At 32.9% G+C, this 116,992-nt stretch overlaps 6 protein-coding genes, 2 long non-coding RNA genes and 3 pseudogenes across 27 annotated transcripts; 2 read left to right on the top strand and 9 right to left on the bottom strand.

Moving 5' to 3' along the window:
• Positions 1-4,650: 4,650 nt before the first annotated feature.
• On the top strand, positions 4,651-9,800 carry LOC126719025 (magnesium transporter MRS2-5). Of its 2 annotated transcripts, none has more exons than XM_050421510.1 (7): positions 4,651-4,854; positions 6,233-6,871; positions 7,063-7,133; positions 8,463-8,591; positions 8,664-9,008; positions 9,368-9,415; positions 9,526-9,800. In XM_050421510.1, the coding sequence occupies exons 2-7, from the start codon at positions 6,436-6,438 to the stop codon at positions 9,754-9,756; spliced, it is 1,260 nt and encodes a 419-aa protein (XP_050277467.1). In that variant the 5' UTR covers positions 4,651-4,854; positions 6,233-6,435; the 3' UTR covers positions 9,757-9,800. The 2 variants fall into 2 exon arrangements, with proteins under 2 accessions (XP_050277467.1, XP_050277466.1); XM_050421509.1 differs by having other exon boundaries at positions 6,215-6,871.
• A 2,703-nt stretch (positions 9,801-12,503) lies between these two features.
• On the bottom strand, positions 12,504-16,551 carry LOC126719981 (uncharacterized). The gene is made up of 3 exons (XM_050422473.1): positions 15,777-16,551; positions 14,560-14,984; positions 12,504-13,244 (listed from the first exon to the last, which is right to left on the bottom strand). The coding sequence occupies exons 1-3, from the start codon at positions 16,273-16,275 to the stop codon at positions 12,504-12,506; spliced, it is 1,665 nt and encodes a 554-aa protein (XP_050278430.1). The 5' UTR covers positions 16,276-16,551.
• Positions 16,552-18,655: 2,104 nt separating this feature from the next.
• LOC126719019 (probable inactive purple acid phosphatase 1) lies at positions 18,656-24,436 on the bottom strand (annotated as a pseudogene).
• Positions 24,437-28,042: 3,606 nt separating this feature from the next.
• On the top strand, positions 28,043-116,778 carry LOC126719016 (uncharacterized). 13 transcript variants are annotated; one of them, XM_050421498.1, is made up of 9 exons: positions 28,079-28,198; positions 29,704-29,771; positions 30,044-30,126; positions 30,823-30,971; positions 31,647-31,770; positions 31,973-32,203; positions 32,305-32,429; positions 33,317-33,502; positions 116,063-116,778. In XM_050421498.1, the coding sequence occupies exons 4-9, from the start codon at positions 30,830-30,832 to the stop codon at positions 116,359-116,361; spliced, it is 1,107 nt and encodes a 368-aa protein (XP_050277455.1). In that variant the 5' UTR covers positions 28,079-28,198; positions 29,704-29,771; positions 30,044-30,126; positions 30,823-30,829; the 3' UTR covers positions 116,362-116,778. The 13 variants fall into 13 exon arrangements, 12 of the variants coding, with proteins under 12 accessions (XP_050277463.1, XP_050277451.1, XP_050277453.1 ...); XM_050421503.1 differs by lacking the exons at positions 28,079-28,198; positions 29,704-29,771; positions 30,044-30,126; ... (3 more) ...; positions 32,305-32,429; positions 33,317-33,502 and adding exons at positions 111,045-111,155; positions 112,495-112,562; positions 112,836-112,918; ... (3 more) ...; positions 114,754-114,984; positions 115,085-115,209 and having other exon boundaries at positions 115,877-116,778; XR_007653166.1 differs by lacking the exon at positions 29,704-29,771 and having other exon boundaries at positions 28,045-28,198; positions 33,317-34,040; positions 116,602-116,778.
• Positions 36,698-38,270, bottom strand: LOC126719024 (uncharacterized). Its single transcript, XR_007653168.1, has 2 exons — positions 37,543-38,270; positions 36,698-37,149 (listed from the first exon to the last, which is right to left on the bottom strand). It is a non-coding gene; the product is annotated as an uncharacterized LOC126719024 (long non-coding RNA).
• LOC126719015 (uncharacterized) lies at positions 49,051-76,208 on the bottom strand. 4 transcript variants are annotated; one of them, XM_050421492.1, is made up of 3 exons: positions 75,990-76,208; positions 50,987-51,909; positions 49,051-49,532 (listed from the first exon to the last, which is right to left on the bottom strand). In XM_050421492.1, the coding sequence occupies exons 2-3, from the start codon at positions 51,904-51,906 to the stop codon at positions 49,397-49,399; spliced, it is 1,056 nt and encodes a 351-aa protein (XP_050277449.1). In that variant the 5' UTR covers positions 51,907-51,909; positions 75,990-76,208; the 3' UTR covers positions 49,051-49,396. The 4 variants fall into 4 exon arrangements, with proteins under 4 accessions (XP_050277449.1, XP_050277448.1, XP_050277447.1 ...); XM_050421491.1 differs by lacking the exon at positions 49,051-49,532 and adding an exon at positions 52,082-52,100 and having other exon boundaries at positions 50,150-51,909; positions 76,009-76,204; XM_050421490.1 differs by lacking the exon at positions 49,051-49,532 and having other exon boundaries at positions 50,150-51,909; positions 75,990-76,204.
• On the bottom strand, positions 62,290-74,709 carry LOC126719021 (probable inactive purple acid phosphatase 1; annotated as a pseudogene).
• LOC126719018 (probable inactive purple acid phosphatase 1) lies at positions 68,601-70,693 on the bottom strand. The gene is made up of 3 exons (XM_050421507.1): positions 70,437-70,693; positions 69,879-70,188; positions 68,601-68,886 (listed from the first exon to the last, which is right to left on the bottom strand). The coding sequence occupies exons 1-3, from the start codon at positions 70,640-70,642 to the stop codon at positions 68,716-68,718; spliced, it is 687 nt and encodes a 228-aa protein (XP_050277464.1). The 5' UTR covers positions 70,643-70,693; the 3' UTR covers positions 68,601-68,715.
• Positions 83,081-88,423, bottom strand: LOC126719022 (sugar transporter ERD6-like 5; annotated as a pseudogene).
• Positions 89,590-95,658, bottom strand: LOC126719014 (uncharacterized). 4 transcript variants are annotated; one of them, XR_007653164.1, is made up of 4 exons: positions 94,200-95,290; positions 91,546-91,673; positions 91,189-91,352; positions 89,590-90,006 (listed from the first exon to the last, which is right to left on the bottom strand). XR_007653164.1 is itself a non-coding variant. In XM_050421489.1 (2 exons), exons 1-2 carry the CDS (start codon positions 95,219-95,221, stop codon positions 91,646-91,648), a joined length of 1,050 nt encoding a protein of 349 aa, XP_050277446.1. In that variant the 5' UTR covers positions 95,222-95,290; the 3' UTR covers positions 91,370-91,645. The 4 variants fall into 4 exon arrangements, 2 of the variants coding, with proteins under 2 accessions (XP_050277446.1, XP_050277445.1); XR_007653165.1 differs by lacking the exon at positions 91,546-91,673; XM_050421489.1 differs by lacking the exons at positions 89,590-90,006; positions 91,189-91,352 and having other exon boundaries at positions 91,370-91,673.
• LOC126719023 (uncharacterized) lies at positions 103,598-105,603 on the bottom strand. Its single transcript, XR_007653167.1, has 6 exons — positions 105,145-105,603; positions 104,972-105,061; positions 104,818-104,861; positions 104,544-104,727; positions 103,871-103,930; positions 103,598-103,771 (listed from the first exon to the last, which is right to left on the bottom strand). It is a non-coding gene; the product is annotated as an uncharacterized LOC126719023 (long non-coding RNA).
• Positions 116,779-116,992: the final 214 nt, after the last annotated feature.

Here is a 116,992-nt window from a genome sequence, read left to right as displayed (position 1 = left end):
TTTAAAAGAATTTTTAATATGTATTTTTTAAAAGTTAAGATAATATATTGCATTTAGAAATTTTGTGTTTTTCTAACATTGTTATTAGGATTAGAAGAAAATGAAATCAAACATAGATGCCAATCATTATAAGAGTTAATCTAGGGTCATAATTTTTACTATACTATTTACAACAATTTACTACAATTATCTTATTTGATAGATTTTAATTGGCGGGTTGTTACTTTCACATAAATTCATTACTTTCTTTTTTCCATTATTCACAATTAGTCACAGATGATAGTTGTGGTAAATGGTGTGGAAAATGAGAAATTATTAGATTCACCAGGAGGATTGTTGAAGTGGTCCTCCTGGTCCTTTAACAAAAAAAAAAAAAAAGGCCTGTCATTCATGCAAATGCAACATTACCTAGTGATTTTAAAATTTTAATTCTTGTGCTGATTAAGAATTTGACTCACACACATTTGTATAAATGACATTATTTCATTAGTTAGGAGAACCATATCAGCTGTCCTTGCAGTGGATCAAATAATTTCTCGTGGAAAAGGGTGTGGTACTAGAATTTTTGTTATTATAAATATTTCACAAAAAAATTATAAATAGTATTAACTTATTAAGACACTCTTTGAACTGGGGGAGGGGAATAAGAGAAATAGAAGTGAAAGGAACTTAATATATTCATTTTCCTCATAACTCAATTTTTAATGACTCCATAATTGGGAGGAATTGTCAAGAGGCTTATAAATCAGTGGCACTACTTAGGCTTAAATTCCCTACATGTTATAACAATTGGATTATTAAAAGGGATGGAGAGAGGAATTGGAAAATAATTGCTTTGTACAATCAAGTAAAGACGCTAGAAGTTTTTTTTTTTTTGGTTTGTTGGCAGGTGATTCGAACTCAAATATGTTGTCCAACAATAAGAAACTTTACCAATTAAGTTAACTAGTAGCAGAATATATAATTTATTATCTAAATTTTATTGTAGATAATTTGTTTTTCTAAAAATTAAACAATTTCTAAAAGTAATTTATATCTCTCTATTTTACAAATATATAATTTTATCATTTTAGGTGTTTTTGATTGATATTATTCATTTTTGAAGTGGTCTATATTCTTCTAATTAACTATTGTTATTATGTATTATATTTTCCTAATTTCTTTTTTTACAACTAAAATTTGTAAGCTTCTAATTTATTATTCAAATTTCTCATTCTCATAAAGAAATTATCATGATAATAAAAACTTATTTAATTATAATTGATATTACTCAAATAATTGCTGATACTATTGACGCAAACATGTTTTTCCTCATTTTTAAGTAAGTGCAAGAAAATGGATCGAATAGATTGAAGGGGAATTGGACCTTTGGACTGTAATGGACCAAATGGACTGAAGTGGACTGAATTTTGACCTATAATTAGTAAACATAACTCAAAAAATTAATAAATAATTATAATAATAAAGTAACGTAAAACCATAACCTATTATAAGTAATATGTTCCACTGTTTTGTTTTGATATGTGAAAGCTCACTAGTATAAATACTAGAGTTAGTTTAGAATCCCACTTTTTAAGTTATGGCTAGATTGTTTTTAATCTACTCTAAAAGATACGAAACAAGAGTAATAAATGTGCAATTAACTGAGACTACTAACTTGTGCATGGGCATACATAATTGACAATTAAGTAAAAAGCACAAGTAGTATGGCAAGAGAGAAGCAAATACAAGATAACAATGTGATGTGTTATAGAAGAGGAAAATCAGAGAAACCGACTAAAAAATCTCTTTGCGACCCTACAAGCCGAATCGATCCACTAGTAAATCAGTTGGAGTACAATGATAACAAATAGACTCTCCAAGCCTAGACTACACTTTGTACTTGGACCCTCAAGTCCCATCTACCAACGGGCTTCACCAAGCCTTGTCTTCACTAACTTTATGGATTCCGCAATTGCTTCCACCAAAGATTGGCATAATCCAATGCTTCCCAATTGCTCCAAATCAACTCACAACACTCTAAATGGGTTTGGTTTGTATTTGGACTAAGAACCTCTCAAAGGATATGGAATTAGAGAGGGAAGAGAGTGAAGAAAACTAAGAGAAATGTGTAGAAGATTGTTGGTTTGCAATCTCTAACTCTGTAATGTGGACTTTTATTGTGTGGGTAAAGGTACGAGGGAAACACACAGAATTCTAGTTGTTAGTGCATCTTGTGAGTCAGTTTGTGAGTTGGTCAAGTCGCAAGCTACTCGCGAAATGCCTCTAACACTTGAGTCGTTTGAACTTCCACATGTGCTCTTCACGTGGCCTTTCGTGGGTTGTACTAGTTGTGAGTCACTCGTGAAATCCCTTGCTTCACAGTTCTTCACCAAATTGAACACTAAACCCATTGCATTTAGTCCCACAAAAATACATGTACATGATTGAGTAAATTACAACCAAATTTGTCACGGAATTAAAGCCAACTAAAATGAATTGAAAATTACAACTTTACAATATAGAAATGGTTTGTTGTTGAAATAACATTAATCAAATTTGGTATCACATTAGTATTTTGAACTAAATTATTATGCATGAGTCTGTGATTCTACGTGCATGTTGAAAATTTTATTCAAGTTGAATTTGATACCATGCACAGAAAGTTAGAATACCAAAAAAAAAAAAAAAAAAGGAAAACCATTTGCATGTAATATTTTATGCAAAAAGAAAAAGAGAGGAAAAAAAAAAAAACATTTGTCAAGAGCTTTATTATTTCTATCTCTTGAAGTTGATAAAAATGACATATGGTTTTCTAAGTGGGAGCAGCACTAGATCCTTCAACATTGCCTTGAATACTACATTAGCATACATATATAATTACACTAGTGGAATATGATTTTTTTTTTTTTTTTTGGGTGAGTATAAACTAATAATAGATAAATGGTATCTCTACCCAAGTTATTTGTATTATCATGTTAGTGATAAGTGATTGTCCTATCATGATTGATAAGTTACAATTAGGTTTTAAGAATTTGTAAATATGTAATATATTACTGAATACATTAATATATATATATATATATAAGAAATAATGGAAAGAAATTGATAACATGACAACTGATATGGTTTTCTAAGTGGGAGTGGCACTAGATCCTTCAACCTTGCCTTGAATACTACATTAGCATACATATATAATTACACTAGTGGAATATGATATATATATATATATATATTTTTTTTTTCAGGTGATTATAAACTAATAATAAATAAATGGTATCTTTGCCCAAATTATTTGTATTATCTTGTTAGTGATAAGTGATTGTCCTATCATGATTGATAATAAGTTATAATTAGGTTTTAAGAATGTGTAAATATATAATAGATTATTGTATACATTAATATTTATATACATATATTTTTTAAAGAAATGATGGAAAGAAAATGATAATATGGCCGCTGATGTGACTCAACAGAAGAGGACCAAATCTGGACCAGATTCCTCTACCATTTGATCAAATCCTTTCTTGAAGGATTTGTTGGACCGAGGGTTTCAAAATTTCCAAGAAAAGTTTGATTCAATTTTGTGTTCTTGAATAGTAGAGTTTCTGATTTGGAATTACCTTGGAGAGTCCAAATATAATTTTGGATTAGCTTGTATCTTTTCTCTATTCTGAGATTTCTTGAGTGGGTTTTCAAGAACTTGAAGCATTGCTTGTGGCTTCAATTGGTACTTTGTCATAATCAGTTGATATCCTTCAAGAAAACTAGGTGAAACAATTTGCAAGGCAAGTTGCTACCTTGATTGAGATAGTGCTAAATTCGTATCCTCCTTGGATGAGTATATAATAATAAAAAAAAAAAAAAAAATACAACTATGATTCAACATATATTAAGATGGTAAACATTTATTATACACAAATAGACATAGAAGTAATTCATTAAAAAATATATGTAGAAATGAAAATAACTTAAACAAAAAAATGGTTAAACCATTTTGAAATTTCATAATTTTCTTCCCAATAACTTTATATAAGTTAAGATATACAACTATGTAAATAATCAAAAATAAATCATGAAAATTATTGTACTGGTTAATTTATTTTCTTAATATAGATTTTTTCTGTTCTTTTTTTTTTAGAAGAAGATTTCTTCTTTTTCTAAAATAAAGACTAAAGAGTATTACATTTTTTTTTCTTAGAAGAATATTACAATCTAAACCCCATAATTTAAGGGAATAACAAATTGAATTCTATAATTTTAAAAGTAAAAAAAAAAAAAAAAAATTGAGCTTTGAAAGTAATAAAAATATAAAATAAATTAAACAACTTGTGTTTGGCCCTTGATATTGGTTGAGGATTAATTTATTATATTTTTAAATTTGAGTTTAAATTGCTACTTTTGAAACTATTGAGTTTGTTAAATTTATTATATTTTCTAAATTATGGTTTAATAATATATGTAAATACTTTTTTAATTTTTGAAAAATAAATAGATTATTGTGTTTAAATACTACTTATTTGTTAAAAATTGAAAATTTATTACTAAAAATACTATAATAAAATAATTTTTAAAAATATAAATAATATCATAAGACTCAAAAATATACTAGTATGTGCAATTTTTATTTTTTATTTTTTATTTTGTTTTTGGCTGAATCTTGAACACTACAGTACCGCGAGATCCAGCCAAAAACGCAAACGCTGAAAACGTGGAAACTGCCGCTATCCAAACTCACGACTTAATTCTTTGGAGTAAATGAAAAAGTGGGGACCGATTTGAATTTATGATGAATGAATGGGTTTACAAAGGATCCATCCACCTTGATCAGCTTTCTTCAATGGAAGATCCTCAAGTCCACATATTCCACTTATGGTAATTTCTCTATTAACTGTTCCTGTGAACAAACATATGACTTTCTTCAGTTTCAGCTATCCAAGCTTTCCTATATTGTCTGTCAACTCTGACACTGACTACCTCAAAAGGGTGTCCTTATTTTGTTATTCTTCTTCCATTTCTGCACCTGGGTTTCTCTGATTTTCATCTGATGGGGTTTCTGTGATTGCTCGATAGCCATAGAAAAAAAAAAGGGCATTTGGGTTTATCATTTCATGCTTTAGTTTATGTGAAAATTGATTTTTTTACTCATTAGTTGGGGTTTTGGGTTCACTGTTTGCATCTCTGCACATTTGTTGATTAATGTTGGAGACAATTACTATAGGGAAATTTATGGACAAGTGGCTCATAAAGATTGAAACTTTAGGGTTTTGGGTGTTGAATTTCTAATTTAAGATTGAAAATCAAACTGTTTGTGTTAGACTGTTAGTTCACTGTATGCATCTCTGCAAAATTGTTATGGATTGTGGAGACAATTGCTACAGGGAAATTTATGGGCAATGGCTAAAAAAATGAAACTTTTGGGGTTTATGGTGTTAACTTTTAAGGATTTTGTAGTGAACCATTTTAGGAAACTTTCCTAAAATGGTTCATTAACAAATGCCTGGCATCTGTTAACCAGAACCAATTTTTAATAATGAAACTTTTTGGGTTTTGGGTGTTGAATTTTTAATTTAAGATTGAAAATCAAACTTGTTTGTGGTAGTTTTCGTCTGGGATGGAATTACAGGGGCAAGCTTTTAGGCAAATTAGTTTTCATTAGTGAATTGCATTAAAGTATGCATATTGTTTGCGCTTGTTGTTTCGTTTTTCTTATGGTAAGCAATATTGGTTACTACTATTGGTTCAAAAAAGTAAACTCAATTTAGATTTGATAGTTTTAACATGCTTTGTTGAGTGCTGGTCTAATTTTGTAATGTCTTAGAATTGAGAAAACTACATCTTGAGATGTAGTACATGTTTTAACATGTTTTCTCTTTCTTCTCCTTCTAAATGTAGCACACATGTTGTTACTTATCAAAGAGATGGTTTCTTTAACTTCCATTTGAACACTTCATTTTTCCCTACTTTGAGCCTGCTGATGGAAATATGATCTTGAATTGATTAATTTTTTTTTTTGATAAGTAAAAAAGAAGTATATTAAGAGATCTACCTCATGAAAACAGAGGCAGAACAGAAAGTACAGGGAGAGAAACAGACAGAAAAAAGAGAACTATAAAACAAACAGAAAGCAACATAGAACTAAGTACAGAGAAGAGAGCAAAGGAACAAAGGGAGGGAATCACTAGAGGTGAGTCCCCAAGCCCTAGACCAATCAATTTATTTGAGTTTCTTCTAGAACACTTCTACTTTTCAGCTTTTACTTCAGAAATGTAAAAAGAAGATGAATGGTATCAATACCAATGGCTTTGATTGCGTATACACTCAATTACCAGCTTGCATGAGCAAGATTGTGGTTGTGACACAGTGGCATTTGGATACAATCTGATTTGTTTCTGATACGGAATCCCTGGAGCAAAATATTTGATTGTGAAACAAAGCAGGAGAAAGTAAAATCTGATGGAAGAATCGCAGCCTCTTTATGGTCCTCCTAATCTTACTGAATCTGCATCTGCTCATAGTAGTGAGAGATTTCATTCAAATGGGAATAGGAGTAGAGGGTCTAGTATTACAGCAGGCCTGAAGAAGAGAGGTCACGGGAGTCGATCTTGGATAAAAATTGATAAAAATGGCAATTCAAAGACTTTGGAGCTTGACAAGGCTACTATAATGAGACATTGTTCTTTGCCTGCCAGAGATCTCCGACTTTTGGATCCTTTGTTCATTTATCCTTCTACAATATTAGGACGGGAGAAGGCAATTGTGGTCAGTCTTGAACAGATACGGTGTATAATCACAGCTGATGAGGTTATCCTGATGAATTCCTTGGATGGATCTGTTGTGAAGTACAAGTCAGAATTGTGCAAGCGCCTTCAGATAAAAAAATATCAAGCCGGTAAGAAAAGCATACAAAGTTAAATTTTTTACTAATCTGAAATGTATACTTGCTTCAACCTTCAGTAGCCCAATGTTAAGTTCTTGCTGAAAGTGGGTGCTGATGTTATGCTAAGGTGGTTTTGTACTCTTCAAATTTAAAAAGTTAAAATGCTGCATAAATTTCTTACCATGTGTACTGATTTGATTCAGAGGATCTGCCTTTCGAATTTAGGGCACTGGAACTGGCTTTGGAACTAATATGCATGTCTCTTGATGCTCAGGTATGCAATACACCACAACCTTTATGGGAACATCTTCATTGAAAATAGACCTAATTGAATATGCTATTTGCTCACAAAATATGGAGATAGAATTCTTGTACTTCGTAAAGCCCTGATGCTACTTACTAAACAATTATGGACATCCTTGGTCAAGCCCCAGTTTTGACTTACCTGGGTGATTCCTCGAAATCGATTAATGTGCTAGTGGCCACATTGTTTTGGACCACAAATGAGTCACAAGGTTGGGTTGGCTTGTATATATCTTTTCCATTCCATCTGATAGTCTGTTATACTACCTGAAGAGAGTGGAACCAATCGGTCCCTGTTCATTTCAGACTCGGTCTTGGAATTGGCTTTTGCTGTGTTCAGTCTTGGCTCCCTCTTAGTTGATATGGTTGGTTTGACACACTGAGAACCCTGAGCACAAGGGCTTCATCTCTCTAAAGGTTGTAAATAGCAAGCACCTTTATGAAATATTAGCTAGAAGTTTGTATGCAACCTAGCGTAATGCATCCTTTCTCAGCATAGTCGTTTAAAACTAAACAGGTATGTGATGAGGGTCTGCATACACAATAATTTTGCTTGCTTATTCATTTAGTACTCGAAAACTTCATGTTGAACTTATATTTGCCAACCTTGTGATTCTACAACTGTGTATCTCATGCATGTGGGAGAGAATGCCCTGATTGGATATGACAGCTATCTATTTCATTTTTCCACATTTCTTTAAAAACTTCTTTTCACATCTCAACTCAAAAAATCTGCAATCTCAATTGCTTAGAGCCTACATGGATTCTTCTTCACCATCAAGTTCCATCTAGATCCATTCCCTCCACTAACCTCTTGTCACTCACATCCATATTTCTTAACATGAGAACTTTATTTTATTTTATTTTTATAGGTGAGTTACACACACACCTAGTGGGTCTTAAACCCACCCTTGACCTCACCTCCACATAGCACTTGCAAGGGAAGGAGGTGCCAGTTGAGCTAGAATTCATTGGTAACATGAAAACTTAGATTAGGAAAGGGGGGAAAAAGTCTTGCATGGGCAATATATGGACAGGATTGCAACCAACGTCTGAAGCTTAGTATTTTGTGTGCATTGTTGTAAGATTAGTGGGCTTGGTAAAACCAGGGTTCTATTAGAAGGTATTAAGTGAGGAAGAATAGATAAAATAATTATGTTTGAAGTATCATGTAATCTACATTTTTGAGTGTTATGTGAGTACGAATTAGCATTGGGAATTTGGAAGGGCCACCTCATAAATTAAAGCATGAAATGTTATTGTTAAACCCCTCACATTAAGGAGGTTCTGGATTTGATAGGTATATGAACTGGAAATGGAGATGTATCCTGTGCTAGATGAATTAACAACATCTGTTAGCACCCTCAATCTAGAACGCGTACGTAGACTCAAAGGCCACCTCCTTGCCTTGACACAGAGAGTTCAGAAGGTAAATATTTTAAATTTAGTCTTATTTGGATAACTCTATGCTTCTCATGCTCTATGTAACTTTAATTTCCAGGTCCGAGATGAAATAGAACATCTCATGGATGATGATGGTGACATGGCTGAAATGTATCTGACTGAGAAGAAGCAAAGGTCAGAGGCTGGTCTAATTGATGTTTGTATACAAACACATACCTCAGGTGGGGCCCGAGAGGTTTCAAAGTCTGCTCCTGTTTCACCTGTGGAGTCATCCACCAGTGGATCCCAGAAATTGCAAAGGGCTTTTAGCAGTATTGTGAGTTTGAGCAAACATGGAAGCTTAATTAGTTCATCAGATGCTGGGGAAAACATTGAACAACTGGAAATGTTACTTGAGGCATACTTCATTGTCAGCGACAATACTCATAGCAAATTATCAACGGTTAGTGATTTCCTGTAAACCATATATTTGGCCTTTCATTTTTATTTTATGTTTACAAAAAAAAAAAAAAATCATGATTTAGGCCACTTTTTGAAAATCACTGAGGTACTTCTATCACCTTATGTTCTTATGATTGGCTTTGCTATGTCTCCAGTCACATATCTTCAATGAAGGAGCCTGGGTATAAAATGCTTATTTTTCGGGCCAAAGCCAAAAATAACCTTTATTGATTAAAATTTAATAGGTTTTAGTCTCATTCAGTTATGGGAATAGGGTCCTCCAAATAGTGCCCTAGAAGATTGCCACTGAATTTGCAGGCACTGATATCAAAAGCTTTATTTCTTTTATTGGTGATGCAGCTCAAAGAATACATTGATGATACTGAAGATTTGATCAATATTAAACTGGTAAGGCATGATTTAAAACTTCCAAATTTTATGTTGCCTTTTCCTCCATTTATTTTGAATTTCAAAACATTTATACTAAAGTTCTAGCTTTACACTGTTTACTTGAATAGGGCAATGTTCAGAACCAGCTGATACAGTTTCAGTTGCTTCTTACGGCCGCAACCTTTCTGGCTACAATTTATGCTTCTGTAACAGCAGTATTTGGAATGAACTTTGCAGACTCAATATTTGACCATCCATCTGCATTCAATTGGGTTCTGGTTATTACTGGGAGTGCCTGTGGGCTTTTGTACTTCTCTTTCCTATTTTATTTAAGGCGCAGGAAAGTCTTTCCATTGTAAAGTGCACGCTGTCTCAAATTAAATGACAAATAAGGTTGTCACTACCTCTCTATCTTGTTGTCTCCAACACTCATTTCGTTGGTGTACCTTCCCTTCCCTTAAATGCAGGAGCTGGCTCAATCTGAGATCAGGTCTGCAGAAACCATTATTTCAACTTGGTTTGTTCTATTTTTGTTTAGGGTCAAGAACTATAAATAGATAAAAAGTGCCTGGTAGCTTTCCTAGTAACATGGGGATATGTTGTGTTATTTTAATTGAACATAAAAGGGTTGGGTATTTCACCTTTTGTTTGCTAGGACTCTAGTAAGATAATAGGCCACTAGACTCAATGGTTGCTAGACATTAAAATTACATGCTAGCTTGCCTCTGCCGATGATTTGTTGCTAGCACAAATCTGGGCTATCATTCGATGACTTCATACTTTCTATAACCTCCAGGCTGTAAGGTTGGTAATAGTGGCCAGATATCATTCTAACTCTAATCAAGTGTGTCTCATTCTCCCTGCCCCTCCTCTCTTTTCTCTCCCAACTAGTCAAAAAGGTTTCAGCCGATGGCTCCATTGTCAGCACCTCTATAACTAGTGTTAGAAGTGTGCTGATGATACAATAGAGAATACTATTAGGCAGCAGAAACTGTTGTTGATATAGGGCAAAACTTAGATACAGTAATTTAGGTTTTCAACTACTTCCCAATTAAATTCAAGGGGATATTACACTTTGCCTACCTGTGGTTCAAAAATTGACACTTTACCCACTTAAGGTTAGCTCTGTTTGTCTCCCGTTACCCCACCTCTGTTTAAAAATAAAGGTAAATTAATATTTTTGTTACCATTTTATGTCTCTCTCCTCTCAAAACATAAAAAAAAAAAAACTAAAAAGTCAAAGGAAAAGATCCAAAAGCTAGGTTTTGAAAAAATTAAAACTTAACTTTTACATCTTCTTTTCATGTATTAAAGAAGCCTACATGTTTTATTAAGAATATGCCCACAGTATCTAAACAACGATAAAAATATCGACAATGCAAAGCTTGCTTGGATTGCTAAAACGGTTAATAAAAATCATGGCATTGGCATTGCAAGCAAATAGAGAGCCCCTACCCGTTTGAGTCGTTGCGAGCCTACCCCAAATGATATTGAGGTTCTCCATATATGGCAAAAGGTAAAGGTGAAATAGAATGCCTGGATGCAGATAATCAGCAATATGGAGAACCAGCACATCGATTGGAATAAAGCTAAAATCAGAACTAAGGATCCAAAGTTCTGGAAAAAAAAAAAAAAGTTGGAAGGAAAGTTTCTTATTTTCTTCTCTGTTAATTTCACTTTTTAATTGATGTTTGTTCTTCACTCGATATGTTTGTTGCTTCTCTGTTTTGTGTTTCCATGTTTTCCTCTTTTATTTTTTTTTTCATTCATGTTCTTGTCTGGTTGAAAACAAATACAAAGCTCACATGAGAATCCAATTCACACACAATAAAAAAGAACAAAATAAATGGAAAAGAAGTGAAGAGAGAAAACCTTGCCTTCTATTTTGTATGGATGGGTCGCTCCTTGTTGCTCTTGTAATTTCTTAGCCGCACATCTAAAAGTTGATTCATGAAAAGAAGATATAAAAGTTAGGTTTTAATTTTACAAAACCTAGCTTTTAGATCTTCTATTCCCTTGATTTTTTAGTTTTTTATGTTTTAAGAGGAGAGAGACATAAAAGGGTAACAAAAATACAAATTTACCCCTATTTTTAACAAAGGTGGATAATGGAAAACAAACAGAGATAACCTTAGGTGGGTAAAATATCAATTTTTAAACCATAGGTAGACAAAATGTTTTTTGAGCAAACCACAGGTGGGCAAAGTGTAATTTCCCTTAAATTCAATGATGGCTACATTGGCTAATGCAGTACAAATGATGTTGTTAGGGATCAATGCAACCACACAGTTGAATTTAATTAGAGAGCTTAAGGTATAACACTTAAGGATTTGCACCTTTGAGGTAAAGGGAAGCAACAGCTACATTACAGAAGTCTTGAACTTGGCCTCAAGCTCTTGACATTCACAAATTCTTCCTTGAAACTGACTAGGAGTTTGCAAATTAGTTGAAGGTTCTTCACATCCTTCGATTCTCCAAGTCTTTGGGATATGAATACTATCATTGAAGATATCTGTCAAGCGAGGGTCAGGTTCTCAGCGCATTTCTTTTCGAAAGTGGATAGATCTTACATGGAAGCAGCTCTTCTGGAATTGTATCCAGGAAGAAAAAGGAATTTAACAACAAATTGCCAATCCCTATTATACCTGATATCAACGTGAGTGCCATTGGAAAATCATGATTTCACTGTTCAGAACATCACCACCCTTTTCACACGAAAGAATCAGATAATATAAAGATTATATTTTGTAACTGAAGATATAGAACATTCTAACTCGGAAAATCAAAAGTTCTTTCTCCTTTTTGCATTCAATCTTCAAACTGTCAGATCAATTTCTAAATATGTATTGAGTAAAAAAATTTCATTGATATCCATAATTTAACTGTACATGTATTTTTTCCCTCTGTCATCCTATAGACCTAAACAAACATTAGTAGAAATAGTAAAAATATTGCATGTCAATTAAGAAGGTAATGATAGAATAGAATGCCTAAAAAAACATTTGTTGATCTTGATTAGTTTGTTGAAGATTTATAGTTTTTCAAAAAATTTGAAACTAAAGCTTGGTTGTCGTGGTTGTTGTTTTTCAACCTAGCATCATGACGTTTATTGCTTATTCATTGATTTCAGCATTCTTTGAGCATTTAAAACCTTAGAAGAACCTTGCCTGGTCTTCTCCACAATCTGCTTTATCAATAGCTTTGCCATCTCATGATCGTCTTCATCAACATCTTCACTCTTTCCTGTATTGTTACGATCTAAATTCCTTGACCATTTCTCTTCAATGATATCACATTGTGAACTGGACTCATTAGCCGTACCATCACCATCTTGACCCTTCAACATATTTTTGTGAAAAGGATTCAATTCTTTCTTATCACTGTTGTATGTTGTTTCTGGTGGAGCCCCTTCATCTCTTATAGTCATCTTGGTAAATTCTTCACAAGCCTCAATATATAAATCTAGAGCTTCCCCTGACGTATTTATAATGAAAGGTCGTCCATCCACATTGCCTTCATCCATAAATGTTGGGCTTTCTTGGGTTGAAGATCTTTTTTCCACATACAAGTTATTTTGAGAGATCATATGTTCTGATTCAATGGCATGCAACCTCATCTGGGTGTCTTCAAGCACAGTCTCAAGTTCCATGATACGTGCTTCAAGCTGCAAATGAATTACCTCATGGAGACGTATGCTCAACTCCCTAGGTGACACTCCACAGTCTGCTGTATGAGTGTAATCGGTGGAGGTGGAGGTCCCATCTACAGATAAACAACCAGGTGGCCTAGTGAGCTTGAGGGGTGGCAGATCTTCTTGACCAACATCAACTACAAAGTTGGGATCCAGCTTCAATAAAGAAAGAAAAAAAAAATCCAGAACTGTTATACTACAGATGGTAAAAGTAAAGGCTTGTTGTTTATATAGGAAATAGAAATTTAATCTCAAGTGAACAGATAGAGTAACAATAATATGACATATAAACGTAACACATATGGGGCAGTGTTTATAATTTTAAGTGGTGGATGATAAATGATAATTCTTGCTAAAGGTGTGATCATATGAACCAAAACCTATCAAAGTAACAGCAGCAGATGTTAAAATTTGCACCAAGAATGGATTGGGTAGTTGGAAATAACACAACTGTCAATTGATTATCAAAAGAAATGTGGCCATAAGCCATATTGCCATGGGTAATATGGAATGGTTAAAATAAAACAGGTTCTATGTAGCCAAGTTGAGTTTTATTTAAAAAAAAAACTACATGCACCCAGACTTTTTCCATCACAAGAAGCAAAGCTAAGAATTGCATAGGACTGATAACAGTATTGAAGCAAGAATACCACACTTTCCATCAAAAAGAGAGTGCAAATGATGGAAGATATAATCTTGAGTCTGCCTTACTAAAAGCAACTTTTTAGGTTATCTTAAGGTTACTATCAACATCTGTGTCTTGTTGCATAATTTGCAATAATGTATTGCCTATATCTTACTGCAGACATGCACAAGCAGCACAACTCAATTCAGTTTCACAGTTGTCTTGTCAAATACAGTGTTTTGGATTTGTGTACTGTTAGAATTATGGTTAAGTGATTAAACTCATCACTTTCTGATAGCTTAAACTTTTGGGATAATTGGTAATTTAACATGGTATCAGAGCAGGAGATCCTGAGTTTAATCCCTGTCTTCACTCCACCTCCCATTTAAAATGTTAAATTCCCACTTGTTGGGCTCTCACTTATTAAGGGGAAGTTTAGACCCACAAGTAAGGGGGAGTGTTAGAATTATGGTTAAGTGATTAAACTCACCATTTCCTGATAGCTTAAGCGTTCGGGATATAGCATAGAAGGCCTACATAAGCAGCACAGAATTGAAGACACTTTAGATTCTCCATGGTACTATAGTGTGAAGAGAAGTCAGACAGACTAATTATATACTCATTTCAAAATTAATAATGACTCAAATCTTTCATTTTCAATATAAACTATGTGTTGGAGAAAAAAAATATATTTATAGAGAAGGGTTAATCAGAAAGTTAACAAGTTTTATAAATTAGCATTCCGATGCATATAACAAAACCACATAACTACGAGATGACCATAGCCTGTCTTTGTTAAAAAAAAAGTATGCATTCAAATTTTATTAGATTCAGGGGCAAAATTACCTCAACATCGTTTGATATTCTGTCTAGACTATATGTCTTCATGTTTAATTCCAACCTCTCTAGTTCAACTTCAAGCTCTGCCTCAATTTTACTTTTTGCCTCAGAGTCATCTGCCTCCTGATAATCTGGCTCCCTCCCATCATATTTTTTAGATTTATCTAATTCTAGCTCAGTAAGAGATGCATTTGGTATATGATCGAGGAAAGAAAATCCATTTGCTCCACAGGATTCAAAATCCTCATTACTGAGCTCTTTAAAAGTATACAAATCATTAATCTTGAGCTCCTCATGTAAATCTTGAATCAAGTTCTTAGCCTGCTTCAATACAGCATTCAAGTTGTCCACTTCTCTTTTAATAGCAACTATGGTAGATATTAGTCCAATATTGGCACCAAGAAAGAAAAGAAGCATTCCATTGTGTGAACCTGATTTTCAGTTAAAATATTTGAGAACAAAAACAAAAGGAAAGATACAATCATGTATCAAGCAAAGAACTTTGGAATCAAGATTTTAGATGAATGCAAACATTGCCTTTTGTAACAAGTAGTAGGTCTCCAAAAACAATTTCCTTCATCATTTTAATTTCTGTGCGTGGCTTCCCTGTCCACCAAAATTAGATTAATCTCATGATTGTACTAAACTTTCATTATGATGATTTAATCAACTACAACCTTTTTATTTATTTATAATTTATGAGAGAATTTCATTTAAAAGCATAACAATGTACAAACAAGCAGAATGAGCCTGTAAACTTGTACAGGACCAATACAAAGTAGCAGCAACTATTTATATATAGTTAGATATAGTTAGTACACCTATATCTAACACTAAACATTACTCCTTACAGCAACCACATCCCTGTAACAGTTTCACTGTCAAGATTGTTCTAGTTTTCTGGGCAAAAATCTAATTTCTTGAATTAGTATATTAAATGTTTAGATATAATTGATTTTATCAAAAGAGTGGCTAAGAATTCAAGAAAAGCATGTGCCTACTTATCCAACAAGTTGATTACCTTATAAACTTTCTATTCCAAAAGAATCAAGTAAAAGCAGCTATAGCCATACATTCAATTAAAGACAAAATTTCTTTCTAGACAAGTTCTTATCACATTTAGCCTTGCCAAAGACATTCAAGGAATATAACATGAAAGATAAAAAAGACATAAAAGCAATGCATTAAAGCAATGTCATCAAAACCAGAATAAAGATCACAACCTTGAGAATGAAATGCTCCACCATCACCACCACTAGAAGATGCCCTTGTTTGGCAACAGCTCAATCTTCTAGACTGCTGCCCCTTTCCAATACTTCGCTTCATTTTACTCACAATTTGCATGTCCTTGAAACTACTGCTATCTCTGCAGATTACTTGGTTCCCATCTGTCACCAACAATGGTCTAATGGCCAGTGTGGTTATTGAATGAATTGAATTGCACACATACTTTTCCATTCTAGCACTCTCCCTATACAGCTGAGCTGCGATCCTACTTTCTGAAGAATTCACTGGCTTAACAAAATGCCCACAAGACTTACTTCTAAGCTGCCTGCTTCTACTACCAAGAACACCAACTTCATTCTTTGTTCCTTGAACATCACTAGTACTGGCCTCTCCAGTGGCTTGCAAGGAAGCTTCTTGGTCCTTTGGAAACAGGCTCTGCCAAAATTCAGCTATGTGCCCAGCTGCAGTAGTTGCTGCAGCCACCAACAAATCCATGATCTCTTTTTACTTTGGCATGTAAAGTAAAACAGTCACATCCTCAATTCTTTTTCTTGAAAACCCTGTAAAGTATATGACTATCTGGATTGAAAAAAAAAATGAAAGAGATTAAATCAACTTTGATTGTGTTGTTAAAGAAGATTGAGAGAATGAAAGAAAAGGGTCATACAAGAAACGTTCTGACCAATAAAACAAATGAGAAAGTGTTTGCAGTTTAAAAAGTTAATGTTTGGCACAACTTGTGAGGGCCGTTGTGCCAAGTTCCTGACCACCAAGAGAAACAAACAACGTACGTTGGTCTGTTATCTACTAATGTATTGTTTGGGATGAAATGAGGTTCCAAAATTAATAAGATGAAAATGACACTTTCTTTCCATTTTTAAAATGGAGGTGTAAATTTATAACAAAAAAGTAACAATGGGAAAGTGAAGTGTCACACAATTTACCCCAACTTTTACAATTTATTACTCCGTTGTCCACTTTGAAAAGTCAATTTTCATAATTTTTCTAATTTATCATTTGTTTTATTTAAAAAATCATTATGCTTATCTCATTTGTTTTTTTTTGAGCCTAAATTAACTAGGCTAATTTTAAAAAGTTGTACTTTTTATTTGAAATACATTATATTTTTGCTTACAATACTGGATATTTTAATGTAATCAACCAATTTGGAAAGGAAGGATCTTAGAAATGAGAATTCTTTTAAAAGCATGTAACCCTCTTCTCTCTCTCTCTCTCCTTTTTTTACAACAATTGGGGATGGGGGATTAAAACCCAACTTTAGGCCGCTGAATCATAAGACTATTTAACATTTGAAATGGGGTGATGGTGGTACATCTGAAATTTGATGACACAATAGAGGATATGTTCTAGTTTAAAAGTAGAAGGATGTTCAATATGTCTGTATTTGGTAGCCTACAAATTTATGGTAGGCTTAGAGTTGTGTTGTCCTTTTTGGAAAGTTTGGTTTGGTTTTACAGTGGTAGTGTTTTTTTTTAGCCTTATCCAACGTTGTCCTTATAGGGAAATTGGGGCTGGTTTTACAGTGCTAGTGTTTTTTTAGCCTTATCCAGTGTTGTCCTTATAGGGAAATTGGGGCTAGTTTTACAGTGCTAGTGTTTTTAGCCTTATCAATCATAGATAACTGGGATCAAAACAATGTTCTGAATACTAAACTTGTTTTGATTGTTTTCCTTTTATTTCTATGTGTGCTTATGGTTGATTACAACGTATAGATATATTATTTTTTCTTAAGAAACAATTAATCTCGTTAAAATCTTCTTGTGTTCATAGGATGACACTAACATGAAGTTCCTAGAATTTTCACCATTTGTGATAAATGAATGGTTCAGTTTTACTACATCATCTTAAATGGAAACCAAAATAATTGTAGTTAATGTTTGTATAAATGTGTGCAAAATGTTAAAAGATACCTTGGAGTTTGGATTAAATTCGTACATGCTCTTATACTCTCAATTTAGTGTATTTTTCCATTTAAATGTTGACGACATGATAAAATTTAAACGATTCATTTTTTTTTTTTTTTTGGCGATGTTAATTACACACTGGAGTGTACGGTGTGTGTCACATCAATTGAAATCATGGGTTCAAAACACGATTTTGGTTAAATTGTAAAATCTTGTTTTCAAGATACAATTTCACCATTTCAAATTTATAACTAAAATCGTGTTGTGAATACACAATTTCCAAGTGACGTGTGCATGGTGTGTGCACTTCACGTCATGCAACAACAATCTTCCTTTTTTTTTGGGGGGGGTGGGGTTGGGGGGGGGGGGGGGGGGGGAGGAGATAGGTAGATTGTGGAGGAGGGCTATTCATTTAACCATGAATAGTTAACATTTTAAGAACTCTATGATAGAGTTACCTTTAGAACTCTAAAGCATCTTAATCCAAGAAAAGAAAAAGAACATGGCTGGTCTAAAGCAGCTAGTTACACGAACCACCACCATGAAGATAAAAGTTACAAACATGAATCAATGATACTCTAATGATAATTACAATTTTCCCTTTTAGAGTGCACCTTCCCCTAGTGATGTTTATATAATTTAAACAAAATATGGTAAAATTCTGATGCTCAGCATGAAAAGAGAATTTTTTGGGTCTTTGATACATTTGCTTTTGAAATGAACTTTTTAATTTTTCTTTTTACTCCATGGCATGATGCCTTTTAAGAGTTGTCAGCTGGCATCTGCTGTTGGTGGGCATGGCTACTTCAGCAGGGCATAATGCTATACTGTGAACAATTAATTCACTGTTTCTTCATAATTGGACCATGAGTTTGAATAAAATGATGATTTTTTCATCTATAATGTTTGATATGATTGGCTGGTTTGAAGATTAAAACACATGCAACTCATGAGATAAAAGTTTCAGAAATTCAACTAATTACAAATACCTGTATTTTGACATATCTTTGGTTTATTACAGATATAGCATCCTGTCTCTAGCATTCAAGTAATGATGTTGATATTACTTAATTCACAATTTAATTGTGGTAAGACAATAATAATTGCCTTTAAAAAAAAAAGTCATAACTATTGTGAAGTCAACACAAGAACCTCATCATTCAAGATGCTAGGGTCATACTTGGGCAACTATCCACAGTGCAGGCCAAGATGTCCCTGTAATCCCGAGAGATTCTGAAAGAGTCGTAAACCTTTCCATCCCTGCTCTTCTTGTACTCAAACAACAGGTTTGAATGGTCAAATGCAGTAAGTTTTATGAATCCATAGTCAAAGTCTCTAAAGAAACTCCATTTTGTTTGGAGGGTTGTGAATGGTGAAAGGCTTGCTCCTGCACCACCAGCAGCCACATGAATTGTTCCATTCAAGGTGCCCTTGTAGTAGTGTTTCTCTTCATTGGTGCAAATATTCTGCAAAAAAAAAAAAAATGGCAATATATTGTTAGTTTAAAGAAGAGTTGAATGCAATACATTTTCGGGCTCAATTGCTGTTAGCTAATATTTATTTCACAAGTAGCATGTCTGTCATTTGAAAGGAGATAACGGTGTTGAGACATCATACCGTCAATAACTGACAGTTAACAGGTATTTGGATACCTCACTATTTTTATGACTTGTTTAAAAAAAAAAAAAAAAAAAAGAACAAACAAAGACATGAGAAAGGACAGCTATTTCATGAAATTTTTATTTAGGTATTACTTGTCTTCTGTTTTCCAGAAATGGAAATTTTTTCCCAAATTCTAAAATAATAACAATAATAAGTAAAGTGGAGAGCCACTATTGTGCTTTGACTTCAATATATACTCATTTCTCAACCTCTGCAATCCTACTTCTGTTGATATGCTTGCCCAAATAGGCTATAGACCATTTTAAGTCAGGTCTATGAAGGGTTTGTTCAAAGCATTACTAAGATATTGGAGCCAAAAGCGCAAAGAAATATTAATACACCATATAATTCTGTGAAGTCTTTCCTCTTCATGTCTTTATAGAAAAAGCACATACAAGTGACTTTCACATAAGAAGCAGTTACATATTTTCTGTAGAAGTAACTTCAAGAGAAGCGGAAATCATTATTACTAATGTAACTATTACTACCATTGTTGTTCTTCTTGTTGTTAATGATTTCTCTTGGATATTGAAAGCTAATAAAGGATCATTCTTGGAGATGGGAAGAAAAGCAATCAGATATGTCTATATTATAAACGCCAGTAACTTGTTAGTCACAACTCGCAAAACTTATCCTCAACATTGACAGGTTAATTTGAAAACATGCTATCCAATACTACATTTTTACTGTGACACCATTTGACTTAAGTGTAAAGGCACAATGAAAATGCCGTAGTTTCGCCAGAAAAAAAAAAATCATATTTCCTTCCATGTTTGAGCAAGATGCAGCAGAAAGATGTGGATAAGGATAAGGTACATCTTTGTCACTACAGAGAGTTATAAGACTACCTGGTATATGGGGCATGTCCTTTCATAATTGTGCACATGGCCATACACAGCAATGTCCACCTTGTATTTCTGCCAGAGCTTTTGCAGGCTCTCCCTCCCCATTGGTTCCTCAAATGATCCTTCTTCTGCATAACTGGCATCAGATGAATAACCAAGTACTCGATGTGCAAGAAAAATTAGCCATGGTTGCTTTTGCCTGTCGACTGATTCCAAGCAGTGCTCAATGAACTTGTATTGCTCAGTTCCCTCCCTCCAGTCAAGTTCAGTGTGAGCTATGCAGAAGTGGAACATGCCATAATCAGTGGAATACCTGGAGTGGAGAATGAAAACAATATTGTTTAAACCACTTTCTTGCACATCTAGAAATTAAGTCCTATTGTAGGCCACATATGGGGAGATTGATGTATTGGTACAGTATTAATAAAACATATACCTATACAGCTATAGGTGAATGCCAATCACTTAGCAATCTACTTTTTCATATAAAAACACAGACATATAGGTGAATGGAAAGCAAAACAAGTTTGAAATGATATTCCTATACCAGAATTTGGCTCTGTTCTCAGCGGGGACATAAAACATAGTCTCTGCCAACACGCCACATTCCCCCCCAAAGTCCATATTCCCATAGAATGATCCAGTCCTTGGCCAGTCACGCTCATGGTTACCACTATAAGGATTGTTCACCAAGTGGCACATAAGACAAGGTACAAGACAAGTATAAGCTTAAATATTATGAGCGATATTTTAAGATGAAACCTTGCAATCATGTATGGCACTGTTGATGCAATTGGCTCAACCTGTGCAGTAAATTGGTCCCACTGTGAAATGTATCCATTTGCATAACAAATATCTCCAATGTGGAAAACTATATCAATGTTCTTTAAGTCTCTAATAAGCTCTCGAGTAGCGTTAAGAGAGCCACGCTGGAAATTGTTATATTCGTTGGAACCATCAGCTTCAACCTGCAGAGGGAAAGGTTTAAGCAAAATTCCAAAAACTACATAAAAATTGGATAGGGCTTCAAAATCTTAAACATTGATCCTAAAACTTAAAGCAGCAAATTTTTAATACACAGCAGATTTGATCTTGGAGATCAATATTCTGAGTTTAAGAGAATGAAATTACTGTGCATTCAAAGTGAGAAATTGAATATACTACTGTAAGATGAGGCAGATATTTGTACATTTAATATTATAACAAAAAAAAATGCTAAGCAAGATAAATTAGTATGCTGCTGATGATAAATATAAATAAACTGCAATAACCCACACACAAGTCATTGATTAGCCATGGCTGCAATATGGGACCAAAAATAACTACACATTGTAGAGAATTTTGACCAGGATAAGGAGATGCTCTAAACTGATATTGTTGACTCCAAACATATGTACCATTGAACAATTTATGCCCCGGCTTGTAAGTATATCTGTATAATCATCAATAAAAAAACATAATTGAATGTTGAGTTACTCATAAGTTGAAATGCTGAAAGTGAAATTTCAACAAAGTACCCAACCAATAACTTCTATGGTTCCTATCTTAGAATCAAAACTAATCTAGTGAAAATATTCCTATTTCAAATTCAATCCTTTTGGGTCTATGGGTTAGCCCATTGGTTGTTATTGCTGGAGAGGTGTTACTGATTGATGAAATAAGAAAAGAAATTTAAGAGCTTGTGGATTGAAATTTTCACAAAATTTTGGCCAAAAAGTAAAAACTTATGCTCAAATAAAATTATACAAAGATTAATATTATGGACATATAAATGCATAACAAAGGAGGTGCTGCTCCTCTGCATAAAACTTGGCCCAAAACCCAATTTTTAAGAGTTCACACCTAAAATCAAAATCATATGCAAGAATAAAGATACAACATACACTGCATTGGGCCACAACTCATTCAGAAAACTAGTATGTACAAATCCAGGATCCCGCCATCCCACTGTCCTTGCCGGAGCATCTGCTCATATACAACAATAAGATGAGTTATGGACCAATGGGAAAGAACTCAAGAACAGATTTTGAGTGATATTTCAACAATATTGAAAAGAAAAATGAACCATCATGCAATTCTTTTGCAAATGTGTCAACCTTCTGAACATAATCTGTCCCAATTCTAGGGATAAGTTTTTATTTTTTTTTCTTTTTCCTTTATGCATGCTGGTGAGTCCTGATGTTTAGAGTAGCAACATTCCCAGATAGTTTTTAAGAAAAAAAAAATTCAAAACGTACGAATTTTACACACCACACATGCTGTTACGATTGAAAGTCAGTGTCCCAGCTGGAGAATGCACTTGGTCACCTCTTTTGGACCCCACTCAACAAAAGCTCCTGCTTCATTGATCCCATATCCACTTGTCCATGTCACAGTCATCTGAGTATCAATTCAAAACCGTGTTATCTACTTGAAATTGTAAGCTTCTTAATGTAAAAGCAGTAACCTAAGGTAACATTAGAATAAGTATCAAATGTTATTAGTTCAAGGAAAAAAAAAAAAAAAAAGAGTAGAAGAAGGTGCTAGAAAACTAGTGGAACAAAGGCTTCAAGGTAAATGAATAGCTTTACAGTACAAAGCAGAACAGGCAGGATAAATACATGTGCTGTGTTGATAGTCTATGCACAAAATAAGCAGACCTACACTTGTTATGTCATGTATGAGCTTCAATTATTAAAAGAAAATAAAAATTGGACTTACTTCATTCCATTGTTTCCCTTGAGCTAAGCGTGGGTAAACTGGTGCATTTGGATTTGCAAAAGCTACTTGATTCGAAACTGCCACCAGCTTAGGCTATTATACAGAAAATAAATACATAAATAAACAAATTGCAGAAAAGGTCAATCAAGTTCTAAATGCAAATAGCAAAAAGAAAGCTTTTAATGTAAAAAAGAGAGGTCATGAAAATGGAAAAAGAAAATGAAGGAAGACAAGAGGAGAGCAAAAAGGACATAGGTAGAGGCCTTGCAAGAAGCCATCACTGCCAAGGTTTTAAGGAAAATATGGAGTCAGCATTCAGAATAGCATATATGGATTGAGTTAGCCAACCCAAAGTAGTTGAGATTAAAGCTTTGTTGTATATGTACTATAATCCATGAAGCAGTGATCACAAGCATTGTTTATATATGAAATTTCCAAAATATCAAAAGTTAAATATTTTTTTCTTTCTTTCAAAGAACTAAACAGGAAAACGTAATATTTCATTTCATAAGAAATATTGCTTCGTATAAAACAAATATGTTATAATGTAAATATGCAAATATTGACATTTGTGAGCATACATTTGATAAGCCACCAGAAAATAGTGCGAATGAGAAATCTGATCTCTGATTAATCAGCTGAAGCTTCAAATATCCTTTACCAGTGTCTTTGTACTCAGGACTGGAGTAGTTTGCAAACTGATACTGCAAAAGAAGACAATCCAGTTCACACTTTTAGCTCCTTTTCTATGTCAAAGAAGATCAGGGCAAGAAGAATTTCAGAAAGTCAATGTGCTGTGCAGGATGAACCTTGATAGGTGCAGAACATAGTAGTGGAGGATAAACTCTAGGGTTTACTTCAGGGCAGGTGGAAGCACTGAAAATGTTGAAGTGGAAGGGCTTCCAATTAGATCAATGCCATTAAGGTTTATTACAAGCATAACAAAACAAGAAAAGTTCACAAGGTTCCAAATGTGGACTGAAGGTTCAGAAATGCATTGACATTTACTCACTTGAAATTGGCAGGAGAAAATACTCCTATCCAATCATCAGCTGATGGCTTTGGAGAACTATACTCCAATGTCACCCATTCTGTAGTTTGCTCCTAAAACAGTGAATAAAACTTGCATCAGCCGCAAAACAAAATCTTCGTCAAGCACAATTTTAGTGGTTTGATCCCCCAACACAAACTACAATCCACATAGGAAATTCAATGGCCATATTTTATTTTTACAACTAAAAAGCATGCAAACTTGAAGATCATCAAGCAAGTTCCTGATTAAAATACATATTCTAAATAATTAGACAGAGATGAAAGAAGCACAATGATGTTGAGGCTTACGTTTAATCCGAGGACTGTAGGAGAAGCTTTAATATAAGCATCACGATTAAGATCAACTGTTGCCTTATGAATCGCAATTTTTGACAGAGGCTGATCCCCATGTGACCATGCCTCTTGAAGGGTTGTAAGAACCAAAAATATTGCCAAGGACAACAAATTTAGTCCTCTCATCCCACCCAAGATCTGAGTTCAATAAAAAGGATATGAGTTCATACTAAACAAAATTGCAACTCCAAAAACATACTTTCAAGAAGTTAAAATGCATAAAACACATGTAACACCCTAACTAGCACTGTCAATATGGTTTATTATCAAGAATTAAACTAACTTTATATATATATATATATATATTTTTTTTTTTCGAGCACGGTACCTGGGCTGATATTATTAACCGTGCTAACCTTGTACAGCAACCAATATAATATGAAGCTCAAAAGAATGTCAAGATACTATCTTCCCACTAAAAGCAGATTCAATGCAAAAAATGAATGAAATTGAAACTCCAAAAACATACTTTCAAGAAGCTAAACCGCATAAAGTACATGAAACACCCTAACTAGCACTGTCAATATAGTTATTATCAAAAATCAGACAGACTTAATACAGCAACCAGCATAATATATAGCTCAAAAGCAATTTAACATACTATCTTTCCCCCTTGAAAGCAGAATTGAATTGCAAAACACTGGCTTATACACACCGATATTATCAACCAAATGAACCCAACAAAATGGAAAGCCCAATCAAATTCCCACAATAGGCTTACATTGCAAGTTTACAAATACACCAAAGAAATACCTCTACTTACTGATTCTACTGCAAAGGAAGCTGAATAACAATCGAGAATCCAAAACAAGCAACTGGGTATTCATCACCCAAACTTCAGTAAGAAGCACAAGATAAGAAAAAGAAAGAAATTTGGTGCACCTGTAGAGAATTGTACTGCCAAGAGCCAAAGGTCAACGTGAAACAAATAAATAAACTAAAGATGGTAAATTTGTAAATAATTTAAATTGAGGAATTTAAGAAATTATAGAAAAACATTGGACTTTGGAATATCTAAGAGAAGATTCGACCGTAGGTACCGAGATTAAAGCTGAGTTGTCACTTGTTCATTGATGGACATACTACGATTTACCCTCTTTTTCCTTCTTTCTTTCGGGTTTGGGGGATTAGAACCCAAGTTTAGTTTAGTTTAAAAGAAGGTGTTCACCATGTCTGTATTTGGTAGCCTACAAATTTATGGTAGGCTTACAATGCAGTCCTTTTTGGGAGAGAAATGTTACCTTAACGAAATTTTCACAATAAATTTTAGATGACAAGTTATTATTTGTTATTACGAGTAAACAAAAAAAATAGTTTAAGGTGTGAATTCAAATTTGAATTAATAACAACTTGTCACTAAGATTTATTGTAAAAATATTACAGAAATACCACTTCTCTTTTTGAAAAGTTGGTTGGTTTTACAGTGCTAGTGTTTTTAGCCTTATCCGATGTTGTTCTTTTTGGGAAGTTGGGGTTGGTTTTTTAGTGCTAGTGTTTTTGGCATTGGTCATAGATAATTGGGATCAAAACGATGTTCTGACTGATATCCCATTGTTTATAAATAAATAAATGAATAAATAAAACTATCATATTGAATCAATAACAGTTTACCACCTAAGATTTGTTGTGAAAGTGTTGCAAAGATATCACTTTCTCTTTTTGAAAAGTTGGTTGGTTTTACGGTGCTAGTGTTTTTAGCCTTATCCAGTGCTATTCTTTTTGGGAAATTGGGGTTGGTTTTTTAGTGCGAGTGTTTTTAGCATCAATCATAGGTAGCTGGGATCAAAATGATGTTATGATTATATATCCCATTGTTAAAAAAAAAGAAAAAAAAAAAAAAGAGACTATTATATCCTATTCTAATAATATTCCAAAACTTGTTTGGTTGTTTCCTTTTTCTTTCTTGGTTTGCTTATGTTTGATTACAACTTATAAATAACATTTTTTCCCCTTAAAAAATAATTAATCTCAATAGGATCTTCTAAAAGGTTTGACTTACTTCTAATACTTTTTCAATTGGATATCTCATTTTGTTTTAAATATACAATAACAATTTTCCTAAAAAATATATATATACAATAGCAAGTAGTTGTGGGTTTTAATCTCCACATCTTTAAATGGAAAACCGAAATTCTTTGTTTAAATGTGTGCAAAATGCAAAAAGATATCCTAGAGTTTGGATCAATTTCAAATAGATTTCTATACTCACAACTTAATGTATATTTTTCCCTTTTAAATGATGATGACATGATAAAATCAAAACCATTCATTTTACCATGAATTGTTAAGAACTTAAGATTTTAAGAACTCTATGATATAGTTACCTTTGAAATATAGAGCAACTAAATCCAAGAAGAAAAAAAAAAAAAACACATTCTGGTCCAAAACAAGTAGTTACACAAACCACTACTATAAAGATAATAGGTATGCCCATAGCTTTGTAGCTGGATTGGCATCTCCCCTTGCACAAAGTGATTGGGAGTCTAAAGGGAAAAATGTTCGAATTGTGAGGTTAACAACATATTGTAACTATCTCAAAATAAAAAGTAAAAGTTATGAACAATGCCACACTGAACAATTGATTCACTGTTTCTTCATATATATATATATGTATGTATTGGAAATGATAAAACATTTTTTTTAGAGATAATTACAACTTTCTACTAACCTCGCTATTTGAACCCTTTCTCCCGTAGACTCCCAACCATTTTGTGCATGGACAGGTGCCAATTCAGCTACTTAACCTTTGATATGATAGAACATTTTTGATCTCACATCACAATGGCTGTGAGCTTGTGACAAGGTTGAGAAGATAGGTATCACATCCATCATACTATATAAGTTGATCGATTGGAATAAAAAGCTTAACCTCAACTAATACACTTTAACATTTGTTAATCAAATCCTAAACAAATTTCATAATTTTTTCAATAACATTTGATGTGATAATTTGGAATTAGTAAAACATCATGTTCAGGTTTCCAAAATTATCTTATTTCATCATTAAAATTCATTATTTTAAATTTTTAATTAAAGTGTATTTTAAAATATTAATTGCAAATTTTGCAATTTTTTTCGGGATTATGAAGAAATTTTCCGTTGCAAGTGTTTTTCAGTACTTGATAAATTTGGCATTTTATTCTAAATTTATCGGTTTTTTTTTTTTACTAACAATGATTAATTTTTTTTAAAGAGATTCTTATAAAAATTTAGATCATTTCATTATTAATATAAACAAAAGGGAGGAGTCTTAATTTCTTCAAACTTCAAAGAAGGGAAGTGTTTTTCTTTTTTTGGTTTAAGGTGGAGTGTCATTCCTACAAATCTTAAGGAGGAGAAGTGTAATTAGCACGTAATATAATTCTAATCATTCTGTGCACCGGTATAAATCCGAATCCAAATCTATAATATTAAAGGCCCAGAACGACGACATGAAGTCGAAAATATATAAAATATTATAAATTTTATTATATAAATAATGTGGCATTGAATATAATTTGACGAGGTTCAACCACTTAGTAAATTAATAATTAGTAAACAAAAAGTCAAAAAGATATAAAAATATTATAAATTTTATACCATATTAATAACGTGGCATTGAATATAATTGGATTGCAGTTCAACAATTTAATAAATTAATTAATAAATATTTAATTTATTTTTAAGTCAACAATATAATAAAATTTGTAATTTAAGAAGGAAAAAAAAAAAAAAAAACCCGTTGTTCATAAAGTTATTTTATTTCATCGTTTCTCTCTTTCTCCTACTTTCTCTCTCTCTCTCTCTCTCTCTCTCTCAGCTTCCCAAAACCCATGGCCACAAAGAGACCCCTCAGCTTTCACTCTCTCCGAGAACGACAAAAAGAACAGAATATCAGCAACAATGAAGGAACCCCACTTGGTAAAATCGCTAATCTACATTGTTTATACTCTCTCTCTCTCTCCTGCTTTTTTTTTTTGTCCATGCCAGTTAAACTTTGGTACCTTCTTTATATAAAAATATTTTTTTTAATATATGTTTGTTGAATCTCTCTGTGTTCATTTATTATGCTATATATATACAGTAAGTAATGTAACTGCTTGATCATGAATTTTTTGATGGGTGCCCATGAAATCTTGATGGTTGAGTCTGGGTTGGTTTTGTTTTAGTGATGTTCTATAATATAATAATGTCAGGTTTTGTCTGATATACTTTTTGTGCTTTTATATTAATTGTTTATTAGATGTTAAGCTTGTCACCTTATTTACGAGTTCTTGGTATTTTTAACGAAGACATCTTCTTCTTCTTTAACCTTAAAGGAGACTTTTTTTTTTTAATTATTTTTTATATATATAAGATGCCTGTTTATTTATTTTGTTTGAGAAAAATTAGGATTTTTTTTCTTCTCTCCTTTTTTTAACTGTTGTTGTGAAGTGTGAATGTTTGAGTTACTGAGTTAAATGAAAATGGGAGTGTATTGTAGCTCAGTAGTGTTGTCTAATTCATCTTGGGTGTAAATCTTTCTCTTACTTATTGAATAACAAGGGGGGAAAATTATCAGCACTGGTATGGCTTCTTCTTTTTATTTTTCAAGAATGTTGAGATTTTTTATTTTACTACATAACTTTAGAGGCTAATGGGGTTTGCTAATTTGGAAAGATTTTGTTTTTGTTTTTTGCTTTTAAATTGTTTATAGTCCTTTTTCTGATTGGCTATAAACTTTTTGTAGTAAGAGGGTGAAAACAAAAGATGTTGATATGTTATCTATGCACAATGGATAGTGGAAATAACTAGATATTTCTTTATATATAAACAATTAACCTAGATAAGATCAAATTGGGAAAAAGTATTAGATCTACCTTGATTACACTTCCCATGAGGAGAAAAAAAAGATTAGAAAAAAATTTATATGATATACTAAAAAGACCTTCCCCATTAGCTCAAAAAGTGGTATTCTTGAACCTATCATGCATAAGATATGTGAATCATTCTTCAAATTGTGTGAACTTTACAACCATGTAAAACTCACATGCTATGAGAAGGAATGTGCATATATGTACAGTGCACAAGATACTTTTCTCTTCTTGAAGGGGAAATTAGTAAGTGCATTTTGTGTACATCCTTCTCTCATATAAGCATGAGCCCCACAACCCACTTATCAGGTCTATACACGATGGAATATACCTTTATGTGAAAGAGAAGTATAAATGTGTAATACATCGAATCCCTGATAGTGCATGTGTTTTATAAATGTGTTTATATAGGGGAGAAAATGCTACTAGTAAAATGTGTTTATAAATGAAAATTCTGTAGAGTAATTTTGTGATAATTGATTTAACAATATAAATATATTACTTTTGCAAGTAAATCATAATTTTTTTTTAATAATTATTGCGGCTGTTGGTGCCTGTCCTTTTGGACTGCAGGGGCAGTCTATAGTGGCCCAGATTTTCCTTAGCTGCTTTTGGGCCCAAAATTTAAATGCCCCACATAGGTTTGTGCCACCTGTCCCCATTTTCCCTCCATAAATTTTTGTCACCTTGGTTTCTTTCGAAAGTGGTTTCTGGATGTGCCAAAAGTCAGAAAAGCACTTAGACATCCCAATAATTCCCAACCAGGACCTATTTTGGTCAAAAAGGAACTAAATTATTTTCAATTAATAAATTCCAAAAGTTGACCGTAATATTTTGATTGAACTTAATTAAATTCCATTAATATTTTGGTACTTGTATTTGGAATGTCATGTTCTACTTTTCCACCTTGCAGGATGAAATTTGTGACATATGTGGTGATGCTGGTTTTGACTATGCATTAGCTACTTGCTCCAGAATCTGTAGTCATGAACATGGGTGAGAATATTTTATGAGTGATGTTAGGATATTACAATTATTACTTCATAAATTGTATAAACTATGTGTCAACTTTTAAACACAAAACAAAAGTTATTGATGCAACACTAATCATGCTTATTGTCATGTCAGTCAGAAACCCTTTTTTTTTTGGTAACAAAAATGATAGTACTTTCAATGTTTTTCACTTCTTATTCGCCTCCAACACCTTTGTGTGCACGCGTGTGCATGTTCATCCATGCAATTAATTTCACTTTATTTTCCTAATTTAGTGCCCCATCAATGACTTCCAATTACTATCAGTACATGAAAAATGAAATGCACAGTTTTCATTTCCACCATTTTTTAAGTATACACAACTACTCTTGTTGTAGGAAGCAAGGAGACTTAATTCAGGTGGTGTTTTCTTCCCATATAGGCTTTTATGTTGGTTCTTTCAGGACCCAACTGCAGTGTGTTTAGACCATAAGTTCAAATTAGTTGGATGGATCTCTTGTTCTTGTACTTTTCAGCTCTTGAACCGTAATGATCATTCTATGTAGTACTCTTAAAGTTTTGTAAGGTCACTTGGATGGAATAGGTTGGATGTTTATGGTTCATTCTTTTGATTTGTTTCATGCCTTAACTCTTTAATTATATGCTTTTCAATTGATAAATATGGTGCAAAGATTGTCATTCTGATCTCTCCATTTTCAGTTATTGCATGCCGGTTGTTCTCCATGATATTCCAGAAGATTGGATTTGTAAATCATGTTTGTCAAGTGGGATGGTATTGCCAGAAGCTGGTGGGAAGGACATCACCATGAGAACCATGACAATATATTGCTCTGAAATGACTACAGCAGGTCTCAGTATTTTTTTTTTTCTTTTTTTGAATGAGATAATTTCATTAAACAATCAAGAAAGATTTTTAAATTGATCAGAAACAAAAGAAAGATACTTATATGAAAAATTAGAATCAATCAAATGACAAGCAGCAACAACAGCAGAACACAATACCAAACTACTAGATAGTGATTCTATAATTAAGAAACATATATCCAAATAACTAGACAGTACCCTATTGTTCAATTTTTTTGAACCCATTGCATACTCCCATTCTAGCTCTAACATCGTTCTTGATTAACCCATAATCTTCTCCTCTTTGTGAATCAGACCATTGTGAGCTCTTGCAGTTCTTTAAAGCCAGACATGATAAATGAAAGAAGCCCAAGCAAGCTTGTATAAGCTTGTATAAAGTGAGTGAATCCCCTAGTACCCATCCATTCAATAGCCTTTAAAACAAACTCAATTATACACTTTCTGCCTCAGTTTTCTCGTAAAAGAGCATTCATAAGATAGAAAAAGAGTTGTACCTAGTGCACAAAGTCCCACTTTTGCGGGGGCTGATTCATGGACTTGAACCTGTAGCTTGTTGCTTTTGTGTTATTGAAATTGTGTTTATAGTTGGGACTGTAGTAGGCCATATAACAATTGGTAACCTAATTGCTCTTAGTTATTGCTATTTCTGTATTTTGTAGGTGGTAAGTCCCAAGCTGTTGCTGAACAAAAGAACTCTGATGTTGAAAAAAGCAAGTTGCTGAATATTTTACCTATATTGAAGCTATACTGTGATTATCTCCCTACTTCACATGCTACTTGGAAGTCGGTAACCAATCTCTTCTTGTTTTGTATATAATCTATTCTTTCATGATGTTGGAACTCATTCAATCATAAAAAGAATGTTTAGAAGTAACATATTTTCATCATTTTGTCTAATAGATTGTTTCTTGGGATGTACATGGCAAACATTTCCTCTTTTTTCTCTATTGGATTTGTGAGTCATGCAAGATTTTTCTTTCTTCAGGGGAGGATTTTTTGTTACTAATTCTACACCTAAAAACTTTCTTGGTGGGTTCAAGGCTCAACTTCCACCCTCCATCAGTCATAGAGCCTCTGAGTTTTCAGGAAAAATGCCTCTAGTCCTTAGTGTTGAGTTGCTTCCTCAATCCCAAATTTTGGCAGATCTTTTTCAGAATGATTGTCCTGATCTTCGTGACATTGCTCTATACTTTTCCCCTGATGATAATATTGAGAGGTTTGTCTTGGCATCTTATTTTTGTGTGGCTATCTCTGCTTCAGCTTTTAAGGGCATCTTCTGGTTATGCAGTTTTTTATACATCTTCTATTCACTTATAGTTCCAAAGAGCACGCTGCCTCCCTGTTTGAGCAGATGGAGGTCCAAAATTCATTGATGAGAAGCTCCTTGAATGGTGTGGAGTTGCTGATATTTACATCAAAACAGCTGCATGTGGACTCGCAGAGTGAGTTATCTTTTTTCCACATCATTCAGTTTTCCTATTTCTTTTCACTGTAGCTCAAGCTTTTCTGATTGATGAGCATAACAAGGTCAACCTTTTTAGGTTTTCTGATTATTTTTTTGATTGAGATTATCCTTATTGATACTGAAATAACTTGCATTGGAATCTAGGATTGTCTCCCGATATATTGGTCCTTATTTATACTTCCCTGACTTGGGCCTTGCCTTATTAGTTTTTTCTGTATGAACTACTTTATTTTCCTGGTTTAACATAATTGTGCACTTGTGGATTTTTTAAGTTCATTTTACTTGAATATTGGTACCAAAAAGTTAAAAATAAAAAAATCTAGTTGGTCCCTTATCAGATGTTAAATATTGTGGGCGTAGAAATTTATTTATTTATTTTTTGATAAGTAATAAAAATTCATTGATATCAAAAAGAGAAAGACACCCAAGTACACTGGGGGTATACAGGGGAGAACAAATCAAAAACGAACATTACAAAAATCAAGAAAATCCAAAATAGAAGAAAACTGATGGTTTCTCCACATAGAGAACCAATCAAGTAAGGTTCTAAAGAAAAGAAGCTTGAGATCGGGCATGGAACGCTCATTGTCTTCTATATGAGGGTGCCACTGTAAGTTTGAAATTTCAATATTAAAATGAATTCTTAGTTTTTCTAAACTATAAACAGTATATCTTCTTCATGCATGAGGATCCTGATATGTGAACTTATGATGCACCAGCAGACTTCCAGATTGAAGATTTTGGCTATAGGTTGATGTGGTGGTTGTTGGTGTTTTGTGTGTTTATTTACATTACAGCCAAATGGTTCTTTGTACATTACTTTCCTTGCCTTGATGAATATGACAAAAAAAATTGTGTTTATAGATGTTATTGCGAGGTTGGAAGCAGAATACCAGTTTTGGGGAGTCTTTCGCCCTGTAAAAGATAATCATACTCTTGACAAGGGAGATGCAGAACCCCCTCCAGTCATTTCTTCTGTGGAACATGCACACAATGACCGCGTGAGCATGGATGATAGTGAGGCAGTTGATATGGAAATTGATATGGTAGGTGGAGAGAATGTGGTGAGAGTTGATATGGTTGTTTCAAGATATGCATCCAAGATACATTATGAACTCACTTCTAATTCTGGGAGTAACTTGCATAGGTTAGATAGAAAGACTTCAACTATTTCGAAGTATTTGATTTCTAGTAGTGAACAATTAATATTAGGGTATAAACAAGGGGTTAAAAGTAGAAGTGAGATTGCTTTTGAGCCCCACTTGCACAGCTCAAATAGGAAGTGCTTCAATGCGGTGGACCAAGATGGCATTCCTCCGGGATTTGAGAAAGTTTTAAGACAAAACTGAGAGATAGTATACAATACTACAATCATAGAGGAAAATCCTGCAGTACCATCCAAGATAAAGTTCAGTTGATGGGGGAAGATATGGCAGCTGTAGCAGAGAAATATGAACTGGGGATGTATTATGCTGAGAAGGAATTTGAGCGAGCAGGGCTTCTTTCAAGCATGACCAAATGCTCTACCCAGTTTGGCTTTGAAATTTGTCCTTATGGCATGGAAAGAACTTCACATGTATACTTGTAGGTGTTAGTGAAACTTGTTAGCAACATGGTAAATCTGTAAATGCCTGTAAGATTTCATGATATAGTCAAATGATTTGAGGCTTGGACTGATTAGGGCACCTGCAAAGTGTTCATTATAACTTTGCTTTTACCATGCCATTACAATGTGAATGTTGCATGCTTGCTGCAAATGACTGAGCCAAATTCCTAAGATTAAGATCAGTTGCTTATTATATTCCAAAAAAAAAAAAAAAAAAAAAAAAAAAAACACTTGGAACGAATTTCATCCAAGGCATCAGTATATAAAAAAGTCACACATGATGCTTATGAATAGCATTTTGTTATAGCAAAAAAAGAATAGCATATTGCAGTGCAGCGTATCGCTCTGAAGTTGGCTATAACTTGGTTGCACAAATGATGTTCATCCATTGATAGATATGGCTAAAGAAAGGCACTTCACTCTATGGTGTGTGAGGCTTGGCACCTCTCCAATTGGAAGAATCTTTATATTCCTTGTTGAGACCTTTTTTCTTGAATTTTGTTCAGTTGAATGGGTGATATTATTAGAACTCAAGGCTCAAAACAGTTCTGCGAACAATCAGAAGTCTGCAACTACAACAGTAACACAACCAAGCCTTGCTGGGGCAAAAAAGGTACAAAGCAAGTACACTACATTAAGTGCCTAAACACCACAACTACAACTCAATTCTTGAAAACAGATTGAGATATTCCCTAACTCATGCAAAGAACTTTGTTCTTGACATATTTCTTTACTCTGCAGCAGAATTCCATCTTGGATTTAATGTACAACGAATAGAGAGGTGGATCCCTTCCTCAGACTTAATCTGGACATTGTAAATCTTGGTGTTTCTTTGAAGCTATATATTGTTGATAGACGCAGCTCAGACCAATCTGCATAGAGTGGATTTGAAACACTTCCTCCTCAAGAAATTTACTCCCCAATTGAACATATCATCCAACTTACAGTAAGGTTCACTAATGAAGAAATAACTTGGTACTTTCATCCATATTCTTTTTGTAATGAACACTAAAAAGAGATATGATCTCAGATTTCAATACAATTTATGCAAAACATGCATAAAGTATAATCTTCATAATCTCTAGGTATCAATCTGTCCCTTTTTGAAAGCCAAATCCTCATTGGCCAACCAAATAATAAAAGAATGCCTGGAAATTGAAGGGACAGTTGGACAGACCAAAATAAATTGGATCCACTCTACTGTGGGACATTTAGTTCTAATCTCCTCCCAAGTAATTTTACAGGACAATTTACCTGTTCTAGAAGGTAATCAAGAGAAAGTATCCTCACCCCCAAACTTCATCTCACGCAACCTGGATTAAATGGATTCTAGATACTCATGCCTGGCTGGTGGCCAATGCCAATGACCTTCATGAATATAAGTAGATAACTTGATATTTGCATCATTATAGACTATCTTATATACGTACTTGGGAAAAAAGAGACCCATCTCGATGTCAAAAATCATGCCAAGTGAATTTTTCTTCGATCTCCCACAATATGCTTGCATTGGTCTTGAAAAATATTTCTCATTTTCAAAAATTTCCTCCAACCCCAAGAGCAACCTAGTATTTTTTTTTTTCCTTTCAAAATATAAATATAATGTCTATATTATTAAAACTTGAATTTTAAGGTAATCTTTTTGAATCTTTATTATTTTTATTGCTTTTTTAGGGTCCATATCTCTAATGCCTATTTTATTTGTATTTTTTAGCTTAAAACTAAAGAATTTGGCCCAAATAAAATAAAATTTCAAAAAATTAAGAAGAAAAAACAATTTTGAGTCCAAAACTGAAAATGCAACTTAAGAATCAATTTAAAGCTCAATAAGTCCAAAATAAACTTGAAAGGACCAAATGACCTAAGTGGATTGTAATGGACCCTATTAGACCGAATATGACTGAAGTTGACCAAAATAGACTAAATAGACTTAAGTGGACCAAAATGTTACACTAATATGCCTCAAACGAAGAGCAAAAACAATAAATATTACGCTTTAGTTTTTAAATATTATATAGATTTGTAACACATATTTGTAGTAAAATTTGTAGTAACTAAGTATGACTAAAAAAAAAATTAGGAATTTGTTTATTATGTTATTAATGTGAAACTAATCAATCATGTTACTTTGTAAATTTTTTAGTTAGTAAACAGTATCATTTAAATGTTCTTTTCATATTACAAATTTAAATGAAAACATTCATATAATGCATTATTTAAAAGATCTTATTGTTTGATTAATATTAATTTAAGAAATGTTTAAGTGACTTCATGTACTAACAGGTTTGGACAAAATAATTAAATTAACTCATTTAGATTTTTATTAATAGATTTTACAATTGGAATAGACTAAAGTGGACTGAAGTGACCAAGTTGGACCGAAGTGGACAGAAATATTAAAGTGGATTGAAATTGGACCAAACTGGATAGAAATACTAAAGTGGATTGAGTGAACATAAATATTATGCTAATGTGACCAAATAAGAGCGTAATAACAATAAATGTTACACTTCAGCTTTTAGATATTATACAGACATAGATTAGAAATTGATGACAACTTTCATTCAAGATAAAAGGCTCAGTTTCTTAGACTTCATTAATCAGAATAATAAATATTAAAGCAGCAGAACATGATGAGGAACGGCTAACACACACAACATTAATGAATCTTTATTTAAAAATGGCACTTAGCACTCATCAACAAAAATTTCCCTTATATTTGTATCAAGATACTACTGTGCTTATATCAAAAAAAAAAAAAAAAAAAAAAAAAAAAAAAAAAAAAACTATTGTGCTAGTGTAAATTTTGGACAACTATCAACAATACAGGTCAAGATGTCCCTATAATCCCGAGAGATTGTGAAAGAGTCGTACATTTTTCCCTCCCTGCTCTTCTTTATTCAAACAAAAGGTGTGAATGATCAAATGCGGTAAGTTTGATGAATCTATTATCATAGTCTTTATATATACTCCACGTGGTATTGATGGGAGCAAATTCGTGAAGGCTTGCTCCTCCTCCTCCAGCAATCACATGAATCATTCCCTTCAAGGGGCCTACATAGTTGTGTTTCTCTTGACTGGTGCAGATATTCTGCAGCAAGAAGAAAAAAGATATAAATTACCACTAGTCCTCAAAGCTTAAGTTGATAGAAAAGAGTGAATTTAATTAATTGCTTAACTACTATTCTATGTTGTCCCTCATAAGGCTTAACTACCCCTCAAAAAGTGAATCCAACACGTGGAATATTTAACTTTTGAATGGGAGGTAAAGTGGAGGCATAGTTCAAACTTAAGATCACCTAATCTAATACCAAGATAAACTACCACTTATCCAAAAAGTTTTAACTGATAGTAAAGAGTGGATTTTATTACTTAACCATTTTTTTAACAATTAAATTGTTGGTTAAGAAACTGCAATGTCTGTGGTGGTACCGAATCTATGCAGTGCAAAATGTAGGAACAAATGACTATGGTACAACTTTACCTCGTAGACCGGGCATGATCTTTCATAATTGTGCACATGGCCATAGAGGGCAATGTCAACCTTGTACTTCTGCCAAAGTTTTTCGAGGTCCTCCCTTCCCATTGGTTCCTAAAACGATCCTTCTTCCACATAAAAGTCCACAGAAGAATAACCTAGTACTCTATGTGCAAGAAAGATTAGCCATGGTTGTCTTTGTCTTTCAATTGATGCGAGGCAGTTCTCAATGAACTTGTATTGCTCTGATCCCTCTCTCCAATCAAGTTTAGTGTGAGCTACGCAGAATCAGAACATGCCATAGTCAGTAGAGTACCTGGAAACAAGTAAAAGTGTTCATCAAGAATCCCACCCCTTCTCCCTTCTTGAACAAGTAAATTTTTTTTGTGGAACCAATTTGGCAGCTAGTTCTTTACAGCCAAAAATTGGAGAAACCCACATTAATAGTGAACGTAAAACAATGGATTTGGGAGTAATTTCAGAATTTTTGGAGAGTGGTTTCGAGTTGTGAAGATGCATATGTTTTTTTTTTTTTTGGCAAAATTAAAAGAATGTTTTAGAGAATTTCTAGCTGTGTTGGAAGATATTTCATGCAGTTGGGATCCTAACAATACTATCACACTACATAGAGGTCAAAGGTATGAACTAAATGAGCAGCACCTATGGTTAATAGTGAATATGACAGGTAAATAAAGCAAACAATTGCGACAAAGTTCTTTATATCTGAGTATCACATCCATACCAGAAATTAGCCCTGTTCTCAGCGGGGACATAAAACATGTTCTCGGCTAACACACCACACTCCTCCAGAATTCTGGTAGAAGGATCCAGTTCCTGGCCAGTCACGCTCATGGTTACCACTGCAAAGACATTAAATGATGCACATATGAAAAATCAAAAGATGTCTACATGCTTAATGAGCTATTTATGCATATTATGACAAACCTTCCAATCATGTAAGGCTTAGTTGATGCAATTGGCTCAATCTGTGCAGTGAATTGGTCCCACTATGCAATATAACCCATAGCATAGACTATATCTCCAATATGGAAGAGTCTGGGAGATTTTAACATATGAAAAAAAAAAGAAGAAGTAATATTACAAGAGATCCATAACAGAAATTTCCTTGCAGGAATTAAATTTACTTCTACTTCAATTTTTCTTTCTTTCTTTTTATGACAATGTGTGATGTATCAGACTCCAATGTACAAATCAAGTTTCTGGAATTCCATTACCAAGATTACAGTGGTTTGCCTACCCAAGGTTATTCTATTTCAAAAAACCAACAGATCTATCTGAAAAGACAAAAGTGAAAGGTATAAATGAAATTACGCACCACACATGGTGTTCCAATCAAAAGTAAGTGTACCAGCAGGGGATCTCACTTGGGCTCCTCCTTTTGGACCCCATTCTACAAAAGGCTCAGCTTCATCAATTCCATATCCACTTGTCCATGTCACAGTCATCTGAAGATCATGTGAACATCATACATTATTTCCTTGAGATGTTGTAAGCCACGCCCCACTCCCCACTAAAAAATATTAATATAAAGACATAGTGTAACAGTTTGTGAACAAATGAATAGCTATGCAATAGAAAGAAATACAGGTATAACAATAAAATTTTGCTGCGTTGTAGTTCCATACACAGACAAATGGAGGACCCTGTCATTCAGATTATAGAAAGTAAAAGCTTTGAGATAAAAATCAATACAGATATTGAACTTACTTCATTCCAAACTTTTCCTTGTGCTAGGCGTGGATAGACTGGAGAATTTGGATCTATGAAAGCTACTTTGTTTGACACTGCCACAAGCTTTGGCTGTAATGAAAAATTGATAAACAAACAAATAAATTGTTAATACAATCAAATGCAGAGCTGAAGTTACTACCAATTTTATTACAAAAGTCTTACAAAATGACGTGGCAATCAATGTGATTAATTCCACTTCAACAACATTATAAATAAATGTTTGAATTACTATTTGTGATTGGTGACTCATCTTGTAAGACTTATGTAGTAAAATTTGTTGTATCTCTAATATCACTCCTCGTAAAGCATTTAAAGTTTTATAGCAAAACATATAAGAAGTGATATGGAAAGTAATTGACAGATTATAATTGCATAAGTCAAACAAAATTAGGCTCATCATGTAAACCATTTGAATTGTGAGCCATTTCAACTAGGTCAAAGAGTTGCATTTATTTTAGTAAGACCTCAGATCTAATTTAAGAACCAAGGCTTGTATTATAACCAACACACCACTTAGGTTCCTTTGAACAACTATGAAGAATTATTCTATTTATTTTTAGATTTATGTGATTTATAATTTTTCAATGTATTCTATTACCTCTCTCTCTCTCTCTCTCTCTCTCCATATACCCAAAACCCACAAACTGGCGAACACAAATCTCTAAAATCTTCTTGAGCAAAGCTATACTCAAATCCCATTTACCTAAACCAAAGCCCCCAGATTTCCATATACCCAAAACCCACAAACAAACCCACTTGTTTTAACAATCCCGAAACCCAATCACAAAATCAAATCCACAAATAACTAAACAAACAAAGGAAACATACATTATTTAAGAGAAAAGGTGTGTGCACCTTAGCGTTTTTAGGGGAGAAAATGCTGATATTTTTCAGGAATCAACTGAGATTTAAGAGTAGCTTTTGAAATGCTGACAGAACCCCTTCAACAATCAACTGAGATGTAAGAGTAATTTTTTATCGGTGTGTTTTGACGAGGCTGACTTTTATCTAATGCTAACAAATACAGGTTTAGTGTGGACATGTACGAGTTGCTTCATCACAAGGTTGTCAATTTGTCATTCTTATTGCAAGTTCATTCTAGAATATGTTCAACCTCCATGCTTTTGGATATTGTTTGCTACTTACCTTATGTGTCATTTCCTGAAATGTAAAGCTTGTTGTGATCAGGACCTTCAATAGTGGAAGAAGTTCACTTCTGTTATTGGTGGTTGTAGGTAATATACTGGTAACGTAATTTTATTGAGGGGACATGCTTTGGTTGCTTTATTTTGGTACCACTTACCACTACAAGATAACCACATCACTTCATAAAGAAAGTGAAAGTAATTAAATCAATTAACAGTTTAACACCCACAATTTTCTTATTCTGCCATAAATAGAATCCACAACTCCTTTATTTCTTTTATTTTTTTTTTTTGTAAATACTCACAATTCCCACATTAACATATTCGGCATGTTAAGCCATTCTGATATTTTATTAGAGGTTCATGACACAATACTAATAGACATATGGACTATGAACGCACTTTCTATTGTACTGGACAAAAAAAAACTCCCTCTTCTGAAATTTAAAAGTTGAGGAAGTTTTATGGCAGAATCAAACCTAGAGCTTGTTAACTACTTAAAACATTATTAATGTTCAGAAAAGGGGATATTTCAAGAACCAGGATTGAACTTGTTTTTTTTTTTTTTTTTGATAGGAAGGATTGAACTTGTTAAATGGTTAGAAAAAGGGAGCTTTCTCATGACATTTGACAATAAATATAGCATCTTGTGCTGTTTTTCTCGTTGAACACTTTATCTCACATGCTGAACATTTGCCAATGTTTTTAGGTATATTTTGGATCATTTGGACTAGGACTTGCAGGAAAAACAAGGCTCATAATGTCAGAGGTCAGTTATCACACAAAAACTTCTGGAAAAGTATATAATACAATGAAGGAATAGAAATAAATAGATAGATAACAAAAGGCTTAGACACAATCACCTTGCTAATCTTAAACAATATCTGCCCACACTCAAATGATACTAAAGGATTACTGCAAATTTGTTCCCAAACACAACTAAGCTTAGAATTCTTCAAGTAGTATTACCGAGAGAATTCTTGTGAATTTTTTATGAAAAATGGTAAAAGAAGGTAGTTACAAAAATGAATATAGATCACTATTTATAGCTGAAGGGTTATGCCCCTTCAAAAACAGTCACTTTGATTGACTATAATATTCACAGAGTATTAGCCGTTTGACAAACCAGAAAATCCCCATCTAGAAAACTGCAGAAAAACAGTTTTTATGATCGATTGAGTATTCCTTCTTCATCAAGACAAGAGTTGAACAAAGAACAAGGTTCTCATATTATACAGCCTTCGACTTATTGAGCCATATCTCGATTGATCAAAACGAGTTCAACCAATCAAATAGGAGTTGAGCTCTTTAAACCAAGGCTCAGCAGCACTTTCAATGGCATTTTGAAATCTCTCCTCTTTAATCTTAAATATATAACAACCTACATTGTATATAACTTTATATACAACAAGAACGCTGAACACTTCAATGCGAACTTCAAAAATTAGTCCACTAAACCATGGGTTCAAATTCAATTATAGTTTGCTATTCTAGATATTTCTAATAAACATGAAGGGTTCAGCGGAAACCTTGTGTCTTTTGTAAACTAGTTTAATTCTTGGATTGTGTCATATGTTTTTAACTTCTTAAAGGAATGGAGCTCAGCAGGTGATGCATCTTTCTCTCTCCACTGTCCAGTGCAAATTTTTTAGTCCAGTTTATTGCCCAATGCAAACTTTTCACTCCACTTTTTTTTTTTTTTTAATTATTTATTTATTCAGTGACCTTGTTTATATTCTCAAATATCAAGCATATCAGGAGTGACAGTTCTATTTGTATCAAAGGTAGTACCAGAGACTAAGGAGCAACTACTTGAAGAAATGCAGACAGGTATGAACCCTTTTCCAGCAAGGTAAGCCAGGTTTCTTGCACACTAGTTTTTTTTTGATAGGTAATAGATATCTTCATTAAAAAAAGTACGTCATGTTCATGATGATGAACAGAATGTACTAGAAACAAATACAAACAAATCAAACAGAGATAGAATCTACGAAATCAAAAAAGGAAATACATTGTGTAACACTAGTTCTATAGTAAAGCATTTGAAATTAGGCTTTCTTCTACGGTTTATTTGATTGCTGATTAATTGGGAATAATAAAGAGAATCTGGAACATTAAAAGTATTTGGGACTATTATTTCTTTTAAACTAATGGATATGATAACATGTTTAAATAGACGATTATTGAAGTTTGTAACTAAAAGATAGCATTAAGTAGATATGCTAGGATTTTTGTGTTCTTGTATTCAAATTGATTCACTCAACTTAAAGGCTCCACTTTTCTTGCTAACTGAAATTACAAGGAATAGAGTTAATTTTTCAGACAAATAAAAATCAGGGACATTGTCTAGGAATCATTAAAACTTGAAAAAATAAAATACCAGTTGAGATATAGCTCATGGACACAAAGTGTTAGACATGGAAACTTCAGAAAATTTATGGATAAATCTACAAAAATTCCATTTAGGGGTCAACCAATTGCAAAAACTATCAAAATCCCTCTTTGTTTATTTTATTTTTTATTAAAAAAAAAAAAGATGTATAGTTCCTATTTCATAAGTCTAAAAGTCAAAAAAGAAAAGAATGAAGATCCTTTTTTGAATGCAACCCAACAAAACAGGGTGTGGTCAAGATTCTAAGAGGGGCATCTAAAGCACAGAATAAGCAAGTCCAGCAAGAGCATGGAAATTGTAATTCAACAACTATTAACGGATTCAATAGTCAAATTTTAAACCACACACTTCTTGTTTATATTAAGTAATTTAAGGAATTTACCTTCTAATGAGCAATTTATACGAGCTGCAAAAAGGTCTAGACCCATCAAACCACATTCTATGCAAGTGCAAGTGGCATACCGTGTTTCCTCTCTTTTCTACATTCTACAAACTATTTTCCAGAATTTAGGAAAGCTAGATACAAGTAATCTAATTAACTTCTTTAATAGTGACGCAAGAGAAATTGCAGAATTTGCCTACATATGCTTGTGGTGGGTTTAGGTTTATAGCGATTTGTGAATATAGGGTTTAGATTTGTAGAAGAAAGTTTTACAATGCAAAATTGGCTTTAGTTTGGTAAGTTTTTTTATGCCTTTTTGATAGAATAAATATGTAAAGTTTAAGGGTTTCCAAAGATGAGGAAGGATTTGACTTTGGCTTGTAAGGAAGAAGGGATGGAAATTTATGGAGTTCTATTAACACTATCTGTGAAAAGTACCTCGAGAAGTAGAGGAAAAAAAGAGATAAGAGAAATGGAGAAAAAAGAACAATAATGCCAACATTTTTCCATCTTTTTTTTTTATAGCCCATGTCTCAATCCCAAACACACCCAATTTTTAGTAATCAATCCGTATACTCTTCAAGTACAATCTGTACAAACCTACCTAGGTGTAAGGAAAATGTCTACCCCAGATATTGGAAGACAAAACAAGACACACTCAGCAGGGTTTGATGCCCCTCAATGCAGATTTGCAGAATAGTTGCTTGCTTGTGGATTCTTTGGTGCAAGAAATATATGCAAAACCAAAGGACCTCAACAATCCTTCACTGCAACCCAACCCAATAAGTTGTGACCATGTTTCAGAGAATTATCATGTCAGTTTGGATTCAAAATAATGATCCAACATGTTCAGGTTGGCTCATGGGTTAGAGAGGCACAACTAATTCAAGAATTAGGGGTTTTTAAACTAGTTTCATAATTCTAAACCATTGGATGCTTCAAAAGTTAATCTTACATTACTCAAGGTGATACATTCCATTTGAACTGAATTTTCCAGCCATCTTGGAGATTCAGGAATAATAATAAACCTATAAGCTATGCAAGACATGGAATAGTTCCTGAAAATGAAATTAATTAAAATCCAGTTGATAGAGCAATTATATTCAGTTTTATACAACAGGAAAAGTGAACTAAAGATACCTATCAAAACCAAGGTGCGCCAGCTGACAACAATTCCAACAAAATATGTAACTGCTGACCCAAAAAGAAATCATGAACTGAACTATAATCAATAGTTATGCACTTGAATCATAAAGATACTCACTCAACGTACAATTTCTTAGTGGTCTTGCCATAACTGATGCACAGTAGTAAATCCTCCTTGGAGATTTTTGGGGGTTATTTCTGCTATATATACAGGTACCTATTTTTTTTAATAGAAGAGATGTCTTTAGCTAACATAATTGAAGAATAATAACTGATGAGTTGAAGAACATAATGCACCAAAAATCTTTACATATACCTAGAGACATGTAAAGGGAATTAGCAAAACTTACCCCTCTGCGACATAGGATGTCTGCTATTCTTCCACTCAACACTGCACCTAACATTGCTCCAATTGTCATTATTGACCCAAATATTGAGTACTGCAAATCAGGTCATACAAAAGAATATTGGAATTTAAAGCAAGAAATTGTTGATCATATTTAGAGTACTACTAATTGTGTTCCTGGAGGTAATCTATGTTCAACGTGCTGCCTGGCACGACTTCTTGCCTTTAGATGCTCATCAGTATCCTCAGTTGTCACTACTCACTATAAATGGATGACGGGGATTGATAATTATCTTTTCAAGTGACACAGTATGACTTAATATGTACTTTGCAATCTCCATATCAACTCCACACCCAACAAACTGAACAAAGCCAATTAATTCAACCACCTTGAGGCATTTATGTTGACATTTAGACTTTTTTATCTCCATTTTATCTTTCATATGCTTCTCTAAGTCATAGAATTGCACAAGAAAAAAGGTTAGCACACCTGATTGCAGAACTAAACAAATCCTGTGTACACCTAATTGCAGAACTAAACCAATCAACAAAATTCAACTTATCAATCTTGAAACCTCTTAAGGATTTGGCTCAAACCAATGGTTAACATAAACTGGTGTATGATGATGGAATTATGACCTTCAAGACAGTATGCAAATGTTAAAGGCAATTGCACCATGAACATAGATTGGGAGCTGTAATGGATAGCTAAAATCAGATATAAAAATGCACAAATTTATGCAAGAACCTACAAACTTGATAGTGCTTCAGAAATATTCATTCCGTGGAGGGAAATATTCGTTCTTTCAAAGGGGCAAATAGTATTTCTGAATTGCTTCTAATGGGTTGACTAAACCACAGGTAATGGAAGTAAACAGGCTTCCATTAATGAGCATTAAACTTCATAGGACTTGCACACTAGTTGTAATAGGAAGACCATGAACAAAAATATGAAAGTTGGAGATAAAAGCAAAAAGAAACTTTTTTTTTCCACTTTCTGTTTTTCCTTTGGTATATGCAGTATAAAGAAGAAAGAACTGTCTTTGGGATGATTGCAATACCAGTACACCAACAAAAGCTAAAATTGGAGTGATCTTGGTCCATGTTTGAAGATCCTGCACAATTGAAACTTCATCCTTTCAAGTAATATTCAACTGAAACAATGAAGAAAGAATTCAAGAGAAATAGATTTTTCTCTAGAAATAACCTTTAAGAACAATGAAAATCCCACAAGAAAGCAGCCTAGGCATGTTCCTGCTGCAGAAACCTGTGAATGGGATTCAAAATTATTTTTATTCAACTCCATTACAAAGTACAGATTTCTCAACTTTCTTACCAATAGAAGTAGTGGTTGTCCAGATTTATCCATAAAAATTACCCCTAATGCTATCATTGGAATCTATACAAAAGCATCTAAATTACTTAAAAAGCATTAAGCAGAACCAAAGGTTGGAATTACATGAAAAGAGTCAAGAACCTGAACCGCAACCATTGCCACGGCCCCGACACTACCGAAAACCCTATCATAGACAAAGTATTCCTCTATTCAGCTTCCAAATTCTTTGTCAACTGTAGGTTGAAATAAAAAGGAACAAAAAAGAAAAAGAAAAAAGTATTTTTCTATCGGCTAATATGAATATAGTTGCATAAAATGCAATGCCATTGACCCCTCCAACTTGTTGTAATACCATCAGGCCAACTCCTACCTAAGTCTACCTAAGTCACCTTCATGTTAGACACAAAAGATCAAATAAGTCACACAAAAAAAACATGGTACAAAGATTAGCATATAAAGCTTACAATGAGTGGATGAGCCTAATTCCATTGGAATAAGTCGAGAATACTAGCTCCAAAAAGCCATTGAAGGGTTTCTGTGTACTACTGTAAAATTATTCAAAAACCATGTCGATATTTGTTTCTAATAAAAAATGTTGGGAAAAATTCAAGACTATGTTTAAATTTTGCTACTTAAAATGGAAACAAAGAGAAATCTCATTGGCATCTGAAGTCAAAACATTTCTCTAATCTCAGCAATTTCTTGAGAAATATCAGCAATCTCCCCTCTAAGGTTTTGTAGAGCAGCTTCACACTCTTTCTTTCGACGAATCTTTGCCTGCAAAAAAAGAAATTCATCATTTGAGCATGTCAGACAATGCTTGACAAATGCAATATGGCAATACTGGAAACCATTATAAATACCAGGCAAGGTTGTGGATAGCCTCTATGTTAGGTCTATGAAGATAATGGCATGAAGTTGTAGTGTTTCTAACTGCCACCATATTTTACTTGGTTTTATTCTTAAAGCAACTACCATGCTTTCTCACTTGGTATACATGCTAGATTGATTGCTTGGGTTTTTTTTAGCCTTATTTCTTTATGACAGTTTTTGGATTCATTATGTTGGAGAACATTCATCTTAGTTGACAAAATTTGCGACAGGGCTGGTTAACTAGTTCAACATCATTTTAGTGATCAATTTGTTTTTCATTAAAGGAAAATTGTCTATGTTCTGAAGTCTGCTAGTGATTTATGTTTTTTAATAACCCTGAAATCAAAAATCATCGTTTCAGCAAGAGCTTTAACATGATGTAACTTGCATTAAATTCTTCTTCGGATTAATTCTGCATGATTTGAGTGATAATATCTTAGTGCATATAAGAATCACCAAAAAAAAAAAAAAAAACCAAACTGAAGTTCTTCTATTTGTATGTGCAATTTGGAGGCTTTCAAATGCTGACTTAGTTGTACAATATAAATATTCATGCAAATGATTCGATTGGCGGAATTGCACAATAAGTGAGAAGTTGGGATGCCTACTTCCCACCTAATTATTATTTTTATCTATCTCTCAGCTTTTTTTATTTTGTTTTTGGTACTAAGCAATGAAGAATAACAAGAACAAAAAAAACAGAAAAGAAGAAAAGTCCATTTACTTGCCCCATTGTTTACACAAGACCATATAGGTTCATAGAACCATAAGAAGCTAACTTGCCAAGGATAGCTTATAGAGCTGTATTGATCTCTTACAGGATAACTTTGCAAGGATAGCTTACAAGGATAGTTTACACAAGACCATAATAGGTTAATAGAACCATATTGATCTCTTGATTTCTTATTAGTGAAGCATGACAGGACAGCATTTACAACAACTTCTGCCTATGAAAATTTGTTGCATTTTAAAGGATAGCTTACAGAGTTTTATCATACAATAACAATGGTGCAAAGAATATAAAACAAGACTCAGAATGTCAAATTCAAATGAAGATTAGCTGCCTACCTCAGAGGCTCCAAAAGCCACGTGTTTTGCGTGGTCATTGGTTGTATGTCTTTTAGCATTGCCAGTGATGGTATCATGGTGCTGTGCAATCCCTAAAGCATCCGCCAGGCTAACAGAGTTGGCACCATCGGATCTCTTTCCAGCCAAATATTCAAGTTGTCATGCTGCGTATTTTTAACATAAGGAAAATTCCTTCATTTATGTTTATAACCCAAATAAATGGTGAGAAAACTCCACCTTATTGATACTGGAAAACATCATCCTCTCTCTATGTAGGACACATCTTTGTGTTCCTTGCAGAGTTCTTGGAATATAAAATAGATAACTTTTGTGACCAAATACCAAGGAAAAATTACCAGGAATTTCCAGGATGGCAGCATGGGATGCTAGGTCATTTGCATCCAGCAAATCAAGTGTAGAGGAATGGAGCAAATAGCTATCCCTATCTATTTTGATTCAACATAACCACCAAGGCAGATTGACACTGATGTCATACCAAATAATATCCCCTCAGAATTTGGACATATTGCTTCAAGACTGGGCAACTAGTGAAAAAGTCAGTCCTATAAGCATTTTCCCTGTCTGCATTCCTTCTAGCAAGCATTGGTCAAGCTTATTAATGGCAGTAAATTTCAATCAATTTTGCTTGGTCAACTAAAGGTAGATGGAAAAATAGTAAAGCTTATGGGAAATAATCATCAGTTTTTACTGGCCATAATTCATTTGCTGCATTTTTTTGCCTTAGTACAGATAGATGGTGTAGAATACAAGGCATTAACTTGATCGTCTTGAGAAAATTAAACACACTCGTAAATGCATTATTATAACTAAGTGAAATATATTGAACAACTGATAAAGAGAAAGGTAGAAAAACAAGAATGTTCTAAAGCTCCATTCCCATTTTGAAATTAATTAAATTACATACCAAGAAATGATAAATAACAATTTAACAATAAGAATACCACTAATGAAGCATAAGAAGAAGAGAATGCCTCTAAACAAACACATTATTTTGTGACTAATTGAGTATCAAATAGAGAGTAAAAATAATAAAGATTAATTTAGAAGATGTATCACACTCAAAAGACACAATCTACAGGGATTAGGACAGGATATCATAATATCTTTCAAAGTACCAAGCTAAATGTTGTAATAATTAACATACCCAACTCACAAATAAGTTTACAGAACATGAGATGCCGCATGGTTTTAACACAGATTCTAAGAACACTTTAACCTCAAATATGCTAGTAGAGAAAGGAGTGGTATAAATATGTGTAGATATTATAGAAACTGAATTCCCAAATTAAACCCTCAATCTTTTTTGAGAGCCATCATCCAAATCATCTAGTAATGGACCTAATATCAAGAGTCATTATTTGAAAATCTAGTGCATATTTGAGTTTTGAAAATTTGCTTTTCATGCAGTATAAGATCTGGCCACCATCCTGTTGAAGTATGTGTTGTTAAAACATCCAACAAAGAGTCTTCTTCCTTCTCTGGACTTTGCAACAAAAGCGCGCCACTCCATTTGGTATCTCTCTTCCAAATTCCATCTGGGATTGAAATAATTTGTCAATCCTTGATGGGCCTACCTTCTGTTATGAAGTCTGATTTTACAAGCAACATCACAGCTAAGCTTTCTATCTAATAAGACTGCCTTAACTAGTATAGCATCATGCAGTTTTTTCCAGATAAAAAGTGAAACTTTGCAGAAATTTTAACTTTCCACAATATTTTCTAGACTTCACTGTTAACATTATTAGTTCTAGCACTGTTACTGTCATCATCACCTCCCATTCTCAAATACCTCATTCCCACATGCCGGAACACTATCCTTGTGGTAGTAAAAAGGTCAAGTACCTTAGAAACAAAATTATTTTGTTCTATAAATGTAAGGCTCCCCTCAACTGGCAGGAGATCCTACGGATAGGTTAAAATAGAATGAAAACAGAATCTTAGAAGCCAAAAAACACAAGCAGTGAATGTCCGTGGACATCAAGTGATTTTCCTGTTCAAGTCCTTTTTTTTTTTAAAGTAAATAATTCATTAACAAGTAGGGGTGTGGAACCCATGTACATGATGTCCACATATTACACTTATTAGCCACAAACCAATCAAATGCCTAATAAGCTTCATCTTTAAAACAAAGTTCCCCAAAACTACACCAATAGACAACCATAATAATACAATAGATTAAAAAATAAAGAATTAAAGGCTCAACCTAAATGAAAAATATACATAAAAATTAAAACAACAATGGTCTTCCTATAAACAATTATTGTGAATATTGAAATTATATTGGGCACATTGATAGATCACTATTAAAATTGTCATGGGTTTTTATTTCTTCAATGAAAGTACATTGTGTGTGGGTGAGAGTCAAATTACTGTGTAGCACCTCCCAACTAGTGGCCATTATATGTGTTGCTTGACATTTGGATTTTTCCCAAGAATACAGCCACGATGAGCAGGAAAGCTGCACTCTGCACAGTAGTAGAACCATTGCTTGGGATCTCGTTCTTCTTCACAGATATCACAGTAATATTCACCGGAGTCATCTTCAAGAGTATAACGGAGGTTGAAGGGATGTTCATGTTGGTTGTACCATGTGGTTTGTGGTAGTGTAGCACATTTAAAGTCTAGAGCAAATTCACAAGTGGAACAGCGGAATACATTATACCGTTTAGAATTACAATTACTACAATTTTGTAGAGAGTTTGTCTTGGAGAGGTAAAGACGATGCTCATGACAGGCAAGAGTGAGGGGGTTTGATAATAAAATACATTGAACATTGTAATTACGCTTGCATATTTGACAGTTGTATTTTAAGCCGTTGCACCTCTGGGCACAGGTAATACAGAAAAAAGAAGCTTGCTGATAACTGAGGGTGAGAGGGTGTTCATGAATTGGGTATCGTTTTATTTTGGGTAATTTAGAACAAGATTGATGAAGAAAGAAGCTACACGGGGTACAACTGTAAAATGGAGAGAGAATGGATTGTACGCACCCGTTGCATTTTGTGTTATTCGGAATCTCATCAGTAAGCTTCAAATCATGCACGTGACTGAAGTGTTTGATTTCTGTGGCTATTTGAGTTCCGTCCTCCCCCACAGTGGTTTTTATGACTTTGCAAATTTCTGAGTCAAAGGATTGATGGAGCTCTGGATCTTCAGATTTTGACTCGGTGGACTGCTCCTCTTTAAGTTCCTCCAAATTTATGAACTCCCTATTATGGGGGAGCATAGCACAATAGAGGTGGGCAGCAAAATCGCATCTTGAGCAATAGTAAAGGCAGAGTGTATCCACTTTTCGAACACAGAGTAGGCAAATTGTAGAGTCGGATTGATGGACTTCAAGAGAAGGGGTGAGGTGGAGAGGGTGGTTGTGACGATCAACTTTCAGTCTGCGTGGGCAAGCAGCACAACGTGAATGTATACCGAAATCGCATTGGGCACAAAGGTAGGGCAGATTGCCTTCTTTGCCACAGAAGTCGCAAGTGAACTTCAACAGCTTCCAAGTGCGGGTCAATTGGTGGTCATGGACTTCAGTTTGGATGGTGAGTGGTAAAGAAGAACATCTGATGTGAATGTTGAAGTTGCAACGGTAACAACAATAACTGTATTCATGACTCTTTTCTTCGCAGACGTCGCATTTGCTAAATCTATCATATTCTTCTCTGTTGTTATCACGATATGTAGATCTGCCGAAGAGAATAAGAGGATGATTTGGGTGTGAGGGATGGTGCAACCCAATGGGTAGTTCCGCACACGATTTATGATGATAGTAGTAACCATCGCAATCGCTTTCTATACAACTGTAGCTAGGACCAAATACTGGTTCGAAGCACCCCCAACAAAGACGTCCACTTCTCTCGTCTTCATTAAAGACCAACGGATGCTGCAAATGCCGCCAATGTTGAAGCTTCATCGTCTGGACAACATCAAATTTGGTTAGAAAATAATGACAGTGCAAAACAAACTGAGAAAGAGAGATGCACATGAGATATTTGATTGAAGGCTGGTAGCATTTGTTTTCTGACTAATTATCATCAAGTCACATGGAACAATCAGTAAAGTTTTGTATAAAGAGTAAAGACCAATACCAAATAGACAATCTGGCACCTCTCCACTACGCTTAGACGCTAATGCTCTCGCTGGCTGGGCTTGCTCAAATTTGATTTGGAAATCCAATTTTCAATGTCAGCTTGTGAGATTAGAGGTGAGGATTCTGGGATTTTAAGAAAGATAGGAGACATTTGGGTTCGTTCGGAGGTGGATGCTCTCAGCATTTGGGTTCAAGTGAGTGAGTGTTGCACTTGCACGCAGATCAGGTGTCTGATTTGTAGACATGGCAAAACGGGTCAGAATTTTCTGACCCGACCCGACCCGACCCGAAAAATACCCGACCCGATCCCATTTTTTTGACCCGAAGTAAAAACGGGTTGACCCGTGACCCGACCCGTGTTTTGTGCGGGTTAACCCGACCCGACCCGAACCCGAACCATTTTTTTAAAACTTTTTTTTTGGTAAAAAAAAATAGTGAAATTAAGACAATATTGGTTTAATTGTTTATTGTGAGTTTTAAGGAAACAATTGATACATTTACATAACTGTATGCAAATTAATTGAAAAATAAATGATTGAGCATTCTGTAATGAGTAAAGATTTTTAGATATCAAATAGCAAAGTACATGCCAAGATAATCTGGTTACAATAAAGTTAAAAACAGATTTAAAATTGTAAATATGTGTGAGACACATTCACAAGTGTGAAAATAGTAAAGCCAAAGTATCAAATTAGCATAAATTATGAATGCTTAGATCTATTTTTTAACAATTTATGTTCAAAATAAACGGCTTTTCAAAATAAATTATGATATTTCCTAGAGTGTGTGCTGCTTAACAATGATATGATCTTCATAAAAGAGACTAGGTATAAATAAGTAAGCAATCAAACTTTAATGTATATCTCAAATTGAAATAGAGTGTCAACCATAATTGATAATAGATTATAAAATTAATTTTTAAAATTGTAACTTTCTTATATGTTTTTATTCTTTATCAAATGAGTTGTCCAATAAGTCATTTGTAATTTTTTTTTTTGGGAATGTTGATATTGTGTAAAAATAAAACTTGTATATTTGTTTTACTTATCTTTGTGTTGTTTTGTTTTAGATAGCAATGTTAGGATTTGTATAATTTTAAAATTATTGAATAAGTATTAATAAGTTTAACTGAGTTTATTCATGATATAAGTAGTGAATTCAAAATAATGCATTTTACATCAAGTAATATGTTGCATAACTATCTAAATGGCAAATACATATTATTTTCTTTATAATAAAAATAAATAAAATAAATAAAAAATTTCATGTGAAAAATACGGGTCAACCCGGCCCAACCCGACCCGACCCGCAACCCGATTGACCCGAACCCGTTTTCAACCCGCTTAAAATGACCCGTTTTTGACCCGTGACCTGATTGACCCGACCCGAACCCGACCCGACCCGCCCGTTTTGCCATGTCTACTGATTTGGGGGCGAAAATGGGTAATTACCCATAAAAAACAAACTATTTAGTTTGTAGGGTCAGTTTACAAACTATATATATTTTTAGCAACTCGAGCCTGGAAATCGAGTCTTAGAGACTCGATTTCCAACCCAAAAATAAAATATTAATGACCCAAAATGCAACCCAAAATGCAGAAACAGCGGAAAAAAAAGGCAGAAAGAAAGAAATAAAAAAAGAAAGAGAAGAAGAAGAAGAAGGAATGGCGACACAGGCCGCGCGCGACAGATCCAGGCCGGCGACCCAGGCTGTGCGCGAACCAGGTTGCCGCGCGACCCCTTCTCTGGTTTTTTTTTTTTTTTTTTTTTTCTTTCTTCTCTGATGAACGCGTTGTTGTGGTTTTCTTTTCCTTGTGGTTTTTTTTTGTTTTCGTTTTAAATGTAAATCGAGTCTTAGAAACTCGATTTTCATGTAGATGTCATGTGGAAAAAGTGCCACATCAGGTAGAAACAACCCATGAAAATCGAGTCTTAGAGGCTCGATTTAGGGTCCCAAAATCGAGTCTTTGAGGCTCGAGTTGCTAGAAATATATATAGTTTGTAAATGGACCCTACTAACTATATAGTTTGTTTTTTATGGGTAATTACCCATTTTCGCCTTTGGGTCTTGTAAAAGTAAAGTTGTTGGATTTGGAACAAGCGGTAATTAAAAATAAAGTTTATAAAAAAAAATTTAATTACAAATAAAAGGCTGTTAATAAATATTAAATAAAGCTTGTGATTTAGTATACCTAAAGTAATGCTTACTGGTTTTTTTTTTTCAATGTAAAATGTGGAAAACAATTTTTAAATATTGAGATAGATAATAATTTTTTTAAATGAGTATTAAAAAAATATTATGAATTTTCAATGAATATTTGGTAAGCAATAGGCACAATGTATAAGTTGTTCTTTACATTACAAATGGAATTAGATTTTATTAGCGTCCTTCTGTCAAATATTTGACTGTAAGAGCATCTTTTTTTGAAGTTTTGGAGGCATGAGTCAAGTGAGTGTTGCACTCACACGCACATCAAGTGTTTGATTTGGGTCTTGTAAGTAAAGTTGTTGGAGTTGGAAGAAGTAATTAAAAATAATAAGCATTGGGGACTTGGGGCGTTTGTCAAATTGGGGCTGTACCGGCTAGCAGCATATTTTGTCAGTTAATAAACATAACTTGTAATTTAATTTCCTTAAATTTTATTTTATTTTATTGTTAATTTTTATTTCATTTTTGCACTGTAAAAGGTAGAAAAATTTTAAATATTAAGATAGATAAGATTTTTTTTAAAATGAGTATGGATTTAAGTTTGGTACTAGTAGTAAGAAATAGAGATAGAGAAATAGAGAGGGGAGATGTACAGTATCCAGAATAGATGCATTTTCAATCTTAGTGTCGGAATCAGAGGATGACTCATTTTCATCTTCGTTTGGGTCGACATTGGAGTCGCTTCCACTAGCTTCCAAATCGTTTTTGTTGTTATGCTGGACGTATGGAAAGTCCTCAGAGGAACTCGTCACTGTGGCAAGAGAGATGGCACAGTCAAGTCTCTTATTTCTGTTCATAGTTCACATTGCACATCTCTCTCTCTCTCCCTCCCCACACATTTGCGTTACAAAGTTTGGCTCCAACTACTAATAGGAAAATCACATTAGTCCTTGTTATGTGCAATGCACATAACTTATTTAACTCAATCAACTAAGTGAGTCACGCGCAATATACGTGACGGGACACACATTATCTCCTAAAAATAATCATAATAGTTTATGACTCATCATTTTATACCAAAAATTATTTTTTTGGGACAACTGGAACAATTTTTTTTTTTAAAAATATAAAAATAAAAAATAAAGTTACCAACAAATAAAATAAAATGCTTACTTACAATCTAAAGGGTTTTTTTTTTTTTTTTTTAATAATAATTAAAAGATAGAAAACTAAGGGTATTAGTATAAGTGTATAACTAGAATATTTCCATTAAAAAAAATAAAAGTATAACATGAATATTTGATAGACATAACGGGTTTAAGTAACCCTTTACAAAAGAATTTGGATTTGATTTAGGTCTGCATCTAAAAGTGCTGAACCAAATATCCCCTAATTTTTTTGGTCTCACACTCCAATATAAAATTATGGAATTAAGGAAAAGGTGCCTAAAGGGTAGGGATAAATATTAAGACATTAATTCTAAGAAAAAAAAATACAGACATTATTCTTGCACAATACAAGTTCCAATCATGTCTTTAATTGATACCACAATTATTATTATTATGTTAGAGAAGTGGAATTTGTTTTAGTTTATTTTGTTTATGTCAATAAATATTCATTATAATTAAAAAAAAGTTAGACTTTATGTAATTTTACAAAAGTTGTTCTACTAAATAACTTTATTTTATAATTATAGTTTTCTAAGCCTAAGTAAATATTCTACATGTTGAGAGCAATACTCTTTCCTCTCATATAATAGAGGGTATTACTATTTAAATTCATGGTAGAAACCCACCATTTTTTAGGGAACTGATTATTGCTCCAAAAGTATTCAATATTTTTCATCAAATCTAATGTTAAAATAAATTTCTTTGCATAAGTAAGATGGGAGGCATTTGGAGGGAAGGAAGATGCAAACACAAAGACAACACGCGATGTGTTATCGAAGAGGAAACCGAAGCCCTCGGCGTAAAACCTCTCCGCCGCCCTCCAAGCGGTAAACAATCCACTAGACAATGTAGTTGGGATACATGGACAGTAATAGACCCTCCAAGCCTAATCTACCCAGTGCACCTAAGCCTTCCAAGCTTCTTGCTCCAACGAGGTTGCGCCGAACCTTTTTCTTTTCTAGCTTCCCGGATTCCGCTACTAGACCGTAGCATCAACCAATGTAGATTGGTTCCTTCCTAACTGCTTCCTAGAAAACCAAACAACCCTCTCACAGTGATGAATATGGTGAGAACAAGGTTTTGGTAGAATGCCTTTCAAGGATTTGACAATGGAGAGGAAGAGAGTTGAGGAATTTGAAGAGACTCTAATGTATAGATTGTAGGTGAATCAATCTCGTTTTACTCTAGGGTTTTTCTCTCAAAATTCTCTCTGGAAGCTCTCTTTCATTTGTGGGTATAAGGGGTATTTATACTGGAGTGAGAAAGGAATGTGAAACGTCACGAGATAACCGTATGGCCAGTTGTCCTGTAGTACTCCAGCTAGCATGACTGTTCACCTTCTGGCATGCTTGGCACGTGTGCTGCATCTGGCGGCTTGCAGTCGCGAGCCACCCACGAGATCAAGCCGCGAGTCTCTGTTTTCTTACACACTTTTGAGCAATCAACACTCTATCTCACTCACTACCCTTACAACAAACCCACCTAAATACAAGGTTACTAAATGCTGAAATACAAGCAAATTTGGCACGGAATAAAGTCAATAAGATGGTTGATTAAATTCAACCTTACATAAACTTAAAAAGAAAAGTGAGTAATTACAAAAACTTATAGTGTTATAATTGTAAATTGAAACTTTACAAACTCTAGATCTCTAAACCCTACAAAACCCTAAATCTCTAAAACTTCTTATAAATATCTTGTTTTATTTTATTTTTGTTGAACTATGTTATTTTGATCGTGGGTTGCAGACTTGAAGTATATGCATTGTTTTTGGGATGTAAAAAACTTATTTCTATATGGATTTTATATTTAATTTTATGCGGATTGAAATGGGTTGTGTCACATTTGTGTCAACCTAACACGATCTGTTTATTAAGCATGTCAAATGGGTCAGGTCATGTCAACCCGCCTTATTAACAAGTCAGATTAGGGTTGAAGGGTCACGTCACAATTATTAAATGGGTCGGGTTTGAGTTGAGCCATTTGTTGAATACCCCTACCTAGACACGACATGAATACGACACGAATATGACACATTAACCTGAATTGACACCGCTAAGTTATTGCTTAGTTATTTTATAAGTGAGAATTTAGATTTATATCAAAACACAATGGCTATAAATTTGAATGTTTCTATCAATTATTTGAGTAATATCTCGTGTAATTTTGTTATGAGTTTTGATTATTCTCCTTTAAAAGAATGGAGAATTTGAATAATTTATTTGAAACTTCAAAAGTTTAGTAGTACAAAATAAATTTGAAAAACATAGTGCACTGTAACATAATTTTAAAGAATATGGATCACCTCATAAAGAAATAATATCAATCAAACACATCCAAAACAAGAGAATAATATATTGGTAGAAATTGAAAGATGGAAAATAATTTTAGAAATTGTTTAATTTTTAGAAAGAACAAATTACTTAAAACAAACTTTAGAGAAAAAAATTATATATTATATCACAATTACAAAATAGTTATCTATGTGTGGGTCTGCGACTAGTCAATATATCAATATTGTAAGGACACGATTCGTAACGACCCGTAACAGTGTTGGGTTCGTACGTAAAAAGGCCCAAACAATATCATTTGTAGAGCGTGGGTTTGAAAGGCTAGGCCCTAATCACCAGACGGTGGGTTTCTCGTGGTATACATACATGGTTAAGTCGTTTTCGCCCTAAGAGTCTTTCTCCTGGAGGCGGGCTGGGAGGCTCTGGTTTTTGGCCATTTTTCCCAGCTCCTTCCCTGAATTGCTTATTTTTCCTTTTATACTAGTCTGTCTTCCTTATCCAACGTCCGCATGTGGAGTTCGATTTTCCAAGACTGATACTTGTCCCATCAGCCCATACCCAGAGTGGTTGGGGGTGGTTGTAAAAGCTGAAGGGTATGGCTCTACCAGGTGCAGAGTATTGAATGGCAGTAAGTGCAGCTTTCCCTTTGTCCTTGGTCGTTAAACTATCTAGGGTGTCCTTCCCTATTGACATAGATATTTTTAGATTTTTTCCCGACTGTTTCTGTTCCGTTTTTGTCCTTCCTTCCAGGGGGACCTCGAACATGCCGAGGACTGAATCGTCCTCGGCTGTGTCCCAGGACTATTTTGTACTTGTATTACCTATCCTTGGCTATAACCTTCCTCGGCTCGGGCCTTGGGCCCCAATGAATAATTGGGCCAAGGCCACAGATCATCAGGCCCTACAAATATATTACTAAAAACTGAAGCGTAGCATTTAATGTTACTACTCTTCTATTGAGCCACGTCAGCAACCATGTCATTATCAATTTTTTTTCAATTTTTTTATACAATTTTTTAACATTTAAAGTGAATTAAAAACTCTATTATATTACAATCAAAATATCATATTTAATTTATCTTATTTTTAACTATTCTTATTTATTATTAAATTTTCAATTCCATTTTAACTTTTCATATCCCCACTACTCTCTACCTTAACTTTCTACAACCTTTCTCATTTCATTTCAACTTTTCATATCCCCACTACTCTCAATATTAATATTATTCTATCTTTTTATCTTTCTTTATTTTTTACTCTTCTTATTCTTATCCTCATGCTATAAAATTGTCATTCTCCCTCTTATTCCATGCATAATTTCTATTTTTCCACACACAAAAGCCCCCCCCCCTCTCTCTCTCTCTCTCTCTCTCTATATATATTTATATATATATATATATATTTTTCCTTCAATTTTTGGTATATATATATATATATATATATTTTTTTTTTTAAAAAAAATTTTAGTGTAACAGGTTGACCATCAAAACATATTGATGCAGTATTGAAAGCTCCACCAATTGCATCGCAAAAATCAGTTTTAGACTACTAGAAGTCAGTTAGTTTGCTAAAATTGGAATTGACAGGTAATCCAGCTTGATACGATTTAGTTTTATATTTTATGTTGTTATCTTTTTTATTCACATTGGTTGTTAAATGTTATATTATTGCATTATAAAGATAGTATATAAGAATAGAATATTATTTTATTACATAGCATAACTAAAATAATATGGTGTTTATTGCTATACATTTCATTTTTATTATTTTATTCTCCTCTTATTTTATTCAACATTTAAATTTAGCAACATCCTCCATATCATAATTATTTATATTTTGTCTCATTTTTTTTAAAAATTAAACGTATAATATTTTATTCAATAAATAAAAATTATTCTTATAAAGTCTTCCCATGAAATGTTACAATGCATCAATGGAAAAATGAAATACAAAACAAATATCAATTTAGAAACATTCAATTTAAAAAAAAAAAAAAGAATAAACAATTTCTTATAAAGTATTCCCATAAAAAGATACAATGCATTAATAGAAAAAGAGAATACAAAACACATGCTATTTTAGAAACACTAAATTTATAATAATAATAATAATAATATCAAACCAAACATATCATAAAATAATAAACTAATAGTTATGGATGTACTAACTTCATGGTAGCAAAATGGAGTAAAATAAAAATAAAAATAAACGTTACAATATGCATATTTAGTACATTAGAATTATCATCAAATTTGGGAAAACAATAGGATGTTAACAAAGAGGGAGAGAAAGAGATTAGTAAAAGAAATCAAACGTCAATTAAATAAATTAATTAGTAACCGTTAATTGGAAAACAAAGAGACCGACGGCTAAAGGAGTAAAAAATTAATTAAAGATGACCCTACGAATGTTATTATAAACTTTACAATGCAAATAAATAAATCGTTAAATTCACTTAATTAAATCATATAATCAACAATTAAATAAAATCATACAAAATTTAAACTTGAAACTAATTAAACTCTAATCTAGAAAATCATATTTATTATCAAAACTAAAAGGAAAACGTTCTTCAGTAATAATAGAAATATATAAGAAATAAAGATGAAAATTTTCAAAATCTTTTTTTTTTTTGACATTTCATTTAACATTATTTATAAATAATAAAATATATAAAAAAGTCCTTAAATGCTTATATTCTTCACACACCATGACTTTTAAAATCTAATGAAAGGTTCAAAGAATTTAACTCTCATTTAATGCCTCTATTATGAAAATCAATAGTCAATAAAATATGATAATAGTAAGAAACGTTATAAATGAGAACATGAAAAAACTAATTAGCCACTATTATTATGGAATAGATGTTTTTTTTTTTTTAATTTTTTTTTTATGCATCTAAGAAAATGAAATGTATAGGGTTTACTTATTAAGGTATATGTAAAGATTCATGTTAAAAAAATATGTAAAGGTTTTTTAAAAAAAAAAAGTAGATGTAAGGTTTTTATTAACTTAAAAGACAATGAAAAACCAATTTTCAATTACTACAACCGTCGCTACTTTATAAATCACAGACAACACTATATTCAATATCCTAAACAACATAGTTAGGTCCTTTTGGATATACACTACCATATTTAACTTATAAATTACAACCCAAATCAATCATACAATTACACAATGAAAGCATGAACATGTAACATGTATTACCTTCTGAATTATTGCTTGGAATTTTCACAATTATTGAAAGAGAATCTCCAAATTTAATTTTTAGAAAACATCAAGACAAGGTGAATTTTATTCTTTTTAACTTTCATAAAAAAAAAAAAAAATTACGCACATTATTTCAACCCTTATGGAAAAGAAGGTTTACATGTAGCATGCAAAACGTGTTTAATTGACTTAGAGATGTAAAAATTAGTCAACCAACTATGGTAGAATTAAGGTTTCAAATTTTAAATAAAACAATTCTACAATAATAAAAAATTATTTTGTGATAAATATGATTATGAAATGCATTACTTTTCATTAAATTAGTTCAAATTACAAAATAATAATAATGAGATCACCATAAAAAATAATCACGTGCAACGCGCGGGTCTGTGACTAGTAAAGATAAAAGTTAAGAACATGAATCAACGTTACTCTAATGATAGTTACACGTTGCCTTTTTGAAAGCATCTTCCCCTAGTCATTTTTATATAAAATATACAAAATATGATAAAACTCAAATGCCCATCATCAAAATAAAAAATAAAAAATTGGTGGGTTTTTGATAATATCATTTGCTTTCGAAATGAGCTTTTTAATGGTCCTTGCCACTCCATTGCATGGTGCCTTCAAGAGTAATCATTGGGGTACAGTAGTGCCACACTGAATAGTTACTTCACTGCCTATATTTTTTTTTTTATAATCAAAATGGGGACAAGGTGACCATGTGTGACTCACTCTCTTGGGTGTGACCATAGGGACACTCTTCACTAGGGAATGTTGGATTGAGCCATAGCTACTATGACTGGGGTGTCACAGATCTCACCATAGCACCCTAAGAGAGCTAGTAGTACAGGGCACAATGCATGAGTGCTCCTACCTCCCATCCCCCATACTCACCAAGGTTCGAACGAGGGATCATTGCGCATGCGCGCGGGAACCTTACCGCTAGGCCACCCCTCTTAGGATAGTTACTTCACTGTCTTTAGAATCAGAACATGAGTTTGCTAATATAATGATGAATTTTCATTTATAATGTTTGATATGGTTTTTTGGGACTGATAGTAGAAAAATTGACAGATAAGTCACCCTTATACTCTATAGAACTGTACATGACATTTTTGAAAATCGTTGGATCATTTTCCTTGTTCGAAAATCTCCTCCCTTCTTCCACTACGCCCCAAAGAGTAAACTAGGACTGATTCATTCATGTTTTCAATCATTTGGAATTTGGGTTCTTCTACTTAATTTTGTCGAAATAAAGACGGAACCAAAAAATAATGCATAAATACAAATTCCGTATATTTGCTTTTCTACAATTGGCTGGTTAGAAGAACAGAGATCAATGCAAAACATATACAGCTTATGAGATAAAAGTTTCAGCAACTCAACTAAAAACAAATGCCTGTATATTTATATATCTTTGATTTCTTACAGATATAGCAGCCAGTCTCTAGCATTTAAGTAATAATCTTGATAAGAGATTACTTATTCCTTTTTTCTTTTGTTTTGTTTTGTTTTCTTTTTTTTTTTCTTTTTTTTGCTTAAGAAGAGATTACTTATTCACAATTTTATTGTGGTAAGACACTCACAATTGTAATTAAAAAACAAAAAGAAAAGAAAAAGAAGACAATCATAACTAATGTGATTTCAGTACAAGAAGCCTCATCATTCAAGATGCTAGGGTCATGCTTGGGCAACTATCCACAGTGCAAGCCAAGATGTCCCTGTAATCCTGGGAGATTCTGAAAGAGTCGTAAACCTTTCCATCCCTGCTCTTCTTGTACTCAAACAACAGGTTTGAATGGTCAAATGCTGTAAGTTTTATGAATCCATAGTCATAGTCTCTAAAGAAACTCCATTTGGTTTGGAGGGTTGTAAAAGGTGAAAGGCTTGCTCCTGCACCACCAGCAACCACATGAATTGTTCCATTCAAGGTGCCCTTATAGTAGTGCTTCTCTTCATTGGTGCAAATATTCTGCAAAGAAAATGGCAATGAATTGTTAGTATAAAGAAGCTTGCAATTCAATAAATTTTCAGACTCAATTGCCTGTAGCTAATATTTATCTCACAAGTAGCATGTCCCATGTCTTTTGAAAGGAGGCGCTACTGTATCTGATAGTTAAGGAGTGTTTGGATATTTTTCAGTAATGTTGACTTTGTAAAAAAGAAAAGAAAAAAAAAAGGAAGGGAAATGATAAGGACTACATGAAAATTTTGTTTTGGTGTTACTTGCGTTCTGTTTTCCAATTATGGAGTTTTTTTTTTTTTTTTTTTTTTTTTCAAACTTAAAAATTATAATGATAAAAAAAATTTATAGTGGAGACTGAAGAACCGCGACTGTGCAATTTTGACTTCAAGATTTACTTACTGCTCAACTACCGCAATCCTACTACAGTTGAAATGCTTGCCTTAATAGGCTATATAGACCATTTTAAGTCAGGTCCATGAAGGGTTTGTTAAAAGCATTTATAAGATATTAGAACCAAAAGAGCCAAGTAATCTTAATACACCATATAATTCTGCGAAGTCTGTCCTCTTTGTGTGTATCTAGAAAAAGCATATACAAATGACTTTTAGATGGAAAGCAGATACAGATTTGCTGTCTTAAGTTAAATCAAGAAAAGTGGAACCCCTTATTACTAATGTAGCTAATATTACTATTGCTGTCCTTCTTGTTGTTTTTGTTTTTTCTTGGAGATTTTCTGCTTGAGAAAAGCTAATGAAAGATAATTCTCAGAGATGGGGAAAAAGTAATCAAATAAGTCTATATTCTACAGGTCAGTAACTCGTTATTTACAAAACATATACATAACATTAGCAGGTTATTCTGAAACCTGCTACCCAAAATCACATTTCATTGTGACCATATTTGACTTAAGTTTAGAGGCACAATGAAAATGTTGTAGTTTCCTTTGAAACAATTCATATTAACTTCCTTGTTGGAGTGAGATGCATAAAAAAGATATGGATAAGTAACATCTTTTTCATGCAGAAATTATAAGAATACCTGGTATATGGGACATGTCCTTTCATAATTGTGCACATGGCCATACACAGCAATGTCCACCTTGTATTTCTGCCACAGCTTTTGCAGGCTCTCCCTCCCCATTGGTTCCTCAAATGATCCTTCAACTGCATAACTGACACCAGATGAATAACCAAGTACTCGATGTGCAAGAAAAATTAGCCATGGTTGGCTTTGCCTATCAACTGATGCCAAGCAATGCTCAATGTACTTGTACTGCTCGGTTCCTTCCCTCCAGTCATGTTCAGTGTCAGCCATGCAGAAGTGGAACATGCCATAATCGGTGGAGTACCTGGAAAATGAAATTAATATTGTTTACGCCAGTTTCTTGCACATCTAGAAATTAAGTCCTATTGTAGGCCACATATGGGGAGATTGATGTACCGGTACAATATTAATAAAACATATAAATACACAGCTATAGGTGAATGCCAATCACTTAGCAATCTACTTTGTCATATAAAAACACAGACATATAGGTGAATGGAAAGCAAAACAAATTTGTAATGATATTCCTGTACCAGAATTTGGCTCTGTTCTCAGCAGGGACATAAAACATAGTCTCCGCCAACACGCCACATTCCCCCCCCCCCCCCCCCCAGAGTCCATATTCCCGTAGAATGATCCAGTCCCTGGCCAGTCACGCTCATGGTTACCACTGTAAGGATTGTTCACCAGGTGGCACATAAGACAAGGTACAAGACAAGTATAAGCTCAAATATTATGAGTGATATTTTAAGATGAAACCTTGCAATCATGTATGGCACGGTTGATGCAATTGGCTCAACCTGTGCAGTAAATTGGTCCCACTGTGAAATGTATCCATTTGCATAACAAATATCTCCAATGTGGAAAACTATATCAATGTTCTTTAAGTCTCTAATAAGCTCTCGAGTAGTGTTAAGAGAGCCACGCTGGAAATTGTCATATTCTTTGGAACCATCAGCTTCATCCTGCAGAGGGAAAGGTTTAAGCAAAATTCCAGAAACTACATAAAAATTGGATAGGGCTTCATAATCTTAAACATTGATCCTAAAACTTAAAGTAGCAAATTTTCAATACAATGCAGATTTGATCTTGGAGATCAATATTCTGAGTTTAAGAGAATGAAATTACTGTGCATTCAAAGTGAGAAATTGAATATACTACTGTAAGCTCAGGCAGATATATGTACATTTAATATTATAACAAAAAAAAAAAAAAAACTAAGCAAGATAAATTAGTATGCTGCTGATGATAAATATAAATAAATTGCACTAACCCACACACGAGTCATTTATTAGCCATGGCTGCAATATGGGATATAATAATTTAGATGTACATAAAATTTTCCAATAGAGTTCAAACCTTCCCCATGTCACCAAAAATATTACACGTTGTAGAGAATTTTGACTAGGATAAGGAGATGCTCTAAACTGATATTGTTGACTCCAAACATATGTACCATTGAACAATTTATGCCCCAGCTTGTAAGTATATCTGTATAATCATCAATAAAAAAACATAATTAAATGTTGAGTTACTCATAAGTTGAAAAGCTGAAAGTAAAATTTCAACAAAGTACCCAACCAATAACTTCTATGGTTCCTATCTTATAGTCAAAACCAATCTAGTGAAAACAAATTTAGTCCCATGTGACCATGCCTCTTTGAGGGTTGTAAGAACCAAAAATATTGCCAAGGACAACAAATTTAGTCCTCTCATCCCACCCAAGATCTGAGTTCAATAAAAAGGATATGAGTTCATACTAAACAAAATTGCAACTCCAAAAACATACTTTCAAGAAGTTAAAATGCATAAAACACATGTAACACCCTAACTAGCACTGTCAATATGGTTTATTATCAAGAATTAAACTAACTTTATATATATATATATATATATATATGTATATTTATATTTTTTCGAGCACGGTACCTGGGCTGATATTATTAACTGTGCTAACCTTGTATAGCAACCAATATAATATGAAGCTCAAAAGAATGTCAAGATACTATCTTCCCATTAAAAGCAGAATGAATGCAAAATATGAATGAAATTGAAACTCCAAAAACATACTTTCAAGAAGCTAAACTGCATAAAATACATGAAACACCCTAACTAGCACTGTCAATATAGTTATTATCAAAAATCAGACAGACTTAATACAGCAAACAGCATAATATATAGCTCAAAAGCAATTCAAGATACTATCTTTCCCCCTTGAAAGCAGAATTGAATTGCAAAACACTGGCTTATACACACCGATATTATCAACCAAATGAACCCAACAAAATGGAAAGCCCAATTAAATTTCCACAATAGGCTTACATTGCAAGTTTACAAATACACCAAAGAAATACCTCTGCTTACTGATTCTACTGCAAAGGAAGCTGAATAACAATTGAGAATCCAAAACAAGCAACTGGGTATTCACCTAAACGTCAGTAAGAAGCACAAGATAAGAAAAAGAAAGAAATTTGGTGCACTTGTAGAGAATTGTACTGCCAAGAGCCAAAGGTCAACGTGAAACAAATAAATAAACCAAAGATGGTAAATTTGTAAATAATTTAAATTGAGGAATTTAAGAAATTATAGAAAAACATTGGACTTTGGAATATATAAGAGAAGATTCGACCGTTGGTAACGAGATTAAAGCTGAGTTGTCACTTGTTCATCGATGGACATACTACGAAATACCCTCTTTTTCCTTCTTTCTTTCGGGTTTGGGGGATTAGAACCCAAGTTTAGTTTAGTTTAAAAGAAGATGTTCACTATGTCTGTATTTGGTAGCCTACAAATTTATGGTAGGCTTACAATGCAGTCCTTTTTGGAAGAGAAACGTTACCTTAAGGAAATTTTTACAATAAATTTTAAGTGACAAGTTATTATTAGTTGTTACGAGTAAACAAAAAAAAAGTAATTTAAGGTTTGGATTCAAATTTGAATCAATAACAGCTTGTTACTAAGATTTATTATAAAAATATTATAGAAATACCACTTCTCTTTTTGAAAAGTTGGTTGGTTTTACGTGCTAGTGTTTTTAGCCTTATCCAGTGTTGTTCTTTTTGGGAAGTTGGGGTTGGTTTTTTAGTGCCAGTGTTTTTAGCATCAGTCATAGATAATTGGGATCAAAACGATGTTTTGACTTATATCCCATTGTTTATAAATAAATAAACTATCATATTGAATCAATAACAGCTTACCACTTAAGATTTATTGTGAAAGTGTTGCAAAGATATCACTTCTCTTTTTGAAAAGTTGGTTGGTTTTACGGTGCTAGTATTTTTAGCCTTATCCAGTGCTATTCTTTTTGGGAAATTGGGGTTGGTTTTTTAGTGCGAGTGTTTTTAGCATCAATGATAGGTAGCTGGGATCAAAAAAAGAAGAAGAAGAAGAAGAAGACTATTATATCCTATTCTAATAATATTCCAAAACTTGTTTGGTTGTTTCCTTTTTCTTGCTTGGTTTGCTTATGTTTGATTACAACTTATAAATAACATTTTTTCCCCTTAAGAAATAATTAATCTCAATAGGATCTTCTAAAAAGTTTGACTTACTTCTAATACTTTTTCAATTGGATATCTCATTTTGTTTTAAATATACAATAACAATTTTCCTAAAAAAAAAAAAATACAATAGCAAGCAGTTGTGGGTTTTAATCTCCATATCTTTAAATGGAAAACCGAAATTCTTTGTTTAAATGTGTGCAAAAAGCAAAACGTGAGTGTGAAAATACCACATAGATCTCGAGTCTTTAAGACTCGAGTTTCAACATGAGTCCGATAGCCTCGCACCGCGAGTGTGAAAATGCCACATAGATCTCGAGTCTTTAAGACTCGAGTTTCATGCAAAAAAATTTCACCTATAGTGGCGTTTTTAAGCCTTACAGTGACGTTTTAAAGCCCTATAGCGGCGTTTTCCTGCAAAAAAATTTTTATACGTACCAGGTTTTGGGAGCCCTATAGTGGCGTTTTTAAGCCCTATAGTGATGTTTTAAAGCCCTATAGCGGCGTTTTTCTGAATTTTTGGAAATCGAGTCTTCAAAACTCGATTTTCACATCGATTTTTTCTCACTTTAAACCCATCTTCTTACAAATCGAGACTTAAAAACTCGAGTTTTAGACACTCGAGATGCTAGTTTTCAACATTGTTTTGAAATGTGACAACTAACTAAATTTTTTAATATTTATTGTTATTTAGAAAAAAAATTCAAGATAATAGGTATGCCCATAGCCTTGTAGCTAGATTGACATCTCCCCTTGCACAAAATGATTGGGAGTCTAAAGGGAAAAATGTTCGAATTGTAAGGTTAACAGCATATTGTAACTATCTCAAAATAAAAAGTAAAAGTTATGAACAATGCCACACTGAACAATTGATTCACTGTTTCTTCATCATTAGAACATGAGTTTACTGATAAAATTATGATGATATTTCATTTACAATGTTTGATATGATCGGAGTTGGAAGATCAGAGATCATGATATAGCAACATGTCCCTAACATTCAAGTATTGATGTTGATAAAATATTACTTATTCACAATTATATTGTGGTAAGACAATCATAATTGTTAATAAAAATTTAAATTAAAAATAAAATAAAAAAGAAGAAGTAGAAAGAAGACAATCATAAGTAATGTGAAGTCACTACAAGAACCCTTATCATTCAAGATGCTAGGGTCATACTTGGGCAACTATCCACAGTGCAAGCCAAGATGTCCCTGTAATCCCGGGAGATTCTAAAAGAGTCATCGACTTTTCCATCGCTGCTCTTCTTGTACTCAAACAACAGGTTTGAATGGTCAAATGCTGTTAAGTTTTATGAATCCATAGTCGTAGTCTCTAAAGAAACTCCATTTGGTTTGGAGGGTTGTAAATTGTGTAAGGCTTGCTCCTCCAACACCAGCAACCACATGAATTGTTCCATTCAAGGGACCCTTATAGTAATGCTTTTCTTCATTTGTGCAAATATTCTGCAAAAAATGACAATGAATTGTTAGTTTAAAAAAGCTTGGAATTCAATACATTTTCGGACTCAGTTAATATTTATTTCACAAGTAGCATGTCCCATGTCTTTTGAAAAGAGGTTCTGCTATATCTGACAGTTAAGGAGTATTTGGATATTTGAGTATAAAAATAAGAATTAAAAAAATAAAAATAAATAAACAGATGTGAGAAGGACAACTATTTCTTGAAAATTTTGTTTTGGTCTTACCTGTTTTCTGTTTTCAAATTATAGAATGTTTTTTTGTTCAAACTCTAAAGTCATAATGATAACAAATATATAAATAGTGGAGACTGGAGAGTCATGTGCAAGTTTTGACTTCAAGATTTACTCAGTGCAGAACTGCTGCAATCCTACTATAGTAGAGATGCTTGCCCTAATAGGTTATAGACCATTTTAAGTCAAGTCTATGAAGTATTTGTTCAAAGCATTTATAAGATATTAGAACCAAAAGAGCCAAGGAACCTTAATACACATATAATTCTGTGAAGTGTGAAGTCTGTCATCTTCATGCGTTTCTAGAAAAGCCATAGAAATGACTTTCAAATGGAAATCAGATACAGATTTGCTATCTAAGTAACATCAAGAGAAGCAGAACCCCTTATTTCTAATGTAGCTAATATTACTATTGTTGTCCTTTTTGTTGTTTTTGCTTTTTCTTGGAGATTTTCTGCTTGAGAAAAGCTAATGAAGGATCATTCTTGGAAAAAAGTAATTAGATAAGTCTATATTCTACTGGCCAGTAACTTGTTAGTTACAAAACATATAAATAACATTAGCAGGTTATAAACCTGCTATCCAAAATCACATTTCATTGTGACACAATTTGACCTAAAGGCACAATGAAAATGTTGTAGTTTCCTTTGAAACAATTCATATTTATTTACATGTAGGAGAGAGATACCATAAAAATGATATGGACAAGGAACATCCATGTCACGCAGAAATTTATAAGGATACCTGGTATATGGGGCATGTCCTTTCATAATTATGCACATGGCCATACACAGCGATGTCCACCTTGTATTTTTGCCAGAGCTTTTGTAGGCTCTCCCTCCCCATTGGTTCCTCAAATGATCCTTCATCTGCATAATTGCTACCAGATGAATAACCAAGTACTCGATGTGCAAGAAAAATTAGCCATGGTTGCTTTTGCCTGTCAATTGATGCCAAGCAATGCTCAATGAACTTGTATTGCTCGGTTCCCTCCCTCCAGTCATGTTCAGTGTCAGCTATGCAGAAGCGGAAGATGCCATAATCGGTGGAGTACCTGGAAAATGAAAATAATATTGTTTAAACCAGTTTCTTGCACATCTAGAAATAAGTCCAAGTATAGAAGTTATATTGTAGGCAACATATGGGGAGATTGATGTACTGATACATTTATTAATAAAACATATAAATACACAACTATAGGTGAATGCCAATCACTTTGCAATCCACTTTTCATATAAATACATAGAGATACAGATGAATGGAAAGCTAATCAAATTCAAAAGGGTGTAAATATTTCTGTACCAGAATTTGGCTCTGTTTTCTGCAGGGACATAAAAACATAGTCTCAGCCAACACACCACATTCCCCCCAGAGTCTGTGTTCCCATAGAAGGATCCAGTCCCTAGCCAGTCACGTTCATGGTTACCACTGCAAGGATTGATCACCAATTGGCACATAAGACAAAATACTTTGATAATAAGACAAAGTACAAGCAAGTATAAGCTCATATATTATGATGAAACCTCGCAATCATGTATGGCACGGTTGATGCAATTGGCTCACAACATACACTGCATTGGGCCACAACTCGTTCAGAAAACTAGTATGTATAAATCCAGGATCACGCCATCCCACTGTCCTTGCTCGTGCACCTGCTCATATGCATGAATAAGTTGAATTATGGACCAATGGGAAAGAACTCAAGAACAGATTTTGGGTGATATTTGAACGGTATTGAAAAGCAAAATGAACCATCAGGCAATTATTTTGCAAATGTGTCAACTCCCAGATAGTTTTTAACAAAACAAAATTCAAAGTTAAGAATTTTACACACCACACATGCTGTTACGATCAAAAGTCAGTGTCCCAGCTGGGGAAGGCACTTGGTTTCCTCCTTTTGGACCCCACTCAACAAAAGCTCCTGCCTCATTGATCCCATATCCACTTGTCCATGTCACAGTCATCTGAGTATCAATTCAAAACCATGTTATCTCCTTGAAATTGTAAGCTTCTTAATGTAAAAGCAGTAACATTAGAATAAGTATCACATGTTATTAGTTCAACGAAAAAAAGAGAGTAGAAGAAGGTGCTAAAAAGCTAGTGGAACACAAGCTTCAAGGTAAATGAATGGCTTTAAAGTACAACGCAAAACAGGTAGGAAAAATACTTGTGCTTTGTTGATGGTCTTTGCACAAAATAAGCAGACCTACTCTTGTTATGTCATGTATGAGCTTCAATTATTAAAAGAAAAGAAAAATTGGATTTACTTCATTCCATAGTTTCCCTTGAGCTAAGCGTGGGTAAACTGGTGCATTTGGATTTGCAAAAGCTACTTGATTTGAAACTGCCACCAGCTTAGGCTGTTATACAGAAAATAAATACATAAGAAAACAAATTGCAGAAAAGGTCAATCAAGTTTGAAATGCAAATAGCAAAAAGAAAGCTTTTAATGTAAAAAAGAGAGGCCATGAAAATGGATAAAGAAAATGAAGGAAGACAAGAGGAGAGCCAAAAGGACATAGGTAGAGGCCTTGCAAGAAGCCATCACTGCCAAGGTTTTAAAGAAAATATGGAGTCAGCATTCAGAATAGCATATATGGATTGAGTTAGCCAACCCAAAGTGGTTGAGATTAAGTCTTTGTTGTATATATACTATAATCCATCAAGCAGTGATCACAAGCATTGTTTATATATGAAATTTCCAAAATATCAAAAGATGAATATTTTTTTTCTTTCTTTCTTTTGAAGAACTAAACAGGAAAACGAAATATTTCATTGCATAATAACTATTGCTTCATATGAAACAAATAAGTTATCACATCATATGCAGATATTGACATTTGTAAGCGTACATTTGATAAACCACCAAAAAATAGTGCAAATGAGAAATCTGATCTCTGATTAATCAGCTGAAGCTTCAAATATCCTTTACCAGAAATCTGATCTCTGATACTGCAAAAGAAAACAATCTAGTTCACTCTTTTAGCTCCTTTTCTATTCAAAGAAGATCTGGGCAAGAAGAATTTTAGAAAGTCATTGTGCTGTGCAGGATGAACCTTGATAGGTGCAGAGCATAGTAGTGGAGGATGAACCGTAGTTTTCTCTTGAGGGCAGGTGGAAGAACTGAAAATGTTGAAGTGAAAGAGCTTCCAATTAGACCAATGCCACTTAGGTTTATTACAAGCACAAAAAAACAAGAAAAGCTCACAAGGTTCGAAATGTAGACTAAAAGTTCAGAAATGCAATGACATTTACTCACTTGAAATTGGCAGGAGAAAATACTCCTATCCAATCATTAGCCGATGGCTTTGGAGAACTGTACTCCAATGTCACCCATTCTGTAGTTTGCTCCTAAAACAGTCAACAAAACTTGCATCAATCGCAAAACAAAATCTATGTTATGCACAATTTTAGTGGTTTGATCCCCAATACAAACTACAATCCACATAGGAAATTCAATAGCCATATTTTACAACTAAAAAGCCTGCAAACTGAAGATCATCAAGTTCAATCAAACAAGTTCCTGATTAAAATACATATGCTAAATAATTAGGTAGAGATGAAAGAAGCACAATGCTGTTGAGGCTTACCTTTAATCCGAGGACTGTAGGAGAAGCTTTAACATAAGCATTGCAATTAAGATCAACTGTTGCCTTATGAATCGCAATTTTCGACAGAGGCTGATCCCCATGTGACCATGCCTCTTGAAGGATTGTAAGAACCAAAAAATTGCCAAGGAGACGAAATTTAGTCCTCTCATCCCACCCAAGATATGAGTTCAATAAAAAGGATATGTGTTCATACTTCAAAGTGAAATGCAACTCCAAAGACAATACTTAAAAAAAGGTAAAATGCATAAAACACATGTAACACTGTCAATATGCTTTATTATCAAAATTTAAACTAACTTAATACAGCAACCAATATAATATGAAGCTCACAAGCACCTCAAGAGCAGAACGAATGCAAAATAGGAATGAAATTGCAACTCCAAAAAACATGCTTTCAAAAAGTTAACATAAAGTTTAAAAGCATAAATGAATTGCAAAATATTGGCATATACCCACCAATGTTATCAATCAAATGTGCCCAACAAAACCAGAAGCCCAATCAAATTCCCATAGAAGGTTTACATTACAAGTTTACAAATACACCACAGGAATACCTCTACTTGCTGATTCTACTGCAAAGGAAGCTGAATAACAGCTGAGAATCCAAAATAAGCAACTAGGTATTCACCTAAACTTCAGTAAGAAGCACAAGATAAGAAAAAGAGAGAAACTTGGTGGACCTGTAGAGAATTGAATTGCAAAGAACCAAAGTTGAACGTGAAACATATAAATAAACCAAAGATGCTAAATCTGTAAATAAATATAAAATTGGGAATTTCAAAAATCAAAGAAAAACTTTTGATGTAGGAATATCTTAGAGAAGATTCGACCGTTATTAGCCACAAACCAATAAAATGCCTAATAAGCTTCATCTTAAAAACAAAGTTCCCCAAAACTACACCAATAGACAACCATAATAATACAATAGATTAAAAAATAAAGAATTAAAGGCTCAACCTAAATGAAAAATATACATAAAAATTAAAACAACATTGTTCTTGTGATTCCTCTTTTCTCTCAAATGTAGAAGCAGCAGAACTGTCATGAATGAGCTGCATAAACTTTAAGCTTTATTTTTATGTGCCACCCACTTTCAACCAAACAATTCTAGACCATATAACATATCTCAAAATGAATTATCACACTGGTACTACTCACTGAAAAATGTTTCAAGCACTCATAGACAATAAAATGTCACGTTTTGGTTGTCTACTTGATTGTCACAGGAATTTTCTGTTCTTATCAATATGCATCTACGGTCTTTCATATTCCAACAAGAAACTAGAGGAAACAATATCTTTATGGGCAAAAAATAATAATAATAGTAATATCCAATGGTAACATAGTCGCAATAAAAAAACTAAAGGCTCAACCCAAATGAAAAATATACAAATAAAAATTAAAACAACATTGGTCTTTCTATAAACAATTATTGTGAATGTTGAAATTACACTGGGCACATTGATAGATCACTTTTAACATTGTCATTGGTCTTTATTTCTTCAATGAAAGTACATTGTGTGTGGGTGAAAGTCAAATTACTGTGTAGCACCTCCCAACTGGTGGCCATTATATGTGTTACTTGACATTTGGATTTTCCCCAAGAATACAGTCACGATGAGCGGGAAAGCTGCACTCTGCACAGTAGTAGAACCACTGCTTGGGATCTCGTTCTTCTTCACAGATATCACAGTAATATTCACCCGAATCATCTTCAGGAGTATAACAGAGGTTGAAGGGATGTTCATGTTGGTTGTACCATGTGGTTTGTGGTAGTGTAGCACATTTAAAGTCTAGAGCAAATTCACAAGTGGAACAACGGAATACACAATAGCTTTCAAAATTACAACTACTACACTTTTGTGGAGAGTTTATCATGGACAGGTAAAGACGATGCTCATGACAGGCAAGAGTGAGGGTGTCTAATAATAAAATACATTGAACATTGAAATTATACGGGCATATTTGACAGTTATATGTTAAGCCGTTGCACCTCTGGCCACAGGCATCACAGATAAAAGAAGCTTGCTGATAACTGAGGGTGAGAGGGTGTGGATCAAGTGAGTGTCGTTTTATTTTGGGTAATTCAGAACAAGATTTATGAAGAAAGAAGCTGCACGAGGTACAACTGTAAAATGGAGAGAGAATGGATTGTACGCACCCGTTGCATTTTGTGTTATTCGGAATCTCATCAGTAAGCTTCAAATCATGTTCGTGACTGAAGTGTTTGATTTCTGTGGCTATTTCAGTTCCATCCCCCCTCCCCACAGTGCTTTTTATGACTTTGCAAATTTCTGAGTCAAAGGATTGATGGAGCTTTGGATCTTCAGATTTTGACTCGGTGGACTGCTCCTCTTTAAGTTCCTGCAAATTTATGAACTCCCTATTTCCGGGGCGCATAGCACAATAGAGGTGGGCAGCAAAATCGCATCTTGAGCAATAGTAAAGGCAGAGTGTATCCACTTTTCGAACACAGAGTAGGCAAATTGGAGAGTCGGATTGATGGACTTCAAGAGAAGGGGTGAGGTGGAGAGGGTGGTTGTGACGGAAAACTTTCAGTTTGTGTGGGCAAGCAGCACAACGCGAAATCGCATTGGACACAACAATAGGGCAGATTGCCTTCTTTGCCGCAGAAGTCGCAAGTGAACTTCATCAGCTTCCAAATGCTGCGGGTCAATTGGTGGTCATGGACTTCAGTTTGGATGGTGAGTGATAAAGAGGAACATCTGATGTGAATGTTGAAGTTGCAACGGTAACAACAATAACTGTATTCAACACTCTTTTCTCCGCAGACGTCGCATTTGCTAAATTTGTCACATTCTTCTCTGTTGTTAACATAATATGTATATATGCCGAAGAGAATAAGAGGATGATTTGGGTGTGAGGGATGGTGCAACCCAAGGGGTAGTTCAGCACATGATTTATGATGAACGTACCCTCTGCATCTGTTACAGCTGTAGCTAGGACCAAATACTGGTTCCGTGCACCCAAAACAAAGATCTCCACTTCTCTCGTCTTCATTAAAGACCAACGGATGCTGCCCATGCCCCCAATGTTGAAGCTCCATCGTCTGGACAACATCAAATTTGGTTAGAAAATAATGACAGTGCAAAACAAACTGAGAAAGAGAGAGATGCACATGAGATGTTTGATTGAAGGCTGGTAGTATTTGTTTTCTGACTAATTATCATCAAGTCACATGGAACAATCAGTAAAGTATTGTATAAAGAGTAAAGACCAATACCAAATCGACAATCTCGCACTTCTCCACTAAGCTTAGACGCTAATGCTCTCGCTGGCTGGGCTTGCTCAAATTTGATTTGGAAATCCAATTTTTAATGTCAGCTTGTGAGATTAGAGGTGAGGATTCTGGGATTTTAAGAAAGATACTAGACATTTGGGTTTATTCGGAGGTGGATGCTCTCAGCATTTGGGTTCAAGTGAGTGTTGCACTTGCACACACATCAGGTGTTTGATTTGGGTCTTGTAAAAGTAGAGTTGTTGGATTTGGAATAAGCGGCTAATTAAAAATAAAGTTTATAAAAAAAAATTAATTACAAATAAAAGGCTATTAATAAATATTAAATAAAGCTTGTGATTTCCCTAAAGTAATGCTTACTGGTTTTTTTTTCAATGTAAAATGTGGAAAACAATGTTGAAAAGTTTTAAATATTAAGATAGATAATAATTTTTTTAAATGAGTATTAAAAAAATATTATGAATTTTCAATGAATATTTTGTAGGCAGTAGGCACAATGTATAAGTTGTTCTTTACATTACAAATGGAATTAGATTTTATTAGCGTCCTTCTGTCAAATATTTTACTGTAAGAACATCGTTTTTTGAATTTTTGGAGGCATGAGCCAAGTGAGTGTTGCAAGTAAAGTTGTTGGACTTGGAAGAAGTAACTAAAAATAATAAGCATTGGGGCCTTGGGGCGTTTGTCAAATTGGGGCTGTACCGGCTAGCGGCATATTTTGTCAGTAAATAAACATAACTTGTAATTTAATTTCCTTAAATTTTATTTTATTTTATTGTTAATTTTTATTTCATTTTGCATTGTAAAAGGTAGAAAAGTTTTAAATATTAAGATAGATAAGATTTTTTTTTTTTTTTTTTAAATGAGTATTGATTTAAGTTTGGTACTAGTAGTAAGAAATAGAGATAGAGAAATAGAGAGGGGAGACATACCGTATCCAGAATAGATGCATTCTCAATCTTAGTTTCGGAATCAGAGGATGACTCATTTTCATCTTCGTTTGAGTCGACATTGGAGTCGCTTCCACTAGCTTCCAAATCGTTTATGTTGTTATGCTGGACGTATGGAAAGTCCTCAGAGGAACTCATCACTGTGGCAAGAGAGATGGCATAGTCAAGTCTCTTATTTCCTTCTGTTCACAATTCACATTGCACATCACACTCACTATTACTCTCTCTCTCTCTCTCTCTCTCTCCACACATTTGCGTTACAAAGTTTGGCTCCAACTACCGATAGGAAAATCACATTAGTCATTGTTATGTGCAATGCATATAACTTATTTAACTCAATCAACTAAGTGAGTCACGCGCAGTATATGTGACGGGACACACATTATCTCCTAAAAATAATCATAATAGTTTATGACTCATCATTTTATACCGAAAATTATTTTTTTGGGACAAGTGGAACAGTTTTTTTTTTTTTTTAAATATAAAAATAAAAAATGAAGTTACCAACAAATAAAATAAAATGCTTACTTACAATCTAAGGGGTTTTTTTTTTTTTTTTTAATAATTAAAAGATAGAAAACTAAGGGTATTAGTATAAGTGTATAACATGAATATTTCCATTAAAAAAAATAAAAGTATAACATGGATATTTGGTAGACATAACGGGTTTAAGTAACCCTTTACAAAAGAATTTGGATTTGATTTAGGTCTGCATCTAAAAGTGCTGAATCAAATATCCCCTAATTTTTTTGGTCTCACACTCCAATATAAAATTATGGAATTAAGGAAAAGGTGCCTAAAGGGTAGGGATAAATATTAAGACATTAATTCTAAGAAAAAAAATAGAGACATTATTCTTGCACAATACAAGTTCCAATCATGTCTTTAATTGATACCACAATTATTATTATTATGTTAGAGAAGTAAAATTTGTTTTAGTTTCTTTTGTTTATGTCAATAAATATTCATTATAATTAAAAAAAAGTTAGACTTTATGTAATTTTACAAAAGTTGTTCTACTAAATAACTTTATTTTATAATAATAGTTTTCTAAGCCTAAGTAAATATTCTACATGTTGAGAACAATGCTCTTTCCTCTCATATAATAGAGGGTATTACTATTTAAATTCATGGTAGGAACCCACCATTTTTTAGGGAACTAATTATTGCTCCAAAAGTATTCAATATTTTTCATCAAATCTAATGTTAAAATAAATTTCTTTGCATAAGTAAGATGGGAGGCATTTGGAGGTGGATTCTCAAAATTCGGGCATGGTTGGAGTTTTGTAAAAATAAAGTTGTTGGGTTTGGAAGAAGTGATTAATTAAAAATAAAACTCATGGTTTGTCAAATTGGGGGTGGATTGGGTGGGGGTGTATTTTCACTATTTTGTCATCTGTTAATAAATATTAAATAGAGCTAGTGATTTAGTTCCTAAAGTTTTTTTTCAATGTAAAATGTGGAAGAAAATGTTGAAAAGTTTTAAATATTGAGATAGATAAAAGTTCTTTAAAATGAGTATTAAAAAATTATGAATTTTCAACTAAGATTATTAATAAAAGATAAAATGAATATTTAATAGGCACTATGTACAAGTTATTCTTTACATTATAAAGGGAATGAGATTTTATTAGGGTCCTCATGTCAAATTCTTTACACTAAGATTAATGTTCCTTCCTCCCACATAATAGTAGGTCACACTAATTAAATTCTTGGTGAGGATCTACATTTATATGAGAGGAGAGATTGTTACTTTTGGAATATTCAAAAAATTTCTGCTTAACTTAGAGTTAGAATAAATTTCTTTCCAAACTATCAGGTTTACCAAATATTATTATGATCAATCATTCTTTCGAAATATCGAATCAATTAGGCATTAGAAACTCATTAATTTATAAAGAGATCTTATAGTTTTTTGAATTATTAATTATAATTAAACAAATAACCATATAGATTTAACAGTGGATCGCAATTGATTGTTGCAAATTCTTGCATGTGATTAACCTATAATAGATATTTAATAAGAATGTGAATTCAAGAAAATAGTAATTTAAAAAAAGTAACTAATTGATGTAATTTTTATGAAAGCAAAGTCAAATGTAGCATGAACCAAAACCATTTAGCAATAATATATATCTCACAAAAATATAATGTTAATTCAAGTACTAAATAAGCCAAAAATTTTACTTTATTTAACATTTATACAACAAAATTTAAGCAATCAAATCAACATATTTTTTATATAAAGTAATTAGAAAAACACACATGCATGTAAATAAATTTGCAAAAACAACCATCATTACTTACTGTAAGAATAATCCAATATTGACTTCAAAATGCACCAAGGAAAGCTTCCAAGTTAGTCTTAATATCAATTAGTCTCAATATCAATTTCATCAAATATATGTTCATGTGGAGGTCATCCATAACTTCTTCTATATATAGGCTTCTTATGCCTTTGGCACATAAAAGCATTCACCAACACAAAAGAAAGAACATGAGAAGAAATTGGGCAAGGAATTTGATGGTTACTTGTTCAAATGTTTATACTTATCTTTCTCATTTTCTCTTAACATTCACCAACACAAAAGAAGGAATATGAGAAGAAGTTGGGCAAGGAATTTGATGATTACTTGTTCAAATGTTTATACTTATCTTTCTCATTTTCTCTTATCCTTTTATTATTATTATTATTATTATTATATCTAGACTTCATACTAACATTTCCTCTTCTTCTTTTTTTTTTTTTTTTTTTTTTTGTAAACATGTCCATACAATCAATTTATTTCTCATTCATTTATTACATTTCTTTATGCATCTCTATCTAGGTTATACACGCATGCATGAAACTCCATCTTTTTGTTCCTTAGATATATTCTTTGAAAACATCAATATGGGATGCACACCTTTTGGCGATAAAATAGTAATTTGATGATGATAGATCAATCCTAATTATGTAATGTATTCAACACCCAAAAGAAGCATCATATATTGTATTATATTTTATCAATTATATGTGTAACTATATTAGAACATAGATGATAATCTGTTAGTGGTTCTAATTTGAGCCATCAAAGATATCATTTTTTTTATCAACTATTAACAATTTACCACCTGTTGTGAATATATTGTGTCCCTAGCTTTATTCATACGACTTAACTAATTGAATTTATTTTGTTATCTTTTATATTAACTAGCATGTAACTTCATGTAAATGTATGGATGCATTTAAAATTAAACAAAATTTTTATTATAAAAATATAAATAATTAGTCAAATAAATTTTTTTTTTTTAAAAACATGTAACACATGCATTCATGCATACGTATAGATACATTTAAAATTAAACACAATTTTTATCATAAAATATAGATAATTAGTCAAATTATTTTTTAAAAGTTAATATTATTAGTCATATATAAAAATTCTTACCTAAATTTAATACAACTTGTGATCATTTTTTTTTTTCTAATTTTTAATAAGATAGAATGTGTGGTGATTTTTATTTTATTTATTTTTTGAGAAACATGTGGTGATTTTATTGAGTATATGTAAATGTTCTTTTTTTTTTTAATTTTATAGTTAATTAATATTAGATTCTTAGTATTTTGCACTCATTAACTCACTTGACACAAAGATTTAAAAACTTAAGCAGACATATGGCACACGCTTAAGTGGATAATTATGGTATAGTTCCCACATAAATTTAAACATGTGCAAAATTGGATTATAATTTCAAATTCTAATTCAACTTTCTCTAAGTTTTACCTATTAATATTAATAGGCGTAAATGCACTTTTAGTCCCTACGTTTTGACCTGATTTCTATTTTGGTCCCTACATTTTATTTTTACCACTTTTAGAACCAATTAATGCGTAACATTGAAGTCCTTACTGTCACCCAACTAACAGAAAATGCTGACGGCACAGTAAAATAATAATTAAAAAAATCTATTTTAGCATTAAAAAATTGCCACGCCAGAATTTAAATTTAAAAAAATTAATTTATTAATTTTAACTAAATGAAAAAAATTAAAAACAACAGTGCTTGTATTCTTGATACGGTGCTTGGGTTCTTGGGTTCATCAGATACACAAGCACCGTACTCTTTTTCTTTTTTGTTTTCTTATTTCTTTTTCTTTTTCTTCCCTAGATCGTTCTCCGCCTCCATTCTTTCCTTTTCTTCTTTCTTTCTTCTTCTTTTTCTTCTTTCTCCCTCAATCTTGGTGCTTAGCCTTCTTGAACTCTCTTTATCTCTTGATTTTGCTCAAACCCAAACCCAAACCCATTTGCCTTAAGCTCCTCTCTCAAATCAATGGGTCTCTCTCTTTGACATATTTTTTTGTGGGTTTTGTGCATATGGTGTTGTCGACTTGTCGTGGTGAGGTGGAGGGCGTGGGTTTGTGGGGATCAGCGTGGTGGATTTGTGGTTGTGATTTGAGGGCAGTCATGGGTCAGGAAAGAAAATTATGTGTTTAGGATTGTCTTCTTGAGTTCTTTGATCTGGGTTGTTTTCATCATGTTCTTCCCGAGTTTTTTTTTTTTTTTTAATTTTCATTTAGTTAAAATTAATAAATTAATTTTTTTTAATTTAGATGCTGATGTGGCAATTTTTTAATGCTAAAATAGATTTTTTAATTATTATTTTACTGTGCCGCCAGCATTTTTTGTTAGTTGGGTGATGGTAAGGACTTAAATGTCACGCGTTAATTGGTTCAGAGACTAAAAGTGGTAAAAATAAAATATAGGGACCAAAATAGAAATCGGTTCAAAATGTAGGGACTAAAAGTGCATTTACGCCATATTAATTTATATATATATATATAGATGACTTATAAATTTGAATTTTTTTTAGTTATATGATTATATTTTTTAAGGTTTATTATATTGGACTCCTCGTTTTCTACACTGAATTAATTAATTTAGCACAAAAATTTAAAAATTTAGATTAAATGAGACACGTGGCGCAAAATTAAACTCAAATTAAAATTCAACTTTTACACTAAATTAACTCACTTGGTACAAAATTCTAAAATTTAGATTAGATGAGATGCATGGCGCAAAATTAGACTTTAATTAAATTTCAATTTAAAATTTAATTGGATTTTATCTCTGCTTTACCTATTATTATTATTATTATTATTATTATATATATATATATATATATATTAATGTATAATTGATTTCTTTTAGATAAGCAGATTAGTAGCTGTAATAAATGTGTAACTTGGATTCTAGTATATTTAATGCTTTTGCTTCAAAAGTTTAACAAATTGTTTTCCTTTTTGTGTGTGTTTTTCCTCCCGTTTTCTTTGTTTTTTTAAAAACATAAACATTGGGGTCAAAAAAAGAAAAACACAAACATTAGATTGACGTAAAAGAGAATAGTAAAGAAGATTGAAAAAAGATAAAGAAATTATGGTCTATAATAATTCTTACCATCTCTTCATATATTCTTTCCTAATAATCAAGAAAATAAGAAAATATATAAAGACAAAAACACTTTAAATAAATGAACTCCTTTATCTTTGCTTTGATTCTACTCAATCATTTTAAAAAATTAATTATTCCAAACTTGAATGCTATATCTTGTGTAACTTTCACTTCTTTATCTTTGTATAAATTCTACTCAATGATTTTAAAAAATTGATGATTCCAAACTTGAATGTTATCTTTAGTGTGACTTAATCATGTCAAACGTTGCCATTAATATCTGGTACCTCTAATAAGCATAAAATATCAGTTAGTCCATTATATTTTAGTTTATCAATACCTAATATAATTCTAAACAATGTTATACCACTTAAGGTCCGTTTGAGATTCGCTTATTTTGCTGATAGTACTATAAATAAAAGTAAAAGATAGTGGAAATAGTACAGTAAGACCCATGAATAATACCAGAAAGTGCAGTAGGACCCATGAGTAGTAGCAAAAATAAGCTCAATAGTAAAATAAGTTGACAAAAATAATTTTTGCAAAATACACTTAATAGAATTAAAATTTTGAAAATATTTAGTGTTAGATTACATGTTCTTTATGTTTTTAATATGCATTGAACTATGAACATTTTTGTTGGAAACACTAGCTGACGTCAATTGAACTATAAAACTTTTGACACAAAATTATAATTTAACTAGAAACATAAATGTTATATTCTCACGAATTTGATAGGAATGCATTTAATAAACCAAACTTGATAACTTTATATTTCCATGGATATGATTTCAAGAATGGAAGATTCCACGAGTCAAATGGTCTCTAAATGTTTAAAAATTCAAGATTTACCTTTCACATTCCCTAAATTAGGTGGTAAATAGGTAGTTTCTCTCCAAGTGGAATGCAGAGTTTCAAGCTATGGTTATCAATTCCCTAACAGTTTTAGAAAATAATTCTTGGATGATAGCTACAAAGATATCTTGACTTCTGAAAAAAAAAACCTTGCTTATTGTGACAACCATTCACCAATTAGTCTAGCACTCAGTACCACAATTTAATGGAGCTGATGTTTTAGAAATTATTTTGCTTATTTGAACACGGATTGGTGCTGTCGTACAGGCATGCAAAATTCTTTTTTTTTGCTGAAAATAGATTCAATGATGCTTGAATTTCTTCAAGTGTTCACCCCTTGGTCTCTGGTACAAACTTTGCTACGAACAAAACAATCAAGCCACACATGCTTGAGAATGTGAAGAATGTTCTTGAAAAAATGTAAACATAAATTAAAAACTAAAATGATCATATTGTAGTTTGCATCCAATATAACATCAATATTGAGAGATAAGACTAGCTTGGCATCACTTGCTGAGCTCCAATCCATTAGAAAGTTAAAAGCATAGATACAATCCAAGAACCTAACCAGCTAACCAATGTAACAAGGCTTCCAGTTGAGCCCTTCATGTTTATGGGAAATATCTGAGACAGATTCAACTCTATTTCAGCCAATAATAGGCCTTCATGGCAATTATTTTGATAATAAAAGATGGTGTTTCAAGTATGATAAGGTAAATCTATCTTTGACATTATAACCCAAGGAATTCCTCCCATGCCTAATGAGAAAGATCCTGTGTACACCTGATTGCAGAACCAAACAGACAAATTCAACTTAACCAATCTTTAAACCATTAAGAATCAGGCTCAAACTAACAGTTAACATCAACTGGTCTACAATATTGGAATTGTGACCCTCAAACCAATTGCACCATGAATATAGATTGAGAGCTGTAATAGATGACCAAAATCAGATCATAAAAATCCACAACTTTATGCAAGACCTTCTGAAATACTCATGCTTTCAAAGCAGCAAAAACTATTTCCAGATTGCTACTAATTGGTTAAATACAACCAATGGTAATGGTATTAAACAATATTCATTTTATGAGCTTTTAAACTTGATAGGATTTCCACACTCAAAAGCACTCAAAGACCATGGAAAAAATGACAGAAGTTGGAGATAAAAGCAAAATAACATTTGTCACAGGCTGTTCTTTCTTTGGATGTTTTATAAGAAAAACAAAACTGTCCTCGGGATAATTGCAATACCAGTACACCAACAAGTGCTAAAATTGGCGTTGTCTTGATCCATGTTTGAAGATCCTGCATAATTGAATCTTTTTTCTATTAAGAAATATTCAACAAAACCAATGAAACTAGTTTTCAAGAAAAATAGATTTTTCTGTAGAAAATACCTACATGAAGAATGACAATCCCACAAGCAAGCAACCTAAGCAAGTTCCTGCTGCAGAAACCTGTGAATATAGTGGGATTCAAAATTATTTTCATTCAACTCCATTACACAGTAGAGATTTCATAACCTTCTTACCAATAGAAGTGGCCACCTTCCAGATTTATCCATCAAAATTACCCCTAATGCTGTCATTGGAATCTGTACAAAATCAGTAAATCACTTAAAAAGCATTAAGCAGAAGCAAATGTTGGAATTCCGCAAAGAGAGTCAAGAACCTGAACAATGACCATTGCTATGGTCCCAATACTACCCGAAAAGCCTGTCATTGACAAAGTATTCCTCTATTCAACTTCAATTTCTTGTTAACTATAAGTAGCATTAAATAAGGGAAAAAAAATAAGAAAAAGAAAAAAGACAATCCTTTTTCTACCAGCTGATATGAATATAGCACTTGCATAAAATGCAATTCCATTGATTCCTCCAAATTGTTGTAGTACCATCAGGCCAACTCCAACCTAACCCTCTTTTATGTTAGCCAAAAAGATCAAACCTGTCTAAAAAATTAAAAAAACGTGCTACAAAGATTATGATACAAAAGCTTACAATAAGTGAGTAAGCATATTTCCATTGAAATAAGTCAAGCATACTAGCTTCAGAAAGTAGTTGAAGGGTTTCTGTGTACTCCTGTAAAATGATACAAAAACCATGTCAACTTGTTCTTAAGCAAAATTGTTGGAAAATATTTAAGACTGTGTCGAAGTATGTAATTTTTCTAGTTAAAGAGGAAACAAAGAGTTATTTTCTCATTGACATCTGAAGTCCAAAAGTTAATCTAATCTCAGTAGCTTTTGGAGTGATATCAGCATTCTGCCCCCTAAGGTGCTGTAGAGCAGCTTCACACTCTTTCTTTCGACCAATTTTTACCTAAAAAAAATCATATGAGCATGTCAGTCAATGCTTGAATTTTCTTTTCCACTTTATAGCATTTAGATATCTTTGCCAAATCACATGTACTTGGCTAAAAAGAAGAATAATGGAAAAAGAAATGATTAGCAAAACATTATCTTTGTTTTTTTTTTTTTTTTTTTTTTTCTAGTTTTCAAATGCATTATCCAAAGAGCACCTTTTGTTAGAATATTTACGTGTGAGTGGTGTGGTTAGTTGTAAGTTGTTTAGTTATAAGTAGTGAAGTCCCACATTGGATAATAATGACAAAAGTGAGTGATTAAATATAACATAATTGAGCCAAAACCCATTGCCTTAAGCTTTTGGGTTAAGTGATGTTGCGATATGTTATGTTAACTCCTCAATTGGAGTCTCCCCAATGTGTTATCTCCCCAAAACCTTCCAAAAAAATCTTCTAATAAAATTTTGAATAACTCAATCGCCATCTTGGAGATTCTAGAATGAAGAATAAACCAAGAAGTTGTACTAGATATGGTATAGTTCTTGAAAAAATAAGTCTTACTATGAAACCACCTTCAAATGACAAGAATACAGGACAAGAGTAGGGAAGCTTACCAATCAGAGCCAAAGTTCGCTAGTTCACAAAAGCTCCAATTAGATATGTAAACGATACGCCACAACAAATCAATAACTATATGAGTGGCAATTAGTAGGTGAACGGGGCTGTCAGGGCAATGACTTACACAATTTTCATATTCATGAGACTTTTGCCTTACCTGATGAACAATTGTAAACCCTACCCGATGATTCTTAGGTGTTATTTCTACTAAATATATAGGTACCTGATTGCTATCGGGAACACAATTAATTTTACTGTTTCATGAAAGATAAATCATTGAAATTGCAATCTAACAACTTACTACATAGGAAAGGAGTCCCATCCCACAACCTACCAACAGTCTCCCAAGGTCAAGCCACCAAGCACCCTTTCAACAAGCACCAACATTTGACATTATGAAGTAGCTAAGATAACATATCTACTTACTACCAATTAATTCCTGAAATAATTTTGTGACAGTTGTTTCTGATCATGTATGATCATCTAAACATTAGTTTTATGAAAGAACAACTACAAATTATGATGCTGCCTCAATGCTTTCCATTATCCTTATGTAAACATCTTTTCAGATAAAATGTAGGGGTTGTCATGCATGTGACGTTAACATTGATGTTTGGAACTGCATAAAACAGAGAGATGGGATTCAAAACCTTTGAGAATGCTATGGCTAGCCACCCTGCCAGGCAGAATATCTCTGAAAAGCCAATTGTCTTCCTTGCAAAACAACCAACAAATTGAAAAACTGGTGAGCTGTGGAGTTTGAACCTTAATAATACCACCAGCAATGATTCCAAGGTGAAGTACTTACACCCCTTCTACCTATGTAATCTTCTATTTGGCCACTCACTATTGCACCTATCATTGCTCCAATTGTCAATATTGAACCAAAAAGTGAGTACTACAGTATAACCAAAAGATGTTGAGAAAATCATATACAAAAATGTATAAGGCAAGCAAAAGATAGTTTACAAAGCAATGCAACAAAAATGAATTTTGCATAAAGCAATACGATACAACATTTCACTTCATTTTGAAAGCTGAAACAGTGACTTCTATATGAAGATCAGATCAGCAACTCCAGGTCATATAGTCCTTACTACCAACTAAAATATTCTCTGCATTCAAACTTTGAAATGTCATTAATCCTAAATGTTGTATGCCTTTTAATTGTATTTAATATTTCTCTAAATCATAGTTGAACTTTATTCGAATTCTCCGATCAGAAAAACACAAGCTAGGTGATGAACTGTGTCTGTGATCTTGCCATGCGGACATGATTTTCCAAACATAACCTTTCTTCTTTTTTCCTGTAGTAGAGCTCAAATATCTTCACATGAAGATTTGTTGTCACAAATCACCATAATCCTAGACAATAGAAGCATAAATACTGAAATTTATACAAAATTTCAATGAAATTAATATTGAAATGGAAAAATGGTTATAATAATACAAATGTTATATTCATAGCAGAAGATGTTTCCAGAGCAAGATAGTTCAAGTGCTTAAAAGTGTTCTAATGTGATAATATCATTTGCCAAAAGTAAAAATGCACTTTATAGTTTTACACCCACCTCTGCCACAATAAGACCCAGGTCATCCATGATTCCAGACTGAGCAGGTGATGAATATCCCACCTACAAAATCAATTACACACCATTTTCAGTTCAGTAGTCAGCATATCAAACGTCTAGGCATCCCACATAGAGATACCCATCCCATTTATTGTCTTATTCAGTTATTCTCTCCAATGTTACAAAAACACTCCCTGCAATCCATTGACAAATCTATACCTCAATCATTTAGATGCATTTGTATGTAAAATCCCTACAAAAATTTGGCGTTCAACTAATATATTTTCTATCAAGGCCTAGTAGCATAGAAAACATTGTGACTCTTCAAACTGTAGTGAAGATTTGGAAATTAATAATTTTTCATAGAATTTGAGTTCTCTACAGATTTGAAAATTTTGGCACTCATCATAAACACATCAAAATCTTTGCAGACAATATCCCTGGACCAAGGACCATGTGGACTAAAGAGAGTGTGGACCATTCTATGCTAAAGTAAAATTTCACTTACAGCTGTGCCAAAAACATAGGAACCAGAGACAGCAACCAAAGTGCTAAGCACGACCACACCTGTGGCTGAGGAAGATCCACTCTGACTCTCACCACCATCATCAAAACCAAAACTATTGGCACCACCAAGATGGTCACCACAGCCATATAGTTGATGGTAAAGAAATGGTATGTACACTATGAATTAAAACTTCAATTTGTTTTTCAAACACAAAGAGAGGAAGAGACGAAGAAGTGTGGAATTTCTGAGTTTGACGGATAGAGATATTGAGTTAGAGAGAGTGGAGATGAAGTGTTTAGAGGGGACCATCATTGGACACTTTTGTCGGTATTTATTTTATTTTATTCTTGGATGTGGTGTTATCTTTGTCCTTATCCTCCTTATTACAGATTTAGATAAAGTGCCCGTGTTTTCATCATGTGTAGGTGCCTGAATAAAAAAAATTAAAAAATAAATTGAAGGATTATCTTTTTTTTTTTTTTTTTTTTTAATTTATTTCTACAAACCTCTTGTCTAATTAGAAAGCCCATTGAATGCCCAACAAGGCCGTAAATGTACAAAATCGTTTATAAATAATTCGGGTTTAGTTCAATGAAAAGTTTGTTCATATTTATTTATTTATAAATAAATCAAACTTAAAACTTTAATTTTAGGCATAAATAAATAAAAAGTGATTAAATTCACTTTTTTCAATTACTTTTGATTTAGAGTTGCTTTATAAGGTGTGGTTTCTAACCAATTGTTTTATCCCTTGAAGTTATCAACCTTTTAAAATAACAATTTTGAAATCAAGGTTTTGGGATAAATGATAATTTATGAAAAACTTATTACACTATTTCCAGTTTATAAATTCAATAGAAAGCCACCAAGTTATATTACAAAATTAGCAATTTGCTACACTATGGTGGTTTTTTGTGATATTCTTAGATTTTAGATGGTTAGCCTTTCTTCTAAGTGGTGATTTGAAGCAAATAACTTTAGAATGGAAACTTAACTATTGTCAATGTGCTTGAAAAATTGTGTTCCCTGAATTATCAATTGCAGTCTTTTTTTCTTTTTAAAAATTTGTAAGCTATAAAACCATTGAATTAGTTGGCGAAAATTGATAATTTGATATCATGCATCATGAAAATAACATAAACAAAACTTGATGATAATAGGATGTTTACAATAACCTTGATAAATGTGTGCATAAATTTCACAATACTTGATGATGAAAAGATGATCTTCCCCACCAAATAAATAAGCTGATTTCTCCCAAAATGTTTCCAATAACATTTTTCTTTGCCATGAAAAATTGTTAAGTGGTTTATTGGGTAGAATAAGTAATTGAACTGAGGATATGTAGTACCATCAAGCCAACTCCTACCTAAGTCACCTTCATGTTAGCCACAAAAGATCAAATAAGTCACACAAACAAAACATGCTACAAAGATTAGCATATAAAGCTTACAATGAGTGGATGAGCCAAATTCCATTGGAATAAGTCGAGAATACTAGCTCCAGAAAGCCGTTGAAGGGTTTCTGTGTACTACTGTAAAATTATTCAAAAACCATGTCAATATTTGTTTCTAATAAAAAATGTTGGGAAAAATTCAAGACTATGTTTAAATTTTGCTACTTAAAATGGAAACAAAGAGATTTCTCATTGACATCTGAAGTCAAAACATTTCTCTAATCTCCGCAGTTTCTTGAGAAATATCAGCAATCTGCCCTCTAAGGTTTTGTAGAGCAGCTTCACACTCTTTCTTTCGACCAATCTTTGCCTGCAAAAAAAGAAATTCATCATTTGAGCATGTTAGCCAATGCTTGACAGATGCAATATGGCAATACTGGAAACCATTACAAATACCAGCAAGGTTGTGGATAGCCTCTATGTTAGGTCTATGAAGATAATGGTATGAAGTTGTAGTGTTTCTAACTGCCACCATATTTTACTTGGTTTTATTCTTAAAGAAACTACCATGCTTTCTCACTTGGTATACATGCTAGATTGATTGCTTGGGTCTTTTTTAACCTTATTTCTTTATGACAGTTTTTGGATTCATTATGCTGGAGAACATTCATCTTAGTTGACAAAATTTGCAACAGGGCTGGTCAGCTAGTTCAACATCATTTTAGTGATCAATTTGTTTTTCATTGAAGGAAAATTGTTTATGTTCTGAAGTCCGCTAGTGATTTATGTTTTTTAATAACCCTGAAATCATAAATCATCGTTTCAGCAAGAGCTTTAACATGATGTAACTTGCATTAAATTCTTCTTTGGATTAATTCTGCATGATTTGAGTGATAATACCTTAGGACATATAAGAAACACGAAAAAAAAAAAAAAAAAAAAAAAAAAAAAACCAACCCAAACTGAAGTTCTTCTATTTGTACGTGCAATTTGGAGGCTTTCAAATGCTGACTTAGTTGTACAATATAAATATTCATGCAAATGATTCGATTGGTGGAATTGCACAATAAGTGAGAAGTTGGGATGCCTACTTCCCACCTAATTATTATTTTTATCTATCTCTCAGCTTTTTTTATTTTGTTTTTGGTACTAAGCAATGAAGAATAGCAAGAACAAAAAATAACAGAAAAGAAGAAAAGTCCATTTACTTGCCCCATTGTTTACACAAGACCATATAGGTTCATAGAACCATATGAAGCTAACTTTGCAAGGATAGCTTACAGAGCTGTATTGATCTCTTACAGGATAACTTTGCAAGGATAGCTTACAAGGATAGTTTACACAAGACCATAATAGGTTCATCGAACCATATTGATCTCTTGATTTCTTATTAGTGAAGCATGACAGGACAGCATTTACAATAGCTTCTGCCTATGAAAATTTGTTGCATTTTAAAGGATAGCTTACAAAGTTTTATCATACAATAACAATGGTGCAAAGAATATAAAACAAGACTCAAAATGTCAAATTCAAATGAAGATTAGCTGCCTACCTCAAAGGCTCCAAAAGCCACTTGTTTTGCGTGGTCATTGGTTGTATGTTGCTTAGCATTGCCAGTGATGGCATCATGGTGCTGTGCAATCCCTAAAGCATCCTCCAGGCTGACAGAGTTGGCACCATCAGATCTCTTTCCAGTCAAATATTCAAGTTGTCATGCTGCGTATTTTTAACATAAGGAAAATTCCTTCGTTTATGTTTATAACCCAAATAAATGGTGAGAAAACTCCACCCTATTGATGACCGAAAAACATCATCCTCTCTCTGCGTAGAACACATCTTTGTGTTCCTTGCAGAGTTCTTGGAATATAAAATAGATAACTTTTGTGACCAAATACTAAGAAAAAATTACCAGGAATTTCCAGGATGGTAGCATGAGATGCTAGGTCATTTGCATCCAGCAAATCAAGTGTAGAGGAATGGAGGAAATAGCTATCCCTATTTATTTTGATTCAACATAACCACCAAGGCAGATTGACACTGATGTCATAACAAATAATATCCCTTCAGAATTTGGACATATTGCTTCAAGACTGGGCAACTAGTGAAAAAGTCAGTCCAATATGCATTTGCCCTGTCTGCATACCTTCTAGCAAGCATTGGTCAAGCTTATTAATGGCAGTAAATTTCAATCAATTTTGCTTAGTCAACTAAAGGTAGATGGAAAAACAGTAAAGCTTATGGGAAATAATCATCGGTTTTTTCTGGCCATAATTCATTTGCTGCATTTTTTTTCCTTAGTACAGATAGATGGTGTAGAATACAAGGCATTAACTTGATCGTCTTGAGAAAATTAAACACACTCGTAAATGCATTATTATAACTAAGTGAAATATATTGAACAACCGATAAAGAGAAAGGTAGAAAAACAAGAATGTTCTAAAGCTCCATTCCCATTTTGAAATTAATTAAATTACATACCAAGAAATGATAAATAACAATTTAACAATAAGAATAGAACTAATGAAGCATGAGAAGAAGAGAATACCTCTAAACAAATACATTATTTGGCGACTAACTGAGTATCAAACAGAGAGTAAAAATAATCAAAATTAATTTAGAAGATGTATCACACTCAAATGACACAATCTACAGGGATTAGGACAGGATATCATTATATCTTTCAAAGTACCAATCTAAATGTTGTAATAATTAACATACCCAACTCACAAATAAGTTTACAGAACATGAGATGCCGCATGGTTTTAACACAGATTCTAAGAACACTTTAACCTCAAATATGCTAGTAGAGAAAGGAGTGGTATAAATACATGTAGATATTATAGAAACTTAATTCCCAAATTAAACCCTCAATCTTTTTTGAGGGCCATTATCCAAATCATCTAGTAATGGACCTGATATCAACATTCATTATTTGAAAATCTAGTACCATATTTGTGTTTTGAAAATTTTCTTTTCATGCAGTATAGATCTGGCCACCATCTGTTGAAGCATGTGTTGTTAAAACATCCAACAAAGAGTCTTCTTCCATCTATAGACTTTGCAACAAAAGGATGCCACTCCATTTGGTATCTCTCTTCCAAATTCCACCTGGGATTGAAATAATTTGTCAATCCTTGATGGGCCTACCTTCTGTTATGAAGTCTGATTTTACAAGCAACATCACAGCTAAGCTTTCTATCTAATAAGATTGCCTTAACTAGTATAGCATCATGCAGTATTTTCTAGATAAAAAGTGAAACTTTGTAGAAATTTTAACTTTCCACAATATTTTCTAGACTTCACTGTTAACATCATTAGTTCTAGCACTGTTCCTATCATCATCACCTCCCATTCTCCAATGCCTCATTCCCACATGCCGGAACACTATCTTTGTGGTAGTAAAAAGGTCAAGTACCTTAGAAACAAAATTATTTTGTTCTATAAATGTAAGGCTCCTCTCAACTGGCAGGAGATCCTATGGATAGGTTAAAATAGAACGAAAACAGAATCTTAGAAGCCAAAAAACACAAGCAGTGAATGTCTGTGGACATCAAATGATTTTCCTGTTCAAGTCCTTTAAAAAAAAAAATAATAATTCATTAACAAGCAGGGGTGTGGAACCCATGTACATGATGTCCACATATTACACTTATTAGCCACAAACCAATAAAATGCCTAATAAGCTTCATCTTAAAAACAAAGTTCCCCAAAACTACACCAATAGACAACCATAATAATACAATAGATTAAAAAATAAAGAATTAAAGGCTCAACCTAAATGAAAAATATACATAAAAATTAAAACAACAGTGGTATTACTATAAACAATTATTGTGAATATTGAAATTATATTGGGCACATTGATAGATCACTTTTAAAATTGTCATTGGTTTTTATTTCTTCAATGAAAGTACATTGTGTGTGGGTGAGAGTCAAATTACTGTGTAACACCTCCAAATTGGTGGCCATTATATGTGTTACTTGACATTTGGATTTTCCCCAAGAATACAGTCACGATGAGCAGGAAAGCTGCACTTTGCACAGTAGTAGAACCATTGCTTGGGATCTCGTTCTTCTTCACAGATGTCACAATAATATTCACCGGTGTCATCTTCAAGAGTATAACGGAGGTTGAAGGGATGTTCATGTTGGTTGTACCATGTGGTTTGTGGTAGTGTAGCACATTTTAAGTCTAGAACAAATTCACAAGTGGAACAACGGAATACACAATAGTTTTCAAAATTACAACTACTACACTTTTGTAGAGAGTTTGTCATGGAGAGGTAAAGACGATGCTCATGACAGGCAAGAGTGAGGGTGTCTGATAATAAAATACATTGAACATGGAAATTATACACTGAGCATATTTGACAGTTGTATTTTAAGCCGTTGCACATCTGGGCACAGGTATTACAGAAAAAAGAAGCTTGCTGATAACTGAGGGTGAGAGGGTGTTCATGAATTGGGTATCGTTTTATTTTGGGTAATTTAGAACAAGATGTATGAAGAAAGAAGCTACACGGGGTACAACTGTAAAATGGAGAGAGAATGGATTGTACGCACCCGTTGCATTTTGTGTTATTCGGAATCTCATCAGTAAGCTTCAAATCATGCTTGTGACTGAAGTGCTCGATTTCTGTGGCTATTTGAGTTCCGTCCTCCCCCACAACGGTTTTTTTGACTTTGCAAATTTCTGAGTCAAAGGATTGATGGAGCTCTGGATCTTCAGATTTTGACTCGGTGGACTGCTCCTCTTTAAGATCCTGCAAATTTATGTACTCCCTGTTTTGGGGGAGCATAGCACAATAGAGGTGGGCAGCAAAATCGCATCTTGAGCAATAGTAAAGGCAGAGTGTATCCACTTTTCGAACACAGAGTAGGCAAATTGGAGAGTCGGATTGATGGACTTCAAGAGAAGGGGTGAGGTGGAGAGGGTGGTTGTGACGGAAAACTTTCAGTCTGCGTGGGCAAGCAGCACAACGTGAATGTATAGCGAAATCGCATTGGAAACAAAAATAGGGCAGATTGCCTTCTTTGCCACAGAAGTCGCAAGTGAACTTCAACTGCTTCCAAATGCTGCGGGTCAATTGGTGGTCATGGACTTCAGTTTGGATGGTGGGTGATAAAGAAGAACATCTGATGTGAATGATGAAGTTGCAACGGTAACAACAATAACTGTATTCTACACTCTTTTCTCCGCAGACATCGCATTTGCTGAATCTGTCATATTCTTCTTCGTTGTAAAGATATGTATTTATGCCAAAGAGAATAAGAGGATGATTTGGGTGTGAGGGATGGTGCAACCCAATGGGTAGTTCAGCACATGATTTATGATGATAGTAGTAACCATCGCAATCGCTTTCTATACAACTATAGCTAGGCCCAAAGACTGGTTCCCTGCACCCAAAACAATCATCTCCACTTCTCTCGTCTTCATTAAAGACCAACGGATGCCGCCAATGCCGCCAATGTTGAAGCTCCATCGTCTGGACAACATCAAATTTGGTTAGAAAATAATGACAGTGCAAAACAAACTGAGAAAGAGAGAGATGCACATGAGATGTTTGATTGAAGGCTGGTAGCATTTGTTTTCTGACTAATTATCATCAAGTCACATGGAACAATCAGTAAAGTTTTGTATAAAGAGTAAAGACCAATACCAAATCGACAATCTCGCACTTCTCCACTAAGCTTAGACGCTAATGCTCTCGCTGGCTGGGCTTGCTCAAATTTGATTTGGAAATCCAATTTTTAATGTCAGCTTGTGAGATTAGAGGTGAGGATTCTGGGATTTTAAGAAAGATAGGAGACATTTTGGTTCATTCGGAGGTGGACGCTCTCAGCATTTGGGTTCAAGTGAGTGTTGCACTTGCACGCACATCAGATGTTTAATTTGGGTCTTGTAAAAGTAAAACTAAAGTGGTTGGATTTAGAAGAAGCGTTTAATTAAAAATAAAGTTTATAAAAAAAATTAATTACAAATAAAAGGCTGTTAATAAATATTAAATAACGCTTGTGATTTAGTTTTCCTAAAGTAATGCTTACTGTTTTTTTTTTTCAATGTAAAATGTGGAAAACAATGTTGAAAAGTTTTAAATATTGAGATAGATAATAATTTTTTTAAATGAGTATTAAAAAAATATTATGAATTTTCAATGAATATTTGGTAGGCAGTACAGTAGGCACAATGTATAAGTTGTTCTTTACATTACAAATGGAATTAGATTTTATTAGCGTCCTTCTGTCAAATATTTGACTGTAAGAACATCCTTTTTTGAATTTTTGGAGGCATGAGCCCAGTGAGTGTTGCACTCACACGCACATAAAGTGTTTGATTTGGGTCTTGTAAGTAAAGTTGTTGGACTTGGAAGAAGTAATTAAAAATAATAAGCATTGGAGCCTTGGGGCGTTTGTCAAATTGGGGCTGTACCGGCTAGCGGCATATTTTGTCAGTTAATAAACATAACTTGTAATTTAATTTCCTTAAATTTTATTTTATTTTATTGTTAATTTTTATTTCATTTTTGCATTGTAAAAGGTAGAAAAGTTTTAAATCTTAAGATAGATAAGATTTTTTTTTTTTTTTAAATGAGTATTGATTTAAGTTTGTTACTAGTAGTAAGAAATAGAGATAGAGAAATAGAGAGGGGAGACGTACCGTATCTAGAATAGATGCATTCTCAATCTTAGTGTCGGAATCAGAGGATGACTCATTTTCATCTTCGTTTGAGTCGACATTGGAGTCGCTTCCACTAGCTTCCAAATCGTTTTTGTTGTTATGTTGGACGTATGGAAAGTCCTCAGAGGAACTCATCACTGTGGCAAGAGAGATGGCACAGTCAAGTCTCTTATTTCCTTTTGTTCACAATTCACATTGCACATCACACTCACATCTCTCTCTCTCTCTCTCTCTCTCTCTCTCTCTCTCTCCACACATTTGCGTTACAAAGTTTGGCTCCAACTACCGATAGGAAAATCACATTAGTCCTTGTTATGTGCAATGCACATAACTTATTTAACTTAATCAACTAAGTGAGTCACGCGCAATATATGTGACGGGACACACATTATCTCCTAAAAATAATCATAATAGTTTATGACTCATCATTTTATACCGAAAATTATTTTTTTGGGACAAGTGGAACAGTTTTTTTTTTTTTTAAATATAAAAATAAAAAATGAAGTTACCAACAAATAAAATAAAATGCTTACTTACAATCTAAGGGTGTTTTTTTTTTTTTTTAATAATTAAAAGATAGAAAACTAAGGGTATTAGTGTAAGTATAACATTAATATTTGATAGACATAACGGGTTTAAGTAACCCTTTACAAAAGAATTTGGATTTGATTTGGGTCTGCATCTAAGTGCTGAATCAAATATCCCCTAATTTTTTTGGTCTCACACTCCAATATAAAATTATGGAATTAAGGAAAAGGTGCCTAAAGGGTAGGGATAAATATTAAGACATTAATTCTAAGAGAAAAAATAGAGACATTATTCTTGCACAATACAAGTTCCAATCATGTCTTTAATTGATACCGCAATTATTATTATTATGTTAGAGAAGTAAAATTTGTTTTAGCTTCTTTTGTTTATGTCAATAAATATTCATTATAATTAAAAAAAAAAAGTTAGACTTTATGTAATTTTACAAAAGTTGTTCTACTAAATAACTTTATTTTATAATAATAGTTTTCTAAGCCTAAGTAAATATTCTACATGTTGAGAGCAATGCTCTTTCCTCTCATATAATAGAGGGTATTACTATTTAAATTCATGGTAGGAACCCACATTTTTTAGGGAACTAATTATTGCTCCAAAAGTATTCAATATTTTTCATCAAATCCAATGTTAAAATAAATTTCTTTGCATAAGTAAGATGGGAGGCATTTGGAGGTGGATTCTCAGAATTCGGGCATGGTTGGAGTTTTGTAAAAATAAAGTTGTTGGGTTTGGAAGAAGTGATTAATTAAAAATAAAACTCATGGTTTGTCAAATTGGGGGTGGATTGGGTGGGGGTGTATTTTCACTATTTTGTCATCTGTTAATAAATATTAAATAGAGCTAGTGATTTAGTTCCTAAAGTTTTTTTTTCAATGTAAAATGTGGAAGAAAATGTTGAAAAGTTTTAAATATTGAGATAGATAAAAGTTCTTTAAAATGAGTATTAAAAAATTATGAATTTTCAACTAAGATTATTAATAAAAGATAAAATGAATATTTAATAGGCACTATGTACAAGTTATTCTTTACATTATAAAGGGAATGAGATTTTATTAGGGTCCTCATGTCAAATTCTTTTCACTAAGATTAATGTTCCTTCCTCCCACATAATAGTAGGTCACACTAATTAAATTCTTGGTGAGGATCTACATTTATATGAGAGGAGAGATTGTTACGTTTGGAATATTCAAAAAATTTATGCTTAACTTAGAGTTAGAATAAATTTCTTTCCAAACTATCAAGTTTACCAAATATTATTATGATCAATCATTCTTTCAAAATATCGAATCAATTAGGCATTAGAAACTCATTAATTTATAAAGAGATCTTATAGTTTTTTGAATTATTAAATATAATTAAACAAATAACCATATAGATTTAACAGTGGATCGCAATTGATTGTTGCAAATTCTTGCATGTGATTAACCTATAATAGATATTTAATAAGAACGTGAATTCAAGAAAATAGTAATTTAAAAAAAGTAACTAATTGATGTAATTTTTATGAAAGCAAAGTCAAATGTAGCATGAACCAAAACCATTTAGCAATAATATATATCTCACAAAAATATAATGTTAATTCAAGTACTAAATAAGCCAAAAATTTTACTTTATTTAACATCTATACAACAAAATTTAAGCAATCAAATCATCTATACAACAAAATTTAAGCAATCAAATCAACATATTTTTTATATAAAGTAATTAGAAAAACACACATGCATGTAAATAAATTTGCAAAAACAACCATCATTACTTACTGTAAGAATAATCAAATATTGACTTCAAAATGCACCAAGGAAAGCTTCCAAGTTAGTCTCAATATCAATTAGTCTCAATATCAATTTCATCAAATATATGTTCATGTGGAGATCATCCATAACTTCTTCTATATATAGGCTTCTTATGCCTTTGGCACATAAAAGCATTCACCAACACAAAAGAAAGAACATGAGAAAAAATTGGGCAAGGAATTTGATGGTTACTTGTTCAAATGTTTATACTTATCTTTCTCATTTTCTCTTAACATTCACCAACACAAAAGAAAGAATATGAGAAGAAGTTGGGCAAGGAATTTGATGATAACTTCTTCAAATGTTTATACTTATCTTTCTCATTTTCTCTTATCCTTTTATTATTATTATTATTATATCTAGACTTCATACTAACATTTCCTCTTCTTCTTCTTTTTTTTTTTTTTTTTTTTTTTTTTTTTTTTTTGTAAACATGTCCATACAATCAATTTATTTCTCATTCATTTATTATATTTCTTTATGCATCTCTATCTAGGTTATACACGCATGCATGAAACTCCATCTTTTTGTTCCTTAGATATATTCTTTGAAAACATCAATATGTGCTAGTAGGGATGCACACCTTTTGGCGATAAAATCGTAATTTGATGATGATAGATCAATCCTAATTATGTAATGTATTCAACACCCAAAAGAAGCATCATATATTGTATTATATTTTATCAATTATATGTGTAACTATATTAGAACATAGATGATAATCTATTAGTGGTTCTAATTTGAGCCATCAAAGATATCATTTTTTTTTATCAACTATTAACAATTTACCACCTGTTGTGAATATATTGTGTCCCTAGCTTTATTCATACGACTTAACTAATTGAATTTATTTTGTTATCTTTTATATTAACTAGCATATAACTTCATGCAAATGTATGGATGCATTTAAAATTAAACAAAATTTTTATTATAAAAATATAAATAATTAGTCAAATAATTTTTTTTAAAAAAAACATGTAACACATGCATTCATGCATACGTATAGATATATTTAAAATTAAACACAATTTTTATCATAAAATATAGATAATTAGTCAAATTATTTTTTAAAAGTTAATATTATTAGTCATATATAAAAATTCTTACCTAAATTTAATACAACTTGTGATCATTTTTTTTTTCTAATTTTTAATAAGATAGAATGTGTGGTGATTTTTATTTTATTTATTTATTGAGAAACATGTGGTGATTTTTATTGAGTATATGTAAATGTTTTTTTTTTTTTTTTTAATTTTATAGTTAATTAATATTAGATTCTTAGTATTTTGCATTCATTAACTCACTTGACACAAAGATTTAAAAACTTAAGCAAACACATGACACACGCTTAAGTGGATAATTATGATATAGTTCCCACATAAATTTAAACATGTGCAAAATTGGATTATAATTTCAAATTCTAATTCAACTTTCTCTAAATTTTACCTATTAATATTAATAGGCGTAAATGCACTTTTAGTCCCTACGTTTTGACCTGATTTCTATTTTGGTCCCTACATTTTATTTTTACCACTTTTAGAACCAATTAACGTGTGACATTTAAGTCCTTACCGTCACCCAACTAACAGAAAATGCTGACGGCATAGTAAAATAATAATAAAAAAAATCTATTTTAGCATTAAAAAATTGCCACGTCAGAATTTAAATTTAAAAAAAATTAATTTATTAATTTTAACTAAATGAAAAAAATTAAAAACAACAGTGCTTGTGTTCTTGATACGGTGCTTGGGTTCCTGGGTTCATCAGATACAGAAGCACCGTACTCTTTTTCTTTTTTGTTTTCTTCTTTCTTTTTCTTTTTCTTCCCTAGATCGTTCTCCGCCTCCATTCTTTCCTTTTCTTCTTTCTTTCTTCTTCTTTTTCTTCTTTCTCCCTCAATCTTGGTGCTTAGCCTTCTTGAACTCTCTTTATCTCTTGATTTTGCTCAAACCCAAACCCAAACCCAAACCCATATGCCTCAAGCTCCTCTCTCAAATCAATGGGTCTCTCTCTTTGACATTTTTTTTTGTGGGTTTTGTGCATATGGTGTTGCCGACTTGCCGTGGTGAGGTGGACGGTGTGGGTTTATGGGGATCGGCGTGGTGGAGGTCTGAGTTTGTGGATCAGCGTGGTGGAGGGTGTGGGTTTGTGGTGATCGGCGTCTGTGGTGGAGTTTTGGTGATGGCACAGATCAGAGTTTGGGTCAGTTGGTGATGGGTTGCATGATTGTTCGGTGGTTGAATCGGTAATGGTTGGTGGCTGGATTGAAGTTTGGTGATGGGTTTTAGTGGCTGGATTGAAGTTTGGTGGTGGGTTTCAGTGGCTGAGATTGGAGTTTGGTGGTGGGTTTCGGTGATGGCACATATCGGAGTTTGGTGGTGGGATCCGTTCACAGATTGGAGTTTGGTGATGGGTTTCGTTCTCAGATCGAAGAGGAATGGCACCCGGACTAGCTGAGTTTTCTTATTTTTTTTATTTTTTATTTTTAATCAGATTTGGGTGGGGTAGTTTGCTCCGATGGGTTTGTGTGGGTAGTGGATGGGTTTATTGTTTTGGATTTGTGGTGGATAGTTGATGGTTTTGTGGCAAATTCCGGTGGATTTGTGGTTGTCATTTGAGGGCAATCATGGGTCAGGAAAGAAAATTATGTGTTTAGGATTGTCTTCTTGAGTTCTTTGATCTAGGTTGGAGTTCTTGTTTTCATCATGTTCTTCCCGAGTTTTTTTTTTTTTTTTTTAAATTTTCATTTAGTTAAAATTAATAAATTTTTTTTTTTTTTAATTTAGATGCTGATGTGGCAATTTTTTAATGCCAAAATAGATTTTTTAATTATTATTTTACTGTGCCATCAGCCACGTCAGCATTTTTTTGTTAGTTGGGTGATGGTAATGACTTAAATGTCACGCGTTAATTGGTTTAGAGACTAAAAGTGGTAAAAATAAAATATAAGAACCAAAATAGAAATCTGTTCAAAACGTAGGGACTAAAAGTGCATTTACGTCATATTAATATATATATATATATATATATATATATAGATGACTTATAAATTTGAATTTTTTTTTAGTTATATGATTATGTTTTTTAAGGTTTATTATATTGGACTCCTAGTTTTCTACACTGAATTAATTAATTTAGCACAAAAATTTAAAAATTAAATGAGACACATGGCGCAAAATTAAACTCAAATTAAAATTCAACTTTTACACTAAATTAACTCACTTGGTACAAAATTCTAAAATTTAGATTAGATGAAATGCATGGCGCAAAATTAGACTTTAATTAAATTTCAATTTAAAATTTAATTAGATTTTCTCTCTACTTTACCTATTATTATTATTATTATTATTATTATTATTATTATTATTATTATTATTATTAATTTATAATTGATTTCTTTTAGATAAGTAGATTAGTAGCTGTAATAAATGTGTAACTTGGATTCTAGTATATTTAATGCTTTTGCTTCCAAAAGTTTAACTGATTGTTTTCCTTTTTGTGTGTGTTTTTCCTTCCGTTTTCTTTGTTTTTGAAAAACATAAACATTGGGGTCGAAAAAAGAAAAACACAAACATTAGATTGACGTAAAAGAGAATAGTAAAGAATTGAAAAAAGAAAAAGAAATTATGGTCCATAAGAATTCTTACCATCTCTTCATATATTCTTTCCTAATAATCAAGAAAATAAGAAAATATATAAAGACAAAAACACTTTAAATAAATGAACTCCTTTATCTTTGCTTTGATTCTACTCAATCATTTTAAAAAATTAATTATTCCAAACTTGAATGCAATATCTTGTGTAACTTTCACTTCTTTATCTTTGCATAAATTCTACTCAATCATTTTAAAAAATTGATGATTCCAAACTTGAATGTTATCTTTAGTGTGACTTAATCATGTCAAACGTTGCCATTAATATCTAGTACCTCTAATAAGCATAAAATATCAGTTAGTCCATTATATTTTAGTTTATCAATACCTAATATAATATTAAACAATATTATACCACTTAAGGTCCGTTTGAGATTCGTTTATTTTGCTGATAGTACTGTAAATAAAAGTAAAAGATAGTTAAAATAGTACAGTAAGACCTATAAATAATACCAAAAAGTACAGTAGGACCCATGAGTAGTAGCAAAAATAAGTTCAATAGTAAAATAAGTTGATAAAAATAATTTTTGCAAAAGAGACACTTAATAGAATTAAAATTTTGAAAATATTTAGTGTTAGATTACATGTTTTTTATGTTTTTAATATGCATTGAACTATGAACATTTTTGTTGGAAACACTAGCTGACGTCAATTGAACTATAAAACTTTTAACACAAAATTATAATTTAACTAGAAACATAAATGTTATATTCTCACGAATTTGATAGGAATGCATCTAATAAACCAAACTTGATAACTTTATATTTCCATGGATATAATTTCAGGAATGGAAGATTCCACGAGTCAAATGGTCTCTAAATGTTTAAAAATTCAAGATTTACCTTTCAAATTCCCTAAATTAGGTGGTAAATAGGTAGTTTCTCTCCAAGTGGATTGCAGAGTTTCAAGCTATGGTTATCAATTCCCTAACAGTTTTAGAAAATAATTCTTGGATGATAGCTACAAAGATATCTTGACTTCTGAAAAAAACCTTGCTTATTGTGACAACCATTCACCAATTAGTCTAGCACTCAGTACCACAATTTAATGGAGCTGATGTTTTAGAAATTATTTTGCTTATTCGAACACAGATTGGTGCTGTCGTACAGGCATGCGAAATTCATTTTTTTGCTGAAAATAGATTCAATGATGCTTGAATTTCTTCAAGTGTTCACCCCTTGGTCTCTGGTACAAACTTTGCTACGAACAAAACAGTCAAGCCACACATGCTTGAGAATGTGAAGAATGTTCTTGAAAAAAGGTAAACATAAATTAAAACTAAAATGATCATATTGCAGTTTGCATCCAATATAACATCAATATTGAGAGATAAGACTAGCTTGGCATCACTTGCTGAGCTCCAATCCATTAGAAAGTTAAAAGCATAGATACAATCCAAGAACCTAACCAGCTAACCAATGTAACAAGGCTTCCAGTTGAGCCCTTCATGTTTATGGGAAATATCTAAGACAGATTCAACTCTATTTCAGCCAATAATAGGCCTTCATGGCAATTATTTTGATAATAAAAGATGGTGTTTCAAGTATGATAAGGTAAATCTACCTTTGACATTATAACCCAAGGAATTCCTCCCATGCCTAATAAGAAAGATCCTGTGTACACCTGATTGCAGAACCAAACAAACAAATTCAACTTAACCAATCTTTAAACCATTAAGAATCAGGCTCAAACTAACAGTTAACATCAACTGGTCTACAATATTAGAACTGTGACCCTCAAACCAATTACACCATGAATATAGATTGAGAGCTGTAATAGATGACCAAAATCAGATCATAAAAATCCACAACTTTATGCAAGACCTTCTGAAATACTCATGCTTTCAAAGCAGCAAAAACTATTTCCAAATTGCTACTAATTGGTTAAATACAACCAATGGTAATGGTATTAAACAACATTCATTTTATGAGCTTTTAAACTTGATAGGATTTCCACACTCAAAAGCACTCAAAGACCATGGAAAAAATGACGGAAGTTGGAGATAAAAGCAAAATAACATTTGTCACAAGCTGTTCTTTCTTTGGATGTTTTATAAGAAAAACAAAACTGTCCTCGGGATAATTGCAATACCAGTACACCAACAAGTGCTAAAATTGGCGTTGTCTTGATCCATGTTTGAAGATCCCGCATAATTGAATCTTTATTCTATTAAGAAATATTAACAAAACCAATGAAACTAGTTTTCAAGAAAAATAGATTTTTCTGTAGAAAATACCTACATGAAGAATGACAATCCCACAAGCAAGCAACCTAAGCAAGTTCCTGCTGCAGAAACCTGTGAATATAGTGGGATTCAAAATTATTTTCATTCAACTCCATTACACAGTAGAGATTTCTTAACCTTCTTACCAATAGAAATGGCCACCTTCCAGATTTATCCATCAAAATTACCCCTAATGCTGTCATTGGAATTTGTACAAAATCAGTAAATCACTTAAAAAGCATTAAGCAGAAGCAAATGTTGGAATTCCGCAAAGAGAGTCAAGAACCTGAACAATGACCATTGCTATGGTCCCAATACTACCCGAAAAGCCTGTCATTGACAAAGTATTCCTCTATTCAACTTCAATTTCTTGTTAACTATAAGTAGCATTAAATAAGGGAAAAAAATAATAAAAAGAAAAAAGACAATCCTTTTTCTACCAGCTGATATGAATATAGCACTTGCATAAAATGCAATTCCACTGATTCCTCCAAATTGTTGTAGTACCATCAGGCCATCTCCAACCTAACCTACTTTTATGTTAGCCAAAAAGATCAAACCTGTCTAAAAAATTAAAAAAACGTGCTACAAAGATTATGATACAAAAGCTTACAATAAGTGAGTAAGCATATTTCCATTGAAATAAGTCAAGAATACTAGCTTCAAAAAGTAGTTGAAGGGTTTTTGTGTACTCTTGTAAAATGATACAAAAACCATGTCAATACTTGTTCCTAAGCAAAATTGTTGGAAAATATTTAAGACTATGTCAAAGTATGTAATTTTTCTAGTTAAAGAGGAAACAAAGAGTTATTTTCTCATTGACATCTGAAGTCCAAAAGTTACTCTAATCTCAGTAGCTTTTGGAGTGATATCAGCATTCTGCCCCCTAAGGTGCTGTAGAGCAGCTTCACACTCTTTTCTTTCGACCAATTTTTACCTAAAAAAAATCATATGAGTATGTCAGTCAATGCTTGAATTTTCTTTTCCACTTTATAGCATTTAGATATCTTTGTCAAATCACATGTACTTGGCTAAAAGAAGAATAATGGAAAAAGAAATGATTAGCAAAACATTATCTTTGTTTTTTTTTTTTTTTTCTAGTTTTCAAATGCATTATCCAAAGAGCACCTTTTGTTAGAATATTTACGTGTGAGTGGTGTGGTTAGTTGTAAGTTGTTTAGTTATAAGTAGTGAAGTCCCACATTGGATAATAATGACAAAAGTGAGTGATTAAATATAACATAATTGAGCCAAAACCCATTGCCTCAAGCTTTTGGGTTAAGTGATGTTGCGATATGTTATGTTAGCTCCTCAATTGGAGTCTCCCCAATGTGTTATCTCCCCAAAACCTTCCAAAAAAATCTTCTAATAAAATTTTGAATAACTCAATAGCCATCTTGGAGATTCTAGAATGAAGAATAGACCAAGAAGTTGTACTAGATATGGTATTAGTTCCTGAAAAATAAGTCTTACTATGAAACTACCTTCAAATGACAAGAATACAGGACAAGAGCAGGGAAGCTTACCAATCAGAGCCAAAGTTCGCTAGTTCACAAAAGCTCCAATTAGATATGTAAACGATATGCCACAACAAATCATTAACTATATGAGTGGCAATTAGTAGGTGAACGGGGCTGTCAGGGCAATGACTTACACAGTTTCCATATTCATGAGACTTTTGCCTTACCTGATGAACAATTGTAAACCCTACCTGATGATTCTTAGGTGTTATTTCTGCTAAATATATAGGCACCTGATTGCTATTGGGAACACAATTAATTTTACTGTTTACATGAAAGATAAATCAGTGAAATTGCAATCTAACAACTTACTACATAGGAAAGGAGTCCCATCCCACAACCTACCAACAATCTCCCAAGGTCAAGCCACCAAGCACCCTTTCAACAAGCACCAACATTTGACATTATGAAGTAGCTAAGATGACATATCTACTTACAACCAATTAATTCCTGAAATAATTTTGTGACATAGTTGTTTCTGATCATGTATGATCATCTAAACATTAGTTTTATGAAAGAGCAACTACAAAATTATGATGCTGCCTCAATGCTTTCCATTATCCTTATGTAAACATCTTTTCAGATAAAATGTAGGGGTTGTCATGCATGTGACATTAACATTGATGTTTGGAACTGCATAAAACAGAGAGATGGGATTCAAAACCTTTGAGAATGCTATGGCTAGCCACCCTGCCAGGCAGAATATCTCTGAAAAGCCAGTTGTCTTCCTCGCAAAACAACCAACAAATTGAAAAACTGGTGAGCTGTGGAGTTTGAACCTTAATAATACCACCAGCAATGATTCCAGGGTGAAGTACTTACACCCCTTCTACCTATGTAATCTGCTATTTGGCCACTCACTATTGCACCTATCATTGCTCCAATTGTCAATATTGAACCAAAAAGTGAGTACTGCAGTATAACCTAAAGATGTTGAGAAAATCATATACAAAAATGTATAAGGCAAGCAAAAGATAGTTTACGAAGCAATGCAACAAAAATGAATTTTGCATAAAGCAAAACGATACAACCTTTCACTTCATTTTGAAAGCTGAAACAGTGACTTCTATATGAAGATCAGATCAGCATCTCCAAGTCATATAGTCCTTACTACCAACTAAAATATTCTCTGCATTCAAACTTTGAAATGTCATTAATCCTAAATGTTGTATGCCTTTTAATTGTATTTAATATTTCTCTAAATCATAGTTGAACTTTATTCAAATTCTCCGATCAGAAAAACACAAGCTAGGTGATGAACTGTGTCTGTGATCTTGCCTTGCGGACATGATTTTCCAAACACAACCTTTCTTCTTTTTCCCTGGAGTAGAGCTCAAATATTGGTATCTTCACATGAAGATTTGTTGTCACAAATCACCATAATCCCAGACAATAGAAGCATAAATACTGAAATTTACACAAAATTTCAATGAAATTAATATTGAAATGGAAAAATGGTTATAATAATACAAATGTTATATTCATAGCAGAAGATGTTTCCAGAGCAAGATAGTTCAAGTGCTTAAAAGTGTTCTAATGTGATAATATCATTTGCCAAAAGTAAAAATGCACTTTATAGTTTTACACCCACCTCTGCCATAGTAAGACCCAGGTCATCCATGATTCCAGACTGAGCAGGTGATGAATATCCCACCTACAAAATCAATTACACACCATTTTTAGTTCAGTAGTCAGCATATCAAACGTCAAGGCATCCCACATAGAGATACCATCCCATTTATTGTCTTATTCAGTTATTCTCTCCAATGTTACAAAAACTCTCCCTGCAATCCATTGACAAATCTATACCTCAATCATTTAGATGCATTTGTATGTAAAATCCCTACAAAAATTTGGTTCAACTAATATATTTTCTATCATGGCCTAGTAGCATAGAAAACATTGTGACTCTTCAAACTGTAGTGAAGATTCGGAAATTAATAATTTTTCATAGAATTTGAGTTCTCTACAAATTGTTAATTGGTCAAATAAATACATGTCATCTGATCTACCAGTACATGACAACTTGGCTAATAAATACAGGGCATTTGTAGCAGTGGAGCTAAATAGCTATAATGCTATTTTAGCTCCACCAAAATATCAAAAAGGGCCACACAACAATGGAGGCATATGCCCATAGCAATAATTTTTAGCTGAACTACTACAGGGCACATCTATCTATTGATGTGCACGGTAGCAATCATCTAAAAAAATAATAATTTTTTATTCAACCAGATTAAAATAATACGTTTATTTTTTTTTAGATTGATGTCCACTGTATCAGTCATCTAAAAAAATAATAATTTTTTATTCAGCATCCCCGATTAAAATAATACGTTTATTTTTTTTCATTCTTTTATTCTTCATCTCACCGTCCAATCTCTCATCACTCTCAAGCTCCCATCTCTCCATCTCACCATCTCTCAAGCTGACCGACGCCGTCCCAGCCGAAGCTCGACCCACCACCGCCTCATCCCTCAGCTCGCCGGCCAGCCAGAAAAACAGTAGCAGAGGAGCAATAAGAGCTGAAGTTCAGCTACTCATATTTGTATTTATCGAGATCGAGGGGAGGTTGTTTTTGGAAGATTTTGATGTCTCTGACTGAGGGACCAAAAATTTCATTGGAGGTTCGTTTGAGAGATTTTTGTTTCTCTTTTCTTTGTTTTTGAGTTCTTTGTCGTAAGATTACTTCTCCCTCTTTAGTTAGCTTTGATTTTTTTATTGTGAAATCTTTTATGAAATTTTGGGTCTAGAGAGGTTAGAAGTGAATGGTTTTTTTTTTTTTTTTTTTTGAGAGTGTTCTTTGGCAAATTCTTTGATGCATTAATTGATATCTTTGGTTGAAATTTGCTGTGGGGCTGTAGGATTGATAAATTATGTACTCGGACCAATGCCTTCCCGAAAATGGCATGTGTGACAGTGTGGGTCTCTCCATTATTTGGCTTTGTTGCCGAATCGTGTTTTTGCTGAAGACTTTTGATTCTTCTTCTTTGTTTAGATTCTGAATTCTGTGGTTCTTAAACTTTTGATTTTTTTTTTCTTCTGTGGGTTTGATGGCTGTGGTGGTGGCGATGGTGGTTGTTGTGGCTATGGTTTGGTGGTACGGTGTTTGATTTTTTTTTTCCTGTGGGTTTGGTGGCTGTGGTGGTGGCGGTGGTGGTTGTTGTGGTGGTTGTGGGTGTGGTTGTGGGTTTGGTTGTGTCTGGTGGTGGTGGTAGTGGGTGTGGTTGTGGCGGTGGCTGATAGTAGTGGTGGTTGTGAAGGGTGTTGGGTTGTTTTTTTAGGTAATGGGATATATTATTTTATTGTGATATTTATATTATTTTATTATGTTGATAGTTAAGATTTGTTGGGTAGGTATAATAAATAAAATAACTTTTGATAAAGTTAAAAAGTTAAATTTTTGACTCTACTGCTGTAAATGCTCGATCAAGTGGAAAACAAACATAATGAATTGCTTATTTTCCTTTGCTAATAGGTGATAAGAGGGATTCAAGTCTTAGAAGACTATTACTTGAATCCATTTTCATCCAATATAAGCTCAGAACTTAGAATATACTAAAGCATTTTAAATCCCCACATATATTCTAGTTGGCACTTGTAAGTAAATGAGAAAAGATGTAAGAAGTTCAACAGAGTTTTTTTCAGTTCTTTTCTTGATAAGGGGAACAATTGTCTTGCACCGATAAACCAATTAGCACCAAAATGGGAGTGAGCTCCTTCAATAGGCTAAGGTTATGAGTTAACTCAATTGAGAAAATATTATCACTTGTATACAAATATATATATATATATATATATATATGTGTGTGTGTGAATGTATGTATGTATGTATTGGAAATGATAGAACATTTTTTTTTTAAGAGATAATTACAACTTTCTATTAACCTCGCAATTCGAACCCTTTCTCCCTAGACTCCCAAGCACTTTGTGCATGGAAATGTGTCAATACAAGACCTTTGGCATGATAAAACATTTTTGATCTCACATCACAATGGCTGTGAGCTTGTGACAAGGTTAAGAAGATAGGTATCACATCCATCATGCTATATAAGTTGATCAATTGGAATAAAAAACTTAACCTCAACTAATACAATTTGACATTTGTTAATCAAATCCTAAACAAATTTCATAATTTTTTCAATAACATTTGATATGATAATTTGAAATTAGTAAAACATCATGTTCAGGCTTCCAAAATTATCTTATTTTATAATTAAAATTCATTATTTTAAATTTTTAATTAAAGTGTATTTTAAAATATTAATTGCAAATTTTGCTATTTTTTTTGGGATTATGAAGAGGTTTTTCATTGCAAGTGTTTTTCAGTACTTGATAAATTTTGCATTTTATTCTAAATTTATTGGTTATTTTTTTACTAACAATGATTATTATTTTTTTATAAAGAGATTCTTATAAAAATTTAGATAATTTCATTATTAATATAAACAAAAGGGGGGAGTCTTAATTTCTTCAAACTTCAAAGAAGGGAAGAGTTTTTCTTTTTCTGATTTAAGGTAGAGTATCATTCCCACAAATTTTAAGGAAGAGAAGTGTAATTAGCTTGTAATATAATTCTAATCATTTCGTGCAAAGACATAAATCTGAATCCAAATTTATAATGTTAAAGGCTCGGATTGACCAAATATGAAGTCAATAATATATAAAAATATTATAAATTTTACTATATAAATAATGTGGCATTTAATATAATTTGACGAGGTTCAACCCCTTAGTAAATTAATAATTAGTAAACAAAAAGTCAAAAAGATATTAAAATATTATAAGTTTTATACCATATAAATAACGAGGTATTGAATATAATTTGACATAGTACAACAATTTAATAAATTAATTAATAAATACTTAATTTATTTTTAAGACAACAATATAATAAAATAAGTAATTAAAAAAAAAAAAACCCATTGTTCATAAAGTAATCATTTCATCATTTCTATCTTTCTCCTACTTTCTCTCTCTCTCTCTCTCTCTCTCTCTCTCAGCTTCCCAAAACCCGTGGCCACAGAGAGACCTCTGAGCTTTCACTCTCTCCGAGAACGACAAAAAGAACAGAATATCAGCAACAATGAAAGAACCCCACTCGGTAAAATAGCTATTCTACATTGTTTATACTCTCTCTCTCTCTCCTACTTTTTTTTTTGGTCCATGCCAGTTAAACTTCGGTACCTTCTTTATATTTATATAAAAAAAGATTTTTTTTATATGTTTGTTGAATCTCTCCGTGTTCATTTATTATGCTATATATATACAGTAAGTAATGTAACTGCTTGATCATGAATTTTTTGATGGTGCCCATGAAATCTTGATGTACTTGGTTGGTTTTGCTTTAATAATGTTCTGTGATATAATAATGTCTGGTTTTGTCTGATATACTTTTTGTGCTTTTATATTAATTGTTTATTAGATGTTGAGGTTGTCACGAGTTTCTGGTATTTCCAACGAAGACATCTTCTTTAACATGGAGATATATATATATATATATATATATATTTTTTTTTTTTTTATATATAAGAAGTCTGTTTATTTATTTTGTTTGAGAAAAATTAGGATTTTTTTTCTTCTTTCCTTTTTTAACTGTTGTTGTGAAGTGTGAATGTTTGAGTTACTGAGTTAAATGAAAATGGGAGTGTATTGTAGCTCAGTAGTGTTGTCTAATTCATCTTGGGTGTAAATCTTCCTCTTACTCATTGAATAATAAGGGGGGAAATATCAGCACTGGTATGGCTTCTTCTTTTTATTTTTCAAGAATGTTGAGAAAAAAGTATTAGATCTACCTCGATGACACTTCCCATGAGGAGAAAAAAAAGATTAAAAAAAAAAAATTATATGATATACTAAAAGGACCTTCCCCATCAGTTCAATTAGTGGTATCTTTGAACCTATCATGCATAAGATATGCGTATCATTCTTCAAATTGTGTGAACTTTACAACCGTGTAAAACTCACATGTTATAAGAGGGAATTTGCATATATATACAATGCACAAGATACTTTTGTCTTCTTGAAGGGGAAATTAGTAAATGCATTTTGTGTACATCCCTTCTCTTATATAAGCATGAGCCCCACAACCCACTTATCGGGTCTCTGCACATTGAAATATACCTTTATGTGAAAGAGAAGTATAGATGTATAATATATCGAATCCTTGATAATGCATGTGTTTTATAAATGTGTTTATATAGGATGTGAAAGAGAAGTATAGATGTATAATATATCGAATCCTTGATAATGCATGTGTTTTATAAATGTGTTTATATAGGGGAAAAAATACTACTAGTAAAATGTGTTTATAAATGAAAATTCTGTAGAGTAATTTTGTAATAATTGATCTAACAATATAAATATATTACCTTTGCAAGTAAATCATAATATTTATTTAAATAATTATTGCGGCTGTTGGTGCCTGTCCTTTTGGACTGCAGGGGCAGTCTATAGTGGCCCAGATTTTCTTTAGCTGCTTTTGGGCCCAAATTTTAAATGCCCCACATAGGTTTGTGCCACCTGTCCCCATTTTCCCTCCTTAAATTTTTGTCACCTGGTTTCTTTCGAAAGTGGTTTCTGTGGATGTGCCAAAAGTCAGAAAAGCACTTAGACATCCCAATAATTCCCAACCAGGACCTATTTTGGTCAAAAAGGAACTAAATTATTTTCAATTAATAAATTCCAAAAGTTGACTAGAATATTTTGATTGAACTTAATTAAATTCCATTAATGTTTTGGTACTTGTATTTGGAATTTCATGTTCTACTCTTCCACCTTGCAGGATGAAATTTGTGACATATGTGGTGATGCTGGTTTTGACAATGCATTAGCTACTTGCTCCAGTTGCTGTAGTCATGAACATGGGTATGATAATATTTTATGAGTGATGTTAGGATATTAGAATTATTACTTCATAAACTGTATAAACTATGTGTCAACTTTTAAACACAAAACAAAAGTTATTGATGCGACACTAATCATGCTTATTGTCATGTCAGTCAGGAACTTTTTTTTTTGGTAATAAAAATGATAGTACTTTCAATGTTTTTCACTTCTTATTTGCCTCCAGCACCTTTGTGTGCATGCGTGTGCATGTTCATCCATGCAATTAATTTCACTTTATTTTCCTAATTTAGTGCCCGATCAATGACTTCTAATTACTATCAGTACATGAAAAATGAAATGCATAGTTTTTATTTCCACCATTTTTTAAGTATACACATCTACTCTTGTTGTAGGAAGCAAGGAGACTTAATTCAGGTGGTGTTTTTTCCCATATAGGCTTTTATGTTGGTTCTTTTAGGACCCAACTGCAGTGTGTTTAGACCATAAGTTCAAGTTGGTTGGATGGATCTCTTGTTCTTGTACTTTTCAGCTCTTGAACTGAAATGATCATTCTATGTGTAGTACTCTTAAAGTTTTGTAAGGTCACTTGGATGGAATAGGTTGGATGTTTATGGTTCATTCTTTTGATTCGTTTCATGCCTTAACTCTTTAATTATATGCTTTTCAATTGATAAATATGGTGCAAAGATTGTCATTCTGATCTCTCCATTTTCAGTTATTGCATGCGGGTTGTTCTCCATGATATTCCAGAAGATTGGGTTTGTAAATCATGTTTGTCAAGTGGGATGGTATTGCCAGAAGCTGGTGGGAAGGACATCACCATGAGAACCATGACAATAGATTGCTCTGAAATGGCTACAGCAGGTCTCAGTTTTTTTTTTTTTTTTTTGAATTAGATACTTTCATTAAACAATCAAGAAAGATGTTTAAATTAATCAGAAACAAAAGAAAGATACTTACATGAAAAATTAGAAACAATCAAATGACAAGCAGCAACAACAGCAGAACACAATACCAAACTGCTAGATAGTGATTCTATAATTAAGAAACATATATCCAAATAACTAGACAGTACCCTATTGTTCAATTTTTTTGAACCCATTGCATACTCCCGTTCTAGCTCTAACCTCGTTCTTGATTAACCCATAATCTTCTCCTCTTCGTGAATCAGACCACTGTGAACTCTTGCAGTTCTTGAAAGCCAGACATGATAAATGAAAGAAGCCCAAGCTAGCTTGTATAAAGGGAGTGAATCCCCTAGTACACATCCATTCAACAGCCTTTAAAACAAACTCAATTATAACACTTTCTGCCTTAGTCTTCTAGAAAAGAGCATTAATAAGATAGAAAAAGAGTTGTACCTAGTGCACAAAGTCCCACTTTTGCAGGGGCTGATTCATGGACTTGAACCTGTAGCTTGTTGCTTTTGTGTTATTGAAATTGTGTTTATAATTGGGACTGTAGTAGGCAATATAACAATTTGGTAACCTAATTGCTCTTACTTATTGCTGTTTCTGTATTTTGTAGGTGGTAAGTCCCAAGCTGTTGCTGAACAAAAGAACTCTGATGTTGAAAAAAGCATGTTGCTGAATATTTTACCTATATTCAAGATATACTGCGATTATCTCCCTACTTCACATGCTACTTGGAAGTCGGTAACCAATCTCTTCTTATTTTGTATATAATCTGTTCTTTCATGATGTTGGAACTCATTCAATCATAAAAAGAATGTTTAGAAGTAACATATTTTCATTATTTTGTCTAATAGATTGTTTCTTAGGATGTACATGGCAAACATTTCCTTTTTTTTCTCTATTGGATTTGTGAGAAATGCAAGATTTTTCTTTCTTCAGGGGAGGATTTTTTGTTACTAATTCTACACCTAAAAACTTTCTTGGTGGGTTCAAGGCTCAACTTCCACCCTCCATCAGTCGTAGGGCCTCTGAGTTTTCAGGAAAAATGCCTCTAGTCCTTAGTGTTGAGTTGCTTCCTCAATCCCAAATTTTGGCAGATCTTTTTCAGAATGATTGTCCTGATCTTCGTGACATTGCTCTATACTTTTCCCCTGATGATAATATTGAGAGGTTTGTCTTGGCATCTGATTTTTGTGTGGCTATCTCTGCTCCAACTTTTAAGTCATCTTTTGGTTATGCAGTTTTTTATATGTCTTCTATTCACTTATAGTTCCAAAGAGCACGCTGCCTCCCTGTTTGAGCAGATGGAGGTCCAAAATTCAATGATGAGAAGCTCCTTTAATGGTGTGGAGTTGCTGATTTTTACATCAAAACAGCTGCATGTGGACTCACAGAGTGAGTTATCTTTTTTCCACATCTTCAGTTTTCCTATTTCTTTTCACTGTAGCTCAAGCTTTTCTGATTGATGAGCATAACAAGGTCAACCTTTTTAGGTTTTCTGATTATTTTTTTGATTGAGATTATCCTTATTGATACTGAAATCATTTGCATTGGAATCTAGGATTGTCTCCTGAAATATTGGTCCTTATTTATACTTCCCTGACTTGGGCCTTGCCTTCTTAGTTTTTTTTTTGTATGAACTACTTTATTTTCCTGGTTTAACATAATTGTGCACTTGTGGATTTGTAAGTTCATTTTTCTTGAATATTGATACCAAAAAACAAAATCAAAGAATTTAGTTGGTCCTCTATCAGATGTTAAATATTGTGGGCGTAGAAATTTATGAATACTATATGAGGGGGCTACTGTAAGTTTGAAATTTCAATATAAAAATGAATTCTTAGTTTTTCTAAACTATAAACAGTATATCTTCTTCATGTATGAGGATCCTGATATGTGAACTTATGATGCACCAGCAGACTTCCAGATTGAAGATTCTGGCTACAGGGTTGATGTGGTGGTTGTTGGTGTTTTGTGTGTTTATTTACATTACAGCCAAGTGGTTCTTTGTACATGACTTTCCTTGCCTTGTTGAATATGACAAATAGTTTTGTGTTTATAGATGTTATTGCAAGGTTAGAAGCAGAATACCAGTTTTGGGGAGTCTTTCGCCCTGTAAAAGACAATCATACTCTTGACAAGGTAGATGCAGAACCCCCTCCAGTCATTTCTTCTGTGGAATATGCACACAATGACTGTGTGAGCATGGATGATAGTGAGGCAGTTGATATGGAAATTGATATGGTAGCTGGAGAGAATGTGGGGAGAGTTGATATGGTTGTTTCAAGATATGCATCCAAGAGACATTATGAACTCACTTCTAATTCTGGGAGTAACTTGCATAGGTTAGATAGAAAGACTTCAACTATTTCGAAGTATTTGATTTCTAGTAGTGAACAATTAATATTAGGGTATAAACAAGGGGTAAAAAGTAGAAGTGAGATTGCTTTTGAGCCCCACTTGCACAGCTCAAATAGGAAGTGTTTCAATACAGTGGACCCAGATGGAGTTCCTCCGGGATTTGAGAAAGTTTTAAGACAAAACTGAGAGATAGTATACAATACTACAATCATAGAGGAAAATCCTGCAGTACCATCCAAGATAAAGTTCAGTTGATGGGGGAAGATATGGCAGCTGTAGCAGAGAAATATGAACTGGGGATGTATCATGCTGAGAAGGAATTTGAGTGAGCAGGGCTTCTTTCAAGCATGACCAAATGCCTCTACCCAGTTTGGCTTTGAAATCTGTCCTTATTGCATGGAAAGAACTTCACACGTATACTTGTAGGTGTTAGTTGAACTTGTTAGCAACATGGTAAATCTGTAAATGGCTGTAAGATTTCATGATATAGTCAAGTGAGTTGAGGCCTGGACTCTTGGACTGATTAAGGCACCTGCAAAGTGTTCATTATAACTTTGCTTTTACCATGCCATTACAATGTGAATGTTGCATGCTTGCTGCAAATGACTAAGCCAAATTCCTAAGATTAAGATCAGTTGCTTATTATATCCCCCCGAAAAAAAAAAAAAAAAAAAAAAAAAAAAAAAAAAAAAAAAAAAAAAAAAAAAAAAAAAAAAAAAAAACTTGGGAACGAATTTCATCCAAGGCATCAGTATATAAAGTCACACATGATGCTTATGAATAGCATTTTGTTATAGCAAAAAAAAAAAAGAATTTG

Source organism: Quercus robur, chromosome 3 (assembly GCF_932294415.1).
Source record: "Quercus robur chromosome 3, dhQueRobu3.1, whole genome shotgun sequence".
In the NCBI taxonomy this organism is placed as follows: Eukaryota; Viridiplantae; Streptophyta; class Magnoliopsida; order Fagales; family Fagaceae; genus Quercus; species Quercus robur.
This window is presented reverse-complemented; position numbering and strand designations above follow the sequence as displayed.

What these genes read in the sequence shown, in the direction of transcription:
- LOC126719025 (XM_050421510.1), top strand. Translation starts at nt 6,436, where the DNA reads ATGGAAGAATCGCAGCCTCTTTATGGTCCTCCTAATCTTACTGAATCT. An exon ending in GATAAAAAAATATCAAGCCG is followed by an intron (nt 6,872 to 7,062) that starts GTAAGAAAAGCA and finishes GATTTGATTCAG; the next exon opens with AGGATCTGCCTTTCGAATTT. An exon ending in GCATGTCTCTTGATGCTCAG is followed by an intron (nt 7,134 to 8,462) that starts GTATGCAATACA and finishes TGGATTTGATAG; the next exon opens with GTATATGAACTGGAAATGGA.
- LOC126719981 (XM_050422473.1), bottom strand. Translation starts at nt 16,275, where the DNA reads ATGGATTTGTTGGTGGCTGCAGCAACTACTGCAGCTGGGCACATAGCT. An exon ending in TGGAGCATTTCATTCTCAAG is followed by an intron (nt 14,985 to 15,776) that starts GTTGTGATCTTT and finishes ACTGAAAATCAG; the next exon opens with GTTCACACAATGGAATGCTT. An exon ending in GAATATCAAACGATGTTGAG is followed by an intron (nt 13,245 to 14,559) that starts GTAATTTTGCCC and finishes TCTTTATTGAAG; the next exon opens with CTGGATCCCAACTTTGTAGT.
- LOC126719016 (XM_050421506.1), top strand. An exon ending in CTCTGAAATGGCTACAGCAG is followed by an intron (nt 113,765 to 114,427) that starts GTCTCAGTTTTT and finishes TGTATTTTGTAG; the next exon opens with GTGGTAAGTCCCAAGCTGTT. An exon ending in ACTTCACATGCTACTTGGAA is followed by an intron (nt 114,552 to 114,753) that starts GTCGGTAACCAA and finishes TTCTTTCTTCAG; the next exon opens with GGGAGGATTTTTTGTTACTA.
- LOC126719015 (XM_050421490.1), bottom strand. Translation starts at nt 51,906, where the DNA reads ATGAAGCTTCAACATTGGCGGCATTTGCAGCATCCGTTGGTCTTTAAT.
- LOC126719018 (XM_050421507.1), bottom strand. Translation starts at nt 70,642, where the DNA reads ATGAGCTTATACTTGCTTGTACTTTGTCTTATTATCAAAGTATTTTGT. An exon ending in GAAAACAGAGCCAAATTCTG is followed by an intron (nt 70,189 to 70,436) that starts GTACAGAAATAT and finishes TTCATTTTCCAG; the next exon opens with GTACTCCACCGATTATGGCA. An exon ending in GGACATGCCCCATATACCAG is followed by an intron (nt 68,887 to 69,878) that starts GTATCCTTATAA and finishes CATTTTTTGCAG; the next exon opens with AATATTTGCACAAATGAAGA.
- LOC126719014 (XM_050421488.1), bottom strand. Translation starts at nt 95,119, where the DNA reads ATGGAGCTTCAACATTGGCGGCATTGGCGGCATCCGTTGGTCTTTAAT.